At 48.2% G+C, this 122543-nt stretch overlaps 5 protein-coding genes and 1 non-coding gene across 11 annotated transcripts; 3 read left to right on the top strand and 3 right to left on the bottom strand.

Moving 5' to 3' along the window:
• Positions 1-1889: 1889 nt before the first annotated feature.
• On the bottom strand, positions 1890-18233 carry NELFE (negative elongation factor complex member E). 2 transcript variants are annotated; one of them, XM_063122376.1, is made up of 11 exons: positions 18107-18233; positions 14220-14316; positions 13209-13281; positions 12942-13087; positions 12197-12271; positions 10948-10982; positions 9400-9638; positions 8427-8571; positions 5295-5349; positions 2937-3039; positions 1890-2435 (listed from the first exon to the last, which is right to left on the bottom strand). In XM_063122376.1, exons 2-11 carry the CDS (start codon positions 14292-14294, stop codon positions 2365-2367), a joined length of 1017 nt encoding a protein of 338 aa, XP_062978446.1. In that variant the 5' UTR covers positions 14295-14316; positions 18107-18233; the 3' UTR covers positions 1890-2364. The 2 variants fall into 2 exon arrangements, with proteins under 2 accessions (XP_062978446.1, XP_062978448.1); XM_063122378.1 differs by having other exon boundaries at positions 18139-18231.
• Positions 18234-18884: 651 nt separating this feature from the next.
• Positions 18885-60052, top strand: SKIC2 (SKI2 subunit of superkiller complex). Of its 2 annotated transcripts, XM_063122374.1 has the most exons (30): positions 18885-18918; positions 21465-21530; positions 22193-22314; positions 24214-24323; positions 25569-25686; positions 26331-26445; positions 26751-26825; positions 27854-27907; positions 28167-28390; positions 30365-30508; positions 30603-30748; positions 32549-32695; positions 34113-34197; positions 36211-36317; positions 37364-37510; positions 40349-40448; positions 42389-42601; positions 44887-44997; positions 45284-45395; positions 45962-46080; positions 47365-47502; positions 48404-48541; positions 50287-50391; positions 51704-51866; positions 52218-52344; positions 53970-54180; positions 55252-55362; positions 56323-56541; positions 57618-57758; positions 59701-60052. In XM_063122374.1, exons 1-30 carry the CDS (start codon positions 18900-18902, stop codon positions 59899-59901), a joined length of 3888 nt encoding a protein of 1295 aa, XP_062978444.1. In that variant the 5' UTR covers positions 18885-18899; the 3' UTR covers positions 59902-60052. The 2 variants fall into 2 exon arrangements, with proteins under 2 accessions (XP_062978444.1, XP_062978445.1); XM_063122375.1 differs by lacking the exon at positions 21465-21530 and having other exon boundaries at positions 18886-18918.
• Positions 60053-63951: 3899 nt separating this feature from the next.
• On the bottom strand, positions 63952-80130 carry DXO (decapping exoribonuclease). 3 transcript variants are annotated; one of them, XM_063123523.1, is made up of 7 exons: positions 79947-80130; positions 77551-77948; positions 75053-75282; positions 72168-72387; positions 70068-70203; positions 67283-67377; positions 63952-64309 (listed from the first exon to the last, which is right to left on the bottom strand). In XM_063123523.1, exons 2-7 carry the CDS (start codon positions 77940-77942, stop codon positions 64168-64170), a joined length of 1215 nt encoding a protein of 404 aa, XP_062979593.1. In that variant the 5' UTR covers positions 77943-77948; positions 79947-80130; the 3' UTR covers positions 63952-64167. The 3 variants fall into 3 exon arrangements, with proteins under 3 accessions (XP_062979593.1, XP_062979594.1, XP_062979595.1); XM_063123524.1 differs by having other exon boundaries at positions 79943-79963; XM_063123525.1 differs by lacking the exon at positions 79947-80130 and adding an exon at positions 79700-79882.
• Positions 80131-83624: 3494 nt separating this feature from the next.
• Positions 83625-96005, top strand: STK19 (serine/threonine kinase 19). Of its 2 annotated transcripts, none has more exons than XM_063123521.1 (8): positions 83625-83699; positions 86923-87024; positions 88309-88454; positions 91108-91203; positions 91297-91436; positions 93221-93318; positions 94551-94698; positions 95494-96005. In XM_063123521.1, exons 2-8 carry the CDS (start codon positions 86940-86942, stop codon positions 95537-95539), a joined length of 759 nt encoding a protein of 252 aa, XP_062979591.1. In that variant the 5' UTR covers positions 83625-83699; positions 86923-86939; the 3' UTR covers positions 95540-96005. The 2 variants fall into 2 exon arrangements, with proteins under 2 accessions (XP_062979591.1, XP_062979592.1); XM_063123522.1 differs by having other exon boundaries at positions 95466-96005.
• A 2167-nt stretch (positions 96006-98172) lies between these two features.
• On the top strand, positions 98173-122155 carry NEU1 (neuraminidase 1). Its single transcript, XM_063122373.1, has 6 exons — positions 98173-98314; positions 113541-113733; positions 115701-115963; positions 117129-117314; positions 119873-120092; positions 121436-122155. The coding sequence occupies exons 1-6, from the start codon at positions 98174-98176 to the stop codon at positions 121654-121656; spliced, it is 1224 nt and encodes a 407-aa protein (XP_062978443.1). The 5' UTR covers position 98173; the 3' UTR covers positions 121657-122155.
• On the bottom strand, positions 116678-116751 carry TRNAN-GUU (transfer RNA asparagine (anticodon GUU)). Its single transcript has one exon. It is a non-coding gene; the product is annotated as a tRNA-Asn (tRNA).
• Positions 122156-122543: the final 388 nt, after the last annotated feature.

Here is a 122543-nt window from a genome sequence, read left to right as displayed (position 1 = left end):
ATTTAGCCCTAAGCATAGGCCCTGATTCCAAAGTCTCCTCTCACCCTTATCCATCATTTGTTTTCTTCCATGCATCCCTGGTCGACAGCTGGTTGGCCACTATGTGAACAGAGTGCTGGACTAGATGGACCCTCGGTCTGATCCAGCAGGGCTCTTCTCATGTTCTCAATGTGAGTGGGAGGCTGCTATCAGGCTCATGCCCTGCTTGTGAGCGTCCCATTGGGCATCTGGTTGGTCACCGTGACTAGATGAACTTTTGGTCTGATCCAGCAAGGCTCTTATGTTCTTAGAGTAGAGGTGGATTCGGAACCGTGAACTTTCCCGGTCATGATCTTAGCAGAGCTTTCCCTGCCCTTGGGTCCCTAAATTATTTTGCACTGCACCTCCCAGGTTAGGGAAGAGGGGGGAAATGAAGCCGTCTTTCAGTGGGGCTGATAGAATGGCCCTGCTTCCTCTTTCATCTCCCCCTATGCAGCTTGCTGGAATGGCTGCTGGAAATGACCTTGTGGGTTCTAGGTTTCTCCTTTTTGTCTGTTTCAAAATCTCATGGACTTTCTAAGCATGGCTGGCAGATCAGTGACTCACAAGACATACGAGTGCAGCTCATGCACACAGCCCAAAGCGCCACTCCTCTCTTGGCATCCATTTCCTTGGCTACGCACAGAGGAGTTCAATCTGAGTTGCTCTCGTAGAGATCTGTTGATTTTCAGTCATATCTCACAGTGCACATGGACAACAAGGTCCTCCCACTAGACGCAGTGGCCAACTTCCACCATGCAAACTTCCCAGCCTGTCCCAAGACGCATAGTGGCCCAATGCCAGCATACACCCATTCTGCATTTACATCTCAACATCAGTGTTCTTCTTCGTGGTCTCTGTGCATCACACCTACGGGTTCTGTGCCTGCACGGAGCCTTGTTCCGGAAACTTCCATAGCTGAGGTGTTTTGGGCGGGAACCCCTCCCTCAAGCAGTACTGCACGTGACCATAGATTTATATAAGGACAGTACGATACTGGCCGTTTTATTCTCAATTCCTTTTCTTATAATGCCTAACATGGAGTTTGCCTTCTTCATAGCGGCCGCACAGTGGGTGGACATCTTCATCAAGCTGTTCCCCACAATCCCAAGATCTCTTTCTTGTTCGGTCACTGCCAGCTCCGATCCCACTAGGTTATACTTGAAGTTGGGGTTTTTTGCCCCAACGTGCATCACCTTACACTTGCATACATTGAACCGCATCTGCCATTCAGATGCCCAGTCTCCCAGCTTGGAGAGATCCCTTTGGAGCTCTTCAATCCCTTTGTGTTTTAACAACCTTAAATAATTTGGTGTCGTCAGCAAACTTGGCCACTTTGCTGCTCACTCCTAATTCCAGATCATTTAGGAACAAGTTGAAAAGAATTGGTCCCAATCCCAATCCCTGTGGGACCCCACTATTTACTTCTTCCATCGGGAGAATTGACCATTTATTCCTGCTCCGCTTTCTGTTCTTTAACCAGTTACTGATCCATAAGAGGACCTCTCTTCTTATTCCATGACTACTAAGTTTATTCAGGAGTCTTTGGTAGGGGACTTTATCAAAAGCCTTTTGGAAATCCAAGTAAACAATGTCCACCGGATCACCCCTGACTACATGTTTGTTGATACTAGAACAGCGGTTCTCAACCTGTGGGTCGCGACCCCTTTGGGGGTCAAACGACCCTTTCACAGGGGTCGCCTAAGACCATCGGAAAACACGTATTTCCGATGGTCTTAGGAACCGAGACACCGCTCCTCTATCCGTCTCCAGGAGGGTCCGCCCACATGCAGATACACCCACATACGAGTGCCCGGCATGATGACATCATCGCGCCAACCCGATCACATACACCCCGTACAAGCAGCTACTCTGTTAAAAGCTATGCTTTAATTATGTTCAGTTTGTAACAATGAAAATACATCCTGCATATCAGATATTGACATTACAATTCATAACAGTAGAAAAATTACAGTTATGAAGTAGCAACGAAAATAATTTTATGGTTGGGGGTCACCACAACATGAGGAATTGTATTAAAGGGTTGCGGCATTAGGAAGGTTGAGAACCACTGCACTAGAAGCTAGAAAAGGAAGCCAGCTTCCAGAGAGAGAGTGAACAGGGAGGATAAACAGGAGTTTGTCAGGTCAGGCAAATTTTGAGGTCCAAGTCTGAGCAGAAGGCGTTGAAGAGAACGGAGACAGTACTTTTTGAAGATGCAGTCCTGAGCCAGAATTACGACAGCCCGAAAAAGATAAAAATAGCCAACATTTATTTGAACAATTCGATTAAACAACGCAAAAGGAAAAATGCTGCACCGGTCACAGAAGGACGGCCACACCGGCCTCAGAAGATGTCCTCGTGGATCACCAGGGACCGCTTGTCTCGGTGAGAGCCCTTGATGCTATTCCTTACGGCTGGAAAAGGAGAGAAGCACATCAGTGATCCCAGCAAGAGAAAGACACCAGCTTTTTCCACCTCCAAAGAAGAGAGGGGTAGTGGGGTTGCTAGTTCCTACCAGGCAGATATCCCTAAATTCATTTCAGGTACAAGAAGAGTTTTGGGAACTTAAACTGACCTTAATCCCTTTGATAAAATACAGAAGAGAAACATCTATACAGCTTAGACTTAGCTCTGTACTTTGCAATTGCTTTTTACTGTGGTTCTCAACAAAGAGAAATAAATGAATAAAATGAGTGAATAAAACAGGCAACGAGCTGCTATTTCTTGCCACCAGCTCACGCTCCTTCTGCCCACCACCCCCATCCTGATCCCTTTTCTTCTCTGCATCTGATTCCTGTCTCACAAAAAAATACAGGCGGTTTCGGCTCCATGACTCCCATATCCATCCTCCCCCCCCCCCCCGGGTCTTGGGTCAAGCCAGCAACTCCCCCCCTCCAAAAAATCAGTGTCCTTACCCAAAGATCCCCACACAGATTTTCCAGTGGCTGCATCCAGCATGGGTTGTTTGCGGGCAATGCTGACCTTCAGCTGCACATCTTCTACAACAGTACCGTTGAGCTGTAAGGAGACCGAGAGATCCTAAGCAAGGAATCACTTAGGGCAGCCTTTCTCAACTTGGGGCGCTCCAGATGTGTTGGACTACAACTCCCAGAATGCCCCAGCCAGCTTGAGGAAGGCTGCCCTAGCTGAAACGATGGTAAGATGGGAGATGCAGTCCAACACATCTGGAGCGCCCCAGGTTGAGAAAGGCTGACTTAGGGCGTAATCCTATGAATGTTTAGACACGGGGGGGGGGGGGAGTCCTACGATTCCCAGCATACCCCAGCCAGCATGTTTATGTCTAGATATGCCTAAGATTGCACCCTTGGTGGTCCAGAGTGATTTCTAGAATGAAAAAGAGTATTGCAGCAGCTTAAAGACTATTAAAAACTAACCACATCTTTATTCAGAAATAAATCCCACTGTGTTCAAGGGGGCTTACTCCCAAATAAGTACGCATTAGATTGCATTCTAAGAGCGCAACCCTATGCATGTTTATACGTGTTCAGAGGAGGGCAACGAGGAGGATCAGGGGTCTGGAAACAAAGCCCTATGAAGAGAGACTGAAAGAACTGGGCATGTTTAGCCTGGAGAAGAGAAGATTGAGGGGAGACATGATAGCACTATTCAAATACTTAAAAGGCTGTCACACAGAGGAGGGCCAGGATCTCTTCTCCATCATCCCAGAGCGTAGGACATGGAATCACGGGCTCAAGTGACAGGAAGCCAGATTCCGGCTGGACATCAGGAAAAACATCCTGACTGTTAGAGCAGTATGACAGTGGAACTAATTGCCTAGGGAGGTTGTGGGCTCTCCCACATGAGCGGCCTTCAAGAGGCAGTAGGACAGCCATCTGTCAGAGATGCTTTAAGGTGGATTCCTGCATTGAGCAGGAGGTTGGACTCGATGGCCTTATAGGCCCCTTCCAACTCTACTATTCTATGAGAGAAAAAAGATCTACAACTTCCAGCATGCCCCAGCCAGCTGTGCTGGGAGTTATGGGACTTTTTTCTGTCTAAACATGCATAGGATTGTAGCTTAAATCTGTCAATACTTTAAGGTGTCACAATATTCTGTACTGCTGCTGCTGTAACAGTGTAACATAACTACCTCTCTAGAAGATGCCCCTAAACTATAGTTTAGCACAAACTGAATAGGCTTAGCTTCCTGGGCCAGAGACCTTGGGCCAGGGCTGGTGGGAGCTGTAGTCCAGCAACATTTGGGGGGGCCACCGTTTCCCTACCCCTCTCCTCTAGAACAGCCATGATGGATGGACTAAGATGGACAACGATTGCCTAAAAATCCAGCTCCATGAAAGCTGCTTGCCATTTTGCCAGATTTTAATGGTAGCCAGTGTGAGACCATGGCATCTTTGTTGACAGTCAACAGCTGCTGATGAAAAGGAAATATATCCAAGAAGATGTTAACAGGAGCTACAATAGCCTCATGGAGAATATGAAACCAGCACATTCTTGGATCATCTGGGAAAACATTGTGAAAGAGGTCAAAATGCCTCTCTAGAAACCTGCCTAAAAACAGGGTCCCAAGTACATTTCAATGGCTTGGGACCACAATACCTGATGGAACGCCTCTCCCAACATGAACCTACCCGTACATTGCGCTCAATATCTAAGGTCCTCCTCTGAGTGCCTACTCCAAGGGAAGCTTGGAGGATGGCAACAAGAGAGAGGGCCTTTTCAGTGGTGGCCCCTCATTTATTTATTTATTTATTTAAAGCATTGATATCCTGCCCTATATCAATAAGCTCTCAGGGTGGTGTACATTATGGAATGATCTCCCCGAAGAGTCTCGCCTGGCGCCAACATTGTTATGTTTTCGGCACCAGGTCAAGACTTTTCTCTTTTCCCGGGCAGTTAATAACATATGCGGAGTTCGTTTTGTTTTTTAATTGTCCCCAGAATCGTTGTTATAATATAATATAATATAATATAATATAATATAATATAATATAATAAATTAATATCTGGAGTCTGTGGACTTTGACACTGAGTATGCTTGACCCTCCCCCCGACTCACTGGATCCTAAAGGTACAGATTCAAACTCAGTCAATGGCTGACCAGAACACTGAAAAGCAGCATTTCACACTGCAATATTTTGCTGCAGAGGCTCTCCAAGCTTCAGGAAGAGGTTTTCCAGCTTTACCTGGGACCTTCTGCATGCAGAGCACATATACTACCAATGAGCCTCCCCTTTCTTCTTGTTTCTTAGCCCCACTGCAGGCAAGGGGGAAGAACAGCCAGAAGCTAATACCTCAGCAATGGCTTCATCCGCAGACTCCATCTTCTCATAAGTGACAAAAGCACAGCTGAGGGTAGGAAAAGACACGGGTTAGTGTTGACACTGCAATGTAACCAGTGCGCCTGAGTGCGCTTTGCCAAAAGGTGGGGTTGCTTGATAAATGGCCATAGGCGGATGGGCCATTTTGCAAAGCACAAGGCAACAGTGCCCTATCCTTGAGGGGATTCCACTCTAAAGGGGGAACCAAAGAGGAATGGGTGGGAAGTGGAGGATGGGTTTGAAGGAAGGACGCAGACAAGCTGGAGTGTGTTCAGAGGAGGGCAACCAGGATGATCAGGGGTCTGGAAACAAAGCCCTATGAGGAGAGACTGAAAGAACTGAGCATGTTTAGCCTGGAGGAGACTGAGGGGAGACACGATAGCAACTCTTCAAGTCCTTGAAAGGTTGTCACAGTCACAAAGAGGATGGCCAGGATCTCTTCGTGATCTTCCCAGAGTGCAGGACACGGAATAATGGGAGCAAGTTAAAGGAAGCCAGATTCTGGCTGGACATCAGGAAAAACTTCCTGTTTGAGCAGTACGATAATGGAACCAGTTACCTAGGGAGGTGGTGGGCTCTCCCACACTAGAGGCCTTCAAGAGGCAGCTGGACAACCATCTGTCAGGGATGCTTTAGGGTGGATTCCTGCATTGAGCAGGGGGTTGGACTCGATGGCCTTATAGGCCCCTTCCAACTCTACTATTCTATGATTCTATGAAGAGAAAGAGAGAGAGCTGGTATCACACAGGTATCGCTGGAGGCAGAAGAGGCAGCATTGGAGAAAAGGAAGAAGGAAGAACTTTCCAGGTGGGAGCAGCAGCAAGAGAGAAAAAGGCAAAGCGGTTTGAGGCAGCCAGATCATTTCAGGCTGCTGAGTTGGAGGAGCAAACGCCACCGGCAGGGGATGTATCATGATATAAGCCACAAAGGGGATGAAGGGAGAGAGAAAAGGTTGTGGAGCCTTTTAAATTAAAGGAGCAAACAAGGCAACTCCTCACTTTGGATCAACGAACAGAGAAAGTAATTTTGCCCCTTTCACCTGCCTTCAGGAAAACATTGTGTGAGTATTTGCATGTATCGCTAAAATATGGTTTAGCGCTGTATGTACTGCTTAAGAGATTTTATACTACTAAGCAGTACATAGGAATTACAAATAAATAAATAAAATAATGAGCAGAAAGCTCTGAGCCTGTGCACTCCTGCTCCCCTCTCCTCCTCCGGCACGACCAGCAGGAGGAATAAACCAGAATTCCGTTTCAATTTAGCCGATTCCTCACTGGTCATTAGGTGCAAATGGGGAACTGAGGTTTAGTAGAAAGTTGACAATTGCCAAAAACAAAAGCCAGGGTTGTTTGGCACCCCGGTTTGGTTGCTGGCTTGTATTATTTTAATTTTATTTATTTGTTAAAAAGGGGGTTATTTAAAACCACACTTCCTGACTTGTTCGTATCAATGTGGGAATCTGTTAAAGCAAAACTGAATTCCTCCTCCCACGACTTTCATAGAATCATAGAATAGCAGAGTTGGAAGGGGCCTACAAGGCCATCGAGTCCAACCCCCTGCTCAATGCAGGAATCCACCCTAAAGCATCCCTGACAGATGGTTGTTCAGCTGCCTCTTGAAGGCCTCTAGTGTGGGAGAGCCCACAACCTCCCTAGGTAAATGATTCCATTGTCGCACTGCTCTAACAGTCAGGAAGTTTTTCCTGATGTCCAGCTGGAATCTGGCTTCCTGTAACTTGAGCCCGTTATTCCGTGTCCTGCACTCTGGGAGGATCGAGAAGAGATCCTGGCCCTCCTCTGTGTGACAACCTTTTAAGTATTTGAAAAGTGCTATCATGTCTCCCCTCAATCTTCTCTTCTCCAGGCTAAACATGCCCAGTTTTTTCAGTCTCTCTTCACAGGGCTTTGTTTCCAGACCCCTGATCATCCTGGTTGCCCTCCTCTGAACACTCTCCAGCTTGTCTGCGTCCTACTTGAATTGTGGAGCCCAGAACTGGACGCAATACTCTAGATGAGGCCTAACCAGGGCTGAATAGAGAGGAACCAGTACCTCACGTGATTTGGAAGCTATACTTCTATTAATGCAGCCCGAAATAGCATTTGCCTTTCTTGCAGCCATATCACACTGTTGGCTCATATTCAGCTTGCGATCTACAACAATTCCAAGATCCTTCTCGTTTGTTGTATTGCTGAGCCAAGTATCCCCCATCTTGTAACTGTGCCTTTGGTTTCTATTTCCTAAATGTAGAACTTGGCATTTATCCCTATTAAATTTCATCCTGTTGTTTTCAGCCCAGCACTCCAGCCTATCAAGACTGTTAGTGTTAGGTGCAACCCAAGCCACCACTCCACTTCACAATTGTTCGTGAAAAATATGCCAACCTCCTCCAATTACTGGCAGCGCAGTTTTACAAACCCTCCCTTAATGCACAGCAGTTGTGGTCGGCCTGTTTTCTCAGTTCTGGACGCAGCTCGTCGTCCACATCAACTAGGCTTTGGAAACAATACCTGAAACTTATGGACAAAGTGGCATTGACAGGGTACCACCCGCTTGGATAGAATTGTACCCCAAGACAGCAGAAATGGATCAGTTGTGCCCATTGGTCACAAGGCAAGGAGAGATCCCCAGGTGGCAAATTCGGGGTGCCATTATGGGTGGCAGGGTGGGGCGTAGGCAGACCTGCCTCCTGGTAGCAATCCACTGGGAAGTTCTGTGCTCAAGTGACAGGAAGCCAGATTCCAGCTGGACATCAGGAAAAGCTTCCTGACTGTTAGAGCAGTACGACAATGGAAGCAATGACCTGGGAAGGTGGTGGGCTCTCCCACATGAGAGGCCTTCAAGAGGCAGCTGGACAGCCATCTGCCAGGGATGCTTAAAGGTAGATTCCTGCGTTGAGCAGGGGGTTGGACTCGATGGCCTTGTAGGCCCCTTCCAACTCTCTTATTCTATGGTTCTATGATTTCAGTGTGGCCTGGCCAGGAAAACAACTTGATGGGTTGTGCTCCACATTGGTTTTGGAGCCAAGGTTTCATTTAGATTTTTCCATCTCAGGCCCAAAAACGTCTTGGGCCAGCCCTGACCGTCGTCTTCCCCAGCACTCACTTGTGGGGGTTGTCCATGGAGAGGTCAATGATATTTCCGAAGGCCGAGAAAGCAGTGCGAAGCATGGTCTGGTTCATATCTGCCCCGTACACGTACACCGTGTTCCCTTTGCGTGGGGCGCGTCGGTCTGGGAAAGAGTCCGATCCTGGGTAGAGGGGTAGGAAGAAAGGCAGCTCAGAAAAAAGTTGACATCCTTATCCCAGGAGGGCCCTTCCTGGAGGTAGGGATGGACGGACGCACCGCCGTGCGGTTGGTGCATGCGCCCGCCAAGCCCTCCTCTTCCCATCCTGGCTACTGCAGCGGCAGGGCAGGAGGAGGAAGAGAGGGAAGCCCCAGAAATACCTGAGCCGCCATGTTTATAAAACACGGAAACTCAGGGAAGGAGCAGGCAGCTGCCAGACGCTCATGGACCCTGCTGCTGCTGTTGGACCAGGCCTGGTAAGTGGCGTGGCTCGGGGAGCCGGGGGCTCCTGCCAACCCAAGCTGGATGCTCATTCTTCTCAAAAGTTTAGCCACCCTCCCAGGGAACCTATGCGCCAGTCTGGTCTGGTGGCTAAAGTGTCGGACTGGGAGTCGAGAGATCCGGGTTCTAGTCCCCACTCGGCCATGGGAATCCACTGGGTGACTTCGGGCCAGTCACAGACTCTCAGCCGAACCCACCTCACAGGGTGGTTGCTGTGAGGATAAAGTGGAGAAGAGGAGGATTACGTACACCACCTTGGGTTCCTTGGAGGAAAAAAGGTGGGATATAAATGAATAATACATACATCCGCCTTCTTCCCAACCGGTCTCTCCCTGTTACCAACTCTACTTATTCACAGAAGCCCCAAACCCAGATCCTAGCCTCTCTTGGCAAGATCCGAACACCCAACTCTGCTCCCCGCCGCCTTCATTGAGAAGCCAGGGCTTTGGTTCTAACCAAAAAGCTACTGTCTCCGCACTGCCCTCTCCAGAAGACCCGTGAATGCCTTACGGCGGAAGCTGCCCTCTCGGTCCCGGTCCCGGTCCCGGTCTCTGTCTCTGTCTCGGTCCCTGTCCCTGTCCCTGTCCCGGTCTCTGTCGCGGTCCCGGCTCCTGTCCTGGCTCCGATCCCGGTCGTAGTCCCACTCGTAACCGCGCAGGTCTTCACTCCGCTCCGACTCCTTCTCCGGGTCCCTGGGTGTTTCTGGGTCCTTCTCCGAATCCTGCAGACGGTCGCTGGAGCTCACAAAGCTGGGGAAGAGCAGGCAAGGCAGAGGATCAATTTGCAGGGGGCTGCAGGACTGGGGAGGAGGAGGGGCTGGGGAGATCAGAAGGACTGACGGCCATTGCCACCCCCACACCCAACAAGTGACGGCGTTACCTAGCCCCGCCCCCTTATCAATTTATCTTGAAACTTTTTTTAAAAAAAAGTTGCTAGCGATGCCAAGATTCTGTGCTGTCGCCAACAACTCTTTTGCAAGTGTCACTGTCTGCACTTTCTGCATATCGCTACCCTCTGGCACTGGGGTTTACTTGCTCTAGGCCAGCCTTCCTCAACCTGGGGCGCTCCAGATGTGTTGGACTGCATCTCCCAGAATGCCCCAGCCGGGGCATTCTGGGAGTTGTAGTCCAACACATCTGGAGCGCCCCAGGTTGAGGAAGGCTGCTCTAGGCCCATCCGGATACCCACAGCTCATTTATTGCATTTATATCCTGCCTCTTTTCCTCCAAGGAACCCAAGGCGGCGCACATAATCCTCCTGGCTCTCCGTTTTACCCTCACAAACAACAACCCTGTGAGGTAGGCTGGGCTGAGAGTCTGTGACTGGCCCAAAGCTTCAGCTTTGGGGCAGTATAGAAAGGCAACAAATAAATAAATAAGTCACCCAGTCGACTTCCATGGCCAAGTGGGGACTAGAACCTGGATCTCCTGACTCCCAGTCCAACACTTTAGCCACTACGCCACACTGGCTCATGACAACACTTTATGCTGCAGCCCAGCCTGAGACCCTCTAGGTGTGCTTTGGCCTACAAGACCAGGATTCCTGATTGTTAGCAATTCCAAGAGGGCTGATATGAGTTGAGGTCCAAAACGTCTTGAAGACACCAGGTTGTGGAAAGCTGCTGTAGTTGCTAAAAATGGAGGCCGAAAGAAATCCGTTAGTCTTTTAAGGTGCCTCAAGAGGCTCTTAGGCATAGCTTTTCAGCAAAACAGTGTGAGGAAGACCCTACTACACACCTGAATATTTCCCACTATCTGAATCACGAAGGGAAGAAAATTACAGTCCGTTTCGGAAGGATGCAAGACTGGTCACAAAACAGCAACCGTCATACCTGAGCACAACACGATTAAGCTGCTACAACCCAGCCGTAACTCACAGGGTTTTTTCTGGAATCTACCCAGATTTTACTGGGTGGATTTCATGTTGAGAGGACCATTTATGAACCATCCAGAGAGCTTTGGCTATTGGGCGGTATAAAAATGTAATAAATAAATAAATAAAATAAATAAATTTATCTGGATTTGGTGATGAACACGACAGCACATGACCCAAACCAACCTTTCGTAGAGAGACTTCCTCTGGGGGCGCCGTGCCTAAAACGAAACGTTAAAAAAAGGAGAGGAAAGGAAGTCACCGACTATTTCACAATAACGATCCGCTTGCAATCCTTGGTTGAAAAATCAGGACGCCCAGAGGCACTGCCAGGCTTGAAGGCAAGGCTCTGGGCAAAGGCCTTATCTGAAGAAACCCGGCTCCCCTTGGCCAGCCTCTTCTCCCCAGCCTGCCAGCCAACCCAGTCATTCTGGATGGTTCCGTTATTTTACCTGGGGGGCGTGGCAGCTCTGGTTCCTCCTCCTGTCATGCCACAACACCGCTAAAGGAAAGCGCCGGTGCAGGAGCCTCTCGCTACTCTGGGGACCTTTAGGGCCACCCCGATGCCCAAAGGCAGTGTCTGATTGGTTCAGCGTGCTGCTAGCCAAAATTAACAAAGAAAAATACTTTTAAGTTGAAATGGCAGGTTCTGGGACTGCATTGTTGTGGCGCTTTCCTTTAGTGTCACAGCAGGAGGAGGAGGAGGAGGCAATGCCCAGAGCTGCCTATCGGGGGCCCCTCTCAGAATCCAGGGCCCCAGACCTGTGCCTCATGGTCCCACCCTAGCGGTGCCTCTGAGGACATCTCCCACCCAAAGGTCTTACGGGATCTTTCATTTACCTTCACTGTTTCAAAATGGCATGTTGTTTCTAAGCCTGGCTGGTTGGCTAAACTGGGGCTCACAAGGCATTTGAGAGCAGCTCATGAGGTAGCAACTCAGAAGAGAGTCATTGCTACCTCAGCATCTATTCCCTTGGTACAGCCCGGGAGTTTATTTATTTATTTATTTATTTCATTTTTATACCGCCCAATAGCCGAAGCTCTCTGGGCGGTTCACAGTTTGGTTTGAGAACTGTTCTCCTAGTGATCGGTTGATTTTTGGCTGCTTCCCACAACGCACTCACACAACCAGGTCTTCCCGCGATGCACAACGGCCTACACCCATCATACAATCTCGCCAGCCTATCCCATGATGCATAGGGGTCCATGCCAGCATGGACGGTTGCCTTAGACCCTGGCTGTAGGTCAGGATATCAGTGCTTCACAGAAAGTGGGTGGAGCTCCAGGAAAGAGGAGGACACGACAGGCTGCCCTCTGGGGTAATGTGAACCAGGGAAGGAAAGGGAAAGGGGAGGAGGAGCAGGGCAGATTTGCCCACCTCTACCCTAACTCGTTAGATTCCCATGCCCTAGCCAGGAAAATAAATCCCAGGTACCTCTTGGGAATCATCATCTGCCGAGATGCTGCGCTGAAAAGGCTGGAAAGTCGGAGCCGGTCCTTTTTCGGGATCCTAAAGACACACAGAGATTAGAAGTATGCTGGATAGGACCCCCTCCTATTAAACCAGGAGGGGAGAACCTCAGGCCCGCTTGGGGTCCCAATCCGGCCCTCTGGGTTTCCTCAGAGAGCCACCCACCTTACCGAGATGGCTCCACATCCTTTTTCCAACCACTGATCGTTTGGTAGTTTCTGGCTTTTGTTTATTTATCGCATTTATCTCCCACGTTTTTTCTTCCAAGGAACCCAAGGTGGCGTACATAATTCCCCTCTCCATTTTATCCTCACAACAACAACCCTGTGAGGTAGGTTGGGCTGAGAGTCTGTGACTGGCCCAAAGTCACCCAGTGGCCTTCCATGTTCGAGTGCGGTCTAGAACCTGGATCTCCTGACTCCCAGTCCAACACTCTAACCATTAGGCCACACTGGCTCTTCTCTGTGCTCTTCCCCCCGCCCTCTTCAAAACGGCTTAGAAATGCCTCTTCTAAGGCTTAGTGACTGGCAGCAAGAGCTTTAAGCTAAAACAGGCTGGTAGTTTTGTTATTTGTTGCCTGTCTCCACCACTGGACTGCGGCCCCCCGAGAGCTTCTCCAAAATGGAATCCGGCCCTCGGGCAGAGAGAGGTTCTGTACCCTTGTATTAAACTGTGCACTGTGGCACCTCCACCTGTTGGCTCCACTTACTTTCAGCTTCCCCTCCAGGGTGCGAGAGCGCTTGAACCCCGAGTTCTTGTTCTCGGCTTTAATGGCGCTGATGGCCCCCGTTTTCACCAGCATCTTGGCTTGCTCAGTGGCTGTGGCTGTGTCCACTACCGGCTGGTCTGAGATGGCTGCAGGGCGTGGTGGTGGGGGGGTGAGGAGGAAGAGAAAGAGAGAGAGAGATTCCTAAGAGCTGATGCCCCAGACATCACTATACCCCGTTACGCCCCTTTTCACGGAGGCCTGACTTACAGCGTTTAATTCCACCCTGGCTAGCTTGACTGGTTGAGCTCTGTTGCTTCTTTAAGGCCATCAGGGCTTTTTTCTGGGGTGGAATATATAAAAAGAGAGAGAGAGAGTTAAGAACACTTACAGCCCTATCTCCCTCTTGTTCTGAAATCCCTTTTAATGGGGCAGTTTTCATCTCTGCCCTATATTGGTGTACTTCCGCCCGCAGAGTTGCCCATCCAGCCTACAGAGTTTGGGCCTTGCTCTGCAGGCTCCGCCTCCCTAGTATGCCGGCTACTGGGGGATTTGGAAGAAGGCAGGAAGAGGAACCTGCAACGGGAGGGTGAGCAGTGCGAAGGGAATCATCTTGTTATCTCCAAACACAGATTGGAGATAACGAAGTGATTCCCCTGGGGGAATGTGGCTGTCTACTCATCCAGTGCTTGCAGGATTTATTTATTTATTTATTTATTCATTCATTTATTACACTTATATACTGCTCCCATAGCCAGGGCTCTCTGGGCGGTTTACAAAAATTCTAAAATTGAGATAAAAACAAGTATACAAAATTTAAAACTCTAAAACACAGAACATACACACATAAAGCATTAAAAACCGATTAAAAAACTAAACATGTGGGTGATTAAGATATGCCGCCATATGCCTGGGCAAAGAGGAAAGTCTTAACCTGGCGCCGGAAAGATAGCAGCATTGGTGCCAGGCGAGCCTCGTCAGGGAGATCATTCCACAGTCTGGGGGCCACCACCGAAAAGGCCCTGTCCCTCGTTGCCACACTCCGAGCCTCTCTCGGAGTAGGCACTCGGAGGAGGACCTTCGATGTTGAACGTAGTGACAGGGTATATTCACGTCGGGAGAGGATGAGTTGGCTTCCCTTGGTCTTGGCCTTCCCTGTGAGGTTGGGGTAGGCTGAGATTGGCCAAGAGACTGACTCGGCGGAAGGGCAGCTTCCTAGCCCCTTAGTTTGGCTTGGCCTGACTAGGATAATATTCACCCCCAGCACTAGCAAGGTCTGACCTTTTTCTTGAGCTTGGCAAATTTCTTCTGCAGAGCTTCCTCTTCCTCCGTCAGTCCTGGGGGCAAGACAATCATGGCTGACTGGCAAGATCACCGCCTGAAAGAGGAAGGAAATGACAGTCAGGCAGGTGAAGCTTATAGACGCTAGGGAATGGGCACGGCAGGATGGGCACAGGTGATCCCACAGGCTTGGCAACTCTCTCTAGCTGTTTTTCACCAGTCTGTAAAGACATTTTTATTCCAACAGGATTTCATTTATTACATTTCTATAGCGCCCAATAGCCAAAGCTGTCTGGGTGGCTTACAAAGATTGAAACCCTAAAAACACAATATAATAACATTTATTTATTGCATTTTTATACCGCCCAATAGCCGAAGTTCTCTTTCCATAACGTAAAGCCATTTGCGTACAAAGATATAGGGCAATTTTGCACACTCAACAATATAAATTCCAGGACTGTTTAATCCTTAGTGCATGCTGTCACTTGCCTGGAAGTAGAGGAAAGTCTTAATCTGGCACCAAAAAGATGGCAATGTTGACACCAGGCAGATCTCACAGAGGAGGGTGTTCCATAAGCCAGGGGCCACCACCAAAAAGGCCCTCTCCCTTTTTGCCATCCTCCCAACCTCCCTCAGATGAAGTCCATTGTCCGTTGCTTCATGTAAACGTTATGGCTCCCCCCACCCCCATAGTCTCTACCTTTGTTGTAGTTCAATGCATTTTAAACTTATTGTGTTGTTGCATTTTTATTGTTGTAGTTCAATGAATTTTAAACTTATTGTGTTGTTGCATTGTTATTGTAGTTTATGACATTATGATTTTAAATTGTTCCATGTTGCTCTGAAAGTCGTGCACGTGCACTAGAAGGGCAGGGTACAAATCTCTCTATAAATAAGATAAACAAACTAACAGACCAGGCCGGGAGTTCTTATCTATATATACCAGCCCAGACTGCTCTTCTAAGCCAGTTAGAGTTTTTGCCCTCTTGCGCCATCTACAGACGTTCCTCGGAACTGCGGCCTTCTATGGAATTTCCAAGAAATAGTTTTTGCCCTCTGGCACCATCTAGCAACGTTTCTCGTAACTGCGGCCTTCTAGGGAAGTTCCAAGTTCCGAGAAACCGGTATTTACCCATGGACAACTGTATGTAGCAATGTCCAGAGTCCGAGGATATAAAGTTAAAAATTATTGATGGGGTTACAAAAGTGTATACCAAAAATATTGTATTCAAGGAAGTGCGAACAAAATAAATACACCTGTCATATGACGGGCTTTTTTGCTAGTCGTAGATCTAATGACCAGACTACACATAGCCACTTCTGGCTTTCAAAAACGTGGCCACTAATACACATGACTCAGTTTTAGGCAGCTTCATGTGTTTACATTGTTTTTAATTTAATTTTATGATGGATTATCATTACGTTTGCGTCTCTTGTGGCCTATGGCCACAACGATAAATATTTAACAGGCAGTGCTTGTGGCAAGGGCTTCCACAGGTTGCATCGAAAGCATGAGACACAGCCAGGCTAGTGCATGCTACCACACTGAGGCAGCTCCTTCTCCCTTGCCTTTTGCCTTGAGTTGTGGGGTTGCTCATCAAAGTCCAATTATTTAACATTTCACTATCATACAATTAAAACCATCATTGATAATTAACACTTTAAAACAACAATAGAGTCCTGGGCCATGGACAAGTACTTTGGTTGTAAGGCAACTCTGTTTTATTGAGCGTGATAAAGCTGTATGGAGAGACTCCTACAAAGAACTTCTCCCCTGGAAGTGTGAAAAGCAGGTCAATTCATACACAATAGCATCTTAACCAATTAGCAGTTGGCAAAATTCTAAAGCAAAACAAAGACAGATTAAAGTAAACCTTATCAACAGATGCCCCATAACATAATTTATTTATTATTGCATTTATATCCAGCCTTTTTTCCTCTAAGGAAGCCAAGGCGGCATACATAATCCTCCTCCTCTCCATTTTATCCTCACAACAACAACCCTGTGAGGTGGGTTGGGCTGAGAGTCTGTGACTGGCCCAAAGTCACCCAGTGGGTTTCCATGGCCGAGTGGGGACTAGAACCCCGACAAGTCCAACACTTTAGCCACTACACCACACTGGCTCTGGATGGTCAGTCCTCCTTATCAAGCTAGCTTATTTGTCTTATACTATATCAAAAGGTCTTGACAGTTAGAAATTCCAATTAAGCATTTCCTGCCAATTAAGCAGTTTCAGCATTGCAGCACATTCAGGCACATCCATAATTCCAATCCCACCATGAAGTTCACTTGCAAGAACCAAACTACATACAGAGGCCTACACACAGAGCAGGTAATATCCAGGGTTATGGCCTTGCTTTCTCAGCCTCCCTTTGGGCCTAACTAGGCCCACCAACCGTATTAAACTTGCATTGCCATCAATAGTTCAATTTCTCTTTCTTTTTCTTTCTCTTCCTCGTGCATTTCTCACTGCATGACACTGACCATTTGCTTCAATTCTGTCTTTGTGACAGCGTTAGTAGTAGATTTAATACAGCAGTTTAGCAAAGCAATGATTACATGGATTATTACTATGCAAGCAATGATTACACCAAGCACAAGCAGAATTATTTGCAACATTTTAAGCACCAATGGAGCTAAACCTATTGCTAAACCAAGACCAGATGGACCAGGACTCTATCAGGTGTTCAACTTTTACAGGCTAGAGATCACGTTACCAGATGCTTTCATGTCCATGAAAGATTATGCCATAATAAATCTGGTAGCTTTTTAGGTACCACAAACCCCTTCATTGTTTCTGCTGCAACAGATGAACACAACTACTTCTCTAGAGGTTAATACAATTAACCTTGCCACCCTATGCATGTTTCCTCAGAACAAAGTCCCATTGATTTCAATGGGGCTCCTTCCTAAGTAAGTGTTCATAGGATTGCAGCTTAAATAGCTTGTATCTATTTATTGAGGGCTGGCTGGGAATGCTGGGAGATGTAGGACTTTTTCCTCTTTAAACATGCATAGAACGCGACACTAGCAAAAAAAATTTTTTTTTAAATGCTGAACCTTAGCAACAACAAAAAAGGCTCAAGGACCGGTTTACAATCAATCTGTAAAATAAGACAAAAATTTAGCAATCTTCTGTTCTGCATCGACTGATTCTCTCTTTTGGGCAAGCATACACACATTTTCAGGCTCCTACGTATGGCCCTGCCTCCTTCATATCTTCCAGGTCTAGGCAATCTGTTGCTTTATAGATGTTTTGGACCACACCTCCCATACTCTTTGACCACTGGTCATGCTGGTTAAGTCTGATAGGCGTTGTAGTCCAAAACAGATGGAGAGCACCAGGTTGCCTGCCCCTGTCATGCTAAGCTTCTATACCACAGGTGGGCAGATCAGCAAGGCTTCCTGATTCCCAATTGCCTGACAATAGCAACCACTAAAAAGTATTCCGCCCCCACCCCCCAAGTTAAGTTGCTGAAAAGGACTGCTTGGCAGAAAACCAGGAGCGGGATTTTGTGTGAAAGGACTCGTGCATCTAGTTATTTCTAGTCCTGATCATAAATTTCTGGCTGAGCCTAGGCTCACAGGCACCCTCGTTTCTTAGTGCTTAGTGCATGTCCATGTCTCTGAGCCACCACTTTGCACCTGGCTTCCGGTAAAATGCAAAATAGATGCCACAAGCCTGAAGTCTGCTCTGTAGCCAGTCAGTTTGGGGGCAGCCCTTTTCCTAGGATGCCTATGGGCTCACTTCAATCCAAACAGGTCACGCAGGACCATCCCACAGCACACCAGGGCAAGCATCATTTCCCATGATGCACCGAGAGTCATGCCAACTTGGCCATCCTGGCCCGTGGTGCACCACGGCTAATGCCAATACATACTGCACCTTTGACTCCCCCTTTCAAGTTTTCGATTCACCGGCTGTTGTTGTTGTTGTTGTTGCTGCTGCTGCTGCGTCTTCCGTTTTTCTGCCTCTTGCTCACGCTTCGCTTCCACCGTCTAGACACGCCCCAGCGCAATTACGTAAGAAGAGGAGGGCACTTTAATTTGCATAAGCTGCCTAGCAACACGAAGCCTATTGGCTGGTGAGATAGGAACCTGAGTTTGCGGGAATGATGCGAGTAAGGATGATGATGATGATGATGATGATGATGATGATGATGATGATAATAATAATAATAATAATAATGCAGAGAGGTCTCGATTTACATTAACAGCCGCTCATTGGCTCAATTGTATAACAGGTCGAAAACGTTCGAACCACGTAAGGCTCCGGAGGCAGGCAGTTTCTGATTTGAATAACAAGCTGCTCATTGGCTGAAGCTTACTATGATGGAAGGGCGAAATCGGGAAGCATTTTTATTTGCATATCGCACTGCCATTGGGCAAAAGCTGGTCCTTTAGCTAACTTGTTTTTAAAGAAACCCTATTTTAAAACGACAACACCGCTTTCCCTCACCGGACTTCTGCCCTTACTACGAGGGACCAATCCCCGTATCGAATTCGTTTTCCATTTCCGGTTTTCAGTGACGAGCTGCGGACGTTTACATCCGCCTCTCTTTCTTCGACGTAGCTGAAGCTTCCGCCCTCGAGTGTGTGGGCCGGGAGCGAGCGCTTCCGGGTTAAAGGAAGCCTCCTCCTCCTCCCCCTCCCCCCGCGCGCGAGCCGTGGCAGTTGAGATGGAGCGGGAGAGGATCGGTGAGAATAAGGGCAGCGGCGTTTCGTAGGGCGCCGCCTCAGGCCTTCCACTCCCCAAGGGCCGAGGCCGCGTGGAAGGGAGGGCCGGGCCGGGCCGGGCCTGTTATTATTTTCTACCTTTCAGCTGTTACTATTTCCCATCCTGTGTGTAGGTTGCTTATCCCCACCCAGTCCCGCCCCCCAACGCAGCAACGTTAGAATTTAAGGACCTCAGTAATAATTAGTAATATTTAATTTTTTATTGCATTTATATCCCGCCTTTTCCCCCTCTTGCAAGGGTCCCAAGGCGATTTATATAGCCCTCCTCTTCTCATTTTTATCCTGACAACAACACGGGGCTGAGAGTTAGTTACCAAGTGCGAACTAGAACCCGGATCTCCCGAGTCCCCATCTGACACTTTAACTAGGGTGACCCTATGGAAAGGAGGACAGGGCTCCTGCATCTTTAACAGTTGTATTGAAAAGGGAATTTCAGCAAGTGTCATTTGTATATATGGAGAACCTGGTGAAATTTCCTCTTCATCACTACAGTTAAAGCTGCAGGAGCTATACTAGAGTGACCATTATTATTATTATTATTTGTTTATTTATTTATATAGCACCATCAGTGTACATTGTGCTGTACAGAGTAAAACAATAAAATAGCAAAACCCTGCCGCATAGGCTTACATTCTAATAAAATCATATTTATTTATTTATTACATTTCTATACCGCCCAATAGCCGGAGCTCTCTGGGCGGTTCACAAAAATTAAAACCATTCAAAGTATAAAACAACAGTATACAACAGTATAAAACCATAATATAAAATACAATATAAAAGCTCAACCAGATAAAAATAATGAAAATAATAAAACAATAAGGGGAAGAGAATGCATTTAAAAGAAGGCAGGGCAGCAGGTGTTGTGATGAAGAGGTGTCAATTCCCTCTTCATCACAACAGTTAAAGCTGCAGGAGCCCTGCCCTCTTTTAAATGTGGTCACTCTAGTATAGATTCTGCAGCTTTCACTGTTGGGATGAAGAGGGAATTTCACCAGGTGCTGCATGCATACAAACGACACCTGCTGAAATTCCCTTTTCTATGTAACTGTTAAAGATACAGGAGCCCTGCCCTCCTTTTTATATGGTCATCCTACTTTAACCACTACCCCACAATGGCTCTTTATTATTATTATTTATTTTAAATTTCTTTAAACATTTTGCACCACCCTTCAGTTAAAAACCTCCAGGACTACAACACAGTAAAGCAGCAACAATCAATAAAAAGGTGCTAATAATTATTGGCAGTACTAGTAGAAGGTGGTGATAATAGTAATAATAGTGCTGCTGTTGCTGCTGATGGAATACCTAATAGCTAGAGCTCTTGGACTCTTATTTTCTGACAGCTGTTCAGAGACGGAAGAGCCCCGCATTTATCTGGTTGAGCTTTTATATTGTATTTTATATTATGGTTTTATACTGTTGTTTTATACTTTGAATGTTTTAAATTTTTGTGAACCGCCCAGAGAGCTCCGGCTATTGGGCAGTATAGAAATGTAATAAATAAATAAATAAATAGCAGAAATGTTGGCGGGTGAAATTTTTTGCACCGTTGTAGTTGATAATAACTGGACCATTATTAATACCCTTCTTACTTTGTGATAATATCAATGCCAGTAGAAGGTGGAAGAAACAGCAACTGCTGAGTTTCTTTCAAGAGTGGTTAATTGCAATGAAAACAAGATTCTTGCGGTGAATACATAAAGATTTATTTATTTATTGCATTTGTATACCGCCCCATAGCCGAAGCTCTCTGGGCGGTTCACATAAGATAAAAACACTTAAAAACAATATACTAAAATTAAAAAACACAAAACCTGCAATATACGCATGCATTTAAAACTACTATAACATGTACATTGATGGTGCTATATAAATAAATAATAATAATAATAATCTTTAAAAATGATATATCTGATGAAAAGGGCTCTAGTCTACAAATGCTGATGTCTGCAATAAATCTGTTCAGCCTTCAGCCTTCCCTAGCCTGGTGCCCTCCCAATATGTTGGACTGCAACTCCCACACTGGCTGGGGATGATGGGAAATGTAGTCTTGCACATTTGCATGTCATGAAGTTGTTCGCGGCAGAGCAGCCGTGCCAGATAAGGGAGGAGAAAATGATTCCGCTGCTATTAATAGGACAGCATATCTAACTTGAGCCCCTTTTGTCTGTCTGATGTCATTAGATCAGCCTAGATATGCTTGTCATTCGTCAGCATAAGAATGTAAGAGTTGTCAGAAGAAGTGGGTGTTGTGTGCGTGTTTCTGTATCTGTCTGATTCTCAGGTTTGCAATTATGTTAGTATTCGTTTCCTTTTGAAAAATATAAAATAAAATTGGAGCATCTGCAAAGTTTTAATACATGAGAGACAAGGTGTCCTGTGACAAGGTGCACCAGTTGTGACTGTGAGGTGTGAAACTGCAGGCTAATGTTCAGAATCTGTCTGAGGCAACATACTAGTTGCCACGCTGCATTGATTAAATAAAAAGGTCAATCAAAATTTAGATATTTATACCCTGAAAGAAAAGCGAAGAATCCTGGGAGTCGCGTCAAGCATCGATGCCTTATATGGTAACACATGGGCAAATTTCTTTCTTTTCTTTTCTTTTTTTTTCTTACATGGGTAAATTTCTATTTATACAGTGCACCATCATTCCCCATAATCCATTTTATCTTAAGACCAAGGCTGGCCTAAGGCGAAGGGCAGCTGCCACTTAATGAATGTCTCTTTATTTATTTGTTACATTTAAATCCCGCCTTTATTTCCTCCAAGGAACCCAAGGCAACATATATAATCCTCTCCATTTTACCCTCTCAATAACAACCCTGTGAAGCAGGTTGGACTGAGAGTCTGTGGCTGGCCCAAAGCCATCCAATGAGCTTCCATGGATGAGCAGGGACTAGAACCCAGATCTCCTAACTCCCAGTCCAGCACTCTAGCCACTACACCACATTGGCTCTCACTGGGTATTTGTTATGTAGCTGTCATGGGAGTTTTTGTCAGGGAAGGAGTTGTCAACCTACCCTGTTTTGTAGCCTGGGACATGAAATCAGAGCTCACTGGAAACACTTAGATCAAACTGAAACTGGTTTAACTCTCATGTTTCCCAGCTCTGGAAACAAAGGAATCTGTCCTATAAAACAGGCAAAGTGACAGTGGTGGGGACAGGGAGCAGGAACCAAATTCTTGGTGATGGATTTCAAGGTGTCCTTGTCTCGTTGTTGTTTTCAAGCCCTGCCCCCCAGGGGACCTCTGGAGCTGCCCCTCTCTGTCCTGGAGGTTGGATGTGCTGGCCATTTTGAACTCATCACCCAAGAGGAGGGCCCTCAAGGAGATGGATTTCCGCTGACCACGGTAAGGGCTATGATCAGTCCCTTCTGACCCAGGAACGAGAGAGCGATATTTCTTAACAGCGATAGGCAGTGACCACTTCCTGCTGATGCACGTCTTATCTTCTGAATACATTCCAAAATCTCTAACATGGTTTTCAGAGGTTGCAGCTTCAAAGAGGAACCGAACACTCAATTATACATGTTTACGAATTGCTTTCCTTTTTCCCCATCTACTTGTTCTAGAAGAACCTACTTTATTGTTTACAAGAATTCACAAAGTGGAGCCTGGTGGAAAATTCTGACTCCGGTGGACAGATGTATAGCTAGGATTAAAGAGCCAACTTGCTTCAGCTCGTGCTCAGCTGAGGAATTTGCTTTCAGCATTCAAACTGAGCTCTCAGTGTTTTCATACACAAATCTCTGACTGCAGGGGTGGGCAACTTGTGTCCCTCTAGATATTTTAGCCTACATGATCCTTTGCCCTTGGCTATGCTGGCTGGGGCTGATGGGCATTGTATCCCTCAAGCTGTTTTGGCCTACAAGTTGCCCTCCCCACCCCTAAACTTTCGTAGTTGCAGCCATCTAATTCTTTTTAAGAAGGACACCTTTTGGTTGCTGTTACTGAAGTAATAGTAGTGATAACTCTTGCTTGGAGCCATAGGTCTCCACAATATACTTAAAAAGAAAAGTAAACAGTGCAGCCATATTTCTATGTACAAGCATATGCCCTTCTCCAACAAAAAACACATTCCCTAAGCCGTTTGGGATTTGGCGCTTATTTTTCTTGCTGCCAAGACAATTTTTTGCTACCTGGACAGTGGTAAAAACATCTATGCCAGAAAGAAGGGCACTTTTCTGCTCTAAAAGGGGTCTGTTACACAGGGGGTGGAGAATAACAACAAGAAGAAATCTAGTCCTAGGTTTGTCACAGAGGGAACATCTTAGTGCGGCCTTCCTCAACCTGGGGCGCTCCAGATGTGTTGGACTACAACTCCCAGAATGCCCCAGCCAGCTGGGGCATTCTGGGAGATGCAGTCCAACACATCTGGAGCGCCCCAGGTTGAGGAAGGCTGTCTTAGTGAATAGTGGGAAGCTGTTGTTAAACAGGTGGGAGTCAGAATCCTTGCTGATCTATTGCCTGCCACCCAGAGATGTACCAGCTTGTTCAAGGCAGGATGCAGCTGCAGCGTCCCTGACAGATGGCTGTCCAGCCTCTTCTCAAATACCTTCCATGAAAGAGCCCACCACCTCCTGAGACTCTCAGTTCCACTGTTGAACTTAAGTGCCCCCTTTGTGACTGTAGCTCAGTTGCCTGTACTTCACAGCAGTACTTAGGAATCTAGAATATTCTGTTCAGCCCTCCGCAGGAGTGGCAGCCAAACACTTTTCATATTGGCTCATAAGGAGAGAAAGAGACTGGGTTCAGACAACACGATCACCAGTGGTGGTTTAAATAGTTGATGGCTGGTTATTTAACCGGCTATGGGTTATCATGTTGTGTGGAGGGAGTTCTTTAACCAACGGTTGGTTATTTGGCTGAAATAACCAACGCAAAATAACCAATGCTGTTCAGAGTTGGCTATTTGGACCACCGTTGGTTATCATGTGGAGGGCACCGTTGGTTATTTCCTCAGCCACAAAGTTGCAAGGCAAGAGCGGTCAGGATAGATTTTCAGCAGCAACAGCTGAAAATCTATGAGTGAGTCAACTCAGCGCTGATCCTAATCCATACCCTGGTTGATTATTCTCATGTGTGGGGCATGCCCCCTGGATAGACAACTGTGGAGTTGATTATTACCCCACTGTTGACTATCGTGTTGTCTGAACGTAGCCAAAATGTTCCTGGCATCTCAGGAAGTAGTCTTTTATAGATCTGAGAAATAATAAGTGACATCTCCACCTTTTCTGTACGTTCCCACAGCTGCCCCACAGTTTGCCTCCTCATGCTGAGGATCTGGCCTCTGAATTGGAGCAGCACTTTCTCAACAGCCCGGAGTGGCTTCCCATCCACCACTTCGAAAGGTCCCACAGGTGAGGTGTCAGCGGCTGCAGGTTCCGGGCGAGAAGGACAATGTCTGTCAGGGCAGTCTCTTGGGTGGTGGAGTCAGGATCGCCACTTCCGAAATGAGCAAGGCAGGACAAGATTGCTGACTTCATTCATTGGTTCCTCCAAAAGATTTTTTGAACTCGGCTTTCTCTGCCCTGTTAAGGCAACATACAAATTTACAAAACACACAAAAATACAATTACAATTAAAACACACAGCAGGGAGCAAAAGGTTTTTAAAGTACCAAATGCTGCCCTGAATAAATGGGTCTTCAGCATTTATTTGTTTGTTTGTGTATTTAAAAGCCAGCAGTGATAAGGCCATATCTCTGTCCCTGGGGAGGGAGTTTCAGAAGTGTGGGGCCACCACTGAGAAAGCCTTGCCCCTAGCATGTTCCTGGCACCAACCTAACGTCTTTCTCTGGCGGAGTGGAGAGCAGGGCCTCCAGTGCTGGTCTTCATGCTTGGGCAGGCTCAGTCAGGTAATGTAGTCCCAAACTGTTCAGGGTGGTAAGTGCAAAAACCTTAGATTGAACCTGGAAACAAATAGGCAGCCGGTGCAGAACAAGTGTAAGGTGATCCAAGTACTTCGCTCTCACAAGTTTTCAAGCTGCTGCATTTTGTACCAGTTGCAGAGTCTGAGCTGCTAATAATAATAATAATAATAAAATATAAAATATAAATTTATTTCTTACCCGCCTCTCCATTTTGATCGAGGCAGGGAACAGCAGTAGGTATAAAATTCTGATTAAAAACATAGTATACATTGTTAAAGCATCCTAAAAAACATCCTAAAAGCATCCTAAAATTCCCCTGGATAGGCCTGCCGGAAGAGATCAGTCTTTATAGCTTTCTTAAATGCTAAAAGACTGTCAAGTTGACGAATCTCCTCTGGCAGGCCATTCCACAGTCTGGGAGCAGCAGAAGAGAAGGTCCTCTGAGTAATACCTGTCAGCCTAGTTTTGGCTGGCTGAAGTAGATTCTTCCCAGAGGACCTGAGTGTGTGGGGCGGATTGTATGGGAGAAGGCGATCCCGCAGGTAGCCTGGACCCAAACCATGTAGGGCTTTAAAGGTCATAACCAACACTTTATACTTCGCCCGGAAACTAATCGGCAGCCAGTGAAGAGATTTTTAAAACTGCTAATGAGCTCTAAGTTAGAACAGGACCTGTGGTGGAATGGGAGGTGCATGGGAATGGTTTTTTGAACCTGCCTACTTTCTCGAGGAAGATTTTGGCCCCGCGAACGAGACATCCAGTCGCTCTTCAAGGTAGATGTCACTCCTGTACACTCCACACTTCAGGCTGAGCGCAACCCTACCACAGGAGAGCTTCTGGGTTTCAAAGAGGTGAGAAACGGTCCTTCCCACCCCACCCTGACCTTGGAATGGCAGTCTGAGGGACCTGCTGTTAGGGTGCCCTGTTGGTGGTTCAGTGTCCTCCCATAGCCCAGGGCTAGTTATACCAGGTGGGCGGAAGTAAGTTAGGCAGCCATCTTGTTGGTGTTGTTCCCCTCCTGGAAAAGGGAGGGTCGCAGCGGAAGCGGGCAGGGACTTTGGCGGGTCGTGTTCCTGATGGGCCGTGCCTAGGCTTATCGGCCAAAAGGCATCAAGCAGCTATTCCGTCTTTCCTGTCTTAACGGATATTTTTATGGGAGGAAAGAACACAGAAGAATACGGATGGGTTACAAATGAAAGACGACGACTTGTGGCCTTCTCGTAAAATTGAGTGTGCGAAGCAGGATGATGACACTGTATAGGCCTCTGTGGTAGCCAAGCTCTGGGGCAGATACTTCTTTGCTGCCCCCTCCTGGTTGGAGGAAGGATTGCCAAGATAGATAGATAGCGCGTGAACATTTCTGCTCCACCATCAGCCTAGATATGCTTGTCGTTTGTCAGCATAAGAATGTAAGAGTTGTCAGAAGAAGTGGGTGTTGTGTGCGTGTTTCTGTATCTGTCTGATGCCTCTCTCCCTCCTGCCACTTTAATTCCAGGCACTTGTGGACAATATGGGCTTATCGGCCAAGAATTCCCTTTCCTTCCAGCGAGCGCCTGGGCCCCCGGCGGAGGCTCTGCGAGGCAGTGCCACCAATTATCCCTTCTGGCCAGGTATTCGTGCCTTCTGTGGGGTTTAGTACTGTAGCTCCTTGGGTTAAGACATGGGAAGGAAGTTAAACTTGAGAACAAGTCGGCCTATTCATTACTGAGGGCCCTCTTGGGAATATATGTTATGGGTCACACAGAAACTCCCTTGTGTACGCTTTTGCACCCCACAGGTGCCTGTGTGGGAAATCCCTGGCTATGGCTGTAATTCAGTTGCAGAATTTGAGTCTTCTGATTGCAGAATTCTTGCCATGCGCGCAGCTTAGCTCTTAGCCATTCACGGCCTGCTGTTTTAACACACACCCCTCCAGGTGGGATGGATGAACCCAGCCTGGAGCAGATCAAGGCTCACGAAGACCTGGAAGAGGACATCGATTTTGAGAAAGGTACTTGAATCTGTTTTTAGGTGGTGCCCATGCTGTCAAAATCCTGGCTCTTGTGGGACGCATGTTCTGAGGAGCCTTGTAGTTTTACCGACTTTACTGAGTACAGACATGAGAAAGGGGATTGGAGGATGGATGGTTGAGAGGTGGCAGGACAAGATTTAGCCATGCCAAGGCCCTAAACCATATCACGATTCGGAGGCTCCATACCATAAAATTAAAGCGAAAAAAGTGTATTACGTTATAATAGGAAGGATAATGAAAGGGTATCACCCAGTGTTACGGGGCGGTTGCAGTTAAGCAGTGTTAGATAGCCTTCTCTGAAGATGTGTATAAAAGCACTAATAAAACAAGTTGATTTGAACTTCTTTTAAACTGTCTTTATTTTGGGCTTATTGCGTCCAATACTAAATGCTGCATTGCCACACTTTCTCTATCTAAGGCAATTCTGTGATGCACACCACACTTCCCAACATATTCAAGCCAAAGCGATTTCATGTTAGTTATCTTACATCTTAGTTATCTCCAACATATTTAGAGGCCCCTCGTACTACAAGGCCCTAAGCCATGGCTTACTTGGCTGGTTCCTAAATCCAATAGTGGAGTGTGGGAGATCAGAAGTGAGAAGGGTCTTGAGCAACAAGGACAGGGTAATGGGATTGGCTCTTATGTATATATTTGTACACACGCATATTATTATTGTTGTTGTTTTTAAGATATTTTTTAATTGAGATGCTGGCCATGCTGCAAAATGAAGTTCTGTCCTCTAGCACCATCTTTATTTGGGTTCAGAGGAGTAGTTTCATGTTTTGGAGCTCAGGCTCCACCTCAGCCTCCTACTTAGGTTCTTGGGCGGGTTACTTTTCTTTCAGTCTCGCCAGCTTGCCTTCTGGGAAATGAGCGCTTGGTGAGCAGTCATGCCCACCATGGCAGCCATTTTGTGAGAGCACCCATGACCAATTCCCAGATGCGCCCAATGGCCCCCCAAAGTTTGGGGACCTCTGCTCCATGCTTTTTCTTCTCTCCCTCAGATTTGCTGACAGTGCCACCTGGCTGGAAGAAGGGGGTGGAGTTCACCAAGCAAGGTAGCCACCTTTGGGATGGGGAGAAGGTTGGGTCTGGGAGGGGGCTGACTTGGGCCTGCTACCTCTCGCAAGCATGAAGGGGCCAGAAGACTGCAGCCAGTTTTGTGTAGGTTTGTCTCGGCCTGAAACCAACTGCCCATCTGTCACGGAGCCAATAAGAAGCCATTGCCAGGGGAAGGCGCAAAGATTTCCCCTTCCTCCCTTGGGATTCCTGGAGGGAGGAATCCATCTTGTGCCCCCTGTGTCTTCACCTCTGCAGAACTCAAGGCCTCCCCGGGGCTGCTGAACCTGACTAACTTGCTGGGGGCACTGGACACCTTTGAGCTGGGAGCCTCCAGCGACGAAGAAGGCAAGGAGAAGGCGGAGGAGGCGGAGAAGAGGAGGAAGAAAGGGAAGGGCAAAAGGGCAAAGGAAGAAGAAATGCCCCCGGCGGAACCAGCGCCGCTCCAGAGGGCAAACAGCCTGGAGGAACTGGTGCTTAAGGTAGGACCGTGTGTGTGTGTGTGTGTGTGTGTGTGTACTTGTAAGAAAGCGTCTTGAGTCGATATCAGAAAACTCAAGTGGCCAAAGCAGGGAACAGAAGAACTCTACCTATATAGAGGTGTGGGGAGACTAGAGCAGGATGTGGCAGGAGCCAAGGCCAGCTGCATTTCGGAAAGAACGGCAACCCAGGGCCACCCAGGAACCGAAGCCGCTCTGTTTTTTGCTGCTTTGTCAAGAGAGGCCAAGGCTGTGCTTCAATGTCAGGATAACTTGCTTATGACAATAAAGCAAGAATAGCCGGTTTAAATGTTAAATGTATGCTTTAAGATTAAAAATATTTTCTACTAATACGATTTTATTGTAATAAGCAAGTTATACCTCAATGTGATATATTGTTTGTATCAGTTTTCTTAAACTTACTTTGTTTTCAGGTTTGGTTTTGGTTTAAGACAGCACTTTTTCACATTTCTGTCAATGTCAGGATAAACCATGGCTTGTCAGGATGGGAACGAGCCTGGCGTTGCATGTTCCCTGCTCCCCTCTCCTTTGACGGTTGTGAGGAGGTTAGAAGCATCCCGCTACATGTTAGCTTAGCCACACAGTAGGGACTTGTCTGAACCCTAAACTGTGGTTAATCGTATCTATGGTTTGTTTATTTATTTGTTGAATTTTTATACCGACCCAATAGCCGAAGCGCTCTGGGCGGCTTACAAAAATTAAAACCAAAAGACTATTCAAAATATAAAACAAACAGTCTAAAAGCATAATATAAAATACAATATAAAAACACAACCAGGATAAAATCAAGCAGCCATGCAGAAATGAATACAGATTTAAAATACAAATTTAAAACAGCAAAGTTAACATTAAGTTTCTAGGCTGTTAAAATGCTGAGAAAATAAAAAAGGTCTTCAGCCGGCGTCTAAAAGAGTGTAATGTAGGTGCCAGGTGAACCTCTTTAAAGGAGCTCATTCCACAGCCGGGGTGTCACAGCAGAGAAGGCCCTCCTCCTGGTAGCCATCAGGAATAAGGAAGCTTTGTAAAGCATGATTTGAAGCTGGTTTATTGACACAAAAGGGTATTATGAATGGGAACGCTTCTAAAAACTGCAGGTATTGGGCACCATTTTAGAAGAGGCATTCCTACCTCTCTCTCTTTCTCTGTCACTTTCACACACACACACACACACACACACACACACACACACACACTCTCTCTCACACACACTTTGGCCCTGTTTAGAAGTCACCTTTAACCATGGCTTTAACCACAGTGGTTAAGCCAGAAAGCCAGGCTGTGTTCAGAAGACACCTTAAACCATGGCTTTAACCACGATGAATAAAGCAAAAAGCCTTATTCATCATGGTTAAGGCCATGGTTTAAGGTGTCTGCCGAACACGACCTGATTTTCTGGCTTAACCACCGTGGGAAGCCATGGTCTAAGGCAGCCTTCCTCAACCTGGGGCGCTCCAGATGTGTTGGACTGCATCTCCCAGAATGCCCCAGCCAGGCTGGGGCATTCTGGGAGTTGTAGTCCAACACATCTGGAGCGCCCCAGGTTGAGGAAGGCTGGTCTAAGGTGTCTTTTGAACAGGCCCTTTCACTCTTTCTCATGCACACACTCTCATGCACTCACTCGCAAAAGAAAACTTTTTAAAAGAGACTTAATGTGTCATGTGTATATATTATCTAAAAATAAAAACAAGCCTGGCTTTTGCTTCTAGGCTGTACTGCAGATTTAGCCGAATGACTTTCGATAGCTCAAATCAAGGAAGATGATGTGATGTTAAACGTTTCTGAACGCAGAATGTGAGTTTGGGTGTGAGTGTGTTGGAAATGCCCTTGTATTGATTGGGAAAGCAGTTTAGTGTGATGATTTTTCCTCTTTTGCCTTTAGCTTTTTTCACACACACTTTCTGGCTTGTTTTGTTTTCTTTTAATTTGTCTGTCTCTCCTCTTTTGCCCGGTCCTCAGGAGGTGACTCCCACCCCCAAATCACCTCCACAGGCTGCCCCAGCACCAGCTGCTGAACCCCCCAAAGAGCAGTGGGCCATCCCAGTAGATATCAGTGCCCCCGTGGATGATTTCTACAAGCGAATTCCTGACCCGGCTTTCAAGGTAGGATGCCAGTTCCAACGGTGTTGTGGGAACAGCAGGGGGAAGCCCAAGGCTAGACTCCCTTTTCACGTGGTGTTCTTTTTTCCCCTTTCAGTGGCCTTTTGAGCCCGACGTTTTCCAGAAGCAGGCGATTCTCCACCTAGAGAAGCACGATTCTGTATTCGTCGCTGCCCACACCTCTGCCGGAAAGACTGCGGTGGCCGAATATGCCATTGCTCTGTCGCAGAAGCACATGACGCGGTAGGAGTGAGCTTGTAGTTGTTCTTCCTGCGCTTTCTAGCTGACCTCTAAATGTCCAAATGGACACAAGGGGTGTAAAATATTGGCAGGTTTGGCGTTGAGCCTGCTGGGCCCTGGTCTGGAACCTGATAAGAACCACTCTGGGGAATGTTCCTTGAATGGATTCGGAAAGGAAAGGCCACTGTTTCAGGGAAGCTCACCTGGCACACACACTGTCACTGCTGCCTCCTTAGTGCCAAGTTAGCAAAGCATACTTTACTTTCCCAGGCAAACCACTCCACTGGCTGCCAATTAGTTTCTGGGCAAAGTACAAAGTGTTAAGTGTTACCTCTAAAGCCCTACATCGGTTGGGTCCAGGTTACCTGCAGGATTGCCTTCTCCCATACATTCTGCTCCGCACACTCAGGTCCTCTGGGGAGAACTTACTTCAGTCAGCCAAAACTAGGCTGACAACTTTTACCCAGAGGACCTTTTCTTCTGTCGCCCCTAGATTGCGGAATGGCCTGCCGGAGGAGATTCATCAAATATTTATTATTTATTTATTTGTTACATTTTTATACCGCCCAATAGCCGAAGCTCTCTGGGCGGTTTACAAATATTTGCGTGAAGAGCATAAAAACAACCAACAAATTTAAAACACAAATACAAAATACAATATAAAAAGCACTGACTTTTTAGCAATGACTTTCATAGTACATTTCTAATGAGTGCTGGCTAGTGTAAATTACCTTATCGTACAGTTTGTATGGGGAAAAGTTCCTGCCCATAATTTTTTTCTGATTTTACACATCGTCATAAAAGGAAAAGCACCCTATTACATTTTAAACTCAGATTATGGTAATCAGAGCATTTGATCATTTAATAAGTTAGCTCTACTCTCTCCCTCTGAATTTAAGACAGCTTTGAAGACTAGCCTTTGTCCGGCAGGCCTACCCAGATGAATGTGAAGTCAAGAATTTTTAAGATGTGTTGATCTGTTGCACTAATGTTGTTCCCCGCCTTGATCCAAAGGGAGAGGCGGGTAAGAAATAAATTTATTATTATTATTACATTAGTTATGGCCCATTCTGGCAGGCAACATTTGTAGTAGCTATTCTAGGGGTGAGCGGGGGTTTGCGTCTTGTGGCTGAACACGTTTCGTGTCGTATTATTTTTAGATTGTGCTCTATGCTGTTCGTTTCTATTTGTATGACTGATTGTGTATATTACAGTTTATATTGATTTTGGGTTCCCCCCCCCCCCTCAGTCATGTTAATTATGGATTTCTGCATTTGTAGGTTTAAGTTGCTTTGAGGTAGATTGATTTTTGCCGTGGGGAAGCAATGCATCAATTTCATCAGTAATGATAAAAGCAGGACCCTCCCGAGTATCGCCTGGCGCAGGGGTGGGGGACCTGTAGGACTCCCAAGGTAGCTCAGTGGGCAGAGCACCTGCTTTGCATGCATAAGGTCCCAGGTTTGATCTCCAGTATCTCCAAGTAGGGCAGGGGAAATCTCCTGCCTGAAACCCTGGAGAGCCATTGCTGCCGGCCAGTGTTGACAGTACAGGGCTGGATGGACCAAGGGCCTGACTCTCCGTATAAGGCAGCTTCCTGGGTTGCTATGGAGTGGATGGGAATTGATGGGAACAACAGCTGGAGGACCCCTGGTTGTGATCCAGGCCAGTGAGTCTACCTGCAACAATCCTGACAGTCTATTTATTACATCATGATGGAGGAAGGCGGTCCTTCAGGTATCGTGGAGTCCAGGATTTCCTCCCTCTGGGCTTCTTAATGTCCCTCCCCCCTTTTTTCCCCCACAGCACCATATACACTTCCCCGATCAAAGCTCTTTCCAACCAGAAGTTTCGGGATTTCAAGAACACCTTTGGAGATGTGGGGTTGTTGACAGGGGACGTTCAGCTGCATCCAGATGCCTCCTGCCTCATCATGACCACAGAGATCCTTCGGTGAGGATTGGGGTAATGGGGGAGGAAGGGGTGGGGTGGGACGGAACGAGGGGTGAGCCCAGCTCCTCAGGGTGCCACCATTTCTGCTTTTTTTCTAAACGGTTTACCTTCAAAGCGCGACGTGCTTTTCTGCAGGTTTAGTAACCTGGCAGCTTCATCTAGGTCTTTTAAAAGAAGTGTGTTTCTAGCCCTGATGATTGTAAAGATCAACTTGAGAATGTGGAGGCGGCAAAGTTTCAGAAGCTGGGGCTTCCGGAGACTTGCCTCCAACCATCGATACGTTATCAGTGTCCTTCCTAAGATACCCCACCCTTGATGACTAGTAGAAGTAGCCTGAGGCAAAGAACAAGACCCCCCCCCCATTTCACATACAGTACAAAAGCCAACTGGACAGACAGTTGAATCTTCCTTACACACAAGTGATGGGTCAGGTGGTAGGAATATGTATTTTATGTTGGCCCAAATGGTTTTCAGTTAGAAGTAATAATCCTTCCTCACAGGCATGTTTCCAGCAAAAGCTCTCAGACACAAATATTAGTGCACTTCCCTGTAGCACTGGAAAATGGTTCACTTGTGTTGAACTCCATTTGCCATTTTAATGTCCGTTTTCCCCCCTAGTTTGGAGGGATCTTCTTGGTATTCTTAAGAGGTCCCTGTTTGTTCTGACCACACTAAAAAAAAGTGTCGGTGGCCACACTGGCTCCGTTCAGACAACACGTTTCTCAACGGTGGTTTTAGAACTCCACGGTGGAGTTTTTACATCACTGTTGAGAAATGTGTTGTCCGGCAGGAAAACTCAATCCCACAGTGGAGGTGTTTTTTTTAAAAAACAACACTCCACACAGAATATCTCCGCTGTGCAGAGGAAAGGACCTGCACAACCGGTGTGTTGTGTGGAGGGCTCCGTGGAGTTTTCCGTTGCATTGAGTGGACTTTTTCCACTGGCTACAGAGTTTCCTGGCAAGAGTGGCGAAAGAAGTGAGTGCCGCTCTAGGAGAGCCGTGGGTGGGTTTTTTTTTTCTGCAATGGCTGATGGGATATCATCGGGAGGACCAGGGGAGGAGAGAGGGGGAGGAACTGTCAATCAAACGTTGCAATGGTTTTCACTCAACTCCGCGGTAGCCCGCAGTCACACAATGGTGGAGTTAGAACATGTCGTGTGGGGAGTGCCCCCTAGAAACTCAACTGTTGAGTGGAGTTTTTACACTGTGTTGACTAACGTGTTGTCTGAACTGAGCCACTGTCTCACTATACCGTAACGCCAGATCATTTTTGAGCCAAGTGAAAAAGGACTCGTCCCAATACAGATCCTTGGGCGGGGGTTGTGCTAGGCAAAATCGGGTACTCCTGTCCTGCTGTCGTTCCGAGTAAGAGTCCTGTTCTGTAATACCGTTTTTCTTTTTTTCTCAAACTCCAGGTCTATGCTCTATAACGGCTCGGATGTTCTCAGAGACTTGGAATGGGTGATCTTTGATGAGGTGCACTACATTAATGACTCTGAGGTGAGCGGAGCGCTGTAGACCGTGGGTGGGCAGCTTGGTGCCCTCCAGATACTTTGGACTACAACTCCCATCATCCTCAGCCAGCGTGATCTGTGGTCAGTGATTATGGCTGTTGTAGTCCAACAACTGGAGAGTGTCGGGTTGCCCATCCCTGCTGAAGACTAAGGTGGGGGAAGGAGGGATGGGAGCCAGCGTAGCTGGGTGGGAAGTAGGCGCCTCCTGGACTTGTGCCATGTGAGCGGTGACTGACAGTCTTCCACATCCAGCACGGGCTTGTGGGATCCATTTTTGTTTTTTATTAGAACCCTGAGATCCATCAACTGGAGCCTGGTGCCAAAGTCTTCTGAGCCCAAGAATTTGTTTCTGAGTACCGGAACTGGCGGCACTCCCGGTCCTTCTCCGCTTGGGATGGGCAGTCTGCAGCCTTAGGCCACGTGCGGCCCTCAGCCCAACTTCATTTCTTCCTTTGATTTGTACCCCAGCTTCCTACCAAGAAAAATGTCACTCAAGGGGGCTTACGATCGCAAATAAGACTATGGCTCAGTTCCGACAACACGTTAGTCAACGCAGTGGGAAAACTCCACTCAGTGGTTGAGTTTGTAGGGGGTGCTCCCCACGCAGCATGTTCTAACTCCACTGTTGTGTGACTGTGGGCTACCGTGGAGTTGAGTGAAATCCATTGTGATTTTTGATTGACAGTTCCTCTGCCCTCCCTCTTCCCCTGGTCCTCCCAATGGGATCTCTCATCAGCCATTGCTGGAAAAAGAATCCTGGCGGCTCTCCTAGAGCGGCACTCGCTCCTTTGGCAACTCTTGCCAGGGAACTCTGTAGCCAGTGGGAAAAGTCCACTCAACGTGACGGAAAAGTACACAGAGCTCTCCACACAGCACACAACACGACGGTGAGCAGGGGGTTGGACTTGTTGGCCTTCAAGGTCCCTTCCAACTCTACTATTCTATGATTCTATGGTTGTGCAGGAACTGTCCTCTGCACAGCGTGGATATTCAGCATAGAGTGTTTTCCTAAAAAAAAATTCGCTCCAGACAACACATTTCTCAATGGTGGTGTAAAAACTCCACCGTGGGGTTCTAAAACCACCATTGAGAAACATGTTGTCTGAACGGCGCCTGTATGGAAAAAATTTTTTACTCCCTTTCTTCTGTTGAAATTTTGCAATAAAAAAAGAAGTTTAAAACCATCTCTGCTGTGCCTGGAGATGCCAGAAGTCCAGGCTGGACCCTTTTGCCCGCAAGGCAGGCCGTGTACCTCTGAGCCACAGCCCTTGTCTCCGATGCGCTGGCTTTCCGTAATGCAGGCAGATTCCGACATGAAGGAAGGACACGGTCTCTGCATTTGCACCCCGAAGGGGTGCAGTCTGGAAAGGGCTGCGCCGTGTGAGATTTCTGATGGGTCTTTAAAGAGCTGTCTTGGGCTAACTGACTGGCAGCAGTTTCCCAAGATTTCAGACAGAGGCTTTTCCCAGTCTTGGTGCATCCTCAGCAGGGCTTGAACCTTAGCCAGTGTGGTGTAGTGGCTAGAGTGTTGGACTGGGAGTCTGGAGATCTGGGTTCTAGTCCCCACTCGGCCATGGAAACCCACTGGGTGACTTTGGGCCAGTCCCAGACTCTCAGCCCACCCTACCTTACAGGGTTGTTGTGAGGATAACATGGAGAGGAGGAGGATTGTGTACGCCACCTTGGGTTCCTTGCAGGAAAAAAAGGGTGAGATATACATACAACAACAACAACAACAATAATTCAAAGCCACTGAACCATAGCCCCTCCCTGCTGTCGCCCCCACCGCCACCCACACATTTCCTTCAACTGCCCATCTTCGCTGGTTTCCATGCTGTTCCTCTTTTGGGCACCCAGACCTCCACAGACAACCTCGCATTCTTTGTTCCGTTCTCCATCGTGGAAGTAGAGAAGCGTTTGTGGGGCCGCGCAAGCTGTTCAGCGGTCCTTCCTCTTCTAATTCTCAGCCTCCCTTCTGTCGCTCTTCCCTCCTCTGCAGCGTGGTGTGGTGTGGGAAGAGGTCCTCATCATGCTGCCGGACCACGTGAACATAATCTTGCTGAGTGCCACCGTCCCCAACACCCTGGAGTTTGCTGACTGGATCGGGTGAGCGGAGAACGCAGGGAGGAGCCATGCTGGGTCAGGCCAGAGGCCTACCTCGTCCGCCATTCTAGTCTCACAGTGGCCAACCAGATGCCTGTGGGAAGCCCGCAAGTAGGCTTTCAGGGCAATAGCACGAGGGCCGACATCGAGGGCAGGCATAATGGGGCAGCTGCCGAGGCCCCACACCGCAGCAGGCCCTGTTGACAGGAATCTCCTGGAATCGCTCTTCCATTTCACCATGGCAACCGGCTTGTTCACCTGCCTCTGGTACAGACAACGGAGGTGGGTGAGAAGAAAGAGCAGTAGGTGGGTGTTATCAGCAGCAATGATTTTGTGAAGGCCCAGTGTGAGGAACCTGTGATCTTCCAGGTATTGCAGGTCAGCTCCCATCAGCCTCAGCCTGAATGGTGAATGAATGGTGGGGGTGTTGAGTTATGGCTTTAGAAGCTGTTTAGTTATTGCACAGACTGGGTTTCTGGCACATAACCTTTTGTGTTAAGTCTCTGTCTGGGCCCTACAGAGACTAGCAGAGATTACAGCGGTTCTCAGCCAAGTCAGCAAAGACGTGAATTAAGACAGAGATTCATGTAGGTTAAAACAAACCTTTTTACTGGCAAATAAATATATAATTTAGTAGTTATGGCAGTACAGATACAAATACTTACAAACGGTCAGTCAATACAGCTCACATGAGGGACATGGAAGTTATACAGGATCTTGAAAATACATTTACTTTTAAAGACAACCTGTACAATGATGCAACTCCTTGCAACCCTTAATTGAAGACAATCAGTTAGACAATTATTCAATTATGACACTCAATGTCCAGGTGTAGAGTTGACCTTTAAGTTTCTGCTGAGTCTTCTGTTCCTCCAGATCCTCAGCAATTAACAAATCAATGGAAAACATAACCAGGATCCATTCCAGGATCCAACAGGGGGATGATGGGAGCTATAGTCAACAGGCCACAGGGAGATGAGGAGGCTTCAGCCGAGGCTTCAGCAGGCACCCAGTAAAATACCAATTTTGGCGTTCTTGCTTCTTTACAGGAGGATCAAGAGGAAGAAAATCTACGTGATCAGCACTCTGAAACGCCCCGTTCCGTTGGAGCATTACCTGTACACGGGCAACAGCCAGAAAACCCAGAATGAGCTCTTCCTCCTGGTCGACGCCCGTGGGACGTTTCTTACCAAAGGGTAAGAGCGGAAATGACTCAAGATCTTTCGACAGCTGGTGGAAAACCCAGATGATTTACACACCAACTGATAGCAGCCCTCGAGGGTGTCAGACAGCCATCGTTCCCATCGTTCCCTGGAGATAGCAGCCATTCAAATTGGGGCATTTTGCATGCTAACCACGGGTTCAACCCCTGTGGTGGTATACAGTGTAATAAACCATAATTGACAACTTCTGTGATACCCCAAATCCATCTCTTGAGGCCGTTTACATTGTCCAAGGTCGGGGGCGGCCTTGTAAGCATCCTAAGGCAGCTTCTTAATATCCTGTTGGGCAACTGCAACCTCCTTGAAGAGACAAGGTTGTCCGTAGCTTCTGGGCAGGGCCGGCCTGAGGCATTTTGCTGCCTGGGGTGTGCAGCAAAGGATGCCCCTTCTCCAGGTTTAGGCACCTAATACCCCTCACCAGCCAAGAGCCAGTGTGGTGTAGAGGCTAAGGTGTTGGACTGGGAGTCGGGAGATCCAGGTTCTAGTCCCCACTCTGCCATGGAAACCCACTGGGTGACTTTGAGCCAGTCACAGACTCTCAGCTCAACCTACCTCACAGGGTTGTTGTTGTTGTGAGGATAAAATGGAGAGGAGGAGGATTATGTACGCCGCGTTGGGTTCCTTAAGAGGAAAAAAGTCGGGATATAAATGCAATAATAAATAAATAAGTTATTTTGGCGCCTGAGGGATAATCCCACAAGGTATAAAAATGGAACAGTAATAGCTAAGATCTCGCTGCCCTTTCATGACGCCCACAATCCACTGCCTGAGGCAGCCGCCTCGCTCTGTCGAACGATAGGGCCTGTTCTCTGCATACATGAGATGGTTCCTCTTCACAACATGGCCGCTACCTCTAAGCAAATTTGCCATGGAGAGTCCTCATTGCCACAAGGCCTTCTTCGCTTTTGGTGGAGACGGGTATCCAGGGCAGGTTGCCTCCTCCCATCAGCTCTCAAGGCAGGCCTGTGCAGAGGAGGCGGCTTCTGTGGGGGAGGAGGCCTGTCCCGGTTCCTACCCTGTCAGCTCTTGAGGCAGGGAGCTTCTCTAGGTCGGCCTTCCCAGACCATGTGTTTGCGACTGCAACTCCCTTCGGCCCTGACCTTCGGCTGTGGTGCCTGCACTGATGGGAGTTGCGGCCCAGAACATCTGGAGTGCACCAGGTTGGGGGTCGCTGTTCTAGACGCTGCAGATGCTCCCCTCGGTTCTGCCCCCCGCACTTCCTTAGGTAGGGCAGGAACCGGGGCCAGAGGGTCACCCCCTGCCAGCAGCTGGATTGACGTGGCACCTAAGCAGGCGAGCTCCACAGCAGTGTGGCCACAGCAAGTTCTCTTCTCCAGAGGGTGTGTGGTGGGGGAGAAGTGCTGTGAATGGCCACCCCTGGCTTCTCCTGCTTCACCCTTGCTAGGATACAGCCCACCCTGGAATCATAGAATCACAGAATAGCAGAGTTGGAAGGGGCCCACAAGGCCATCGAGTCCAACCCCCTGCTCAATGCAGGAATCCACCCTAAAGCATCCCCGACAGATGCTTGTCCAGCTGCCTCTTGAAGGCCTCTAGTGTGGGAGAGCCCACAACCTCACCAGGCAACTGATTCCATTCTCGCACTGCTCTAACAGTCAGGAAGTTTTTCCTGATGTCCAGCTGGAATCTGGCTTCCTTTAACTTGAGCCCGTTATTCCGTGTCCTGCACTCTGGGAGGATCGAAAAGGTAGGGCGGTCTGGCCACCAGCCCCTCCCCGGTGCTCTTGCACGATTCCACGCACAGTCTAAGGCCTGTTAGAGCGCTTCTGCTCTGTGCTTTCTTAGAACACCAAAATGCCATAGAAGCAGTGCCTTGCTTTATCTTAGGAACAGCCCTGCTGGACCAGGCCAAAGGCCTCCCTAGTCCAGCATTCTGTTTTCCACAGTGGCCAACCCAGTGCCCCAATGAGAGGCCCACAAGCAGGACAGGAGTGCTGGAGCACTTTCCTGCCCATGGGCCCCAGCAACTGATGTACAGAGGCAGAGGGCCTCCGTCCCTAGTAGCGGCAGCGTATGTAACCGTTGTGACTAGTAGCCATTGGGGGCCTCCTTCTCCTCCATGAATACATCCAGTTTTCTTTTAAAGCCATCCGAGTTGGTGGCCATCCCTCGCTACTTCTTTGTGGTCGCGTTTTCCCCAAGATGCACAAAGAAGTCCTTCCTTTCGTCTGTCCTGAATCTTCGTTCAGCTTCGTTGGAGGCTTTAGCATTTTGAGGGAAGCGACGAAAAAGACAAGCTGGAGTGTGTTCAGAGGAGGGTAGCCAGGATGATCAGGGGTCTGGAAACAAAGCCCTATGAAGAGAGACTGAAAGAACTGGGCATGTTTAGCCTGGAGAAGAGAAGATTGAGGGGAGACATGATAGCACTCTTCAAATACTCACACAGAGGAGGGCCAGGATCTTTTCTCGATACTCCCAGAGTGCAGGACACGGAATAACGGGCTCAAGTTAAAGGAAGCCAGGTTCCAGCTGGACATCAGGAAAAACTTCCTGACTGTTAGAGCAGTGCAACAATGGAATCAGTTACCTAGGGAGGTTGTGGGCTCTCCCACACTAGAGGCCTTCAAGAGGCAGCTGGACAAGCATCTGTCGGGGATGCTTTAGGGTGGATTCCTGCATTGAGCAGGGGGTTGGACTCGATGGCCTTGTAGGCCCCTTCCAACTCTGCTATTCTATGATTCTATGAAAAAGTCTCTATCCCCATATTCTCCACACCGTGCACAGTTTTGAACACCTCTAATAGGCCCCTCGTCCTTCACTCACCTTTCCCCCTCTGTGCTAATCCTCCAGGTATTATGATGCCATGGACGCCAAGAAGGAACGGGCTAGCAAACACTCGCAGACTTTTGGGGCCAAACAGCCCATGCATCTAGGAGGCGGGCCGGGACAGGTATGCTGGGCCAGGTTCACTAGGGTTGAGGGCTGGCTAGACACACCCCCCTCCTGCCGAGTAAAAAAATAAATAAATGAAATTTTAAAAAACTACAATGCTACCAAGGTTGCTGTAAGGAAAAGTTCAGATAAAACTTTAATTGGCTGATGGACCGAATGGTAGCCTCTCTTCCCTTTGCCATTGTTTATAATTGTGATTTTAATTTAATTGCTGGGAGGAGCTATTGTATGACCCCCCCAGACAGCATCAGGGGGGCCGTAGGATACTTCAGGTTTCTGGATCTGAGGCCGGAGACATCTCTCTGGCCTCAGATCTGAGAAATGAAAAATAGCCAAAGGCAAGGGCAGAACCAAGTAATCTTCTACATTATTATTATTATTATTATTATTATTATTATTATTATTATTATTATTATTTTATATAGCGCCATCAATGTACATGGTGCTGTACGGAGTAAAACAATAAAATAGCAAAACCCTGTCGCATAGGCTTACATTCTAATAAAATCATAATAAAACAATAAGGAGAGGAAGAGAATGCACCAAACAGGCACAGGGTAGAGTAAAACTGACAGTATAAAAGTCAGAGCAAAATCAAGTTTTAAAAGCTTTAGGAAAAAGAAAAGTTTTTAGCTGAGCTTTAAAAGCTGCGATTGAACTTGTAGTTCTCAAATGTTCTGGAAGTAAATTGTTATTTACTAACAATAATATTATTAGTAAAAGTTTTATTAAAGTGCCAGGTGCCTACGTGTTTCGTAGTGAGATATATAGGTCTCTTTTCCCTATATATTGCACTTCTTCCTGTATCATGCTAGCCTAGCAGCTTCTGCAGACAACTGCACTAACGTTATAAAGCCCTGAGGAAGAACGCAACCGCGTTCAAAACGCGGAGGCCCCGGCGCTTTAATAAAACTTTTACTAATAATATTATTGTAGAAGATTACTTGGTTCCACCCTTGGCTTTGGCTATTTTTTACTCCCCTACGGGGTTTTCCTTGCTTTCGCACTCAGATCTGGGAAACCATGCTTGCTACCCCCCTGGGCCCCTCGCAGTGGACATGGAAAGAACCGTGCCAGCTGCCTCTCCGAAGTCGGGAACTCGAACTCTGGGGGTAAAGGGGATGTTCCAGTAGGAGGGGAGAAGACTGGAGCTACCCCGAGGCCTCTCCAGCCTCCTTCCCTCCCCCTCTGGAATGCCCCAGCTAGACAGGCAAAAAGCCCATCTAGCAAAAAATGCAGAGCAGGAGGAGCAGCAGAGACGTCAATCACTTCTGTTGCTACTTCCGTTCTGCTCCGAGTTTGGAAGCTGACAACCATCGAGAACAGGATTGCGCCCAAATTGTGTTTTCAATTTATTTGTTCTCATGCTAAATTTTAATAAAGGTCTTGTTCTTAATCTGTCTTTTATTATTAGCCTCCCTGGGAGGAAAGGCGGGATATAAATTAAATAACTAAGTCCCGGCTGAACTTCACTCAGCATTTTTTCTTCACTCTGCCCCCTTCATTTTCCATCCCTCTTTACCATTTCTTATGAAGTGGGCAAGAAATAGAAGGGTGTGATGGAAACTGAATGGATTAGGTGAGAAAAGATGTTAAAAGGGTTGGATTTGCTGCCAGGCCAAAACAGAGAGGTAGGAGGGGCATAATTGTCCGTGCTCCTCCTCCTCAGTACGGCTCATTGGCTTGCCTAGTTGCCAATCAAGCAACCCACTCTTACCTAAGGTGCTGTGGTTTTGCTGAGTTCAGAAGGTGAAAGGGCCGTGTCTGAGGGCTCAGCGTGTTCCAGCAGCTGCCATTTTGGAACGTTTGAAGAGGGGGCAGTGGATGGGGTTGGATCCATGGGCCCCCTTTCCCGTGTGTAGCAGATGCACATCGTGAGGAGATTTCCTGAGGAGCCTAGGCCTTGAACCGACTGTTGACTTCTCGAATTCCCGCCAGGACAAGAACATCTGGCTGTCCCTCATCGACATGCTGCGCAAGAAGGACCACCTGCCCGTGGTCGCTTTCACCTTCTCTCGCAACCGCTGCGACGACAACGCCTCCATGCTCACCACCGTCGACCTGACCACAACCACCGAGAAGAGCGAGATCCACATCTTCTTCCAGAAGTGCATCTCCCGCCTCAAGGGCACGGACCGCCAGCTGCCTCAGGTCAGAGAGACGTGAGCACCGAGGGGGCTCGATGCTTTTTCACGGTGCGGCTCACGGGGGAGTCGGGCCCTTTGGCGTGCTCCGTGCCTTGGGCTTCGGGTTAAGAGGGTCGCTGAGGACTGGTGTGTGGCCAAACGGCCAGCTGCTCGGTGGCAGGGCCGGCGTCAAGAGTCGGCCTGGCTGGGCACCTGTCAAGGGCCCACACCCCAGCAGGGCCCCCCTGACGAAAGCCCCCTGGAGTTGCTTCTCCGTCACTGCAGCCTGCTTCTACCCTGCCTCTTGCTCCGGCCCAGACAATAATGGTGATGAGAAAGAGAAGCAATAGATGCCGCAGCCTGTTTGCTCCTGGGCTCTCTGCCTGTCAAACAAGCCAGTGGGAGCAAGGAGGAGAAGGAGGAACAGAGCTGGTGATAACGGCAGCGAGGCGCTAGAGTGGTTCTCAACCTTCCTAATGCCGCGACCCTTTAATACAGTTCCTCATGTTGTGGTGACCCCCAACCATAAAATTATTTTCGTTGCTGCTTCATAACTGTAATTTTGCTACTGTGATGAATCGTAATGTAAATCTCTGATAGGCAGGATGTATCTTCATTGTTACAAATTGAACATAATTAAAGCATAGTGATTAATCACAAAAACAATACGTAATTATATATTGTGAAATATTTATTTCTAATTACAAATAAATGACCATCGGAAATATGTGTTTTCCGATGGTCTTAGGCGACCCCTGTGAAAGGGTCATTCGACCCCCAAAGGGGTCCCGACCCACAGGTTGAGAACTGCTGTGCTAGACGCAAGGACGGAGGGGACCCATCGAGGGTGTCTTGCTCAAGAGCCCTCAACGCCCTGAAGCTGGCACTGCTTGGGGGTAAAAAGCGCAACCCCCTGACTGCCTCAGCAACTTGACTTGCCAGCTGGCAGTTCTGTGTGGCTGCAAAGCCTTCAGGTGGAAGAAACCGCCCTCTGAGAGAATTAGCTCTCTGGTGTGGAATGTTTTAACTGAGAGCGTCCTCCTTTAGTTTCCAATGTTTTAACTGTGGTGTTTTGCATCATTATTATTTTTGCATTTCTATATCGCCCAACAGCTGAAGCTCTCTGGGCGGTTTACAAAATTGTTTTTCAATAACTCTGAGCTTCCTGCATTTTAACTTTGATGTCGTAACTCGCTGTCTTTTTAGATATAATCAAGCATTCTATTGAATAATGAAATCAATAGAATTGGGCCTCAAGCTTGTGGCTTGCAAAAGGTGGAGCGGAAGTCGGGGAGGCAGGAGAAATAAGCCATAGATTATGGCTACCTGTGGGATCGCCTTCTCCCATACAATCTGCCCCACACACTCTGGGAAGAATCCACTTCAGCTAGCAAAAACTAGATTGACAATTGTTACCCAGAGGACCTTTTCTTCCGCTGCTCCCAGACTGTGGAATGGCCTGCCGGAGGAGATTCGTCAACTTGACAGTCTTTTTGAATTTAAAAAAGCAATAAAGACTGATCTATTCCGGCAGGCCTTTCCAGTGACATTTTAGAATGTTTTCAGGATGTTTTAATCGTGTATGGTATGTTTTAATTTGTTTTAATGTGTATTTTATATCATGTTTTTATACTGTTTGTTTTACACTTTGAATTATTTTAGTTTTTGTGAACTGCCCAGGGAGCTTCGGCTATTGGGCGGTATAAAAATGCAATAAATAAATAAATAAATAATAAAAGTAATAATAAAAAATAATAGATGTTCGCCTGCCTGAGGCATGGGGAGTGGATTTCAACATGCTCCCCCCCTACCCCCGGGCCCATTTACATCACAAGCAGTTAAACTTATAGCTGACGGCTTGTGTAGTGAGGACTCCCACAAAGCTTAGTGACAGTCTCTTTCAGACTGGACAGCTGGAAGAAATCCAGGCCAGCTGGTCATTAGATATTGTCTTCCAAATATATATGTGTGTGTATATATATACATATATATGAAAGACTATGAAAGATAATATCTAATGACCTGCCAGAGGCAGGCAAAAACTTTTCTGTTCTGGCAGGCCTTTGGTGAATAGCCAGGACCTCTGTTTATGCACTGGACTTTTTAAAATTGTTATTTGTATTTTAAATGTTTTAATATGGAACTATGTTTAATTATATTTTTTAACTTTTGTATATTTCTATTTATATGTTTTAATTGTATATGTTTTAATTTTGTAAAGCCGTCTTAAGGCCCAGTATTGGGAAACAGACGTGATATAAAGTATTATTATCATCATCCTCATCCTCATCATGATGGTTCTGTTCTCAGGTTCTACACATGGTGGACCTCCTGAAACGTGGCATAGGGGTGCATCACAGTGGCATCCTGCCCATCCTCAAGGAGGTGGTGGAGATGCTGTTCAGCAAGGGCCTTGTCAAGGTGAGCCCTGTGAGCTGTACTGAACTCGATTCACGTGACACTGCAAGTTATCATGGCTGAATTAGTTCACTAAGTGCTGTGCATGCAGGGCACCTACAGCCGCCATTTTAAATATGCACCCTCTGATCAGGGCAAGAGGGGGCTGCAGCGTGGCGTGCGAACCCGCCATTGTGAGTTAATCGGGGGTTAAGCAACCCACCCTTGACCCTCGATTGGGAGCAAGAGGGTCAATAAAGGGAGTTGAGCGTGCAGGAATCTGCCATCTTTCTCTGTCGCTCTTGTTTAGATCCTCTTTGCTACGGAAACATTTGCCATGGGGGTGAACATGCCAGCAAGGACCGTGGTCTTTGATTCGATCCGTAAACACGACGGCGCGAACTTCCGGGATCTGGTGCCAGGTAGTGGAAAGAGCCGGGGAGAATGTGATTCTTGGCCTGTATGGGGTTTTTTTTACAAACAGGGTTGTCTGTCCAAGCACCTCCTGGCTTAAAAATGTGAGACAGAACAGCAGGCAGACCCCCCCCCCCCGTCCTCATTCCTCCAGCTTTTCTACCTACCTGTTTGCTTATCTGGCTATTGTCCTTGCCGCCTGTCTTGAAAGTTTTTGAAGACGGAACCCCCAGAAGGGGTAGGCTGGCTGCGTTGCTACTTCCCCGCAGGCCCCCATTTAAGGTTAGGAGCATGAATGCAGCTGTCATAGCCGCCTGACCGCTTCTCTCCCACAAGGAATGGCAAAGCAACCAAGTGCTCTTGGCTGCAGGTCCCACTTTGCAAGACTAATTCGACAGCAGCAGGACCTGCAGCCATTATGTGGCTCCTGTTGGGTCGCCTGGAGGCAATTTAATTCTCGCCCCAGGTGCTTGGGTAGGAATGAAGCTGTGGATCTCCATTGATTCCTTGTTAACTGATGAGTTTCTGTTGACCCCAGTGTCGGCATGAACATACGCATCTCTCTCTTGAATAGCTGAGTACATCCAGATGGCAGGCCGGGCCGGGCGCCGAGGTCTTGATACTACTGGGATGGTGATCATCCTGTGCAAAAACCAAGTGCCTGAGATGGCTGATCTTCACCGGATGATGCTGGTGAGTTGCACCCCACCCTCAGGCATATTCTGCACAAATTTGTCTAATACTTCCTTAAATCCACCTATGTTTCAACCTGTATGAGTTGAGTAAATGTGTGTAATTTTTAAACTTTGCATAATTTTGTAGCTTTTTACTATAAGGCAGCGATGGGCAGCCTTTGTTTCTGTTGAAGGCGGCATACGCTTGTGGATATTCTGTCGGTAGCTGCCTGTTGACAGTGAGTGGGGCTAAGGCCAGTGGTGGGCAAGGCCAGAGCCAAAAATGAATGGGTCTCGCTTGTTCTCTCTCTGCCACCCCTTCTTTTTCTCTCTTTCTGCTACCCTCTTCTCAGTCTATCACCCTCTTCTCGCTTTTGCTCACACCCTCTTTCTCGCTTTTTCTCTGCCACCCCCCCTCTCTCTCTCTGCCACCCCTTCTTTCTCTTTTTCTCTTTCTGTCCCTCTCTTTCTTTCTGCCACCCCCTCTCTCTCTCTTTCTGCCACCCCCTTTCTCTCTCCCAATCCCTCTTCCTTCCTTCCCTTACAGTGGGGCTGCCAGGGAAGAGACAGATCGCTCTTGCTAGAGGTCTGAACTGATTGCATGGCCCCTCGTGTTATTCATTCACCCCTCTCTGGCTTTAGAGATTTCCACAAATGGCATCATGGTCTTTCAAGTCTGTCTCTGCAGCCATAAAGGACTGGAAACCCAAGTATTGCCTTTAAATAGCAGCTGTGACTCTCAGGGAGCTGAACTCAATACCCAGCGCCTTTTTTCTGTGCTCCTGTGGAATCAGAGGGCAAATGCGTCCCTGCCTACTGCGCACTCTACCAACACCTTCCTGGGAAGCCTGATTTGCCCCCGCCGCCTCTAAACTCTCTCTCTTCCGCTCTCCCTCTTGATGGATACAGAACTTTTCCTTGGGAATTCTGTTTGTGCTCAGAAGCACAGCTCACAATGCAGGTCTTACTTAGCAGAGTAAGTTTATTAGCTTCAGACTTCTTAACAGTTCTGTGTCATTGTGCAGAGTGACAAAAGACTATACACATATACGTATATACGCAGTTCTTATCTATATTACATACAGCTGTGATTAGGCTAAGCCAGCCTCAAGGATCTTTGGTATATTCATATCATTAACACCATGATATCTTAGAGAATCCTGGCAAGGTTCCCAGTACAGCTTCTATCTCAAGGAAATTGCTCACAGATAGTCTTCCTCTGTTTAGCCTTGAGATAGCCGCACACACAGTTTTAATGACTACGCAAGCCTTTTGCTTTCTTATACTTAACGCCTCTCTCCAGGGTAAACCAACTCAGCTGCAGTCTCAGTTCCGCCTGACCTACACCATGATCCTCAACCTGCTGAGAGTGGAAGCACTGCGAGTGGAAGACATGATGAAGAGGAGCTTCTCCGAGTTCCACACCCGGAAAGACAGCAAGGTGCGGCAACGCTGGAAAGGGAAGCTGGGTGACCTGATCAGATCTGACTCAAGGCCTCTTTGGAGTCCAGTACATAGGCTAGGCAGGTGGGTGCTGGGTGAACCTACAGTATGTACAGGGAGCAGAAGAACCTGGGAAAGGAAGTAGAAGGCAGCTGGTTGAGGGCCCCCCTCTTAGATCAGCATGGTGGAACATAAAAAGCCGTCCTATAGCGGCTCAGGTTATTCGTCCGAGTCGCCCCAGGGGTGCAGAACCCCTTTTTCTCCCAAGGGCCGGATTCCATTTTGGAGAAACTCTTGTGGGCGGGGCTGAAGGCAAAAGGGGCGAGGCCAAAATGCCGAAAGCGCCAGCGTCGTTTGGCTTACGGATCTCTTATGGCCAGTAAGAGCTGTCATCAGTTTTCTGCATTTTGTGGTGATTTTGTATTTAATGTTGTTCCTCGCCTCGATCCAGAGGGAGAGGCGGGTAAGAAATAAATATTCTATTCTATTCTAAACTTTAGGAGAGGAATTTTGACCTTTTAGAGTAAAGAAAATTTCACAAAAGCCAGGAAACCACCAGACGATTGGTGGTTGGGGAAAGGGGGCGGGGCCTCCGCACCCCTGATCTCATCCAGTGTTGTCTACTCTGACCGGCAGTGATTTCCAGGCATTCGGGAGAGGCCCTTTTGCATCACCTGCTGCCAGGGGTTGACCCAGAACCTTCTGCATGCAACGCTTGTGCTCCTCCCCGGAGCTACAGTCAACAGACCTCCCTAGCAGAGGCCTCCGATGTGTCAGGCCTTTGCTTTCACTGTCTCCCTTGGCTGCCGGAGGAGATTAGGAGTAAGATGAGAGGGAGGGAAGGCAGGGAGCCCCTTGGCTTCTCCTCACTGTCCCGGGCTCCTCTGCTCCCCTTCCAGGTCTACGAACACAGGATCACCCAGCTCAGCCACCTCTTGGCCAGCATGGAAGCAGCGGATGTGTCGGGACAGCTTGGCGACTTACAGGAGTATTACCGCCTGGTCCGAGAGCTGCAGGAGTCCCGGGCACTCATCCAGGTACCGGTTTGGAGGAATCCGGAATTCAAGGACACCCCCCCACCCCACCCCCAGCAAGGGTCAAAGTTCCCACCTGAGACTGCCTGGCGGGTGCTTCAGTCGCATTTCTCGGAGCCTCCTTGACTTGCCCCTGGGAGGCATTGTTTGTGAGTCTGCCCAAGGTGGGCTCCCCAGTGTACAGCTCCCCCGCAGGATATGGGAATGTGTGTCCGGCTTCTACGTTCACCCTTATTTAGAGAGGGGGAGTTTGGGCAAAGCAGGCCTCCCCTTCTTGCCTGGGGCAGGGGCCACCCCCCATAGCTAGCCTTCCCTTGAAGAGGTGTCTTGATTGATTGATTGGGTTTGTATCCTGCCTGTCCTCCCAAAAAGGGTGCCCTGGACAGCTAACCATACATCCAGAGGACAAACAAGATCTGAATGAAAACAGAACATAAAAACAATTAGATTAAAAACACGACAATAAAAGCAGTAAGCAGCACCCAACCAGGTAAAGCCCCTTTCAGCAAGAGATTGGCTCATAGGCCGAAAGCCTGTTTGATTAAAAACATCTTTGCCTGCTGGCGGAAGCGTAACAAAGAGGAGGCCAACGCAGCCTCCCTCAGCTGGGATAAGGGTCCCCTCCCCCCCTTTTCTCTGTTGTCATTAAACACACACACACACAGGGCTGTTCATACAACACGCTAACCCACACTCGGGGTGAATGTGGGTTGTTTTGAACCGTGGGTTGTTTGTTGAACCGTGGGTTATCGTGTTGTCTGAAGTCAGGGTGGCTTGTTAGCCTTGCAGTGTTGCTTATTCTTCCTGAACAAGCTACCTTGAGAACCTGTTAGATCAATGTTCTTCACCCAGGGACGAGATCCAATCAGCCCCTAAGCACGACTCCACACTTCCAGCGACAGAGGGTTCAAAAGCGCTTTATTGATTAGTAATCAAGGTCTGGTCTCTTGAAGGCGAGCAGTCAGACAAAGAAAACAGGGAATTCAGTACAGCATTTGAAGCCTGCAAGGGGCAGGGCCCAGTAGCAGCATGAGCCAATCAGAACATAACAGTGGAGCATAGCTAATTTTTGCTAAACAATCCCCTTTGCTCTACAGTAAGTTACAGTAAGCTAACTTTGGCACCGAAGCACTGGAGCCGAGGCTATGTTTTCATTAGATAAGACAGACGCAAGGAGACATCCAAGGAGACACTCCCGCATACGTGACATTTCGCCTGCTGTATAATGGCTACTTCATAGCTTCCTTTAGAAAATGGAGGCACCTATGCTAACAAACCCATTGGTTTGTTGTTGGGTTGCTCAGGGTGGTTAACAAGCTACCCTGGCCGAGTTCAGACAACACAATAACCCACGGTTCAAAACAACCCACACTCAAGCACCTAGTGTGGTGTGTGATCTGCCCTATAACCCTACCTACCTACTTCCTGGGCTGCTTTTCTCAGATCTGGGTTTATGTACGTTTTAGAAAGAGGCAAAAGACTTTGCGGAGGTGGATCCCAGGCCTCTTCCGCTCCTCGAAGTTGCAGATACAAGGAGGGAGGCCTCGGGTGTTAGGAGACACAGCCTTCCTCAGCCTGGGGCCCTCCAGTTGGGTTGGACTACAACTGGCTGGGGGGGGGGGATGGGAGTTGTAGTCCAGCCCATCTGGAGGGCTCCCGGTTGGGCAAGGCCAGAATCCAATTCCTCTCCAGCGCTTAGCCGAGCGCATTTGGGGTGGCTTCTTCCCTCGCTGTTTCTTCCTTCCCAGAGGCGAGTCATGGAATCGGTGAACGGACTGAAGGCCCTTTCTGTGGGGCGAGTGATTGTTGTGAAAAACCAGGAGCACCGGAATGCCCTGGGGGTGATCTTGCAGGTAAGTGGGGTTGCTACGGGGACCATCGCCCCGTGGGGCTAAGGAACCCCAAATTCGGTGCCCACGGCCGACTGCATTGCCTCTCCTTGTGTGGCACTCTGTGGATACACTCGCCGGGTGGATTTGAGCTTGGAGCAGCTACGACAGCCTTCGCCAACCTGGCGCCCTCCAGATACTTTGGACTTCAACAGCTGCCATTCCTGATCATTGCCTGTGATGGGCTGATGGGAGTTAAAGTCTAAAACCTCTGGAAGGCACCAGGTTGGCGAAGGCTGAGCAAAGGGTTTGTAGCTAGCCCTGGCCCCTGGGGGTGGGGTGATAGGGCCGAGGCTGGAGGAGAGAGGTTGGTTGCTGAAACACCCATCACCTGGGCACACTGCATTCAAAGGCCTAACCCAGGGGACCCCAGCTTTTTGGGCCCTGTGAGCACATTTGAGAAACTGCTGTGGGCACCACCACAAAATGGCTCCCATGGGGGATGCGGCTAGTTGCAGAATGGCTGCCGGGGGGGGGGCAGTCAGAGGGGAGGGAGAGAAATAGGCTCGTGGCTGGGAGGGAGCGAGGGGAAAGGCTGCTATCTGCCCCCTTCCCCTCAGCAAGGGGGAGAGGAAGAGCGAGGGGACAAGGAAGAGGGCCCGAACATTTTTCCTTGGTTCTTCTTCGTGGTCTCTGTGCATCACACGTATCTGGGCTCTGCGTCTGCGCGGAGACCCGGCTCGGGAAAAACCTCTACAGCTAATGAGGGTTTTTTTAAGGCGGGAACCCCTCCCCCACGTCCGCCAGCACACGTCCCAACGGCCCCCGCCTCTCCCTCAGTCACTCTTCATAGCGGCAACCTCATGTGTGTTGGAGAAATGTTTTATAATCTTCAGCGTTTTATTCTATCTTTTCCTTTCTCTGTTAAGTTTTTTTCTCTTCTTATCCTTCATTTTTTTTGTGTTTTTATGTATTCTTCCGCGTGCAGCCTTGTGTGCACCTTTTGGAAACGTGTTGAAGGGGGCAGGGATTGGAGATATTTGTGGGTGCTGTTGGAGGACCTCTGGGCACCACGTGGGGGACCCCTGGCCTAGCCCTTTTTGTTTCTGGGCCTTGAGTAGGGACAGCAGGTTCCTCCTCCCTGCAAGCTCGTTTCTTGCTTTTCGAAATGAACGCTGAACTTAGGCGGTGCCTAGGTGCTGTATTATGGGAGATGTTTGAGCCCTTAGAATGCACCTTGCCTGTGGGAATGATGGCAGATTGGGTGGGTGGGTGAATGGGTGGTCCTGAGCTCTGGGTCTCCTTTCCAAATGAAGCTCTTGGCCCTCGGCTTCAGGTTTCTTCTGACACGGCCAACCGAGCCTTCAGCAGCCTGGTGATGTGCGAGAAGAGCGCCACGGAGCGGGATTTGGCTACGAGCAAGGAGACCGGTCTGCCCTCCCCTCCGGAAGCGCCTCTTCCTGACGACCTCCTGCGTACCAAGCTCTTCCTTCCTGAGGGTAAGTTGGTGGGGTTTTCAGGCAGGTGGAACAGGGGGTTTCTTTTGGGGGCAGCGGGCTTGTGGCTCAGAACGAAAAAAAGCAAGAGGTGAGGAAGCATGATCAACCTACATCCCTCGTAGCAGCCTTTTTCAAATGACGCTGGCAAGAATTTACTTCAAGAGAGCTAGAAACTTGTTTTTTTTTTAAAGGTTCCTTTAAAAGTTTTTTTTTAAGTGTGTAGCTAGGAGAGAGGTGATGCCCCAAGGTGTCCAAACTCTGCAAATTGTTGAAGAGTGCTGCGTGCCCTTGTATTCCGAGTTGGGGCTGCTAAGGGAGTTTGCTAGCATCCTTTCCCCTCCACTCTGCCAGGCCCCTGTGGACATACCATAAAGAAGCTGGGCCCGTCCGACGTTTCGGGTATCACAACCAAAACCCTGCGCGTCAATGCTGAGCGTATCCTGGAGGATTTCAAGAAGCGACAGATGCCCAGGTTCAGGTGAGCCGGGAGGCGGCGGGTGGCCTGTTGACATTGCAGGCATAATTAGAAAAGGAATTGAGAATAGAACGGCCAGGATCATCCTGCCTTTATACAGACCTATGGTGCGACCACACTTGGAATACTGTGTACAGTTCTGGTCTCCACATCTAAAAAAAGATATTGTAGAGCTGGGAAAAGTGCAGAAAAGGGCAACTAAAATGACCGAGGGGCTGGAGCATCTCCCCTAGGAGGGAAGGTTCCAGCAGCTGGGATTGTTCAGTTTGGGAAAAAGGGAGCTGAAGGGGAGACCTGATAGAGGTGTACAAAATGATGCATGGTGTGGGGAATGTGTATAGGGAGACATTTTTCTCCTCCTCCCATAATACTTGAATCCAATGGGGCCATCCCATGAAGCTGATTGGCAGGAGATTCAGGACAGATAAAAGGAAGGGCTTCTTCACACAGTGCAGAGTTAAACTCTGGAATTCGCTATCAAAAGATGTAGTGACGGCCACCAATTTGGATGGCTTTATTATTATTATTTATTTATTTATATAGCACCATCAATGTACATGGTGCTGTACAGAGTAAAACAGTAAATAAAAAGGGGGACGGATAAATAAATAAAAAATAAAAGGGGGACGGATAAATTCCTGGAGGAGAAGGCTATCCATGGCTATTAGCCCGGATGTCTAGGTGCCTCCTCCAGTATCTGAAGCAATAAGCTTGTGTGCACCAGTTGCTGTGGAACATGGTTGGGAGGGTTCTGTTGCCCCATGTCTGGCTTGTGAGTTTCCTGTAGGCAGCTGTTTGGCCACTGTGTGAACAAAGTGATGGACTAGCTCAGTGGTTCTCAACCTTCCTTTAATACAGTTCCTCATGTGGTGGTGACCCCCAACCATAAAATTATTTTCGTTCTTCTCTACACGATCCATTGTCATGGGATGGTTTGCTAATAATGAAAATAATACATAACAATAGCTTTAATAATACAAAAGATGATACATGACACAGTTCAGTCAATATAGTTTCCTAAGACCATCGGAAATATGTGTTTTCCGATGGTCTTAGGCGACCCCTGTGAAAGGGTCATTCGACCCCCAGGTTGAGAACCGCTGTACTAGATGGACCCCTTGGTCTGATCCAGCAGGGCTCTTCTCATGTCCACGTGTCGCTGATGAGAAGGAACTGGTATTCCTCATGTTTTCCCCGCATGGACAATCGTGACTAGTCAAGTGATTGATCAGACCAGCAGGATCTACTTTGTTCTTTTTTATTCGGTCCCTGAGGGCCACCAGCCAGAGCTTGGTGCAGAAGAAGGGTTGGTGCTGGGGGTCACGTATAGGATTCAGTAGCCGTTCCCAACCTGGTGCCCAGCTCCGGAGGGTGCTGGGAGTTGTGGTTCCCCAGTTGCCAGGGTCCTTGAGGCTGTTGCCCTCTTGTCCTGCATGTGAGGCTTCCCATTGGGGCGTCTCATTGGCTGCCATGAGGACAGAATGTTGGACAAGAGGGGGCCTTTGGTCCGATCCAGCAGGGCTCTTCTTACCTGTTGTTAAGGGTTAAGAAGACGACAACCGTTTTTGGAACTTGGGCACCAAGCGTCCTACGTCCACCTCCTCCTCCCCGTTTTTCGCCCTCCGCAGGAACGACCCTCCTGGGCCGTCCGCAGCCACGGCAACCCAGGAGCTGCTGCGTCTGGCCGAGGGCTCTCCGGAAGGCCTCCCGCTCCTGGATCCCGTGAACGACCTCCAGCTGAAGAACCTGGAAGTGGTGGAGGGCGTGGTCAGGACCCGTTGCCTGGAGGAGGCGCTGCCGGGCTTCCAGTGTGTGCACAGCCCCCGCTTCCACACGGAGGTCAGCACAGGGCTGGGGCCACAGGCTGAGCACTCTTCAAATACTGGAAAGGCTGTCACACAGAGGAGGGCTGGGATCTCTTCTCGATCCTCCCAGAGTGCAGGACACGGAATAACGGGCGCAAGTTAAAGGAAGCCAGATTCCGGCTGGACCTCAGGAAAAACTTCCTGACAGTTAGACCAGTGTGATGGTGGAATCCGCTACCTAGGGAGGTTGTGGGCTCTCCCACACTGGAGGCCTTCAAGAGGCAGCTGGACAACCATCTGTCAGGGATGCTTTAGGGTGGATTCCTGCATTGAGCAGGGGGTTGGACTTGATGGCCTTATAGGCCCCTTCCAACTCTACTATTCTATGATTCTATGAGCGGAGCTGGGACTGGGGGGTTGCGGCTGCCCTGGCACTGCTTGCTCTAAACGAGGGGTAGCCGCGGCGTGTGTGTGTGTGTGTGTGCGCTTTCCAAGATTCTTCACAAGTGCAGAATCCAGCCCCCAGAAATTCCTTGATTTCATTTGTGTGTTTAAAAAGCAAGCGTCTAGTCCTTATTACAGAGGTAAAAGCATAAAGCTGGCGTGGGGAACGTGTGGCCTTCCCAGTGCGGTCAGACTACAACTCCCATCGACCCTAGGCAGTGTAGCTGCAATCCAGCAACGTCTGGATGGCCAGTTGTTACCCACGCTGGTTTAGAAGGACTTTGGGCAAGTAGTGCTTAAAGCTCAGAAGCCAGCAGAGCGGTAGAACAATATTACAGTATCTGAGTCCCTTGATCGACACGCAGCATCATTCATGCCTGTCCGAGAACCTGAGGGTGGAGCCTAATCTGGATTTCCTTCGTTGAGGGCAGAACTGCAGCACGAGGCTTCGGGTGCAGCTCCGTCACTTTCGTGCTCTGCCCTTGTCCCGAGGGGGTTGAACCAGCACCCCTTCCAGGCCTGTCGGACTACAACTCCAATAATCCCCAGCCAGCCTGGTTGGGGTGATGGAAATCACAGTCCAACCGGTCTGGAGAACGCTGGGTTGCGGGAGGCCGAGGCTGAGCCGGGCTCCACCCTTCCTCCCCTCCTTCCTCTCCAGTTTGTGCGCTTCCAAGAGCGCCAACGGGTGCTGGAGCAGTTGGAGCAGCTGCGCTTCCTGCTCTCCGACCAGTCCCTCCAGCTGCTGCCCGAGTACCACCAGCGCGTCCAGGTAAGAGGCTCCCCAGGTGGCTGACCGGGGGGGGGTGTCCGTGGGTCCAGGGGAGTGGCGCTGTGGTGCTAGCGTTGAGGGAGGCCTGGGGCAGCTCTAGACACGGGTGTCCTCAAGCCGCCCCCGGTAGGAGTGAGCTGCGCAGTGGGGCCTTTCGCCCCTGCCTGAGAAAGAGGCCCGGGCCCAGCCACTGGGAACAATCCCCCCCCCCGGCAAGCGTGCCCTACCCCGGACCAGCTGGGTGCATGCAGTTAATACTTGCTGCATTCACAGGTTTTTATTTCATTTAGGTGACTGATCCTTTTTTAGGGCAGCGGTTGACATCTTGCACGGTGCCAGATCCATTTTTACCATTTTTTAATTAATCAAGTGTGTGTGTGTTGAATCCATTTACGTTTTGTATATGGCTAAACAGTAGTTTCGAAAGGAAAAAGAAATTGCTTTCTTTGGGTTGGATCCAGGCTTAAGTCATACTTAGAGTAGACTGGGGCGCAGAACCTCCGGTCCCCATCGAGCCTTCCTCAGGTTCCCCAAATGACGGTGCCGCCTTTCCCTTTCCCCCAACACGCCCTTGTTCTGTTGTTCCCGGCTTTCGTGCCATTTTGGCCCATTCTGAAAAGGTGAAGGCGCCTCTCCTCAGGAAGAGAGTTCAGCTGCCTGAGGCTGGAGCTTTCAGCCCTGGCCTTCCGCTGGAGCGAGGCTCCAAAATGGAATTGCGCTCATGGACTGAAAGAGCTTCAACCCCCCCTGGTGTCATTGGCTGAGGGATTCTGGGAATTGTAGTCCAACCCACCTGGAGGCTTGGGGAAGGCTGACCTATGGCACAGTGCTCCATTTCATCCCCAGACATAAAATCCTACAGGTGGGGGGCACTGAGGAACGTGGCTGGGATGGAGGGGGGGGGCTGGGTGTCGTTTTCCCGGCACCTTCTCCTCTTCCTGCGTATTTTGCCGCCTTCAGGTCCTGCGCTCCCTGGGCTACATCAACGAGGGCGGGGCCGTGGAGCTGAAAGGCAGCGTGGCCCGCCAGATCAGCAACCACGAGCTGCTCCTGACCCAACTGCTCCTGGATAACGCCCTGACGGACCTGCGGCCGGAGGAGATTGTGGCCTTGCTGAGCTGCACCGTCTGCCAGGTCCGGACCCAGGTGGAGCCTCAGCTGCCCTCGGTCCTTCAGAAGGTGAGCCGGCGGCCGAGGGAGGGAGAAGGGAGCACCGGAGGCCCCAGGCCTCGACATAGCCCTGGCCTTGAGTGCCATTTCTTGGTAGAAAGGCGGAGTATGAATCCAGTCAGTAAACTAAGAGGGAGCTCTGAGCAGAGCTGTTGAGCTGCACTTGGACTGGTGCTTCCCGTGTCAATGAAGAAGAATTTATTACGATCCCAAGACCAGCAAAACAGAACAGCACGGTAAACACAATAATATCCCCAGGGCCAGCAAAGTAAGATGGGGCTATAAATATAATAATATAAAAAGGTAATAATTCATTAAAAGTACAAGTCTTGATAAAATAGTTAAGAGCAGAGACACCACACTGACAACAAAGGTCCGCATGGACCATAAGGAAAGCTGAGCGAAGGAAGATAGATGCTTTTGAACTGTGGTGTTGGAGGAAAATTCTGAGAGTGCCTTGGACTGCAAGAAGATCAAACCAGTCCATACTCCAGGAAATAAAGCCAGACTGCTCACTTGAGGGAATGGTATTAAAGGCAAAACTGAAGTACTTTGGCCACATAATGAGAAGACAGGATACCCTGGAGAAGAGGCTGATGCTAGGGAAAGTGGAAGGCAAAAGGAAGAGGGGCCAACCAAGAGCAAGATGGAGGGATGATATTCTGGAGGTGACAGACTTGACCTTGGGGGAGCTAGGGGTGGCAACGGCCGACAGAAAGCTCTGGTCTGGTCCATGAAGTCACGAAGAGTCGGAAACGACTGAACGAATAAACAACAAAGCAAGGGAAAGAAGAATTTATTATGATCCCAAGACCAGCAAAACAGAACAGCACGGTAAACACAATAATATCCCCAGGGCCAGTAAAGTAAGATGGGGCTATAAATATAATAATATAAAAAGGTAATAATTCATTAAAAGTACAAGTAGATAAGCAATTAATGAAACTGTACATTGTACATGTCCCACTCATAATAATACAAGATTTAAAAAATTAAAACATTGTCACAATCAAGTGGTATCCAAGGCGTCCCGTGTCCCGTCCCCTATAATCCACGGGGCTCCCTGTCCTGCTTCCCCCTTTCAGGGCATCGAGCACATCCGGTCAGTGGCCGAGGAAATCGCCCTGCTGCAACGCAAGTGCGGCCTGCGGGAGTCGGTGGAGGACTTCGTGGAGCAGTACAAGTTTGGACTGGTGGAGGTGGTTTACGAATGGGCCCGGGGCATGGTAAGACTTCACTCTCCGTGCCCGGTCTCCTTCCGCCCACTGGCCGCCTCTAGACAAAAGCCCCTTTTAAAAAAAGATGTTGTAGAGCTGGGGAAAGTGCAGAAAAGGGCACCTAAAATGATGAAGGGCCTGGAGCTGGCGCTCCCACACTAGAGGCCTTCAAGAGGCAGCTGGACAAGCATCTGTCAGGGATGCTTTAGGGTGGATTCCTGCATTGAGCAGGGGGTTGGACTAGATGGCCTTGTAGGCCCCTTCCAACTCTGCTATTCTATGATTCTATGATCTCCCCTATGAGGGAAGGTTACATCAACTGGGATTGTGTAGCTTGGGAAAAAAGGAGGCTGAGGGCAGACATGATGGAGGTGTACAAAATCATCCTATGAAGCTGATGGGTCGGAGAATAAGGACAGATAAAAGGAAGGGCTTCTTCACACAGCGCAGAGTTGAACTATGGAATTCACTACCCCAAGATGTAGTGACGGCCATCAATTTGCATAGCTTTAAAAGGGGGTTGGATAAATTCCTGGAGGAGAAGGCGGTTTGTCCTGATGGCTATGTGCTCGCCCCAGTATCCGAGGTGATAAGCCTGCGTTCACCAGTTGATGGGGAGCATGGGCGGGAGGGTGCTGTTGCACTCATGTCCTTTTCGTGGGTCCCTGGCCGACGGCTGGTTGGCCACTGTGTGAACAGAGTGCAGGACTAGATGGACCCTTGGTCTGATCCAGAAGGGCTCTTCTTCTGTTCCGAGAGTTGTCGTAGCCTGGTGTCTCTGTCCCTTGTATCTCACCCTTCCTGGCTCTGAGTGAAGAGATGGGGAGCAGGGGGAAGAAAATCGTCCCCACGCGCGGTTTCCCACTGGGGCCAGAGGAAGAGGCGGAGCCACGGGATCTCTTGACATTCTGCCACTTCTCTTGCATCCGGGAGCCTCCCTGGAAAGCAGAGGCAGCTGGCCCTCCGCCCTCTTCTGGCCACAGAGTTTTGCTGCAGACCCCTGGTTCAAATCTTGCTTCTGCCACATTGCAACACGGGGCTCGCATTGATCTGCCTCGGGGTAGGTGTAGTTGTAAGAATCATGTCGTAAATACGACATGCTTCAAACCTTCTCTCCCCAACTTGGTGCCCTCCAGATATTGCACTACAACCTTACATTGTCTCTCGTGGGGTGATGGGAGTTGCAGTCCAGCACACCTAGAGGGTGCTTGGCTCAGGAAGGTCGCTCTAAGCAGCGCTCCAGTGGCTTATAGCTGAAGCCAAGAACGTAAGAAGAGCCCTGCTGGATCACCGAAGGATCCATCTAGTCCAGCACTCTGTTCACAATTGTGGCCAACCAGCTGCCGACCAGGGAGATACATATAGGACACGGTGCAACAGCACCCTCCCACCCATGTTCCCCAGCAACTGGTATATACAGGCTTACTGCCTCTGATACAAATTTGAGCCCGTCATCCCTTTCGTAGCCAGCCTGGGCTTTGGGGCAAGAGGATTGCAGTTGCTTGTGGGATGATCTGCCTCTGCTGTAAGCACGTAAGTGGAGGATGTAACAAAATGCTGACGGACGAGGAGGAGCACGTGGGTTTCAATGGGTTCCTCCAGGAGCCGCCCCCACCAGAACGAAAATCTGGGGCTCTTATTCTATTCCTGGCATCCCCATGGACGCCTCCCGCTTCTCGGACAAGTTGCTTTTCTTCTAGCCCCCCCCCCCCCCCCAGTTTGATTTCTGGGAAATGGGTGTTTTGTGCCTTGTCAGGTCCTCTGCGGCGGCCGTCTTGTGAGAGCGCTCACAACTCTGTCTCAAAATTCCAACTGGGCCCCAAAGGGTTGAGCATCCCTGACTGCCTGGGGAGGGTCAATCTGCCAGCCTTGGAGGTAGGATAAACCCAGCTCCTAATCCCCGTTGCCGTTGCCTTTCTTCTTCCCACCTCCCCTCCTTCTCCCTCACCAGCCGTTTGCCGACATCGCCCGCCTGACGGACGTGCAGGAAGGGATCATTGTCCGCTGCATCCAGCGCCTGGACGAGACCTGTCGCGAGATGCGCAACGCGGCCCGGGTCACCGGGGAGCCCACGCTGCACGCCAAGATGGAGGCTGCCTCCAACATGATCAAGAGAGACATTGTCTTTGCTGCCAGCCTCTATACCCAATGAGAGGGCAGGGGGCTGCCTTCAGCTCCTCTCGTCTCCCCAGAAGAAGGTCCGCCTGTCTCTCTCTCTCTCTCTCTCTCTGATACTTCACCTCTGAGAGGTTGTGACACGTCTTGCAGGTATAAACAATAAAAGATGCGTTTGTGTCCACCGGAGAGTTTGTCGCATTTCCTTGTATCGCACACAGCAAAGGACGATGACAAACAGGGTCAACAGACCCTGGAATCCACTGAACAGACGTGGATTCCAACTCTCTGCTGCCCCCCACCCCCTTTGAGTTTTTCTCCTCTCCTTCAATAGGTGCAAGGTCCTGTGGGGATTACAACCAGCCAACGGGTGTCCTGCTTCTCTGCAGCACCAGCAGACCCCCCCCCCAAAAAAAATCAAATGCACGGGGACCTGGCTTGGCAGCAGGACACATGAAACTGATCTCGGGGTTGTGAATTCGTCACAAGCTGAACTGGTGTCAGCGGCGGCAAAAGAGGTGGATGCGGCTTGTAGCCAAATCAGCCAAACCATAGATTCCAAGTTACAGGGTGTGTTTTTGTGGGCTAAAAAGACCAGCATATTTGAGTTTAAAGCTCTTGTTGCCAAGGTCTCAGCCGTAGGAAAGGCATTTCAACCTTTTAGAATGGAGAAGAACCGCACAAAAGCCAGGAAGAATAGATGGTTGGGGGGGGGAGGGGGCGTGGTCTTTTGACGATCCTCGTAGGTCAGATTTGGCCCGCGGGCTGAGGTTCCCCATCCCTGGTTTAGGAGATCAGGGCCAGGCCCCAAAATCTGAGATACGCCGCGTTACACAAAGGCCCCTTTTGATCATCTGTTTCGTTGGATGAGCCTGAGTTCAGAGGAGTTCTGTCTCCACCCGTTGTCGAAGAAAGCGAGAGTGGCCCTGGTCTGTTTTGGTGATTTGGTTAGACAACTATCCTCCGTGAGTGTGGAGGGTCAAGGTAAGGGAGCAGGGTGGGTTGGAAAAGATGTTGAAAGCGACGACTACAAGTGGGAAGCTCTCCAGCCATAGGGAAGAAACAAAATGGGGGCTGACGGACTCCCTAGAGCCAAAAAAAGTTGGCAGGAGAGAATTGCTGGAGGTCTCTGCTGAGGTTAGCCTGAGGTCTTGGCTAAGCTTATAGTACCGGCTCCGCCTGGGCTCCAGCACTTTCGTGACATTCGTGTGCGTGTGTGTGTGTGTGTGTGTGTGAGAGAGAGAGAGAGAGCGCCTTAACACCTTTGCGAGGGCTTATTTGAACCCCAATCCTGAAAGCACCAGTGTAGCCTTTAGCAGGAAGTTCATGGTGAGAGGCGCAGGAGCTGCGTCTGTTGCAGGATTTTGGAGTGGATGCAGAATGTGGCACCAGAGGCAGAACTCCGTTTTCCGAGAATCTGTTTATTTTAAAGGTGAGGTTCTAGTCCTCATAGCTGCACATGCGGGCTACATATCACACTTGGTCATTCACTGGACAGATATTAACACACTATGTTTACCAGAGAGACTAAGGAGCAACTGCAAGGCATTCGATCCCCTATTATGTTTTCTTCAATTCCCCTGTCGTGGGCTGCTACATGGTGCAGTATCGGATGCTCCTAAACCTTCAGCGTGAGCAGCCACCTTTTATTTCTCAGGTCCAGGCACTCAGGGCTGTCTCCCTCAGGTCCAGTTTACTGTAACTCAGCTACGCAGCTACAGGAGCACAAAATCTGCCTTCTGTGGAGTCATACAGGGCCGCTCAGCTCACTAATTTGTGAACCTCCAGGAAAGCTTCAGCTATTGGGCGGCATGGAAATTAATTAAGTATTGTCTCCAGAGGGTCTCAGATGTGTGGGTGGGTGGTGGGTGTCTTTCCCAGCTTAGCTGGAGATGGCAGGGACTGGTGCCCTCCAGGTATTTTGGATAGCAACCCCCCATCATCCCTACCAATGCTGGCTGGGGCTGATGGGAATTGTAATCCAACACATCTGGAAGGGCCAGGGTTGGGGAACCCTGATCTAGCATTGCGCTACAGCCCCTCCACATCAGAGATATACCGTTCTTTCTCTCCCCACCGCCCCCTAAATGTAGGGGCTTGTCTGGGAGTGAGAAATTATTTCCCCCAAGCCAGACTCACAGCCCTATAGCAGGGAGGGACCCTGTCGTCTGGACCACATCTTCCCTACTATGCTCCCTGAGGCTGATGGGAACTGAAGTCTAACATAGAAAGCGGCTGCTTTTCTCCCCCTACCCCCCCCCCCACTGCCCCGATCAGACCAACAAACTAGCGTAAGATTGGTCGGGTCCGAGCGGTATCCAGCAGTCTGACCTGGCATAAAGGTAGCTTCCTACGGGAGCCTCAGAGTAGCAAAGGCAGGCAGGAAAGTGAACTCCGTCACGCCGGTTTGGTGAGCTTCCCCGGAGCCTCAGAATAGCAAAGCATCTGCAGGCGCTCCGGCGAAGCTCACCAGCCAGGCATGACAGAGTTCACTTTCCTGCCTGCCGCCCATCTTTGCTACACTGAGCCTCCTGCAGGAAGATGCCTTTGTGCCAGGTCAGACAACTAATCCATCTAGTCCTGTATTACAGCTGCTCGTCAGGGGTGTGTGTGTGTGTGTGTCTTCCCATCCCCTGGCGCCCAGTTCTTTTAACTGGAGATAACGGGTTGAACCTGGGACCTTCTGCCTGCTATTGCACCCAAGTCCTGCTTGGGGGCTTCCCAGAGGCCTCTAGGCAGCCACTGTAGGAAAAAGGGTGCTAGACCTTTGGGTGCATCCTTTGAACCGGGGCGGGGCCCTAAAGCGTTTCCAACTCGAGGGTCGAACCCCAGTGGTGGGCGGGGCCAAAGATGCCAGGAACTAAGCTTTAGGAGAGGCCTTTCAGACTCCTAGAAGGGGAGAAAAAGCACGCAAAAACTGGGATAAGATTGGTGGTCAGGGGAGAGGGGGAGGGGAAGGGCCCCCCCTGGATGTCGGGGATCCCAGGGAGTAGAAGCATGTGCTCTGCTGGGGTCCCTCATCTTGACAAACTGCCTCCCACAGTGGAAGGATCACTCTTATTTAGTACCCACTGATAGATCCATTCTCCTAGAGGCAACATGTAGCCCGTGCCCCGCCTGCATTGCCAAAATTTGGCAGGGGAAGGGGGAAATAGCCTCTTTTTAAAAAGTTGAAAGCAGTGGTTCACAACCAAAATTAGGCAGCGCCTGAAAGTGGTTACTTTAAAGCCAAACAGCCCATCCCCCCACCCCGCTGCAAACTACTGCTTTGGGTTTTAAAACGGGGTGGGCAACTTCAGGCAGTCCAGAGTCCAGTTCCCAGCCCCCGACGAAACTCCTGCTGCCACACTGCCCACAGTGGGAGGGAAATGGTGGCTTACCACTGGAATTTGGTATCAAACTAACGCAGAGTCTCAAAAGGGCCACATTTAGATTGAACACAAGCTAAATTTTGCACTTTTGAGATTACATAGCGGTTTGCTGACAAATTTCCACTGCAAACCACACATTTTTTTCCCCTTGTCTGGGGGCAGCCCTCAAGAGCTTTGGGGTGGGGTGGGGGTGCTGTGTATGGCCCCCATATTTCTGACCCCTGCTTTAAAAAGAGACGATGGAGCTGTTCACACACCACGCTAACCCACACTGAGTGCTTGAGCGTAGGCTGTTTATTGAACCATGGCTTAATGTGCTGTCTGGACCCAGGACGGCTTCTGCAGGGTGGCTTGTTAACCACCCTGAGCCACCCAACAACAAACCATGGATTCTCAAGGGGGCTTGTTTGAGAAAAATAAGCCAGGCTGCATGGTTATCAAGCCCCCCTGCGGAAACTATCCTGGGTTCAGATAACACGCTAACCCACGCTTCAACCAACAACTCCTACTCAAACCACAGAGTGTCGGTTAGCATGTTGTACGAACCCAGACTAGTTTTCCCGGCTGCTTCCACTAAATTTCAGCTCTGCAGCTCCGGAATGCCCTGGATACTGCCCGCCTAGCCTTGCTCTATACATTCATCCAGTTGTTGTTTTAAAAAGCCCTCAACGAGACGTGAGAGAAGGAACCCCCTCCATAAACACCACTGGGAAACATTGCATTCACAGCATAATTTATTGCCCTCTTCCTCCTCCATCGTGACCAGGGGGCCCGCAGTAGGTGTGTGTGTGTGTGTCCCCCCTCCCGCTTTGCAAGCGTCCGGTCCAGCCGCCTAGGGCCTTTTCTGCTTGCATCCTCCCACCACCCGCCCTGGGTTTCCTGGCCCACCGACATCTCCGTACAAAACCCGCTTGGCCCCCAGCTCGAGCTCTTCAGTCTGGGATCCGCGGAGTGGGGGGCTTCTCGGTGCTCAGCGCCTCCACGTACCAGTCGGGCAGGAAGGTGTGCTCGGAGTCCTGGTGCACCGTGAAGGAAACCGGGTGGCCTGGCTCCCAGGCAAAGAGGTGAACCGCCCTGCAGGGAGAAGCAGGTCAAGCATTAGATACGAGAGAAGTGAAGGGCAAAGGGGTAGCTCCCATTTGCACAGAGCTTTGGCCGAATGTATTTTATCCCGCCAGAGGATTTCTCAGCTGCTTCTTAGGATCATGCCCTCACAATGGGAAGACACAACAAGGAAGCTGTACAACTAAAGGTGTACAGCAAAAGAACCACTCTGCTGCTAAGATCATCTTCTTGGCTCGCCGCTCTGACCATGTTACTCCACTTCTGAAATCTCTTCATTGGCTTCTAATTCACTTCAGAATCCAATATAAACTTCTCCTGTTGACCTACAAAGCTTTTCACGGTCTAGCTCCTTCCTATCTCTCCTCTCTCATCTCACACTATTGCCCCGCTCGTGCTCTTCGCTCCTCTAATGCCATGTTTCTCGCCTGCCCAAGGGCCTCTACTTCCCTTGCTCGGCTCCGTCCATTTTCGTCTGCTGCCCCTTACGCCTGGAACGCTCTTCCAGAACATTTGAGAACTACAAGTTCAACCACAGCTTTTAAAGCTCAGCTAAAAACTTTTCTTTTTCCTAAAGCTTTTAAAACTTGATTTTGTTCTTTTATACTGTTAGTTTTACTCTACCCTGTGCCTGTTTGGTGCATTCTCTTCCCCTTCTTAGTGTTTTATTATGGTTTTATTAGAATGTAAGCCTATGCGGCAGGGTCTTGCTATTTTATTGTTTTACTCTGTGCAGCACCATGTACATTGATGGTGCTATATAAATAAATAAATATAATAATAATAACAACAACAACAACAACAAGCCTCTTGCTGACTCACTCAGAGGCAGCTGTAAACAGAGAAGGCTTCAAGGCCCACATAAATTCCTGCTACCATAAGGAAATCCATCAGAGGGGAGCCCCATACCTGTGGGGCTGCCACACAGAAGGCGGCCCACCCTCCATCTTTTAGCCAGGCTTTCCTCATCCACATAAGCGTACTCTTCAATGCCGCCACTCAACTGCTTCTCCCCACAGCCTTTCCTCCACGTCGTCTTCTATTCTTCGTCCAGCTAGTTCCAATGTTCTGGTGCCCCAAGGTGCATTGGCCCTCCCCTCAAATTCTCTTCCACCACTACCGTGATACTATTTATTAAAAATATTTCTAGGCTGCCTTTCTGGGCAGGAGTCCTCCCACGGCAGCTTGCAACAATAAAAGAGATACAATTTCATAAAAACAGCAAGAAACACACACACACATATCAGGGTAAGGCCTGCAGTTTGGCTCCCACTTTCAGTGTCAACACACCAACACCTTCATCACAGGGCTGTAGTCACCAAGAGGCAAGGCACCTTCAGGGAAATTCCAGGCCCCAAACAAACCCTCTACAGCCATTTTATTTGTGTAAATATAAGGAAAACTATGCAGGGAGTTATTCTACCTGATTGCTCTTCAAGAGGCAAAACATGCCTCAGTCTTCCAACTTTTATTTATTTAAAATGTTTATAGGCCACTTTTCAGGACAAAAGTCCTCCCACAGTGGCTGACAATAAAATAGACTGGTACAATTTCATTTTTTAAAAAGAGCAATCTAAAAAAACCTACAATAAAAACACAGAGACATCATCAGGGGAAGGCCAGAGTTAGGGTGGCACACCTGGAGGGCATCAGGTTGGGGAAAGGCTGGGCAGATGGGACTGACATTACTTTGATGGATGCAAAAGGTGAGGCTTAGTGGGGAAGGGAGGGAATTGGTTCCAAGACCCCTGGATTCTCTGGGCAGCATTAGGACAATGTTTCAGTAGTTGGGTGACCCCATGGAGAGGAGGTCAGGGCTCCCATAACTTTAACAGTTGTACTGAAAAGGGAATTTCAGCAGGTGTCATTTGTAAGCATGCAGCACCTGGTGAAATTCCCTCCTCTTCATCACAACAGTGAAAGCTGTAGGAGCCCTGCCTAGCGTGAGGGCAGGAAAAAATTCCCGTGCCCATGGAAAGACTTAGGCAGGTACCCTGCACTGAAAGATTGGGAGGTGGTGGGCTCTCCCACACAAGAGGCCTTCAAGAGGCAGCTGGACAGCCATCTGTCAGGGATGCTTTACGATGGATTCCTGCACTGAGCAGGGGGTTGGACTCGATGGCCTTGTAGGCCCCTTCCAACTCTGCTATTCTATGATTCTAAGTAAGTCTCGCAGAGTTCAATAGACTTAAGAACCTAAGAAGTAGAGAAGAATTCAAGAAGGATGCAGACAAGCTGGAGTGTGTTCAGAGGAGGGCAACCAGGATGATCAGGGGTCTGGAAACAAAGCCCTATGAAGAGAGACTGAAAGAACTGGACAGGTTTAGCCTGGAGAAGAGAAGATTGAGGGGAGACATGAGAGCACTCTTCAAATACTTGAAAGGTTGTCACACAGAGGAGGGCCAGGATCTCTTCTCGATCCTCCCAGAGTGCAGGACATGGAATAATAGGCTCAAGTGACAGGAAGCCAGATTCCAGCTGGACATCAGGAAAAACATCCTGACTGTTAGAGCAGTACGACAATGGAATTAGTTACCTAGGGAGGTTGTGGGCTCTCCCACACTAGAGGCCTTCAAGAGGCAGCTGGACAACCATCTGTCAGGGATGCTGTAGGGTGGATTCCTGCACTGAGCAGGGGCTTGGACTCAATAGGCCCCTTCCAACTCTACTATTCTATGATTCTTCCTCCTCCTGCGTTGCATATACTTCAGATCAAGGCCAGATCTACACCAAGCAGGATAAGACATTTTGAAAACGGTATACGGCATGTGTCCCGGGCCCCAACAGTTGTCACTACAGTTATAAACCGTTTTAAAGCAGTAGCGTAGATCCTGCCCAGGCTTCCCCAGCCTGGCACCCTCCAGCCATTTTGGACTACAAATCCCAGGATTCCTGAGCCAAACTTTGCCCACCCTTGCTTGAGGGAACAGGAAGGACTTTGCGTCTAGGGTCTACCCGGTACAGGTGATCGTTGGAATTACTCACTTTGGATTGTCTTCTGTCACCACTTTCTTCACAAAGGCAAGGAACGCTGCACAAAAGTTCATGCACACCGCTGGCTTCCAGCAGCCGGGGTCTTCCTGTCAGGGAGGGGAAAAGGGAAGGAGTGTTATTCAGGAATAAACCCCCCAAGGCTGTTATTTGTCATGCAAGCAGGCACATGTAGGCCTGACTCATCCAGTGTTTAAGGAAATAACAGCCAGAGAGGAGTTGGTGGGGGGGGGGGGGGAAGTCCACTTTCTTCCTTGGATGAACATGATTTTAATTTAAGTGACCAAGGAAGTGGGAAGTGACCAACTCCAAGACGAGAAACGATCTGAGGACAAAGTTGGAAGATGGAGATAGCCCTGAAGGAAAGAAGATCGGGAGAAGAGCCTAGGCGTGCACAACACATTTCATTAGGGCAGCCTTCCTCAACCTGGGGCGCTCCAGATGTGTTGGACTGCATCTCCCAGAATGCCCCAGCCAGCTGGCTGGGGCATTCTGGGAGATGCAGTCCAACACATCTGGAGCGCCCCAGGTTGAGGAAGGCTGCATTAGGGTGTCCGCCCAGGGAATTTTATTATTTTAAAAAAGGCAAACATTTATTGAATACTCAATCATAAAGGGCATTGTTTTTATTCATTTATTTATTAAGCACTGTAGACACTGATGCCCTTATTATTATTATTATTATTATTATTATTATTATTATTATTAATATAGCGCCATCAATGTACATGGTGCTGCACAGAGTAAAACAATAAAATAGCAAGGCCCTGCCGCATAGGCTTACATTCTAATAAAATCATAATAAAACAATAAGGAGGGGAAGAGAATGCACCAAACAGGCACAGGGTGGAGTAAAACTAACAGTATAAAAGTCAGAACAAAATCAAGTTTTAAAAGCTTTAGGAAAAAGAAAAGTTTTTTCCTTGGTGGGGCTTGGTGGTGACACTGGCTGGAGGAGGGGCTTTCCCCTCCTCCTGGCCTCGTTGAAGTGTGGCTCCTGGCAGAGAAGCGCCCCGCAGAGCGATTCCTTTTCCACTCCTGGTGCAGGGAGCAATGGCATGCCATCAGGGGCAGCGGAACAGCCAGAGGGCAGCTGGAGGACTGTTCCCGCTGCATCACAACCCTCCTCTGGATCCCTAGTCAATGGCCCCCTCAATTTGGTGCTTATTGCTTGAGACATTAGGGTGTGCCTGGGCACACCCCTTGCACACGCCTATGGAGAAGAGCAAGAAAGCAAATCAGAAGAGGTAGAAGCCAGGGCTCTTTCATTCTTTAAGAAATACTGGGAGATGTCATTTTTTTAAAAAAACCTATCAAGTTACAGCGCTGTTCCCACAAGGACATGAAGGCAATGGCACCCTCCTGCCCATGTTCCCCAGCCATTGGTGTACATAGGTGGGAACATGGGAGAGGGCCTTCTCGGTGGCTGCTCCGGTGCTCTGGAACTCTCTTCCCGGGGAAGCTAGGCTGGCTCCCTCCTTGATGGGCTTTCGGAAGCAGGCTAAAACTTTTTTGTTCCAGCAGGCCTTCGGAGAATAATCTGGCCCTCCATCTATGTTAATGTCTTATAATTTTGTTGTGTATTTTAAACATTTATGGTTTTGTTTCTCCCCACCCCCCACGTATGTTTTAAACTTTGTAAGGCCGCCTTGAGGCCCAGCATAGGGCAAAAGGCGGAATAAAAATAAATAAATATTATAATAATAATAATAATAATAATAATAATAATAATAATAATAATAATAATAATATAGCCATCAGGACTAGTAGCCGTTGATAGCCTTCCCCTCCAAGAATGTGTCCAATCCCCTTTTAAAGCCATCTAAATTAGTGGCCATCACGACATCTTGTGGAAGTGAATCCCATAGTTTATCTAAGTGCTGGGCGAAGAAGGCCTTGCTTTTATCTGTCCGGAATCTCCCACCAATCAGCTTCATGGGATGATTTGGGTTCTAGTGTTATAAGTGAAGGAGAAAAATGCGCCCGCATCCACTTTCTTCGCACCGTGCCTAATTCTCTACACCTCTCCCAGGTCTCCTGCAACCAGCCCTTTTTCTAAACTAAAAAGCTCCTAACGTTGTAAGGTTTCCTCATAGGGGGAGTTGCTCCAGCCCCTTGATCATTCTGGTTGCCATTTCTGCACCTTTCCCAGCTCCAACATAAATGGGAGAATAAAAAGCCCTTCCCCTGGTGCTGAAAAGACTCGAACCTGGGTGACCAGGTGAGCTTAGAATCATAGAATCATAGAATAGCAGAGTTGGAAGGGGCCTACAAGGCCATCAAGTCCAACCCCCTGCTCAATGCAGGAATCCACCTTAAAGCATCCCTGACAGATGCTTGTCCAGCTGCCTCTTGAAGGCCTATAGTGTGGGAGAGCCCACAACCTCCCTAGGTAACTGGTTCCATTGTCGCACTGCTCTAACAGTCAGGCAGTTTTTCCTGATGTCCAGCTGGAATCTGGCTTCCTTTAACTTGAGCCCGTTATTCCGTGTCCTACACTCTGGGAGGATCGAGAAGAGATCCTGGCCCTCCTCTGTGTGACAACCTTTTAAGTATTTGAAGAGTGCTATCATGTCTCCCCTCAATCTTCTCTTCTCCAGGCTAAACATGCCAAGTTCTTTCAGTCTCTCTTCATAGGGCTTTGTTTCCAGACCCCTGATCATCCTGGTTGCCCTCCTCTGAACATGCTCCAGCTTGTCTGCGTCCTTCTTGAATTCTTCTCTACTTAGAAAGGATCTGAGATCCCCTAACGGGCGGACATCTCCAGTATCAGACTCACCCTAATGAGCTGGAAGATCTTCATGGTCTCGAAGGTCTCCAGTCCCACGACAGAGCCATCTGGGCCCCGGTATCCTGCCACGATCCGCGACACGCCAGGCAGGAAGGACTGAGCCCACCATTTGATCATCTTGTGCCTGAGTAGGAGAGAGGCAAATGGGCAGGATCCGGCGACCCGTCCCCCAAGTAATGCCATCTTCCCTCCTCAAGAATTCACCCAGAAACCTAAGCTGTCTGCTGGGTCAGACCAAAAGCTCTCTCCAGTCCAGCGTCTTGCCTAACCAACTGGTTCAAGGCAACGGTGAAGAACCTGAGGCCTGGGCTCCCCCAGGCGGTCACGGCCCCTTCCCCCCTGATCATTTTGTGGTTTCCCAGCTCCGTACAACATTTTTTTCTCCCATTCCAAAAGGTAGAAATCCCTCTCCTAAGGCTTCAATGCTGCCACTAAGAGCTTTAAGTTGCAGTGTGCCGGTTGCACCCCCAAACAGAGAGGCCTGTGGCTCCTTAAAAAGATTAAGGGCGCAATCCTGTGCACGTTTGGACAAAAAGAATTCCTACAGCTCCCAAAAGTCCTACCACTCCATGCTGGCTGGGGAATGCTGGGAGTTGTAGGACCCTGTTTCGGTTCAAAGAGGCGTAAGGTTGTGCAGTAACAGCAGAAGGATGCTCAGATTGCGAAACGCCGGTGTTATAAGCTGAAGGAGGCTGGGCTGAGAACGCCTCCTGCTGCAGGTGAAATTCCCCATAGTAGCTGAGCAGAAGGAGCTGTTTCTATGGCACATCTCCTTGCTCAGGTGGGGTGTTCACTGTATGGAGCTAGAGGAGACTGACCTCCTCCTCTTCCTCCTCCGGCCCAGCCCGGTTCCTGCTTGCCTGCTGTAGCCCGCTGGATTTCGTCTCTGTCTTCCCATACGACCCATGAATTCAAGCCCACCTTGCTTGAGATGCCAAAACCCCCATACCCAGGAGGAGCTAGCACACCCTTCCCCAAACATATTTAAGAAGAGCCCTGCTGGATCAAACCAAAGGGTCCATCTAGTCCAGCATTCTGTTCATACAGTGGCCAACCAATTGCTCACAGGAAACCCACAGGCATTTGGGACTACAGCTCCCATGATTCCTGACCATTTGGGACTACAGTTCCCAAGATTCCTGACCATTTGGGACTACAGCTCCCATGATTCCTGACCATTTGGGACTACAGCTCCCATGATTCCTGACCATTTAGGACTACAACTCCCTAGATTCCTGACCATTTGGGACTACAGCTCCCATGATTCCTGACTATTTAGGACTACAGTTCCCAAGATTCCTGACCATTTGGGACTGAAACTCCCAAGATTCCTGACCATTTGGGACTACAGCTCCCAAGATTCCTGACCATTTGGGACTACAGATCCCATGATTCCTGACCATTTAGGACTACAGTTCCCAAGATTCCTGACCATTTGGGACTGAAACTCCCAAGATTCCTGACCATTTGGGACTACAGCTCCCATGATTCCTGACTATTTAGGACTACAGTTCCCAAGATTCCTGACCATTTGGGACTGAAACTCCCAAGATTCCTGACCATTTGGGACTACAGCTCCCAAGATTCCTGACCATTTGGGACTACAGATCCCATGATTCCTGACCATTTAGGACTACAGTTCCCAAGATTCCTGACCATTTGGGACTACAGATCCCATGATTCCTGACCATTTAGGACTACAACTCCCAAGATTCCCGACCATTCACTGTGTTGGTTGGGGCTGATGTATTATTTATTTATTACATTTATATCCTGCTTTTTTTCCTCCTTAAGGAACCCAAGATGGCGCACATAACCCTCCTCCCCTCCATTTTATCCTCATATCAACCCTGTTGAGGTAGGATGGGCTGGGAGTCTGTGATTGGCCCAAAGTCACCCAGTGGGTTTCCATGGCCGAGCGCAGATTAGAACCAGATCTCCTGACTCCCAGTCCAGCACTTTAGCCACTACGCCACACTGGCTCTCCATTCGCTGATGGGAACTGAAGAGCAAAACATCTGGTGGGACAAGGCCGAGCTAGCCGTCTCTGTGGGCGGCTCCCAACATCACCTTTGCGGTTTCGCTCACCTATAAAAACTCTTCCTCTGAGCAGGGCTGTGCATCACTTTGCTGGTCTTCAACTCCACGTAGCAGCTTGGTGGCTCTGGCGAGGGGCTGCGGGGGTCAGTACAATCCACCTCCCCAGAAAACAGAAGCGAGTGGGTCCCCAAGCGGGTCCGGATCACTGTGCAGAAAGCTTCGTTTGTGTTCACCACCCCGGTCGGATCAGGAGTCCCGTCTGGAGTATCTGGAGCAGAAAAAGACGTTTAGCCAATCCAATCCCCTGGGTCAGCCTTCCTCAACCTGAGGAGCTGGCTGGGGCATTCTGGGAGATGCAGTCCAACACATCTGGAGCGCCCCAGGTTGAGGAAGGCTGCCCTGGGTGATTAATGTCAGGGCAGGGGAGGGGGGGCAGCAACAGCCTCGTCACAAGACCCCCAATTTCTCTAAGAGACAATACAATCAAGTCGGTTAGAAGTAGGGCTGCAATATTTAAATGAATTACAAGTGTGGCACGGGTTGTCATGGGAACGGAAGGACAGAAAAGGAGGGAGGGCAGGTAGAAGGTGGAGCAGGGGAGAGAGAGGAGGAGAAAAAAGAGGAGGAAGAAAAAGGAAAGGAGGAAGGTTTCCGAGGGGTTGGAGGAAGATGAGAAAGAGAAGACAACGTTGGACAGAATGGCTGTAAGGAGCAGGGAATCGGGCCTCCTGCCTCGGTGAACAGCATTTCAGGAAGCTCAGTTGCCCTGCAGGAACGGCTGAACAACTACTTAGGAGTTGAGACAACTCAGGGACTCACAGAGTGTTAATGGTTAAGTTGTTACTAATACATTCTTCAGTTTTGTAAAACAAAGGGCTTCCGGGTTTGACTAGTCCTGGTGCCCTTTCCCAGACCCTGTTCGTGACGCCAAACTAACAAGTAAGGCATCTCCTCTTTTCTCCTCCAACTGCCCCCCCCAACTGCCACTCCCAACTGCCGCACCCGTCTTATTCCTCCTTCCGTTACCACGACAACCCAGGCCCCACAAGGAACCCTCCAGCCTCCCTGGCTTCTTCCCCTCCCCGATGCCTCAGCAAGACGGGCAAAAATGCCTGTCTAGCCGAAATGCTGAGCGGGAAAAGCGTGGAGACGAAGACCGCCTGCCTGCTCCCCCCACTCCTCAGAGGACGCCCGTCGGCCTCTCAGCGCTGACGGGCATCCGGATAGGACTGCACTGTGGCATTACCCCCACAATTTAGTATCTTGTATATGTCTGGATCAGTATGTCTGGTACGTATGGAATCTTAGAACTGAGTGGGCGTGGCTTATGATGCGATAGGTGGGGGAGGAGTATATAAGGAGAGCGTTGGGAGTTTGTGAGGTATGTGAGTTTGAGTGCGTGTGAGGAGAGCTGTTCAGTTGTAGAGGAAGAAGCGTTTGGATTCTCGGGACTTCGGACTGGTGTGAAGAGAGTGAGGTGGTTGGTGTGTGGAGAGTTTAGATTAGGCAGGATTGAAAGTATTATATTTTGATTGAAAGCTTTTAAATAACAAGAAACTTATTATTATTTTGTTAGCTACCAAATACCACTTGTCAGCTTGGCGTTATTTACCTGGCTTACAGTTATTAAACACCCACACCAGAGTATTCCCACAGTATATTTTGAGAGATTCTAAGTTAAACCTGTTTCCCTCATAGCCAGGGGAAAGGTTTTATTTAACTCTCCCTCAGGTTTTCAAGTGGGGGCGCTGGCCCTGAGAAGGGTTTATGCGACGGGCCTAGTGTAAAGGTCGGTGATGTCGCAGGCACCCTCTGCCATTCAATTAAAACTCATGCAATCAACTAAAACTTCAACCCTGCCCACACTTACCAGGTGGAAGGCCCGTGGGGTTCAGTGGTAAGCCCCACAGCACTCCACGGGATTTAATTCTAACTGCGCAAGCCTAGGATTGCCCTGTGAAGTTCCTTTAATCAGCTGAAAGTCCTAATGACGTAGAAGTTCACTGACGGAAGGGAATGCGATAGGCACATGGGTCGGAAGCTAAAAGGTTGGGTTTAAGGATGCCCCTTTATCCCAGCCACAAACTGCTATCCCATATCCTTAAACCAACCTTCTAGCAACTGACTCACTTAGCTATCGCATTCCCTTTGCTGCTAAGTCACTTGTAAAGTCTTCGACAGCCGAAACTAAAGAGCCAACATCCTTTTCCAGTTGACAAAAGCTTTCCTGGCTGGTTACTTGGGAGGTGATCATTACTCGCCACAGGTGACCAGGGCAAGGAGTGGCTATATCCAAGGAGTGGACGAGGAGCCACAGTTCTGGGGTTCCTAGGAAAGTGAGGATGTCTGCTAGGAATTAAGAAGGGGCTTTGAATCAAAAATGCCTGAGCAATCTGCAAATAAGGGAGCCCCTGTCATTTGAGAGCAACTAGAAGACAGGCAGGTAGGATGCTGTGGGTTTTTTGCTTGTTCCGTCATTTCCCGCTGCTGTTTTGGTATTATACAGTACAGGATGCCTTTAATTTCTTTGTTGCTAGCTGCCTTAGAATCATGGAGTTGGAAGGGGCCTATAAGGCCATTGAGTCCAACCCCCTGCTGAATGCAGGAATCCATCTTAAAGCATACCTGATTTCCAGGCCATCTTTAAAGGTAGCAGAACCCTCTCAAAGCACCCTTGAGATCTTTGAAATATTTAGATGCTGTCTTTCCTTCAAATTAGTACATTGGTATATTTGCATTTTTGACAAGATGCGGGTAGGCAAATACAGAATTCTGGCATCCGTGCCTTGTTTCCAGTCATTCAAACAGCCTTAAAAGAGGCCCAGCCAGCCAAAAGAACTCAGGAACTTGAACAAAGTTCAAAGATCAACACTGCCAGCCAGAAGTTATGCAAAATTTGGAGGAGGGGCGGAAACCCCGGACTGCCACCTTACCGGCACACATGTACTGCTCAAACTTATAGCCCATGTACATGAGTTCCTTCAGCAGTTCTGAGCGCTGCTCCCGCTGCCTCCGGGCGGCCTCAGTTTCCACCTCACTGATGTAGAGGGTCCCCCGGAAGAGGCTCACAGCCAGCAGCCACCCATCCTGAGTTTCGTAGGGGGTGGTCAGCACTTTTGTGAGATGCCCCCGCCACGTCACAAAGTCCGCATTCAGCGGCCGCCTGCAGGGACGCAGGAGAGAGAGAGAGAGAAATGGGATCGTTAAAAACACACACAAAGAGGCAAGCAGGCAGGGGTGGGCAGGCTCTGTATATGGAAATGTCAAAGTCAATTTCAAGTTAAAAAAAAAGGAGTGATGATGATGACTTTAGATTTTCTTTTCATTTCTGTATCAGCCACTAGTCGAAGTTCTTTGGGCGATTCACAAAAACGACAAATCACAAACACAGTGTAAAAGTTCTAAAAACAATTTCAATAAGATACTACACCTGGTGAGTACAGTTGGCATAAATGCCCCATCATATGCCTGGGAGTAAGGCTAATCTTAACCTGGCACTGAAAAGACAACTATGGTCCCATTCTGAAGACACCTTAAACCACAGCTTTAACCATGGCGAATAAGGCTTTTTGCCTTATTCACTGTGGTTAAAGCTGTGGTTTAAGGTGTCTTCTGAACAGGGCCAGTGTTGGTGCCAGGCGGGCCTCGGTGGGGAGCCACTACTGAGAAGGCCCGTTCCCTTGTTCCCACCTACTAGATGCTGGTGAATTGCAATTCCCATCAGCCTTAGCCAGCACAGCCAATGGTGAGGCATGATAGAAGATGCAGTCCAATAACATCTGGACAGCCACATGTTCCCCATCCCCAAGTTAAAAGATCTGAAAGAGCAAAAGTCTGCTCTTTGCACCAGAGGGCAAAAAAACGAGGCAGGGGGCATTGCTCAGGAGTAGAGCACCTACTTTGCTTCCAATTCACTTCCAATTCATTGGCTTCCAATTCACTTCAGAATCCAATATAAACTTCTCCTGTTGACCTACAAAGCTTTTCACAGTCTAGCTCCTTCCTATCTTTCCTCTCTCATCTCACACTATTGCCCCGCTCGTGCGCTTCCCTCCTCTGACGCCATGTTCCTCACCTGCCCAAGGGTCTCTATTTCCCTTGCTCGGCTTTGTCCATTTTCTTCTGCTGCCCCTTATGCCTGGAACACTCTTCCAGAACATTTGAGAACTACAACTTCAATCGCAGCTTTTAAAGCTCAGCTAAAAACTTTTCTTTTCCCTAAAGCTTTTAAAACTTGACTTTGTTCTGACTTTTATATTGTAAGTTTTACTCTACCCTGTGCCTGTTTGGTGCATTCTCTTCCCCTCCTTATTGTTTTATTATGATTTTGTTAGAATGTAAGCCTATGCGGCAGGGTCTTGCTATTTTATTGTTTTACTCTGTACAACACCATTACATTGATGGTGCTATATAAATAAATAAATAAAAATAATAATTTGCCTGCAGAAGGTCCCAGATTCAACCTCTGTAACATCCAGTTAAAAAGGTCAGGTAACAGGTGATGGGAAAAGCCTATGCTGGCTAAGGCTGATGGGAACCGTAGTTCATCAGCATCTAGTTAGGTGCGTACAAGGGAGCCCGTCTTCTCAGTGGTGGCCCCCTCAAGACAAATCCTGGAGGGACACTCGCCACTCAGGGTAGGCAATACGGCATTAGAGGGCCAAACGCTTTGAACTAGTATAAAGCAGGTTCTCATGTAAAGAGGGCATATTCCGTGTCGGAAACTGCCAAGGCCATCATGCCTTTATACCACTCTGGGGCGCAACCATAGCTGCACATAGCGCTGCGCATAGTTTTGGTCATTGCTCCTGAAAAGCGATGTTGTACAGGTGGACAAAGTGCAGAAAGGGGCCACCGAAATGATGGAGGGGCTGGAACGACCCCCCCCCCCATTTGGAAAGGTTACCATATTGGGGCTTTTCAGTTAGGGGGGGGAAGGCAAATACTGGGGTGGGGGTTGTACAAAATTATGCGAAGGAAGCGGAAAGGGAGAGGGTTTTGTCCTTCTCTCCTAATACTAAAAGCCAGCTGATCGGTGGGAGATTCAGGATATATGAAAGGGCTTCTTCACGCGGTGCCTAGTTAAGCCATGAAATTTGCAACCACAACTAGGATGGCTTTAAAAGGGGACTGAATAAATTCCCGGAGGAAAAGGCTATCGATGGCTACTAGTCATGATGGCTATATATTACTGCCTCTGAAAACCCCTTGGTGGGGACATGGGCAAGAGGGTGCTGTTGCACTTATGCCCTACCTGTGGGCTTCCGTGGGCATCGGGTTGGGCACTGTGGGAACAGAATGCTGGACCAGGGAGGCCTTTGGTCTGATCCAGCAGGGCTCTTCCTATATCCTTAGGAAGGAGCGAGATTGTCCTACAGTCGGGCTTCTAAGAAACACGCCCACCAACCCAGCTGCCACCCCGCTTTCTCACCCTTTGTCCTCCGTCTGTAACTGCTTCCGGTTCTGAGCGACCCATTTCAGAAAGTGCTCCAGTCCCTCGCGGACGCTCTCGTCCTGCCGCACGTAGCGGTCGGGGTAGCCCTCGCGCAGATCGAATCCAGGGGAGGGGCCCTCGATGGGGGGCGGGGCGTAGTAGCGCAGCTGGCTCGCGTCCCCATGGTAGCAGCGCTGGGCGTCGAGGGAAAAGTGTCCCATCTCGGCAGGCCGCCGATAAAAGGGGAAAGGGGCATCATAGCGAGACGGGGTGACAGGCAAAGTCAGAGGGGGCTTCAAGTCGCCCCTCTGGCGCTTGGCGCTGCAGTCTTTGGAGACGTCCTCGTCATCCTCACGGCTGTGAGTCCTGGGGTTGAGCGTGGGCTTCATTAGCAACTGCGATGGACAAGGGGGAAAGTGATCACGAATCTCGCGTTTCCAAACATGCATCTAGCAAACTGTCCTTATCTGATGAAATATACACACGACTGTCATGGGGACAAGCACTTATGGGCACATTTCCAGTTGTTCTTTTATCCATTATTATTTTTAAAACGACCCAGCGCCCACTCTCTCAATCAAAATGCACGCTGAAGAACACCATAGCTGCACATAGCTATAGCTCTCTTTCAGCCCCTTTTAGCCACCTTGCGGTACTGATAAACAGTAGGTTTGGGATTCCGCGCCCCACAACACTTTAGTGCACGTATATCAGTGAAATGGTGATTCTGATATGGGTAGAGATGATCATAGAGTTGGAAGGTATCTCAGAGGTCATCTAATCCAACCCCCCTGCCAATGCAGGAAATCCTTGCTACAGCATCCCTGAGAGGTGGCCATGATTGCAACGGAGGGGCCTTTACTACTATGAGCTTTTCAAAAATCTAAAATTGTAATAAAATGTTTTTATTGCTGTATCAAATGTTTTGCTAAGTGCTTCACATTATCTCTGTCATCATTACAACAATTCTGTAAGGCAGGCCAGTAGTATTAACCCAGCATTACAGGTGGGAAGGAGATGAGACAGAACATCATTCAGCCTAGCAGAAGGCTTATTTGGGTGTATCAGTATAGGATCATTTGGCCCAGCCCAAGGCTTTTTTCAAGAGGACAAATCCCCATTTCTTATTCCTAAACATGGCACCACCTGGGGCATCCCATACTAAAACACACTCTGGAAAAACCGGCCTCTGGGCTTGATGCAACATTGGTGTCTCTCAAAGCAGGCAACCTCCAGGTTATGGAGCTGAAGGATATAAGAACGTAAGAAGAGCCCTGCTGGAGCAGACCAGGGTCCATCTAGTTCAGCACTTTGCTCACACAGTGGCCAGAGTGCTGGGCTAGATGGGCCCTTGGTCTGATGGGGCAGCCCATAGGTCCTTTGGGGATGCTGGACCATGTGAGCTTCATGATGCCCATGCAAGTCTGAATAAGGTGCTCCCCGAGGGTGGGGGGGTTAGACTACAAAACAATGAAGTACTCTTGAGATGGATTTTTATTTATTTATTTATTATGCCATTTCTATCCCAGCTTGTTACAACTCTTGTAAACAATCCAAGATGGCTTACATAACCCTCCCCCTCTCTATTTTATCCTAAGAACAACCCCATGAGGTGGGGTAGGCCGAGAGTCGGGGACTGCCCCAAAGTTACTCAGGCAGCTTCATAGCCAAGTGGGGACTGGAGCCCAGGTCTCCTGAGTCCCAGTCCAACATTCTACCCACCATACCGGCCTGGTTCAGACAACACGCTAAACCATGCTGCTTAACCACAAAATGGTTAATGGAATGCCCTTATTTAACCATTTTGTGGTTAAGCAGCATGGTTTAGCGTGTTGTCTGAACCAGGCCAGTGTGTCTGCTGGGGGAAGCTGATTCTACCCTGACGGGTGGCAGCTTCTTTGGGGTTGCAGAAGGAGGCGGCGGTGTGCGTGTCTTCCCCACCTCTACCCGGAGGCTCTTCTGCATGCAAAGCAAACGTTCTGCCTCTGACCTAGGACCCTTCTACGGTTGCTGTGACTCTGGGATGCAGCAAGCTGCAAATCAAACAGTCCCTGCTCTCCCCCCCACAACCCCCTGAAGTCTCCCGAGGAAACCCCTCCACTGAGCCACTTAGCATTCAGTTGTGCCCCCAAACCTCTCCACTTACCTCTCTCCTACCAGCGGGTCTTCAGCCACAGCCCCTCCCCAGGCGATGCTCAGCCCCCTTCCACCCCCTTTCTTCTTTCAAGGAACCCAGGAGTCCCGGCTACCAGCACCCACTTGACAGGGCTTAGACAGCATCTCTTTCTTCTTTGCCCTTTGCCCTCTCCCCCTCCCCTTCCCAGAGCCAATCAGGGACGAGGAAGCCCCCTCTTCGCCTTCCATCCTGACCCCTTCCGAGCTCCCGTACTTGCCCGCTGTGACGTCACCGCCGGGCGCCGAAAGTGCACGTAATGATGGCGGCGGATTCCCTTGGAGCTCGGCGGTGGGCGCGCGTCCTTTTTATGCCGCTTATCCAACCACGATTGGAGTACCTGACATCTTGTCCAAAGCCGCGCCTAATTTCATTTATTAGCGCGAAGGCCGCGCGTTGATGACGTCATCACAGGGCGCAGGTCGAGCCGGGAAGCCCACGCCCTTCCTTTTGCCAATTTTCCCCAGAGGGGTCGTGCAGGTCGAAGTATGGCCAGTAGATGGCGATCGCAGCCCGGCTCCTGTCTTCCTTGTGCAGTGCGCTGTATGAATGGGAATTTACTAGCATGTAAAGTTGTGATTGGCTGCTGTTAGGGATGTGATCGTCACTGTCAGTATTTTCTGCTTTTAATTTCCTTCTGTCTTCACTGTTTGCAATTCGCTCCTTTACCCCCAGCACCATATATATTACCTGTAACTCAGGATAATATTTCATGCATCTGATGAAGTGGACAATGTCCACAAAAGCTTATGCCAGCATGAACTTGTTCATCTTTAAGGTGCCACAAGACTCTTAGTTGTTAGATCTGCTTGAGTGCGCCAGCCGCTGGAACATTCTGTCTTTATCCGGTTTAAAGGCCTAGTTTGTGGCAATTTTCCTGACCTCTAAAGCAGTTCCAGTGCCAACCTTCCCTGTGTGGATTGGCAAAAGGCATTTGAAATGACTAGAGTGGAAGGAGTGCTTGACGATGTGATGGGTGAAGCCCCTGCCTGAATAACCTCCACCATGACATCTCCCACAACAAAGTTCCTCGCCTCCGTTACTGTCAGGATAGGGCCCAGGTTCCCAGTTGAATCTGAAGAGTGGGATTCGGAAGTGGGATTAGGAAAAGTTCAGCTGGGACAGGGAACAGGAGGAAATTCCCAAGTCTCTCCAGGAGCCAGCGAAGAACCTTCCCAAAGGCATTTCAAGCTGGAGGGCCAAGGGCAGATTTCGCCTTTTTATGAAGCCTTTCAGTTATGGCAGCTCCACTTTATCAATATGGAGGCAAACAAAAACTGGAAGAAGTAATGTTGAACATGGGCCCTTTATGGGCCTTGTCTTTTCAACCTATAAAAACAAACAATATCCAAAATCTATACACTAAGACTATTTTTACAAAAGTGGCAATCCAGGCTGTCTTCAGTGTGGTCTCCCCTCACCCCATTACAATATATCCAGGTAATTTAGATACAACTATCGTCACTAAAATCTCTGAAAGGGGGAAAAAGGGATATTTTCGATTGAGAGATTTTTAGGCCCAGGATAAACCAAAAGCAATAGAACAACTCAGAGCTGATCTAGGAGACCTAGGCCTAGGATGGCTACAAGAAGTACAATGATCCCACCTCCTCAGAGATCACAACATAAAGACATATGCACTCAGAACCTTAACAGGATTAGAACAAGCAATGTTAATGGAAGGGAAAGGAGGGAAGAGAATTGCATCTTTAGTTTATGCTATTATTATTATTATTTATTTATTTATATAGCACCATCAATGTACATGGTGCTGTACAGAGTAAAACAATAAAATAGCAAAACCCTGCCACATAGGCTTACATTCTAATAAAATCATAACAAAACAATAAGAAGGGGAAGAGAATGCACATATTTTCATTTATGGTGGACTTGTCCACATATACAGGGATTCTGGATGTCAGTAGAGAATTAATGGTTATTACTAGAGAAAGGATTGTATATGATCCAGAATTATTTTCATTATTAATATACAAAGAATCTAATGTAAGTTTGAAATGTAAAGATTTATTATTATTCTTACTGCGGCTCGCCAATTACACAGCAATGGAAAAAATTGGACAATTGAACTTATTGGAATGGTACCGAAATATATGGTCTGTGGCAATATCCGAAAAACAACTCCTGGTTTGCTTTTAATGCAAGGAAAAACAGAACCGCTCTCTTTTTATGCTACATGGTGGAGATTTATTCAAAATATGTCACAACCGGACTTACAACAATATATGCCTGCTTCAGCTTTGAACATTTGGACATTATAACAATAAATGAAGAGCATACAGCACACTTACTACTTCTTATATTTGTTTAGTTATTTCTATTTTCTCTCTCTCCCTTTCCCCCCTTTGCTCACCTTTGTATTGTCCCCCCCCTAAAATTGTATTAATTTTTCTTATTCTTATATAACAGCTGTCCCCCTTGTTATTTTTGGTTATAATTTAAAAATAAATAAAATTTATATTTAAAAAAATCTTTAAAAATTGTGTAGGAAAGGGAATTTCAGCAGATGTAATTTGTATGCATGCAGCACCTGGTGAAATTCCCTCATCATCACAACAGTTAAAGCTGCAGGTGTTCTGCCTAGCATGACGAGATACAAAAGAGGGAAGGGCTCCCGCAGCTTTAACTGTTTGGGATGAAGTGGGCATTTCACCAGGTGCTGCATGCATACAAATGACCCCCTGCTGAAATCCCCTTTTCTATGCAACTATTAAAATACAGGAGCCCTGTCCTCCTTTTCATATGGTCACCCTATATAGACCCCAGAAATCCAGTAAATGGAGCCTGGTTACTCCACTTCTGAAATCTCTTCATTGGCTTCCAATTCACTTCAGAATCCAATATAAACTTCTCCTGTTGACCTACAAAGCTTTTCACTGTCTAGCTCCTTCCTATCTCTCCTCTCTCATCTCACACTATTGCCCTGCTCGTGCTCTTCCCTCCTCTGACGCCATGTTTCTCACCTGCCCAAGGGTCTCTACTTCCCTTGCTCGGCTTCGTCCATTTTCTTCGGCTGCCCCTTACGCCTGGAACGCTCTTCCAGAACATTTGAGAACTACAAGTTCAATCGCAGCTTTTAAAGCTCAGCTAAAAACCTTTCTTTTTCATAAAGCTTTTAAAACTTGATTTTGCTCTGACTTTATACTGTTAGTTTTACCCTACCCTGTGCCTGTTTGGTGCATTCTCTTCCCCTCCTTATTGTTTTATTATGATTTTATTAGAATGTAAGCCTATGCGGCAGGGTCTTGCTATTTACTGTTTTACTCTGTACAGCACCATGTACATTGATGGTGCTGTATAAATTAATAATAATAATAATGGTGCAGAAGACGTACATTTAGAATTTAGGAGTTTTGAGCCCAGGTGTTCGTTTTGAGTAACAACATTGAATGGATCTAGTATTCCCACACAAAAATCTCCTCCAGTTACCCGCGTTTTAGCAATGTAATTTAGAGAGGGGCTTATTTTGTCGCTATTGTTAAAAAAAACTGAGTCAGAAACCCTGGCTGAGTTCTGACGACACGTTAATCAACGGCTGTTTCCCATTCTGTTCCTATTACCCACCCACCCCAGTTGATTAACGTGTTCTCCGAATTCTGTCCCTGACTGTTCTAATGCAAATCACCAAGAGATCGCTCAGTAGATCCCGATCTACCTCCCATTGCGCCCCACCCCCTTGCCATAAGTAACAGATGCTTTATTTTCCCACATCCAAAATGGCCACCGAGTTAGCTCCCTTCCTTTTCAGCCCTTTTTTTCCTTAACAAAGATGGCGGCTTTAGAAGGAAAGCTAAATTATTCATTGGTCCTCTGAGCAGTCTATCAGGCTTCTTCCTCCCGCCCACGTTAAGGATGGAAGGCGGCGGCGGCCAGGAGTGTTGAAAGGTGGGAGGCGAGTGACGTCATCCTTCGAAGCCGAGCGACAGCAGGAGAACTGAGGGCCACGACGACGCAGGTGAGGACTGAGGAGGGGGGAGGTTGTTTTTAAGAGTGACGTCATCCAGGGGGTAGTTGAAAACAAGGCAGGACTGGAGGATACCCTTGGAAATCTATAAGCTGCCAATCAAAGAGGGAGATTTTAAAGTGGGGGCGGGGGAAAGGGGAGTTTGGATATGAATAGGGCAGACTTTCCCAAACTGGGTCCCTCTACCCACCCACCCCAGACGTGTTGGATTGCAATTTCTATCATTCCCAGGCAACGTGACCAGTGTATTGTATGTTAGGGTGACCCTATGAAAAGGAGGACAGGGCTCCTGTATCTTTAACAGTTGCATAGAAAAGGGAATTTCAGCAGGTGTCGTTTGTATATATGGAGAACCTGGTGAAATTCCCTCTTCAAGAGCTGCAAGAGCCCTGCCCTCTTTTAAATCTGGTCACTCTAGTATAGCTCCTGCACATTTAACTGTTGTGATGAAGAGGGAATTTCACCAGGTTCTCCATATATACAAATGACACCTGCTGAAATTCTCTTATTTATTTTTATACACTGTTAAAGATACAACAGCCCTGTCCTCCTTTTCATATGGTCACCCTATGTACCCCCATTTATTTCCAAGCTCTTCTTTCTACCCTTGTTTAAACATTCCCCTCTCTGATGGCCATGCTTGCTGGGGATGATGGGAATTGCAAACCTGTGCATATGGAAGGCTGGAACAGGAAAGGTAGTAGGGATGGACATAGCTCCGGAGTGGGAGGGAAAGAGAAGAGCTTTAAAAAGAGACTGGTTATATCCAGTGAGGTGGGTTCTAGTCATGAAAACATTTCCCATGATTTATTTTATTTATTTAAAATATTTCTTGGCCACCTTTCAGGGCAGATTCCCCCCCCCCCCCAAGGCAGTGTACATCAATAAAATTTTCATAATACATTATTAAAATGTTTTGGTTTTGAAGGAGCTGCAATACTCCTTTTTGTTCTTTGTTGTAGACTGTGGGAGACCATGAGCAAGGTATGGGGTAGGGGTGGCTAACCTGACGCCGTCCAGATGCTTTGGACTACAATTCCCATCAGCCAGCATAGCCAATAGTAATGGATTATGGGGGCTGGAGCCCCAAACATCTGGTGAGCACCAGGCTGCCTGCCCTGGCATGGCAAGTTTGCAGAGGATCCTGTGGGTGAGCAGGACTGGCCCATCCACTCACCGCACCTTATTTCCCTGTACTCTTTTGCTTTGTGCATTTTTCTCCCTACTGAAGTGAGGAGAAAAATGCTTGGTGAAGTAATGTAGGGAGGTAAAGTGGTGAGGCAGGGAGGGTTCTAATTCCCCTCACACCACTCCACACCACCCATGCATGGCTTTATTGTAAAAATAGACCCCACTTTGTTTTAGATGTGAATGGGACATGTACGTGAGTGGTTCCACATTCCTACAGATATGGCTACGGAGTCAAGTTCAGTTGACCCAAAGAATGTAAGAACATAAGAAGAGCCCTGCTGGATCAGACCAAGGGTCCATCTAGTCCAGCGCTCTGTTCACACAGTGGCCAACCAGCCATTGGCCAGGGATGAACAAGCAGGACTAGAAAAAAATGACAAGAGAGATTGGGATTCTATTAAATACAAAGTGTTCCGAAAAGATCAGCAATGCAAGAGAAAGCAGCAAGTCTGTGACTCAGCAGAGCACAAAATCCAGTTGGATGACTAAAAGATTCTAATTGGCATAGGTGTGACCTGCTCCTGACTTGTTTTACAGGTTCTCCTTTTGTGTGTTTACTGCATCCTGTCTCACAGAAGATAAGGAGCTTATATATACAGCACCATGTACATTGATGGTGCTATATAAATAAATAATAATAATAATAATAATATCCAATTTGATTCTTTCTCTTGTGTGGCCTTCATAGGAGAAATTCAGACACTTGTTGCTTTGCGTGGCTTGTTGTTTCAGCTTTATTTTTTTAAAAAAATAACAAGAAGGTTTTTTTCCCTAGTGTAACACTGAAGCGACAAGGAATAAGCTTGGCTGCTTAATTTCTACATTCCAGCCTGCTGTTAAAGGTACAGCAGCGGGGCCAGTATAAACCCTCACCCTAACCTGAAACTGAGGCACAAGTGAGGGCTTTGTACAGTACTTAAGCGTGTAAGAGGAGCCCTGCTGGATCAGACCAAGGGTCCACTCTGTTCACACAGTGGCCAACCAGCTGTTGGCCAGGGAGACACAAGCAGGACATGGTGCAACAGCCCCCTCCCACCCACGTTCCCCAGCAACTGGTGTAATATTTCCTTTTATCTGTTCACATGGCACCAAGGACTACGATGACGGTCTGACTCTATGTGGGATGGTTTATATGAGGGTGTGTAGTTCAGTGGCTTCCCACAGAAAGCTCTTTGAAAAAAGGAAGGCCTTGGAGCTTTACTGAGAAGAGGCTGGAAGATCCTTATGAGCTTCAGAGGGTTCGTTCTTGGAAGGGGCACACAATATGGAAGGCCAGCAAAGGGAGCCATTTGGGGAAAGCACAACCAAACATGCAGTGTTCTGTGGCAGGGGTGGGCAACTTGTGACCTTCCATTTTTCTTTTTTAGGCCTGCATGCCTCACCATTGGCTATGCATCCGGAGGGCCACAAGTTGCCCACCCTTATGGAGTAAATGCCCAATAAAAATACATAAATAGCTTGGATGTTGTCGGGAGCTGCCTCTTTTCAGTGTACAACTCCTTTGCTGAGAGAACTGCACTGGTTGCCTCTTTGCTACTGGGCCAGGTTTAAGATTTTGGTGCTGGTGTACAAAGCCCTAAACAGCTTGGGACCAGGATACCTGAGAGAGCACCTTCTCTCTTATCAACCTGCCCAGTCACTGAGGTTGCTAGAGGACATGCTTCTGGTGATTCCACATGGACCTATGGCCCGACTGGAATCCACCAGGAGGAGAGCCTTCAGCGTGGTGGCCCCCTTCCTGTGGAACTCTCTGCTCCTGAAGGTCAGGCAAGCACCAGCACTGTGTTCCTTCTGCGCCTCTGGAAAACAGCTCTATTCTAGGAAGCCTTCCTCAACTGACAGCCACGGTTTTTATTGGCATTCTGATTTATTTATTTTTTTGAAGTCTAATAATTTTAATGGTGTTTTAATTTTTGTATCTCTTATGTTTTAATTCCTCTGTTCATCGCTCCAGAATCTGTTTCTGATATGGAGTGGTATACAAATTTTGTAAATAAATAAATACTCAATTGTTGCTCTCTAGCCCTCCCCTCTGGCCTTATGAAGCGGAAGCGTCAGCTCATCTCGGATACTTTCAAGGCCAAGAAGCAACGTCTGGATCTTGGATCGGAGCCCTCAGAACAGGGTGAGAACGGAGGGAATGTTTTGACACGCACCATCTGAAGGGGGTGAGAGTGAAAGAACTGGGCATGTTTAGCCTGGAGAAGAGAAGATTGAGGGGAGACATGATAGCGCTCTTCAAATACTCACACAGAGGAGGGCCAGGATCTCTTCTCGATCCTCCCAGAGTGCAGGGCACGGAATAACGGGCTCAAGTTAAAGGAAGCCAGATTCCGGCTGGACATCAGGAAAAACTTCCTGACTGTTAGAGCAGTACGACAATGGAATCAGTGACCTAGGGAGGTCGTGGGCTCTCCCACACTAGAGGCCTTCAAGAGGCAGCTGGACAACCATCTGTCAGGGATGCTTTAGGGTGGATTCCTGCATTGAGCAGGGGGTTGGACTTGATGGCCTTGTAGGCCCCTTCCAACTCTGCTATTCCATGATTCTATGACAGAGCCAGAATTTGTGGATGGTGTACGGAAGGGTCTTCTACGGCAGAGATGGGGACGTGGTTTGGCGTGAGGGGCGAATTCAAATTTCTGAGCAGCTCTCGGGGACCATATTCTAGTGATGGGCAGGGGAAAAGGGTGTGTGTGGGGGGTCAAAACAAATTATTATTATTTATTATATTTATATACCACCCCATAGCCGAAGCTCTCTGGGCGGTTTACAAAGATTAAAACAGAGAACATTAAAAACAAATATACAAAATTTAAAACCATAAAAAGCATAAAAATGGATTAAGTACCACCATACTATGTACAGCACCATGTATACTGATGGTGCTATATAAATAAATAAATAAATAATATTGTAGCTTAGAGATCTTCTGCTTGTAACAAGCTTTAGGAGAGCCAGTGTAGTGTAGTGGCCAAGGTGTCGGACTGGGAGTCGGGAGATCCGGGTTCTAGTCCCCACTCGGCCATGGAAACTGACTGGGTGACTTTGGGCCAGTCCCGGACTCTCAGCCCAACCCACCTCACAGGGTTGTTGTTGTTGTGAGGATAAAGTAGAAAGGAGGATTACGTAGGCTGCCTTGGGTTCTTTGGAGGAAAAAAGGTGGGATATAAATGCAATAATACATAAATACATACATACATTTTTATCTTCTAGGAGGGAGGGAGAAAATGTGCAAAAGCTGGGAAAACACCCAAAGTTCGTTGGTTGGTGAACAGCGATGGGGCCAGCAGAGCAGGGTGTGGCCAGCCGGGGGGCCCCAGGAAGGCCTGAGGTTCCCCACCCCTGTTTAAGGGAAAGGCAGGGTGACGGGACTCCTGGGTCTTATGCATTGTGTTTCTTTTCCCAGAGGGCCCTGGGGCCGTCGACGCAGCTCTCCAGTACTTGGCGTCTCTCTTCCCTCGCAAATTATTTGAGGATTCCTTGCCGCCCCTGATTCTGAGACACCAGATCTACAGTCTCGTCAAAGACCGCACAACTGTGGACAGGCACCTGGTAAGAAACACACCCACCCACCTTGGTTTTGATGTCCTCAGACCCACCCTCCTGATGAGTCTTATGGTCTCGTTCAGCCCCTGTTAGGTGTTCTGGCATCCTTTAGCAGTGGTGTGAAGCTAAGGAGGTGTGAACTTGATTGGTGCCTGGATGGGAAATGAGTGGGAGCCCCATGGAAGCAATTCTCGCTCTTCCAGTGGAACATCTGGATAGTAGAATCTTTAAGAGGCCGCTGTGTGTCTACCTATCCATCAGTGCCATAGTGCTAAGACCGTGAAACCTAGGCACCCTCGGGGTATGCCCTCAGGATTATTTAGAAATTCCCAAAGAATATTAGATGCTGCCCCTGTAATGACGTCGAGGTGGAGTCCATCTTGCGTGTGCTATTTTACTGCAGCTGCTATCAAGAGGCCAGGAAAGACCTAATATGTCCTATTGAACAGCGTTTCCCCGGCCGCTCTCCTGAGTCTCTTATGATTATTTTACTTCAGAGGACCAATAAGCTTATTACTGAGCAAGTGGCCAAATTTTTGAATCTGGCTCTTCTCATTAGACCACGCATGGATGTCTGACCATTATTTTAAACCTACTGATCAGCGTTTTTACAGATTATTATTATTATTATTATTATTATTATTATTATTATTTATTTATTTATATAGCACCATCAATGTACATGGTGCTGTACAGAGTAAAACAATAAAATAGCAAGACCCTGCCGCATAGGCTTACAATCTAATAAAATCATAGCAAAACAATAAGGAGGGGAAGAGAATGCAAACAGGTACAGGGTAGGGTAAGCAGGCACAGGGTAGGGAAAAACTAACAGTAGAAAGTAAAAACTAACAGTAGAAAGTAACAGTAGATGTAACAGTACAGATGTTGTGTCCTTTCCTTTTACCATCATGTACTTTTATTAACGTCTGTGTACTTATATGCTATAACAGTGGTCTGTTGACTGTAAATAAAGATTGATTGATTGAATGTATGAATTAATTTAAGTTAATTTAAATGTGTCCACGCCGCTGAAGCCTGCGATATCATCTTCAGCCACGAGGGGAGCAAATTTCCCTGCCCACCACATAGCCTTGCAGTTGATACATTTTGAAGCTGGGCTGGGGGTGTGGAGATTAGTAGGCCGAGTTATATGCCTGTACCTTCCTCACTACTGTGGGGCAGCGCAGACCTTCTCAGGGGAATGGAGTGGATAGACCCCTCTCTCAGGGGGCTTTGGGAGTACACCGTGGCTGGGGGCCGTGCTTTGGGGTGCCAGAGGGCGTGGCTTCCCTCAGACGTGGCAGGCACAGCATGTCCAACTCTGGCAGCAGGGTATGTTGGTTTGAATAGGGTGACCATATGAAAAGGAGGACGGGGCTCCTGTATCTTTAACAGTTGCATAGAAAAGGGAGTTTCAGCAGGTGTCATTTGTATATATGGAGAACTGCCCAGAGAGCTTCGGCTATTGGGCGGTATAAAAATGTAATAAATAAATAAATAAATAAATAAAATGGAGAACCTGGTGAAATTCCCTCTTCTTCACCACAGCTAAAGCTGCAGGAGCTATACTAGAGTGACCAGATTTAAAAGAGGGCAGGACACCTGCAGCTTTAACTGTGGTGAAGAAGAGGGAATTTCACCAGGTTCTCCATATATACAAATGACACCTGCTGAAATTCCCTTTCCAATACAACTGTTAAAGATACAGGAGCCCTGTCCTCCTTTTCATATGGTCACCCTAGGTTTGAAGCCTTTGCCGTATCTAATGAAGGGCTGTTCATTTATTTATTATTTGTTTATTAAAACATTTGTATCCCGCCCTATATCACAAGGATCTCAGGGCAGCGAACAGATAAAAACATACATATAAAACAGAACAATAAATATACAATTCTAAAACAAATTAAACTATGAATATGTTAAAACCAGTATGAAATTTTAAAACCGTAAAACCCAATTAAAATAAGACCGTGTGCCGGCTGGTGAATTTAGCCATCAAAGGCTTTGTTAAAAAGCCATGTCTTAATCTGGCACTGAAATGAAGCCAGTGCTGGCACCAGTCAGGCCTCCAAGGGGAGGGCATTCCACAGCCGGGGTGCCACAACAGAGAAAGCCCATCAGAGCTTGTCCCATCATAGCGTATATCTCGCATTGGTGGGCACAGAAAAGGGCTCCTCCGACAGATCTCAGGTCTCGGGCAGGCAGATATAGGGAGAGCCACTCCCTCAAGCATCGAGGTCCCAAGCTTTCAACGTCATTACCAACACCTTGAATTCCAACCGGAAATATATTGGCAGACAGTGCAATTCCTTTAAGACCGGTGTTATATGGTCTCAATGAAATGTTCCAGTCAGCAATCTAGCTGCTGCATTTTGCTTTAGCTGCAACTTCCAAGTCATCTTCAAGGGCAGCCCCACGTTGAATGCATTGCAGTAATCTAATTGGGAAGTTACAAGCGCATGCACTACTGTGGCTAGGTTGTCCCTGTCCAGGCAAGGCTGTACGTGGAAGATCAGCCACAGCTGACCCCAAGTATTCTGGGCTATGGAGTCCGCCTGGGCCTCCAGTGACAAGGCTGTATCTAGGAGTACTCTCAAGCTTGTCTCTGAACTCTGACTTTGGAAATAGGTGGATTAAAAAACCCTTCTCTCCTCAGAGCCTGCTGAAAGATGAGGGCCAGATCCGGATGTTCCAGCACGGCTTTGATGCGGACACGTTGGTGGTGGCGTTCACGGACAGTTATAAATCAAAGGTCTTTTGTCTGTCCAGGGAGATCCTGGGGTGAGTGGAGGGGTGAAGCCAATCAACAAGATGGTTTTGACAACTCTCCCCCCCCCCTTCCCAGGTTCTAGAGTTTGTGTCTGGAAAGGAGTTTGCCAGGACGGTGCAGAAGTTCCTGGATTCTGTCCTCACCTCCTGTCCTGACATCAGTTTTGACAAAAGACGGATGCTGCGGGAGTTTGGCTTCAGCGACACGGACATCACGTGAGCAAGCGTTTCCCCAATGGGGTTGAAAGGCTTCCTATCCCTGCTGTGCAAACAGCTTTTGTGTCCTGTTTTGTGGCTGTTTTCCCCTTCAGCATTTGAAGGGTTTCTTCTATGGCTCCAGACCCATGAATGGAAATCTATCTGCTTTATTTTGCAAACAGAGAACTTCACGGATTATTAGAAATACTGTCATTAGAATCATTGTCATGAGAACTATTCCATTTATATGTTGCCCTATAGGCAATGCTGTTGGAACGACAAACATAATAAAACAAGACAATAAAACCAGTGATAAAACGCACAACAAACATTTTTAAAGAACTTAATGACAATATTTCTCAAGCGGTCTCTGATTTGGTTTTAGGTCATGCACCTGTTACATTAGGTGTCCATTGTAAGAACATAGGAAGCGCCTTGGTGGATCAGACCAAGGGATAATCTAGTCCAGTGTTCTGTTTCCATAGTGACCAACTGGATGGGAATGGCCATGGGTACCCGAATGCAATAGCACCCTCCCACCCATGATCCCCAGCAACTGGTACACCCAGGCTTACTACCTCTGAGGCTGGAGGCAGACCATAACCATCAGGGCTAGTAGCCATTGATAGCCTTCGCCTCCTCCAGGAATTTATCCAACCCCTTTTTAAAGCCATCTAAATTGGTGGCCATCACTACATCTTGTGGTAGCAAATTTCATAGCAGAAATTATTTTCTGTCAATAATAATAATAATAATTTATTTCTTACCCGCCTCTCCATCTGGATCGAGGCGGGGAACAACAAGTATAAAATACATAAAACTGAATTAAAAACATAGTATACATTATTAAAACATTCTAAAAGCATCCTAAAATTCCATTGGATAGGCCTGCCGGAATAGATCAGTCTTTATAGTTTTCTTAAATGCTAAAAGACTGTTAATGCAAAAAAGCAGGCAGTGCTTCGAAGATGGTGCCCACCTTCTCCATATTTGTCGAAGTAAATAAATAAATGCACTAAAAACAGCCATATTTTTTAGTTTAAAAAATCTGCCTGATTAAATGAGGGCACCTCGTTAAGTAATTCAAAGGGGTTGGATTGACTGATCAGTTAATCAGACAGTGCAGTCTTAGCATGCTTACTCAGAAGTCAGTCCCGCACATTCAGATGAGGCTTAGCTCACAGGTAAGCTTACATTGGATTGCAGCCCTGGTGAGGCAGAATGTGTGACCCACAAAGCCCACCAATCATGGATATTCTTGCCTGCTGGTTCTTTGCCAGCCTGATTAGGCCATTAACGGGCTGCCATATCAGACTGGAGGGCTGTATTCCGCTTGATGGGTAACAACTTGCGTGGATCTGCTATGCCCATTGCCAACATCCAGCGGCTTCTTGAGGGAGAAAGAGCGGTGTTTATGAAGGACGCCCAAACCACATTTTCCTTAGACTCCTCCCCCTGCCCCTTGCTCCGTCCCAGTGCAGCTGCGTCTTGGTGCCAAGGGTGCTGAGAGCCAGTGTGGTGTAGTGGCTAAAGTGTTGGACTGGGAGTCGGGAGATCTGGGTTCTAGTCCCCACTCGGCCATGGAAACCCACCGGGTGACTTTGGGCCAGTCACACACTCTCAGCCCAACCCACAGGGTTGTTGTTGTGAGGCTAAAATGGAGAGGAGGAGGAGGATTCTGTACACCATCTTGGGTTCCTTGGAGGAAAAAAGGCAGGATATAAATGCAATAGTAAATAAATAAAGAAATAGTCATGAAGTAAACTATATTCCACCCCCCACTCCCCTTGTGTTGTGTTCAGCCAGTTGGTGAATGCTGGTGTCCTGACTGTCCGCGATGCTGGGAGCTGGTGGCTAGCGGTGCCCGGAGCAGGCCGCTTTGTCAAATGCTTCATCAAAGGTTTGTTTGCCTCCTGCCGTCTCCAGAACTAGAAGTATAGATTTGGGAGGAAACAAATTTGGGGCCAGAACTAGCAGCATAGCTCAGATTCTCGGGCCTCTTCTCCTGCTTGGGAATGGATAGAAGTTCCGTATGTATTAAGCCAGGGGTGGAGAACAGCACCTTCTGAGAATACAGGGGGCGGGGGAGCCTTCACTCCTTCCTTGCCTTCGCCCTCCCCCATCAGGGAAGGTGCGGGAGGAGCGAAGCTGGCTGCGGTCGCAGCTGGTGCCTGGAGGGGGCGCTCCACCAGGTGCCAACAAGAGGTGGGCGAAGGCAGATAATGAGTCCCTTTCTCCGTACAGAGAGAAGCACAGAGCCATTGCTCCATGCCCCTCTGGATAGAGAATGGGGGCAGGTAACATCGGGGGAGGGGATTTGGAGTGAGGCACCATCCCCTGATGTCATCTGACCACCACCCCTGGATTGGTCCTGAGAGACCACCTGGCGTCCCACCCTTCACAGTTAGGAACCTTTACGACTGGGCACCTGGCATCGTTTGGGGTTTTGGTTTTTTGGTTTTGCAACCTGATCTAGTCCTGTTGCAAGGCAGGACAACTTCACCAGCCGTCGCACAGTTTTGCAAGCGCAGGCCCTATGCTCCAGTCTAAGGGATGCAGCTGGCACCTGCATTGTGGTCTTTTCAGCACCGGCAGAAGTCCAACTTCTTTTCCCAGGCTTTCTAATCTTAAAACCTTTCACTGATGTTTAGTTCTTTCGGATATTGTTTCGCAGTTTTAAAAATCTATGCAATTTTGGGGGTTCCGCAGTGAGCTATCCTGTATGGGAGTTATCCTCTATTGTTGGTTGTATGCTGCATCCATTTTTCTAGCATTGCTTCAGAATCTAATTGTGTTTAACTCTGATTGTAAGCTGCCCAGAGAACATTCATTGCATATGAATATTGGGTTGAGTCCAACTATAGGTGCCTGCAACTGGGATAGTGGAAGCATTGCACAAAAAGTGTTTCTACCTGATTTGGGGATCCCCTTTTCTTCCTGCAACTCCGCTTACCCTGCTCAGCAGGGTCTCCCGGCCCTCTCTGTAGCATTTTTGTAGGTCTAGAGGGGAATTCCGCTTCCGCCACGCCAGCTGCACGCGCCTCAATCTGGATCCAAGCAATGGCAAATAAATAAATAAGGCTGGGGACCCTCTGAAGAGAGCAGCCTGCTGACTTTTGTGTCTCTTCCCAGGGAGGAAAGCCGTGCTGGCTATGATCCAGAAAGCCAAATACAAGGAGGTTTTGCTGTCTGATCTGCAGAACCGTCGAGCCCCAAGTGCCGTGAAACTGGGTCTTCCCTACCACATACACGACATCATTGGAGCCCAGCTGGTTGACTGGTACTAGCTTCCTGCCCCTTCCGTCCCAAGAAACGCAGATCCTACCTGGTCGGTCCCTTGGGTCATAGCCCTGCCTGGGAGTATGTGTATGTCCCCCCTCCCACCAACTGACCTCAGAGGAACTCAGTTTCTGGGGAGACAGGTGTAGGATTGTGTTGTGAGACACGTCATTTTCTCTTTTCCCCAAAGAATCCAAGAACTTTCCTTTCTAGCCTCCCAGAATTCATTGTTGTAGCTTACTGGCCAAGTCTGTGAGTTGTGAGCCAGGAAGTCCCCAGCTGAAATCTTACTCGCGCTATGAACTCGCTCAGTGGCCTTTGCCAATCTGCACTCCCAGGCCTCCCCTCCAAAACTTATAAAGTCATTGCCCTTGCCTGACAGTGGAATCAGTTACCTAGGGAGGTTGTGGGCTCTCCCACACTAGAGGTCTTCAAGAGGCAGCTGGACAACCATCTGTCAGGGATGATTTAGGGTGGATTCCTGCATTGAGCAGGGGGTTGGACTCCATGGCCTTGTAGGCCCCTTCCAACTCTACTATTCTATGATTGTATGAATAAAGGGCCTGTCTAGTCCAGTGACGGGCTTTCCTTATTGCTCATTTGCTCATGTACACAGAAGTAGAACATTAGTCCTGCTTAGAGTAGACCCATTCAAATGAACAGGACTGAAGTTAGACTAAGGCTGGATGTAACCCCATAACTCTATAAAAATACTTCTTCACTATCCTTTTCCTTGGTTGTCAGTCGTTCCATTTTTTTTAAAAAAAGCTGACAGTCTCTTTCTTCTGATCCGTAGCGTGCCAACTACCTCCGGCACCCTCCTCCGACTGGCCGATGATTAAGTGTGTGCCACATCACCGTTGAGCGGAGAGTCGTACCTGAGATGAACTCGCCTCCCTTGGAGCTGACGGAGTTTACCCTCAGGCGCCGGGACTTCTACCTGAGCCACCAGCATTAGTGGGAACAGAAAGACTTCTTTCCAGCAAAATAACTTTTTTTTTTTTAACGAACAGTGGTATGTTTTGCACTTAATATGGGTCCTTGTGTGAGAAGAGCACCTTAGCCGGACCTCTCTGGCTGCCGTGTAATGACTATGTCATGCCGTGAGACTGCGAGGAGAGCATGGAGCTTGTGGCGCAGCCTTTGGCCATAATCTGTGGATTCTGAAGCGGCATGAGATGCCTCCCTGTCTAGGGGAACAAGAGCCAAGATCGAAGATGCCCCGCGGGCAATTCATTCCTGTTTGTGTGGTGTTGAGTGACTAAGAAAATGCGTTGAAGCTTAATTAAAAGCAGTTCCTTTCCGTTCTTTGTGGCTTGTTGGCTCACTGCAGTGTTCTGAAAATGTAGAACTTGGGTTGTTCTCCTGTCACTGGCAAGATGAACCAGTGACCTAGGGAGGTCGTGGGCTCTCTCACTCTAGAGGCCTTCAAGAGGCAGCTGGACAGCCATCTGTCAGGGATGCTTTAAGGTGGATTCCTGCATTGAGCAGGGGGTTGGACTAGATGGCCTTATAGGACACTTCCGACTCTACTATTCTATGATTCTATGATCGATGATTCTAGGAAGTGTTCACATGAGCACACAGTGGGGAGGTCTATTCAAGAAGGGCCTACCTGCCTTTTGTCCTCTTCACCCTCATTTTTAAGAACAGGAGTACATAATTCTGTTTTATTTTTATTTCCTCGCAGTTCCCATATTTCCCCAGGGGACCTTGACTACTGCTTGACTTTGCTTTGTGCAAGTCTCCTGCCTTTCTAAAGGAGCCCAAGAACCAGTGTGCTGTCGTGGTTAGAGTGCTGGACTGGGATCTCCCAACTGGGAGTCGGGAGATCCAGGTTCTAGTTCTCACTCATCCATGGAAGCTCACTGGGTGACTTTGGGCCAGTCAAACTCTTAGCCCAACCTACCTCACAGGGTTGTTGTGAGGATAAAAATGGAGAAGGAGGGTTACGTGTGTGGCCTTGGGTTCCTTGGAGGGGAAAAGGCGGGATATAAGTCAGTCAATAAATAAGAACCCCGGTGTTACTCTCTGTGACTGGAGCCCTTGGTGTGGCATCCACAGACACCTCCCTTTGTGCCCTCCAGGTTCCTGATTGATAAAGTTCTCATGTAAGCTACTTTTCTTTAGCCTCACCAGTTTACATTCTGGGAAAAGGGCATTTTGTGACTTGCTCATTTTGTGATTGGGGAACACACACACACACACCATGTGTTTGTATGTGTGTGTGTGTGTGTGTGTGTGTGTGTGTGTGTGTGTGTGTGTATGTGTATGTGTATATGTGTGTTCCCCGTTTGGTGAGAGTACCCACCACAACACATTCTCAGAATTCCAGATGGGCCCATGGGTCCCAAAAGGCTGGAGACTCCTTTGACAGGAAACTGCTTTTATACGGAGTCAGACTATTTGGCCATCTGGAATAGTATTGTCTGCTGTGATTGGCTCTGGCTCTCCAGGGTTTGCCATCACCTGCAAACTGATCCTTTTAGCTGGAAGTACCAGGGATTGAACCTGAGAACTTGCAAAATAACCTGCAAAAATAGTAAAGATTCCCGTTCTTTCCTTACAAGACATCTGCCCCTACAACAGGAACTTTGGGGGGGACTGGGGAGCCATTGAAACAATATTTCTTCCTCTCCTGGCTTCTCCATGGTGTGATGGGCAAAGGAAGCTGGACAGCCATCTGTCAGGGATGCTTTAGGGTGGATTCCTGCATTGAGCAGGGGGTTGGACTCGATGGCCTTATAGGCCCCTTCCAACTCTACTATTCTATGATTCTATGAATATCCTGTCAATGTGGCAGAGTGGAGCTCATTCCTGTACTGTCCACAATGCAGGAGTTAGACTCATTATTATTTTTTAAGAAGAGCTATGCTCTTGCTGTACTTTCCTTGCTGCAATTCTTAATCCGTAAAGAAGGCGAAGAGAGTTAAGGCTATGCATCTGTTAAAAGGAATAAGTGTTTGCACAGAGTTAGGCAAAAAATAATGGACTGTTGCACCCATGTCCTGCTTTGTGGGTCCCTGGTCGACAGCTGGTCGGCCACTGTGTGTGAACAGAGTGCCGGACTAGATGGACTCTGGGTCTGATCCAGTTTAGTTCTTCTTATGTTCTTACTTTAAGTTTTATTATAAAGATACCAAACGCCAGAGACACAGAGAGAGACCTGTAAAGCCGCCTGAGCTTCGCATACACATTGGAAGTAGGCAGCGGCCGTTCTTCTCTGGGGACTCCTTGACGTCTGCATGGTGCAAACCCTATATATTATGCTTGGGAGGGGAGAGGAGGCGGGGGGTGGGGAACCGAGCCCCTTCCAGACCCAGAGGTATCTTGGGCGCTGTTCCTCCCCCTGTATGTTGTGGGTTTAATTCGCTGTCAAGCTTCGCCTGCAACCCGGAAACACCGGCGGGCGCGCGTACCGTGCGCGCCCCCGCTCGCGCATGCGCATACGCGCGCCGTTCCTGCCGGGCGAAGCGATGAGCGCCAGGCGCGATCTCCGGAGGGGATCCCATCCCGGGCACTGGCCGGACTGGGCATGGAGGGGTCTCTGCCCCTGGGCGCTGCTCTTCCTGGGCCTCTGCTGCTGGCGGACGCGTGGGATGGCCACTCCGGATCAGGTAGGAGGTCCACGGGCTCGGCCCCTGGGCGCTGTCCGCGCCGCTTTCCCCATCCCCACCCCGCCAAGTGGGAAGCCAAACTGGGACAAGGCGTTAAGAAGACCCGTCACCCCCATCAGCACCACCAGCCCCGATCCGCTGGGCAAACCGGGTCCTCTAGCTACTGCCCGGCTTCCACGGGGGCCAATAATCAAAGCGTGGGAAAAATAACAACAACAACAACAGTCTCGTGACATATTAAAGACCCAAAGCATTTTATTGCTTTATTATATTTATCCATCCTGCCTTTTCTCCAAAGAGATCAACCTTGCACCACTCCCCTGAGAGGTGGCTTCGCCCAAGAGAGATTGACTGGCCCAAGTTCCACCGGTGAGCTTGAGGGCAGGGTGGGGATTTGAACCTGGGTCCCTCCAGACCGACGCTCTAACTCAGCCGCTCCAAGCTAGAGCTCCCGGGACGTTTTGGACAGCAGCCCGCAACCATTGGGCCATAGATGACGGGGGATTGTAGTCCCAACATATCTAGTGGGTGCCAGGTTAAGAAGGTCTGCTCTAACCACTGTACCACATGGGCCAGAGTCCGCTTCATCAGATGCATATACGCAGGGGTCGCCCTTTGTATCAGAACTGGGAGCTGTCTTTTCCATGAAGGACCGCTGACCCAAAGGGAAAAATGAATAAATTGGGGTCCGACACTAATGATGAATTGATTGGTTAATCGTGTTATGTTCTTGTATCATAAATACCATAAACATATTAAAATATTGTAATACCTAGGAAGATAATGCTGAGGTGTTGCCAAATTCCAAAGCTCAGGCTACCAGGTTGCTTTTATTTATTTATTTATTTTATTGCATTTTTATACCGCCCAACAGCTGCAGCTGCCTGGGTGGTTCACAAAAATTAAAACCATTCAAAGTATAAAACAAACAGTATAAAACATGATATAAAACAGGAAGCTTCAGCTATTGGGCGGTATAAAAATGCAATAAATAAATAAAATACAGTATAAAAGCACAACCAGGATAAAATCAGCAGCGGTGCAGAAATGCAAATTTCCAGTGTCCGACTGGCTGCTGTCTTTGGTGTGTCTGTGAGGGGGGAAATGCACCAAATAGCGTGGGCGCAAAAGAGACAAGCTCTGGTGCTTAGAGAATTCATATAAATTTTTTATTATTATTTATATTCAAAGGTGCTCAACGTTTAAGAGCTACTGTAGTGCAAGTTTTTCCCCGGATTGCGGTCTGTAGTTTATAATACTGTGGTTTTCAGTGTTCTGTGCCGGAGCTGGGTTTGTACATTTTAAAGAGCCGTGTTGGCGAGTCATGGTCTTTGGTGAACACAAAAAGAGAATAATATCAGAATGCTGTAAATGACTTTATTGATGAAACACTTGAAGTTTATTTATTTATTTATTTATTTATTGCACTTATATACCGCTCCCATAGCCAGGGCTCTCTGGGCGGTTTACAGAAATTCTAAAACTGAGATTAAAACGAGTATACAAAATTTAAGTTCCTTCCAGCCATGGTATATGATCAGCTGCTCTGTTTGGTGGCCTTTCTCTTAGGACAGAAAAACAAAGGGAGAAAAAGGTTCTCGGGATGCAAAAGACACTTTATTTCAAAGCCCGATGCGTTTCGGCCTGTGTTCTTTCAAAGGCCTTCCTCGGGGTGTTGATAAGAGATGTCTGCAGGAATACTCCTGGCAAGGTGATCGTCTCCTGTCAGGCTTTGAAATAAAGTAGTTTTTTTGCAACCTGAGAAGCTGTTTCTTCCTTTTTTAAATGTCCTGACTTGGATGCTCTCCCCTTTCCAGTTTTTTGGGCCTTTCTCTTAGGAAACATTCGTGGTGTGTGTGTGTGTTGGGTATCATTGCTGAAAGGTGCTCAGAGTACATTCTGTGGCCCTTCCCTGGCCCGGGTGGGTGGGGCGCTCCTTGGAAATTAAGTGTGGTGGAGGCACATCTGGCCCTGGGCTGAAAGCTCCTCACTCCTGCTTTATATATAGGTATACTCTGAGTAGGTTCGAACATATAAGACCCACTCTGGCCTATTTGCATTGACTGCCTGTGTGTTTCCAAGCCCGATTCAAGGTGCTGGTTTTAACCTATAAAGCCTTACACAGCTTAGGACCACAATACCTGATGGAGCACCTCTCCCGACATGAACCGATCCGTACACTGCGCTCAACATCCAAAGTCCTCCTCCGGGTGCCTACTCTGAGGGAAGCTCGGAGGATGGCAACAAAAGAGAGGGCCCTTTTTGTGGTGGCCCCCCAATTGTGGAACAATCTCCCTGACGAGGCCCGCCTGGCGCTGACATGGTTATCTTTTAATTGTCAGGTCAAGACTTTCCTCTTCTCCCAGGCATTTAGCAATATGTAATGAGCCTGTGTTGTTTTGTATGTTTTTGTGGTTTTAAATTTTATATATTGTTTTAAATCTTTCTCCGCTGTGGCACCCCGGTTGTGGAATGAGCTCCCCAGAGAGGTCTGCCTGGCGCCTACACTGTACTCCTTTCATCGCCAGCTGAAGACCTTTTTATTCTCCAAGTATTTTAACACTTAATTTTAACTTAAATATAAATTTTACTGTTTCAACTCTGTATTTTAATTTTATATCAATTTTGCTGCGTGGTTTTTATTCTGGTTGTGCTTTTTATATTGTATTGTGTATTTGTGCTTTTAACCTGTTGGTTGTCGTACTATGATTTTAATTTTTTGAACCGCCCAGAGAGCTTCGGCTATTGGGCGGTATAGAATAAATAAATAAATAAATAAATAAATAAATAAATGTTTTTATCCTATGTAATCCGCCCAGAGAGCCTCAGCTATGGGGCGGTATACAAATGTAAATAATAATAAATACAAAGGGAAGAAAGTGCTGTGGAGTTGCTTAAAGCTGCTTTGTGTTTTGACATGATTTCATTGCCATTTGATTGTTATGTGTTTTGAGCTGCTGTCACAGAGCAAGCAACTTCTAAAGATTGGTGTCGATAAAATAAAAGGGGATTTGAAAAGCAACGTGGTGTAGGAAGGGTGTTCGGTGAAGGCCACTTAACACGTCACTCTCTTGCAGTGCCTGACTGTGGAAGAACTGGTTTCCTCTCTTTCTTGCTGTCTCCCACCTTTTTGAAGACGTGCGTAAGGGTGAAATGTGGATTTTAAATCTGTCTTTGTACTATGAACTCAGTGTTAACTTGGAACGCAAGGGCACAGTTCTGTTGAATGCGCCACAAAATGTGTGTGTGCAAATGTTTGGTGAGCAAATGTATGAATTTTGCCCTGAAATAGCAAGTTTTTATATAAATGTGGAAGATAGAATGAGGACTACCCCAACAAGGGAGGAAGGGTGGCATTCACTAAGGGCCCTTCCACACGCCGTACTGAAGGCGCATGCATGCGCCCCAAGTACGACCCCAAAACGATAGTGTGCACTACAGCCAGAAGAGACGGAGGCGGAGGCGGCTGGGGAATCCGGGCGCGTCCTTGCCGCCGCCGCCGCCACCTCCCCGCCGGCCTCCTGCTGCCTGGGTAAGAGCGACCTGGGTCGGAGAGCTCGGCGGAGGCAGAAGCCGAGCTCTCTGACCCGGGTCGCTCTTACTCAGGCAGCAGGAGGCCAGCGGGGCGGCGGCGGCAAGGACGCGCCCAGATTCCCCAGCCACCGCCTCCTCCGTCTCTTCTGGCTGTAGTGCACACTATCGTTTTGGGGTCATACTTGGGGCGCATGCATGTGCCTTCAGTACGGCGTGTGGAAGGGCCCCAGATGTACTAAAAACCAATCATTTGATGATTCACTACAGCCATTCCAACCTGGCACCCTCTGAATATGTTGGACTGCAATCCACATCATCCTCAGCCAATGGTTGTGCTGGCTGAGCCAATAATCAAGAAAGCTAAGAGTCCAGTGGTCATCGCTGGCTAGAGGATTCTGGGACTTGTAGCCTAACACATCTGGAAGGCACCAAGTTGGGGAAAGCTAATCTCTATCCCAGTCTCATTCCTAATCTACCATTAATCGCAAGAACACATTTTTAAAGCACCAAAAAAAAAAAAAAAACCAAAGGGAAAAATAAACATGGCTTTATTTTTTAATCTGCTCTTTTTATTTTATTTTATTTATTTACAATATTTATATACCCCATTGAAAATTTCAGAGCAGTGTACAAGATAAAATAAAATGAAAACAGAATAAAACACCTTAAATAGATTTCAAAAGAAGCAAAATGTACAGTGAACCGTGGTTGGTCATTAAGGAAAGGCTTCCTGGAATAATGACATTTTCAGGAGGTGCCGAAAGGAATACAAAATTGACGCCTGCCTGACCTCCAGAGGCCGGGAATTCCATGGGGGGTGGGGGTGGATGGGCCTATTCTTCTGTGTTCATCTCATCCATTGGAGCAGGACGTTCCCTGAAGTCCCTTTTTGGCAGTCTTAGATCCTGCACCACAGTATCCTAGAATTACCTGACCTTTGGCTGCATTTTAAGGCCATTCCTGCTCCCTCCCACCTCCCTTGCCAGGGGTTCTCTACACATTAACCTTTCTCCAGATTAAGCTGTGGAGAGAGCAGCCATGAGTGGTCAGGTGCGCAGAACAATCAGCAGTGATAGCATTGGAAATTTTGTGCAATTCAGCCCAGTCATTTCATTCCTAATCTGCCTTTGTTCAAATTAGGGTCTGAACAATGAGGATTTAGGGTCTGTGTGACAATCCTGAGAGTATCCACAAATCAGCTGAAAAGAGATCAAATCTGCTGCTGGGAGCGTACTAGAATTTGAAGGTTGCTTATCATGGGTTAGGAGCCTCGTGTGGCGCAGAGCGGTAAAGCAGCAGTTTCTGCAGCTGAAACTCTCCCCACAGCCTGAGTTCGGTCCCAGCAGAAGCTGGTTCTCAGGCAGCCGGCTTGGGTCGACTCAGCCTTCCATCCTCCCGAGGTCGGTAAAATGAGTACCCAGTTAGCTAGGGGAAAGGGAATCACGGCCGGGGAAGGCAACGGCAAACCACCCCGCTATAAGGCCTGCCAAGAAAACGTCAGCGAAAGCTGGCATCCCTCCAAGAGTCAGTAATGACTCAGTGCTTGCACGAGAGGTTCCTTTCCTTTCCTATCATGGGTTAGTTCCTTCTTAAAGCTGCTTCATGCTTTCTGTGGCAGCGAGGTTCCACCTTATTTTCCAGGGTGGGCAGAAAGGAGATCTTCAGATGTTTTGGATATCAGCTCCCAGCATTCCTAACCGTTGGTCATGCTGGCAGGGGCTTCTGGGAGTTGGAAATTCCAAATGTCGGGAGACGTACCATCTGCCATCCCTACCATAAAGCAAAGTGGGTTGGTGCTGGCCCCTGAGCATTTGAGGAAATGCATCTGGAAGCCACCTTTAGATATTTTTGGACCACAGTTCCCACAAGCCACAGCCTGCATGACCAGTAGTCATGAACTGCAGGAGTTGTAGTCCAAAACATCTGGAGGACCCAAGCCTGCCTACCCCTATGTCCGCAGCATAGTTTAAGGCAGCTTTCTCCAACCAAGTGCCCTCCAGATATTTTGGACTGGTCATCCTTTCCTGACTTTCCCATGCTAGCTGGGTCTGATGAGTGTTGAAGTCCTGAACATCTGGGAGGCACCACATTGGGGAAAGCTGTTGTACAGCAGCTTTTCCAACCTGGTACCCTCCAGATGTGTCAGACTACAACTTCAATCCCTAACCATTGGTCATGCTGGCTGGGGATGGTGAGAGTTGTAGTTTGGAAGATGCCATTTATTTATTTATTTATTGCATTTTCTATACCACCCAATAGCCAAAGCTCTCTGGGCGTTTCATAAAAATTAAAACCATTCAAAGTATAAAAAACAGTATAAATACATCATATAAAATACAATATAAAAGCACAACCAGGATAAAATCAGCAGCAGTTCAGAAATACAAAGTTAAAATACAAATTCAAAACAGCGAAGTTAAAATTAATTTATAGACTGTTAAAATACTGAGAGAATAAAAAGGTCTTCACCTGGCGTCTAAAAGAATATAGTGTAGGTGCCAGGTGAACCTCTTTAGGGAGCTCTTCCTACAGCCTGGGTGCCACAGCAGAGAAGGCCCTCCTCCTGGTAGCCACCTGCCTCACTTCCTTTGACAGGGGCTCACGGAGAAGGACCCCTGAGGATGACCTTAGGGTCCGGGCAGGTACATATGGGAGGAGGTGTTACTTCAGATAGCCTGGCCCCAAGCCATTTATGGCTTTAAATGTTAATACCAGCACTTTGAATCGGGACTGGGGAAAGCTAAAATATGTGGTGTGGTTATCTCTCTCTCTCTCTCTTCATGTGTTGCTGTGGAGCACGCATCCCTTGTGAGTCAACCAAATCTAGATGCATGTATTGTTTCCTCTGGAGAAATGGCCTTCACATCATCTCCTCCGACGCCTCTGAGGGTGGAAACGCTTACCGTTTTACTCCCTTTATTTCTTGTCCTCATGCCTGACTCTTTAGCAATATTGCTCACCTTCACGTGCTCTTCCTCGCAACTGACGTCTTTTCTTCCTCTTTTATCAGTGGCCTTCTCTCTGCCCTGCGGCCACAACCACTTCCTGACCCTTGTAAATGGAGAGATTAGCTATGCCCTGAAACCTGTTCAAACAGGCCGTCAGTTTGTCCTTAACCTCAGAACTGAGTGTACTGTTGATGGTGGCATCTGGACTCTTGGGATCTTGTTTTGCTAGTACCTTACCCGGAGCTTCTGGGGAGGAGCGATACAAACAGTTCTAAGTTACTGTGCCATCATATAATACTAATACTAATACTACTAATAATATATTTCTTATCCGCCTCTCCCTTTGGATCGAAGCGGGGAATAACATATGGAAAGGAGGCTTAAATACTGTGCTATAGAAATCCCAGAAGCAGCTCCTTTATCACACACTGCACAAGATAGGAACATAGAAAGCTGTGTTATACTGTGGCAGACTAATATCTGGTTCAGATGTAACACTTGTGGTCTGATAAACCATGGTTAATCAGTCTGCCCACACACTTCTGTTATCCCATTGTTTGTCCAGCTTCAGTGCAGCTGCCATGGTTTCTTCAGTTACCATTTCCACTAATGTCCAAACTGGCAAGCTGTGGTTTGAGGTCTCCTTCCTGGTTTTATATCCTGAATTGGCTAAGTCTTTAAACCACGGTTTCCCTGTTTTAATATCACGGAAAGCTGTGGTTTAAGAAACCAAGACAGCTTGGTGGACATTGGAGGCAAATGGGTTCAGTCTAAGACAGAAGTGGTCAAGATAGCAGGCAAAGGCCAAAACACTGTTAGGAAGTCAGATACATTACACAGTCCAACAGTAGAGTCAAGAAGGAATCCAAGAGTCAGTAGTACAGCAGTTCAATCACAAGGCAAGGTCTGGAAAACAAGACCATGGAGCTGATAGAACTATGTTATTCCACACTGGCTAGGCAGACACTGAAGGCTTTTAACACCAGAGCCGGCTGAGCCCCACCCAGAGCCCAGCTGCAGTACAAAGCTCTCTCATGAGAGACTTACTCATGAGCAGTTGCTTTCACCTGAGGAGTTCTTCTTTGCAAGCGATCACTCCTTCTCACGGGAGCCCTACTGCCTCTTGCTCAAGGCAACGATGCTCTTGGGGGCAGGGGTTTGCTCAGTCTATGTCTCCCCCTGACAAGGAAGGACTTGCACCCATCTCCCCTGAGAGCCCAGGCTCCTCCTTGTCTGCTGACAGTGACTGATCTGGGTTCCCTCAGTTTCTGGGAGCTCCAGCTCTTCCTCTGAGGAGGATTCCTCCAGTGAGGGCATGACACTGACCAATAGGTAAGGTAGAGCTCGTTTGACTGTACAAGCAAAACAATTAGCTGCTTGGGGTGGCCCATGGGGCGATGGGAGTTGTAGTCCAGTGGGTTAGATGAGACTTCCCAAACAGCTACACATCAACCCCCAGATCAGCTGCAGTTGGGAAAAACCAGCCTTACGCCCGCTTTACTGGCAACGGGTCCAAAAGCAAAACTTGGCTGGATCAGGGTTTTTTCCCTGGGTTGTCAGTGCCCATATAAACAGTGCCACCACCCTGCTGGAAACAGCGCACTAGTCCTGTTTCTTCTGCTTCTAGCATGGATGGCCTCTCTGCTCAAACCGAGAGTGAAATCCTGCTTAATGCTTCAAGGAGTTCTGGGGTGCACTCGGAGTCCATGGGGGGATGTCTGCTGAGGGGTTTCTAGCGAGTGGGGAATTCTCAGGAGGCCACACGGCAGATGTTTCTGCCCTGATACCCTCTTTTGCGAGGGGACCACCTGCTTGCCCTCATTCCTGATCTGTCTGCTGCTCCGCTCTTCCTTCCTCAACCTCTTTCCGTATTGTGTTACGCGTGGGATAAAAAGGTCGAGCTGATCCCAACCTTGGCTGCTGTTCCCTTGGTACATGGCCAACCTTTGGAAGGCTGAACAATAGCTGACAGATATATTCGTTGCGTATATTCATTGCTGCGATTTTAAAACAGTCCATGGTTTAATACCGAAACTGAGATGGGCAGCATTTGGGTTTTTGTTTTTTTAAGTCGGTTGAAACAAATGCACACAATTAATGGTGGCCCTCTAATTCCTCTTTCTAATGCCCTATTATTTCTGTTTCAGAATTAGAACATAACAAGTGGGACCTAGACCAAAATGTTGCAGTGTGGGGTCCTTCAGTTCAGGGTTCCACATATTCCACTCCATTCTCAACTTCAATTTCTTCTTCTTTTTATCAACAATCAGGCAGTATTCTGTACCCACTGAACTGGGACGTTTTGCAGGGAGGTTTTTTTTTTTTTTTTTGAGGGGGGGGATTTCTTTATTGATTTATATGGGCAGCTCTCACTTTACATAAGAACATAAGAAGAACCATGTTGGATCAGACCAAGGGTCCATCTAGTCCAGCACTTTCATTCCCGGGGACATTTAAAAATAGCTCCTCAGTATGAGCTAAGAAATTACCTATCCATACAATGAGACGGTTCTCTCTAGCCATTATATATCTGTGTGCCTCTTTATTTTTCCCTCCTTTTCCTGGTACTCCATTTTATCCCCACTTCTACCCTGTTTTAAGTACCCCCTCTCAATAGTCTATCAGCATTCCTTATGCACGAAGGACGCAGTCCCCATTGGACTGGTTTGTTTTTTGGGGGGAGGGGGGCTCCCCTCTTAGGGCTTTTTCTAAAAAAATAATAGTCGTATCTTCACAAACCTCCAGCAAAGCAAAAGTGGTGAGTGGGCAGGAGGCAGCATGCTTGCTTACTCGCTCCCACACAGACCTACAAATCCATGGGTTATTCAACCCATGAATTGGCGTTACCGGCGAACCAGGTCACAGAAGTACTTAGCAGTCCAGAGAGATCATGTGTGAAATCTACAATTCTTGTTCCAGTTGATGTGTTGGGGTTATGTAAAAGAAGCTATTCAGCCAGGACACAGTGATGAGTAATTTGATTATTACCGCTAGAATAAACCTAGCTTAAAAGCTGGAATTCATGCATGTGATCATAAGGGAACAATCACATGGGGAAAAGGGGGGCGGAACATAACTTTTTAAAAAGTAATGCTTTAGGGAGAGAGTTTTTCTTTTTGAAAAAAAAGTTTTAATAATAATAAAAAATATATACATCCCATAGAATTAGGAGTGAGCAGTGAAGTGGCCAAGTTTGCTGACAACACCAAATTAAGGTTGTTAAAACACAAAGAGACTGTGAAGAGCTCCAAAGGGATCTCTCCAAGCTGGGAGACTGGGCATCCAAATGGCAGATGCAGTTCGATGTAAGCAAGTGCAAAGTGATGAATGTTGGGGCAAAAAAACCCAACTTCAAGTATAACCTAACGGGATCTGAGCTGTCAGTTAACCAACAAGGAAGAGATCTTGGGATTGTGGTGGACGCCTCAATGAAAAGGTCCACCAAGTGTGCGGCTGCTGTAAAGAAGGCAAACTCCATGTTAGGTATTATAAGAAAAGGAATTGAGAATAAAACGGCCGGTATCGTACTGCCTTTATACATGGTGCGACCACACTTAGAATACTGTGTACAGTTCTGGTCACCACACCTAAAAAAGGATATTATGGAGCTGGAAAAAGTGCAGAAAAGGGCAACTAAAATGATGAAGGGGCTGGAGCATCTCCCCTACGAGGGAAGGTTACAACAGCTGGGATTGTGTAGCTTGGAAAAAAGGAGGCTGAGGGGAGACATGATTAGAGGTGCACAAAATTATGCATGGTATGGAGAATGTGGATAGGGAGACATTTTTCTCCCTCTCTCAAAATACTAGAACCCAATGGGGTCATCCCATGAAGCTCTTTGGTGGGAGATTCAGGACAAATAAAAGGAAGTACTTCTTCACACAGCGCATAGTTCAGTTATGGAACTCACTATCACAAGATGTAGTGATGGCCACCAATTTAGACGGCTTTAAAAGGGATAAATTCCTGGAGGCGAAGGCTATCAATGGCTACTAGCCCTGATGGTTGTGTGCTATCTCCAGTATCCGAGGCAGTAAGCCTGTGTGCACCAGTTGCTGGGGAACATGGGTGGGAGGGTGCTGTTGACGAGGGACCCACAAACAGGACATGGGTGCCACAGTACCCTCCCACCCATGTTCCCCAGCAACTGATGTATATAGGCTTACTTTCTAGTTCTACCAGTTGCTGGGGAACATCGTTATGAATCCTGTGGGTTTTTTTTAATACCATACTAGTGCAAGCCCATGTGACTAATTAATCATCATCTACACCTGGGATTTGGCAAACTACTTGTAGCTACATACGTTCAAGGTAACACCGAATATTCATGAGTGATTTGTTATCACATTCCCAGAACTATGATCTCTGATTAGGTTTTATCTGTCCACCTGGCTGCCCTAGCCCGGACATCCTCCCTAAATGTTCTCATGAGAATGTTCAGGCATGGGGAAGCTCCCAGCGGGGACATTTAAGCATAAGATTCAACCATGTGGGAACCAGGGCTGGGCAGAGGTGCAGCCAGTTGGCACGGGCCTATGATTTTGAGGTGGCCTACTCCGAGTCCCCCTGGGCAAAGTTGCTTGATTTTTCTGTTGTTGATGATGAATTTCCCCAAAGAAAAGCACGTAAAGCATTTCTGAATGTGAAGAAGTGATGTCTTATATACATCTTGAATAAAAGTGCTTGCCATTACCTTTTTTATAAATCGTTCTAGCTCATATGTATTTAGAACTGATTTAAAAATACTTAATGAGCTGTTTGAAATGGGGCCTACATTTCCCGTCTGGCCCAGGTCTATTATCAGCTTTGCCTGGCCCTGGCAGGAACCATTTGTGTACACCGCTATGGCCTCCTCAGGATCACACTTTTCTTCCGGAATGTATCCCACTTCAGAGCAGTGGACAGAAGATAGATGCGGATTTGCTGGTAGACCTCTGGGTGATTTGGAGTAGTTCGTGAAGGATTTCTGACTCCCACTATTAGTACTTTCTGCATTTTATTTGCTCCTGACCTCGCCATTTACAATTCCTCCCCCTCCCCACACCCACAGGTATTATATACCCCCAAACTCTCACTAGCACTCCATGCATCTAATGAAGTGGACTATAGTCCATGAAAGCTTGTGCCAGAATTATTATTTTTTTAGGTTTTAAGGTGCCGCAAATCTCTTTGTTCTTTGGACTACCAACTGTTTAACAACAGCAGCCCCAAAATGACTCCACCACCCTAAATTATACTGCTGAGGTGAAGAAAACGTGGGGTAACCAGGAGTGGATTGCTGGTGTGGAAGGACTAAGAGCTCTGTTCATTTCTGATACTCAAACCAATTCCTGGGCTCAGAATTCCTTCATTTTCATTGTGTGTCTTTTGTGCCAGATGCCATTGGTGGATCTGGGGAGGAGGTTAGTAAAAACGATAACCCCTAAGTAGATCCCACAAGCCTGAATTCTGTCCACCCCTGTGTTAGGGTACGTCACCACAGCTCCCATTCACACACTGGCAGTCTGATGCCAGTGGAGCCTAGACGCAGCTTTGTCACCACAATGAGAATAAGGCCCTAGGATATTTTCTGATATCCCGTTTCAAGTGGTATTTTGATGCTTTGCATTCTGATTTGTTTGCAGAGTGATTCATCGGCACCTCCGATCACATGCTTGGCAGAAACAGCAACTCTGCACACACACAAAACAAGGCACAAGAAACATACAGGATTTATGACAAGCAGTGGATTCACATTTGCTTTAGGATCCCGTCCCCCACAATAAACCAAAACTGAGCCTTGCCCCTACGTTTTAGATGCACTTAACGTTGACTGGATTGCCTGCCATGTTTTTATTATTTGTTTCATTTATATCCTGCCCATCTTCCATGAACCTTGAGGTGGCTCAGACCTCACCTGTTACTCAGAGGGACATATTGCAAGTGTAAATATATGCCTTGCCCGACTTAGTGCCATCCAGCAATGGGGATGATGGGATTGTGGCCCAACACGTTTGGAGGACACCAGGTTTGGAAGGGCAGATAGGTACTAACGGGACCTGCGATAAAATGTTGCAGTGTATTTTCATCTCCAGAGATGAGTGCTCCTGTGTTATTTTGTTAGTAAATTTATATCCTGCCTTTTCACTAATAGTACTCTGTGTGAGTAACAAGAAAGTGCAAAAACCATGACAGTTATGGTGTAGTGGTTAGAGTTTTTGACTGGGACTTGGGAGATCTGGGTGCAAGTCCTCAACTTGGGCGTGAAGTTCACTGGGTGACTCTGGGCCAGTCACCGGCTCTCAGCCCAATCTACCTCACAGGGTTGTTGTGAGGATAAAATGGAGGGGAAGAGGAGAACCATGTAAGCTGTCTTGGGTTTCTTGCAAGAGGAAAAAGGCAGGATAGAAATGTAATAAATAAAATAAAGATATACATACCTCAGAAGGTTGTTGCAGAGACAAAATGAGGGGGAGGGGGAAGAACCATGCCTTGAGCTCTTTGAAGGAAAAGCAAGACATGAAAGAGAAATACACACACAGACACACACACACACACACACACACACACACAAGCAGGGATGGCTTTAGGAGAAATAGCACCCTGGGTGAGGAGTGCTATGGTCAGTTTTGCAGGGCCACCCAGAGGATTTATGGGGCCTGGCGCAGGTGTGAGGTCCATCAAGAACACTGCTCAAAACCTTGATTTCTCAGCCACTGTGCTACAGTTTGCACAAGCTAAAAGTTCGAAAAGCCACATTCTCAGCCGTGACAAAGCACTACCAACACAGCAGAAGTATCACAGGTTTTATGAATAATATGTTTTTGTTCAGTAACAGTTCCTATCTTTTAGTAAGCATTCTTCATTTTAGAATACCCATTATTTTTCACTTTAAAAATAGTAAAGGAAGGAAAAGGAAAGGAACCTCTCGTGCAAGCACTGAGTCATTACTGACTCTTGGAGGGACGCCAGCTTTCGCTGACGTTTTCTTGGCAGGCCTTATAGCGGGGTGGTTTGCCGTTGCCTTCCCTGGCCGTTATTCCCTTTTCCCCAGCTAGCTGGGTACTCATTTTACCGACCTCGGGAGGATGGAAGGCTGAGTCGACCCGAGCCGGCTGCCTGAAACCAGCTTCCGCTGGGATCGAACTGCAGCTGTGGGGAGAGTTTCAGCTGCAGAAACTGCTGCTTTACCACACGAGGCCCTAAAAATAGTAAAGGAAAGATATAAATAAAAATGGTATCCAGCTGGCCTCTTACAGCGTGTGGCTTTATTTTATCATTATTACTGTTCTTATTATTATTATTAATATACTACTGATAGTGTTTACAGCATTTGTAGTGCTGAGTGTTCAGTAGTGTGGCCTCAACATAAAGCTGGGTTTCGCTGACTTTTGGCTAGCGCAAGTGGAAACTGAAAAAGAAACATACTTCGATGGTAATTGAAGGAAGATCATTTTTGAAGTTAGTACCCAAACAACCTATAAAACCTTGAAAGAAAAGTTACAGACACTGGCTTTTTACCTTCCTAGGTCAGATCAGCGCCCCTTTTAACTCAGCTCGGCGCTCCCCTCAGCTCTTAATCTTAATCACCCACGTTTATTTTTTTAATGGTTTTTAATGCTTTATGTGTGTATGTTCTGTGTTTTAAAATTTTAAATTTTGTATACTTGTTTTTATCTCAATTTTAGAATTTCTGTCAACCGCCCAGAGAGCTCTGGCTATGGGGGCGGTATATAAGTGTAATAAATAAACTTGTCGCACCCATCAGCTCAGCTTGATGTCCCCCCAACTCAGCTTGGCCTCCCCCTCCCAGCTCAGCGCTCCCATCAGCACAACTTGTCGCACCCGTCAGCTCAGCATGGAGCTCCGGGCTCCCTCCCAGCTAGCCCTGCACATAAGGTTTCCTGGAAGATCGCCTTCCCCAATATCGATCTATGCAATTACCAAGACCTTCGGAGGAGGCCTTGCTACTTGTACCGTGAACTGCAGATTGCCATCTGGGCCAGATCTACACTAAGCAGGACATAACACTTTGGAAACGATTTGAAAACGGCATGTGGATTTGTGTCCTGGGCCCCAACAGCCGTCAAAACTGTTATAAAGCAGTGGTGTAGACCCTGCCCTGGTGGCAACCTGGAAGTGGGGCCTTCTCCACGGAAGTGCCCCCCCCTAATCAGATGCCCCCCCTCATCGTATTCATTGGGCACAAACTGTGGTGCATTTCAGGTGCCTGTTAAAGAACTATCTCTTTGCCCAGGCCTTCCCTGAATAATTGTCTGGAGTATTTGGTTCAAATGCTTTTATAAATATTTTACATAAATGCGTTTGTATCTATTCTGATGCATTTTAAGTTTTGCTTTGTGAACCGGTTAGAGATATGTTAGCGATATGATCAGCAGTATGTCTGTGCGTGTACCTATGGATATTACATGGTGGAGATGGGTATTACGTGGTGATGTTTATGTGATGGTGACCGAACCCATGGCAGGAATGTGGCGTTGCCCCCAGTGATGGATGGGAAGGGTGGTGAGAAACACCGGGGCAGTCAGGTTGGAGTAAGGGCTGAAACTGTGTGTGTGTATACACACAAAATATAGACACATTCTAACATTTGGTCACACTCTAGCTGTGAGCCAGAATCCGCACCCAGGGCAGGGCCGTGAGTTGGGGTTTGCCACGCAGAGGAGGCCCTTTCTCCGCACACACCACCTCCCTTGCCTCGTCGGCGGTCCACCCAACTTCCTTTCCCGGTTTTCCTTCGGCAGGTGAACCCCCTCATCACCATGGAGCAGTTGCTGTGGAGGAGCGGCAGCGTGATCGGGGAGGTGAACACGTTCCGGATCCCCCTCATCGCAGCGACGCCGTGGGGCACCCTCTTGGCCTTCTCGGAAGCCCGGAAGCACTCCTCCTGGGACGTCGGCGCTAAATTCATAGCCCTCCGCAGGTCGCAGGACAAAGGTTTGAGAGGCTGAGGAGGAACAGAAGCCTGTGTGCGTGTGTGTTGGAAGGAAGGTGTGTCAGCTGTAGGGGTGAGCGAATTCGCCTCGCCCGCCCCCGCTCGCCCGGCCGTGCAGGCTTCTTCTGAGGCTTGGCTTGGGCAGGTGGCTGCTCCATTCGTGCCTTTACCCTTGAGTCAATGGGGCCTTTGAGGCTGCCATTGGGGCAGGGTGGGGCTCCCAAAATTGCCCACCTCCCCCAGTGGCAGCTGCCGTTGGCACAGGAAGGGGAAATGCGTGATTTTGGCGGGAAGCTGCCGAGCTCTCGCCAGGGCCCCACGAACACCTAACTGGGTCTGAAGGGGGGCCGATGTGGGGGATCCACTTGACTCCCGGTCCCAGCTGGGTGTTCGTGGCATCCCTAGTCAGCAGACAGCTCAGGAGGAGAAAAAACCTCAAATTATGAGGAGTGGGTGGAGGGTGGCAGACATGGCCAGCAACCCTGACCTTTAGCAACTGTTTTGAGAAAGCTACTACTGGGGACATTTTTTTATTTTATTTATTTAAGGATTTTTGACATGATTTGGCTGAAATTGCAAGGAGTGAGGCTTGCAGAATTCATAGGGCGGAATCCAACCGAAATCCTACTTAGGCCCTTTCTACACCATTGTTTCCCCCCGGGGTTGCCCCAGGGCCATCCCTGTGCGTCCAGATGATACACAGAGGATCCCAGATCAACTGGGGATTTTCTGGTTTTTCTGCAGTCCCAGGACCACCTGCCTCCTTGTGAGTAAATGCGAGGAGGCGGAAAATAGGCACTGAGCACGGGGCTCTTCAGGCGCTCCGTGCCCATTGGGGTGGGGGGGGGGCGGGATTGGGGGGGTCTTCTTTCTTTTTTTTTAAACTTACATTTTTGTTTGGAGCGCAATTGTGCACAACTCCCCCATTTATACTTTGAATGGTTTTAATTTTTGTGAACCACCCAGGAAGCTTCAGCTGTTGGGTGGTATAAAATGCAATAAATAAATAAATAAATAAATAAATAAATAAATAAAATTTAAATGGCGGGCGCAACATCCCTTCTTCAACCCGGGATGGAGCACGCATGTATGGATCCAGAGGGAGGATCTCACAATCAGAATATCGTGAGATCCTCCCCTCTCCCTCCCGGAATTCCAGGAGGTGTAGAAAGGACTTTAGACACATTGAAATGAATGTTAATCATGACTAACGTAAGTCCCCTTCATTGCAATGCACCTACTCTAAGGAGGACTTTGGTTGGAATCTGTTCATAAGGCCCTCACACATACACCTCTCTCCCCCCTATTATTCAAGCACTCCAGGAAAAACAAGACAAATAGCATTTAGGTATCACCGCTTTACCTAACCTGGTGCCATCCAAATGTGTTGGAATGCAACTCCCATCATTCCCAGCCATCTTGGCCAGTGGTGGGAGTTGTATTATAACACCTGTGGAGGGCACCTGTAGGTTGACTCGAGGCCTATATTGGCCCTGACCTGTATGTTGCCAATGAGGGAGACAGCGGCCTAATCTACACCAAGCAGGATATTCCACTGTGAAAGCGGTATATAAAAGGCAGGAGCCACACTACTGCTTTATAGCTGTATTGAAGTGCACTGACAACTGTTGAGGCCCATGACACATACCACGTACCACTTTCATACCGCTACTGTATATCCTGCTTGGTGTGGCTCCTGCCTTTTCTATACTGATTTCATAGGGCATATCTTGCTTGGTGTAGATTAGGCCAGTGACTCCTAAGTGGGGTTTTTTCCCTGCTAGCTGCTGCTGCTGGGAATTGTAGTCCCAAGACATTGGGAGAACACCAGGTTGTGGAGGCTTTTTCTCTCTCCCCCTTCCCGGCTACTTTGATTGTAAGCCGCCTTGGGTGCAGTACATGCTTAAGAAAAAGGGGAGGGATGGGTGTCTGCAGTAAGTACAACCCATTTCCTGCATGTCTGTTCCAGGTGCTACCTGGAGTCCAACTTCATTCATAGTTGACGATGGTGCCCTGGCAGACGGCCTCAACCTCGGGGCTGTGGTGGTGGACTCAGAAAAGGGCCTCGTGTTCCTCGTCTATACTCTCTGCGCCCACTACAACAAATGCTCCACCGCTAGCGTCATGATCATTCGCAGCTACAACGACGGGGTCACGTGGAGCGTCCCCCGGAACCTCTCAGAGGAGGTTGGCACTGCCATGTTTGCCCCCGGACCCGGTTATGGCATTCAGGTGAGCCTGCATGGGCCAGGTGTAGCTGCGGTGCTGATTGAGTTGCCGTTTTCTTATAGACGTGGTTTAAGTCTGCCATGATTCCACGGGGGTGTGTGGGGTGTGTGTGGGGGTGTTAAGCACTGAATGTGGGACTGGGTCCAGTCCTCAGCTTCTTGACATTCTCGGTTTCATTTAATAAAGGAATGAATTCCTATCCTTCATGACCGCGAAGGTTTGCTTGAAAGCACATGGGCAAGGCCTGCTAAAATTTCAGAAACTCGAGGAGCAGCAGGGGTTGGTGTGGACCATTGGTGCTCTCCGTAACGCCTGTCTCCCCTCCTTCCCGCTGCCATCCATGACTAGCATCACCAAAATAGATCATTCAAAATTGTAAACACTGCAGATTACATTATTCAAAGCTAGACGAAGACGCTTTCCAATTGGGAGGGCGAGCAGCGTGCAGGAGAATCACACGGCTTGCCCTCCTAACTGGAATCTCCGTTATCTCTGATCATTAGTCGGAAATAATAATAATAATAATAATAATAATAATAATAATAATAATAATGATAATAATAATAAATTTATTTCTTACCCGCCTCTCCCTTTGGATCGAGGCGGGAAAGGGTTGACAAGGGCGGGATTCGAACCCACACAAAGCAGAGCACAGCGAAATAGCAGTCCATCGCCTTCACCACTCGACCACCTCGTCAAGAGTGGGGCACCCACAGCCGTCCCTGGGTGGGCTCGAACCACCATCCTTCTGGTTAACAGCCGGACGCGCTGACCCATTGCGCCGCAGAGACCACAGAAGGGTGCATGTGTGAAGCCAGGAGGCACCAGTGAAACCCATTGGCAGTGCAGACATTCTGGGAAATGCACCAAAACGCTCATTTCTGGAATGAGATCCATCCCTGGAGCTCCCTTCTATGAGTGCTGCTGATCCGTTCCATTCCGGATTGTTTTGGTCGCTTTAGGAAGCCCCAGCTTCTCATTGCACTGGAAGTGGGACCCACTGGAGCGTGGGCAGTGTTGGATGGTGCCCAGGGACTCCCATCTTGCTCTTGATGGAGAGGAGGGGCTCACATGGGAGGAGATGCTCCCACGAGTGGAAGGGAGGAAATATGCAAGGGCAGTGTCAGCAAACGAGCCTGATTTCCATCCAATCTCCTCTGGTTTCCAGAAACACTATGAACCGAACAAGGGGCGTTTGATCGTTTGTGGCCATGGAACCATATGGCGGGACGGGGTCTCCTGCCTCCTCAGCGACGACCACGGTCTGACTTGGCGATATGGGCAGCAACCGTTGCACGGGATCCCTTTCGGCATGGAGAAGCTTCCCAACGACTTCAATCCCGACGAGTGCCAGGTGTCCAATTTGCAGGTTATACACTTACCAGTGGGGAGGGCAAGCAGTGCACAGGGGACTCACACCACTCTGCCCTCTCATTTGGATTTCCCCCTGTTATCTCTGATCCTTGGTCGGAGATAACAGGAAGGGGGCGAGCACACAGCCAGGGACTCTGCTGGGCCCAGCAGGAGCCAGGTGGGTATGACTGTGAATGTTGACATTTTTCTACGTTGCTGCAAGGAGCAGGGAGAAAACAAAAAGTTACTACATCCCCCGTGTTTTACATAAGCACTCACCTGGTATGTTTACACGTGAACGCACATGTAAGGTAGTATTACTACAGCAGGGGACTTTTTTACCCCCTTAGGTAGAACACTGATTTGGGGCACTCTTCGCAAGTTGTGAGAATTTGGCTTCCAGTGCAGCCATACTATTCCTGTTCTCTACTCTCTACATGAAGAGAATTGGAGTGGGGGGGGGGGGCAGTTCTAACCCTCATGATTCTAGAGAAAATAAAAAAAATACGGGCATCATGATCTGTCCACGTTCACCTAGGAGTAAGTCAAATTGTGTTTAGTGTGGCTTACTCTAAACGAGTATGTTTAGCTAACATAGGGTGACCATATGGAAAGGATGACAGGGCTCCTGTATCTTTAACAAAATAATGGGTTCAAGTTACAGGAAGCCAGATTCTGGCTGGATATCAGGAAAAACTTCCTGACTGTTAGAGCAGTACGACAATGGAGCCAGTTACCTAGGGAGGTTGTGGGCTCTCCCACACGAGAGGCATTCAGGAGGCAGCTGAAAAACCATGTCAGGGATGCTTTAGGGTGGATTCCTGCATTGAGCAGGGGATTGCACCTTTAAGTTGTATGTGGCATATCAACTAAAGAGCCACACTTTTGTAAAATTCATCTTTGTGGCTGGATGAGTGTCTGATTGGAGCTCTTGTTTAGAGAGTGGAAGGTGGCACTGTTGTAAGGGTCTGTGCCTTTTAAAAAAAACTGGTGAGGTACCTTAGCTCAGAGGTAGAGCAGAAGGTCTCCAGTTCAGTCTGCAGCATCTGCAGCTAAAAGGATGGGGTCACAGGGAACAGAAAAAACTTCTGCCTAATATCCAGGAGATGAGTCATCAGTCAGAGTAGACAGTACCAAGCTAGACAGACAAAAGACTCTGGGCTGGTTCGCATAATCACCGAAGCTCACCATGGGTTATTGAAGCCCTGGTGGGTTGCTGGTGGTCATTTTGGATATTCATCTCTTACTGGGGGATTGCCATGGTTTGCCGTTGTAAAGGAAGCACGCCCCAGCAAAGCTGGCTTTCCCACTGGATTTTGCACAGATCCCCAGAACAAATGCACACAGCTCACAGTTTGGAGGGTTAAGCCCAAATTTATTCAGGATAAGGGTAGGATACACAGGATTAGCATTCTAAATCTATTAAAACATGCAGTTATATATAAGAACCCAGACCAAGCAAACTAAAACTAAGTTGCAAAATCATACATCGCCCAGCCATGATGTCAGCCAGCTCAGAACAAAACCCCTTTTCAAAGAATACCCTTTATAGATACTTTTCTCACTCCTTCCCCCCTCCCTTCAGCTCTCCCTGCGAAGATCTTTCACACCTTCCCCAAAGATGTTAATTTTTCGCTCAAGGCTGGTCGGCCTTGCCCCAAGCGGTTCCAGGATGTACCAGAACGCCCCCATGCAGCTGGCCGCTTATCTGTTCTGCTCCTAAAACCATAACAATAAAATAATTTAACATATTAAAGGCAGCCATTCCCAGTATGAATTTACCCCTTCCTTACAGTCGTATCGTCCAGACCTGGGCTGCATTGCTTGGTGGAGTGGGAGACAGCCCTCCAATAGATCATGGGTTCTCGGAGGGTTGTTTCCCCCTTCAACAAGCCATGCCGCCTGTGTTCTGACAACACAGCAAGCAGGGGCTACAACAGGCAACCTGGCACTCGTGAGTGTTGCAGCTCATCATGGCTTAAATAGGGCAAGGTAAGCTGCAGTGATCATGCAAACCAGGTCACTGACTTGATATCAGACAACTTTCCTTGTAACTCCTGTCTTTGTATTCATTGGTCTACACCGTGAGAGCAGGTTTAATTTTTACTGAGCCAGCTGGGTAGAATACTGCCTGCAGGGCTTCCCTGCCTTCTTGTAGTAGAGGAGTGCATTTAATTAAAAGGACACTTACATTTGAAGGAGGGATCTGGAATACCCTTGAAGGGGACCAGGCTCCACGTTGCACAGCCCTGCTTATATATCCCCGTCCCTTGAAAGCCAAGATTTCAGAGTAGCCCAATCAGATGGTACCTTCTTTCTTCAGGTTTTTAAAATGCTACGGCAGCCTTCCCCCCATTTGGTGCCCTCCAAATGATTAGGACTACAGCCCCCATCGTCCCTGGGCAGTGTTGGCTGAGGCTGATAGGAGTTGTAGTCCACAATATCTGGAGGGTGCCAGGTTGGGGAAGACTATGTTTAGTGATATGAAGGGAGGAGAGAAGGGAGAGTGGAGCACCCAGGACAGACCAAGGGAACCTTTCTGCTTCTGCCTTTCTACAGCCCTACGAGCTGCCAGACGGCTCTGTGGTGATCAACACCAGGAACCAGAACTTCTACCACTGCCATTGCCGCATCCTGATCTACAGCTACGACGGCTGCGAAACCCTCTCCCTGGATAACGTGGCCTTCGATACGACCTTGGTGGACCCGGCTGTGGCCGCAGGGGCCCTCTTCAAATCTGGCCTCGTCTTCTTCAGCAACCCAGCTCACGAGAATCAACGTGAGTGAAAAATGGGAGTGTGGGTCTATGTGGGTCTCAGACTGACCATGGCTGAGCCACCCACAGCAGCAGTGGAGACTTCAGGAGCCATTTTCAAAATCCTAGCAGAAGGGGAGGTTGTGGCCCTCAAGAAGGTGATTCCTGATTGGTCTGTTGCGAGGGATGCTTGGATCCTAACCAGGCTTCTGCAAACGGAAAGGCCCTAGCGTGACCAGATACAAAAGAAGGCAGGGCCCACGAGGATAGGAACCTAGGAAGCTGCCATATAGCGTGTCAGACCCTTGGTCCATCTAGCCCAGAATTGTCGACAGTGACTGGTAGCATCTCTCCAGGATTTCAGGCAAGGTCTCCTATCCTTACCTGATGATAAATGAGTGAAGTGTGTGCATGATATAAGCTGGGTGCTGTGCTTGTGTGAGTCAGATAGGGTTTGTTAGGGAACAGATCATAGAGAGAAAGAGGTTCTATGACCCTATGGAAAGCCCTGCACTCTTTTGTATCTGGTCACTTTAGTATAGCTCCTGCAGCTTTAACTGTTGTGAGGAAGAGGGAATCTCACCAGGTGCTGCTTGCATACAAAGGACACCTGCTGAAGTTCCCTTTCCTATGCATCTGGTAAAGATACAGGAGCCCTGTCCTCCTTTCCATAGGGTCACCCTAGTGAAGAGTTAAACTGAAGCGAGTCTGAAGAGAGAAAAAGAGTGGCGAGGATTTGTGTGTATGAGAGGAGAAACATAGCTTTAAGTGACTGATTTACTGTTGAACATCTTAATGCTGTAATTAATACAGATTTGTTTGTTTCATGAAGTCCTGCACCTTCTGCTCCTGGCTACATAAGGGTTAAGGTCATAGAGGGAATAATACAGCTTATAATAAAGCCAGGGTGTCCTCAAAGCTCTAAGGCAGAGCCAAAAGGGTTGGACCAGAGCCTAAAGATCCTGGTAGCCGTGTTACTGGGTGGGGTGGGGGGAAAGGTGTTGCCTGCTGTGGGAAAGGCCTCATGGAACAGGAATCATCACTGCCAATAGGCAGGGATGCCACACACACACACACACACACACACAGATGTTTTGGCCTACAACTCCCATCTGCCCTAGCCTGTGCTGAGGGATCATGGGAGTTGCAGGCCATAGGAGGGTCACCAATTGCCCACCCTATCTGTATAACCACTACGCCAGACTGCCTTTTAGTTAAAAAACACATTGCCTCCCCCCCCCCCCAAAAAAAAATAAGAGAGAGAAAAGGCAACGTTTGACAAGGACAAACATAACGAACTTCCAAATGAACAAAGAGGCCACAAAATGCACCTTTGTCACCGTGCGTCCTCCCTTTTCTCCAACCAGGGGTCAACCTGACGCTCCGCTGGAGTTTCACCAACGGCTCTTCGTGGTGGAAAGTGCCCCTGCAGATCTGGGCCGGCGCCAGCGGCTACTCCTCCATGACCGCGCTGGATGGAGGAGCCCCCGAGGACGCCCACAGCCTCTTCATCATTTACGAGAAGGGGCGCGTCACCTCCACGGAGAGCATCTCAGTGGCCAAGATTAGCATCAACGGGGAGCTCTGACCGTGCGCGGGCCCTCGACCCGCTCCCCCCAATCTCTAGTGCCTCGATTGCTGTTGACCCTTTTGGCTGCTGGACTAGGATAGAAGGGAATTCGCTCTGGGGCTTGGGAGAGATCAGCAACGCCAGTAATTGACATTCAAAACTTTGCCATTGGAAGGCATTGATGGAAAGCTTGGCACCACCGGCACCACCACCAGCACTACTATTCCCATAAGCCTTTGCTTTGCCATTTCCAGCACAATGGTTTTGGGGCTGCCGTTCTACCTCAAAAACACTCCTGATTTTAGATGCTGCTCTGAAATTCCCAAGTGGGTGGAGATTTATGGACGTGGGCAGGGAGGTGGGAGAGAGAACGAGAAAGAGGAGGAGGAGGAGGAAGGAAGACGCGAGCTCATAAGAAAGGTTGACGAGGAGCAAGTGGTTATCCATTTGGATCATATATTTTTTATCAGTGGAATCAAATAAAAAGCAGAAAACTGGAAAGATTTGTAATAAATAAATTAATGTACCATTACCTATTGCTTCCATCTATTTTTTGTTTGTTTTGTTTTTTGAGAGAGGTAAGTATTGCTGGACAACCCCAAGGGCCTATCTAGCCGGCCAGAGGCCTCTGGAAGTTCACAAGCGGAGTGTAATGGAGAGAAGCCATTTCAGAGTCCTAAGAAGAGCCCGGCTGGATCAAACCAAGGGTCCATCTAGCCCTGCACTCTGTTCACACAGGGGCCAACCAGTTGTTGGCTAGGAACCAACAAAGCAGGCACAGTACAACAGCACTAGCCCACCCATGTGAGAGCTTCGGCTATTGGGCGGTATAAAAATGTAATCAATGTAATCAATCAATCAATCAATGTTCCCCAGCCTCTGTCTCTGATACTGGAAGGAGCGCG

This window comes from Elgaria multicarinata, chromosome 3, assembly GCF_023053635.1.
Source record: "Elgaria multicarinata webbii isolate HBS135686 ecotype San Diego chromosome 3, rElgMul1.1.pri, whole genome shotgun sequence".
NCBI lineage: Eukaryota > Metazoa > Chordata > Lepidosauria > Squamata > Anguidae > Elgaria > Elgaria multicarinata.
Note: the sequence above shows the minus strand (reverse complement) of the source record. Positions and strands in the feature narration are given on the sequence as shown.

Coding starts and splice junctions, on each gene's coding strand:
- NELFE (XM_063122376.1), bottom strand. CDS start 14,294: ATGATTGTCTTGCCCCCAGGACTGACGGAGGAAGAGGAAGCTCTGCAG. Junction 9,639..10,947: donor AGGAAGTCTCTCTACGAAAG/GTTGGTTTGGGT, acceptor GCTCTTCCCCAG/CTTTGTGAGCTCCAGCGACC. Junction 5,350..8,426: donor TCCATGGACAACCCCCACAA/GTGAGTGCTGGG, acceptor TCCTACCCTCAG/CTGTGCTTTTGTCACTTATG.
- SKIC2 (XM_063122374.1), top strand. Junction 44,998..45,283: donor TCAGCAAGGGCCTTGTCAAG/GTGAGCCCTGTG, acceptor GCTCTTGTTTAG/ATCCTCTTTGCTACGGAAAC. Junction 46,081..47,364: donor ATCTTCACCGGATGATGCTG/GTGAGTTGCACC, acceptor GCCTCTCTCCAG/GGTAAACCAACTCAGCTGCA.
- DXO (XM_063123523.1), bottom strand. CDS start 77,942: ATGAAGCCCACGCTCAACCCCAGGACTCACAGCCGTGAGGATGACGAG. Junction 72,388..75,052: donor TGAGCAGTACATGTGTGCCG/GTAAGGTGGCAG, acceptor TTTCTGCTCCAG/ATACTCCAGACGGGACTCCT. Junction 67,378..70,067: donor AGATCTTCCAGCTCATTAGG/GTGAGTCTGATA, acceptor CCTCCCTGACAG/GAAGACCCCGGCTGCTGGAA.
- STK19 (XM_063123521.1), top strand. CDS start 86,940: ATGAAGCGGAAGCGTCAGCTCATCTCGGATACTTTCAAGGCCAAGAAG. Junction 91,204..91,296: donor CGGACAGTTATAAATCAAAG/GTCTTTTGTCTG, acceptor CCCCCTTCCCAG/GTTCTAGAGTTTGTGTCTGG. Junction 94,699..95,493: donor GGAGCCCAGCTGGTTGACTG/GTACTAGCTTCC, acceptor TCTGATCCGTAG/CGTGCCAACTACCTCCGGCA.
- NEU1 (XM_063122373.1), top strand. CDS start 98,174: ATGAGCGCCAGGCGCGATCTCCGGAGGGGATCCCATCCCGGGCACTGG. Junction 98,315..113,540: donor GGATGGCCACTCCGGATCAG/GTAGGAGGTCCA, acceptor TTCCTTCGGCAG/GTGAACCCCCTCATCACCAT. Junction 115,964..117,128: donor GACCCGGTTATGGCATTCAG/GTGAGCCTGCAT, acceptor TCTGGTTTCCAG/AAACACTATGAACCGAACAA.